The 141,866-nt window shown below is 38.3% G+C and overlaps 6 protein-coding genes across 7 annotated transcripts; 3 read left to right on the top strand and 3 right to left on the bottom strand.

Annotated features, from left to right (window-relative positions):
• Positions 1-37,673: 37,673 nt before the first annotated feature.
• Positions 37,674-41,211, top strand: LOC137824901 (B3 domain-containing transcription factor VRN1-like). The gene is made up of 5 exons (XM_068630578.1): positions 37,674-37,781; positions 38,111-38,483; positions 38,603-38,706; positions 38,797-39,051; positions 40,927-41,211. The coding sequence occupies exons 1-5, from the start codon at positions 37,674-37,676 to the stop codon at positions 41,209-41,211; spliced, it is 1,125 nt and encodes a 374-aa protein (XP_068486679.1).
• An 11,717-nt stretch (positions 41,212-52,928) lies between these two features.
• On the bottom strand, positions 52,929-53,831 carry LOC137824900 (uncharacterized). The gene has a single exon (XM_068630577.1). The coding sequence runs from the start codon at positions 53,829-53,831 to the stop codon at positions 52,929-52,931; it is 903 nt and encodes a 300-aa protein (XP_068486678.1).
• Positions 53,832-81,325: 27,494 nt separating this feature from the next.
• Positions 81,326-85,137, top strand: LOC137825726 (uncharacterized). The gene is made up of 3 exons (XM_068631469.1): positions 81,326-81,718; positions 84,166-84,236; positions 84,747-85,137. The coding sequence occupies exons 1-3, from the start codon at positions 81,488-81,490 to the stop codon at positions 84,760-84,762; spliced, it is 318 nt and encodes a 105-aa protein (XP_068487570.1). The 5' UTR covers positions 81,326-81,487; the 3' UTR covers positions 84,763-85,137.
• Positions 85,138-100,214: 15,077 nt separating this feature from the next.
• LOC137824898 (uncharacterized) lies at positions 100,215-100,745 on the bottom strand. The gene has a single exon (XM_068630576.1). The coding sequence runs from the start codon at positions 100,743-100,745 to the stop codon at positions 100,215-100,217; it is 531 nt and encodes a 176-aa protein (XP_068486677.1).
• Positions 100,746-103,405: 2,660 nt separating this feature from the next.
• On the bottom strand, positions 103,406-108,366 carry LOC137826271 (uncharacterized). 2 transcript variants are annotated; one of them, XM_068632176.1, is made up of 6 exons: positions 108,208-108,366; positions 108,038-108,077; positions 105,604-105,944; positions 104,773-104,931; positions 104,572-104,680; positions 103,406-103,815 (listed from the first exon to the last, which is right to left on the bottom strand). In XM_068632176.1, the coding sequence occupies exons 1-6, from the start codon at positions 108,271-108,273 to the stop codon at positions 103,598-103,600; spliced, it is 933 nt and encodes a 310-aa protein (XP_068488277.1). In that variant the 5' UTR covers positions 108,274-108,366; the 3' UTR covers positions 103,406-103,597. The 2 variants fall into 2 exon arrangements, with proteins under 2 accessions (XP_068488277.1, XP_068488278.1); XM_068632177.1 differs by lacking the exons at positions 108,038-108,077; positions 108,208-108,366 and adding an exon at positions 106,036-106,218.
• Positions 108,367-121,056: 12,690 nt separating this feature from the next.
• On the top strand, positions 121,057-122,574 carry LOC137824897 (uncharacterized). The gene is made up of 3 exons (XM_068630575.1): positions 121,057-121,542; positions 121,647-122,090; positions 122,245-122,574. The coding sequence occupies exons 1-3, from the start codon at positions 121,057-121,059 to the stop codon at positions 122,572-122,574; spliced, it is 1,260 nt and encodes a 419-aa protein (XP_068486676.1).
• Positions 122,575-141,866: the final 19,292 nt, after the last annotated feature.

Genomic DNA, 141,866 nt, shown 5'->3' with positions numbered 1-141,866 from the left:
ATAAGAATAGCCTTCATGGTTGGGAAATGTGTTTCATAATGTTTATTATTCAATTTTCCCTTTGCATATGAATATGTGAAGACTGTTATCGTGTATTTATAGTCTCAATTCAGTGGAGTAAGTGCTGCAAGAAGACTTCCAACAAGACTTCATACAGTGCTGCACAAAATATTACCTATTACCTCATTGAGGAATGATATATGGACAACCTGCTCCACTATACAATCCTTAATTAATGATATAAAAAAGAATATTTTTGTCATTTTATAGAAAAATTTGAAATTTTATACAAAGAAAAATGATTGTATACTGGAGCAAAGTTGTTCATGTATCATTTTCCTACCTCATTCGCAAAGTTGTCTATGTATCATTTTCCTACCTCGTTAATTTCAACTTCTCTTTCTCAATGATAGTTGGATAGCTTCCAAACTTTGTAGAAATTAGAGAACATTGCACATTTATCAAATCTAAATGTCAAGTTTAACCTTTGACTGATTCATATCTAGGGATACAGAGAGAAACAGAGAAAAAATGTTTACTTGTCACATCTTTATCAAGATGGCCAATCATTCACTATACTTTTTGGATCACACACACACCAATTTTAGGTTATTTCCTGGAAATACAAACATTTGTTTGGGAATTAAATTCATTGTGACAAATGTATATTTCTTTATTGATATTGGACTAAAAATCAATGGATGTTTTAAAATTTCCATCCAATTTATTCCAAGTTGTCTTCAACTAGTAGAGTATGCAGAGGGAAATAAATTTTGACAACAACATCAAAATAAAAGTATATATATTTAATTATAAATGTTAAAATAAATTTTTGAGGTGGTTTCATGGATTCAGAAAATTCTGGTTTTTAAATTTATTGGAGATGCTATCAAAGACTCCTCTTTACATATCAAGGTTTCTTTTGTAGAAAAAGTTGCGAAATTTATTTTTTTTCCAGGTTGTAAACAATGCTTGGGATATTCTTTTGTCTCAGTTTTCACCTCCTTGCATGAAAAGGGACATGGTTACGGTACATATTGCTGAAGATGTTTATAATTGTAGGTTTTGAAGAATGCAAGAATCATCTTCACAACAGCATTGTCTTGGCAAAGGGTGATAAATCGCTTACACGTGATCATTTTTTTTGCAAGAAACTTAGTTCGGTTTGGAGCTCTATTAGTCCCTCGAAGGCAATACCTTTAGGAAAAGATTTTTATGAATTTACTTTCTCCTCTATTAAATATTTAAGGAAAAAAACGTGTTTTTTCTTTCTCAACAATCTTTCTGTAATATGAATGAACTTTGGTCCTATTATCCTATTAATTTATGTTAATATTTTCTATACAAATTTTTTTATATTCTAAAAATAATTTTTTTTCATTAATATAATTTAAATTTTTAAATTATATATTTTTTAATATAAGTTTTCATCTTATTCATCACTATGTTTTTTAAAATTATATTTAATTTTAGTTTGTTTTCATTAAAAAAATGCATTTTTTCTATAAATAAAATAAAATCTAAAAATTTAATATCTTTTGTTCTTACAACAAGGACTGAGAACACTCAAATAAGTAGACAAGATTAACTTCTTCCACTGATCTTCTGGTTTTGAGCTTTCGACTCCTCTCCAGGTTCGGGTTTTGGGATGCTCCTCAGGCTGGACTCTCTCGGCTTCTCCTCAGGCTGGACTCTCTCGGACTCTCTCGGCTTCTCCTCGAGTTGGGCTCTCGGCTTCTTCTCAGGTTGGCTCTCGGCTTCTTCTCCTCACGGGTGGGTGTGTACCTGCAAGGCGCTCCGATGCCAAAGTCAGATATAGTTTTATGTTCATCAGATAAACTAAATCTTACTTACCTCTTGGGTTGAACCTCTATAAGGCTCTCTTATTGGGCTTAAAAGTTACTTGGGTCTTTTCTTTTTGCACCTAACATTTTGAAAACACACACCTGTATATTTGGGTTCATCTTATGGGCTTTGCTATAATAACTAATTTAATTTTACTTATTTACTTTTTATATTTAACCTTTCGGCCGAGACTTTCGATACAACCTTTCGGTTGACCTTTCGGCCTAGACAGTACACTAGCCCCACAGGCATGAGGATTTAAAAAAGACGTTATGCCTAATGAAAAGGACAAATTTTGTATTTAATATGTCAGTAGAAATATCTCTTAGAATTTTAATGGAGATACTCCAAAATTTCCTTTGTATTGGATGCAAGATCCATTAAAGTTTTATTCGTGGTCCTGCCACTCGATGAATGTTGCGGATCTTTATGTTATTGAAGTTTTTGGTCATCTCTTGTATTGTATTCTCACTCGCGCTTTGCTACAATTGTATACTTCAAAAAGTCCATAAGAGGATCTCATCGGTATGTAATTGTTTCTCTTTCGTCTCGTTTTATAGCATGAGATTTTAACTTTGCTAAATTTTTCATTGACTTTCAGCATTGATGGCGTCTACAAATCCAAAAGGTCGTTCATATTTCACAAAACTTCTTAACAGAACGGGTGATGTCACTCCTCGGCGTAAGAATGTGGTCAACCCTGTAGTAGAGGTAGAAATTGTGGAACCTTTTTCTCGCATCGAAGCCACTGAACCTGCAAAAGATGATCATGTTGCTGGTCCCTAAAAAAAGTCCAAAAAACGTGCTAGAAGTAGCAAAAAATCACATTCTTCTTGGCGCCACCGTTATGCTGAAGGTGGTTCAACAAAACCTCTTCCCGAATCTATTTTTGGTGCTTCCACGAAATATGCTAAGTTTGTCCAAACTTCCTTTTCTGAGTCATCTTATAACATGTTGAAAGCTGAGGATGCTGCTTCTTTGGCTGATTCTATCATCGAGCTTTCGAGTAGAACCCTTTTGATTGGGAAGATGGTGAAAGCAAAGAATGGTAGTTGTGTGTCTCTTGCCGAGTTTGAAAAGTTAAAAAGTGAACTTGCCGAGAGTAATGAGAAAAAGACCGTTTTAACTTCGCAACTAGAAGATGAGTTTGCAGAAAAACCAGTAAGAGATTGAAAAAGAAAATCTTGAAAAGCAAATTTCTGATTTAAAAGCCGTTAACATGAAGATTGGTGAAGAGATCGCTCAACATCGTAACGAAAATCAACTGCTTGATGAAAGAGTTTCGGAGTTATCTTCCACGAAGGATTCTAACACAAACACTATGAAAGTTATGGAGGATGAGATAGAGCAATTGAAGGTGGATTTTTTTGAAGCCCAAAACTTTATTTTGGAACAACATAAGTTAGGCTTTGTGAAAGCTTTGGAACAGGCGAAGTATTTTTATAAGATTCCCATTGATGAAGGAAATTTAAGAAGGATTTTTACAATGGTGAATTAATTCCAGTTAGTGAGATTCCCGAAGAGGATGCTGAAGATGTGAACGTCGTGAATTAGATGAATATAGGTTATAATTTTGGTTTGTAGCTCTCGATTTGCTTATCGAGAAATGGATTTGTTTTGGAATGCCATGATATCTGATCAATGTATTGATGCTTGCATTCTTAATGTAACCACCTTTTGAACTTAATATAATTGTTTATTGTTTTCTTTTAATTCAAGCCATTTTTTGTTACCAATTAAATATCATTTTAGACCTCTCGGCCTAACCAACTTGTTATTTGTTTGAAATATTTAATGTTATTTTTCGATTACCCATAAATATTATCACAGACTTCTCAATCTTGTTCTTTCGGTTATGTGATCTGATTGATTAATTTTGTTTTTCGGTTACGAGCAAATGCTATCATAGACTTCTCGGTCTTAACTTCTCAGTGCCAACCTAACCTTTCGGTCATCTGACTTAAATGCTTTAAATGTTATCTTTCGATCATAAGCTATCATTTATTTATTATTGACATGAAATCCTGAAGAAGTTATTTTGGATGTATAGCATCAAACCATATATAATATTTTACTTACTTAGCACGTAACATAATCGCTTGCTAGTGAATAATCTTATTTAACATAAGTATGCAGAAAAGATAAAGTTAGATGATCTAATATAACCAATTTATCCAGTTCCACCTTTTCGATTTTAGTATTCGGTTTTAACTTTGATTTATTTTTCCAACCTAAGATAAATTCATCTTACCTTTTCGGCTTCAATGACGACGAGATCTACACTATTATTTGGAAAATAGTTGATTTAATACATCTTTAACTAGACCTTTCAATTGTTAAAGCAGAAAATTATTAATCACCTTGCAACCTGAACCTTTCGATTTTGAAGTATAAAATTATTTAAATACTTTGCAACCTGGACCTTTCGATTTTTGAGGTTGAACCGAAAATAATTGTTTATGAACTTCCTAATTAAAGTTCTCGGTTTTTCTAGTTAGAGACCAATTTTGACTATTTTTATAGGTTTGAACTTTTGGACTTGATACTGATACGCCAACGTTTATTTAGACTTATCGGTTTTGTCTTGAGACCTCTCGGTTTTGCATTAGAACCTTTCGGTTTTTTCTATAAGACCTCTCGGTTTTTGTTTTGTGCCATGCAAAAAATGAGACCTCTCGGTTTTGTATTAGAACCTTTCGGTTTTTTGATAAGACCTCTCGGTTTTTGTTTTGTGCCATGCAAAAAATGAGACCTCTCGGTTTTGTATTAGAACCTTTCGGTTTTTTGATAAGACCTCTCGGTTTTTGTTTTGTGCCATGCAAAAAATGAGACCTCTCGGTTTTGTATTAGAACCTTTAGATTTTTTCGATAAGACCTGTCGGTTTTTGTTTTGTGCCATGCAAAAAATGAGACCTCTCGGTTTTGTATTAGAACCTTTCGATTTTTTGATAAGACCTTTCGATTTTTGTTTTCTGCCATGCAAAAAATGAGACCTCTCGGTTTTGTATTAGAACCTTTCGGTTTTTTTGATAAGACCTCTCGGTTTTTGTTTTGTGCCATGCAAAAAGTGAGACCTCTCGGTTTTGTATTAGAACCTTTCAGTTTTTTGATAAGACCTCTCGGTTTTTGTTTTCTGCCATGCAAAAAATGAGACCTCTCGGTTTTGTATTAGAACCTTTCGGTTTTTTGATAAGACCTCTCGGTTTTTAAAGCCTTGAAGCAATAAGACTGCCTAATGGCGGTTGATTTCTTGGACTTGGTATTGAAATGCCTAATGTTGGATCAGACTTCTCAGTTTTTATTTTAAAGTATGCAAAATGGAGGATATCGTAATACTCTTCGTTTGGAAGGGTTTTTTGGTATTTATTGATTCGGAAAGATTGAACCGAATATCTCAAAAGGTACAAAGTCTTCTTCAAGCTCTGTTTCCATTTCTGATGAATTTACAGAATTTTCGGACATGAGTAACAGGGCTACCAGGAAAGTGATTGTGATGAATGAGGATATTCATTCAATTGTTTCATCTGCCATCATTTCTATTGTGAAGAATAAAGCTAGTAGTGATATGAGTTCAAGTGAAGAAGCTATAGATCTTGGAACTGAAGAAAGAGTCAGTTGAATCCAGCAAGAGTCTTGAATTCGCTCTCGAGGCCAATTTATTATTGACCACTCAAATCAAAGAGTTGTCGGTTGAACATGAAAGTGCAAAAGAATCATTGAAGGATGAGATTGCTAAGTTATCTTTCGGATTTCCTTTCGGCTAACCTTTCAGACTATAACTTGTTGAAAATTTATAACAATTTTTTTGAAGACGTGTTTACCTTTCGAATTTCCTTTCGGCCAACCTTTCGGACTATAACTTGTTGAAATTTGATAACATAATTTTTTGAAGACGTGTTTACCTCTCGGATTTCCTTTCGGCCAATAACTTGTTGAAAATTGATAACATAATATTTGAAGGCGTGTTTACCTTTCGAATTATAATTTGTTGAAAATTGAAAACATAATTTTTTGAAGATGTGTTTACCTTTCGGATTATAATTTGTTGAAAATTGATAACATAATTTTTTGAAGATGTTTACCTTTCGGATTTCCTTTCGGCCTATAACTTTTTGACTTCTTAAATAAGAACTTCGTAGATTGAGATTTGATTTGAACGAAACACTCGAGAGAGGGATTTCACCTGGAGTGAAAGCATCTTGATCCGAGAGGCTTGAAGTACGAGATACACTCTCGGGAGGGATTTCACTTGAAGTGAAAGCATCTTGATCCGAGAGGCTTGAAGTACGAGATACACTTTCGAGAGGGATTTCACCTGAAGTGAAAGCATCCTGGACCGAAAGGTTTGAAGTATGAGATACACTCTCGGGAGGGATTTCACTTGAAGTGAAAACATCTTGATTTGAGAGGCTTGAAGTACGAGATACACTCTCGGGAGGGATTTCACTTGAAGTGAAAGCATCCAGGACCGAGAGGTTTGAAGAATGAGATACACTCTCGGGAAGGATTTCACCTGGAGTGAAAACATCTTGATCCGAGAGGCTTGAAGTACGAGATACACTCTCGGAAGGGATTTCACTTGAAGTGAAAGCATCCAGGACCGAGAGGTTTGAAGAACGAGATACACTCTCGGGAGGGATTTCACCTGGAGTGAAGACATCTTTATCCGAGAGGCTAGAAGTACGAGATACACTCTCGGGAGGGATTTCACTTGAAGTGAAAGCATCCAGAACCGAGAGGTTTGAAGAACGAGATACACTCTCGGGAAGGATTTCACCTGGAGTGAAAACATCCTGGACCGAGAGGTTTGAAGTATGTGAAGCATTGAGGAATTTAACAGTTTGACTCTTCATATGAATAACTTCTTCATTAAGTGTTTCAATCTTGAATAAGACATTCTTTATACATGAAAAATCATCCTTGACCGAAAAGTTTTACATACAATGATGAGTGTTTGACTGCCTTGGACTTTGTTTGCTCCTTATCCCTCCATCTATAACAAAGCGTTTCAACTGCCCAACTTGAATCAATTCTTCAATTCTATCTTTCAAAGCTACACATTCTTCTGTATGACGATCATGATTCTTGTGGTATTGGCAATGTTTACTCTGATATGCTCTTTCTGAAGTTCTTTCCTTCCTTGGTGGTGGGATTATCTTTACTGCCATTGCTTATTGTAAGATTCTTGCTCCATTACTACTTAACGGTGTATATTGTTGAAACTTTCGGCTACGAAATTATTCTCTTCCTTTTCTAAACGAATGTCCTCCTTCCTTTTCACCTTATCTTCTTATCATTTCCATCCTCCCTCGAAATTCTCTTAACTCTTCCATCTGCATAAACTTTGATGCACGTTGTCTTAACTCATCAAGATTGGTTGCCGATTTTTTGCAAAGACTGTCGACAAATGGTCCCAGTTTCAGTGCTGTAATCATATGATGCATTGTGACTTTCGGACTGAGATTGCGGATACTTACTGCTACCTTTCCAAAGCGCTCCATAAATGTTCTTAGGGATTCTCCCTTTTCTTGCCTCATATTCACTAAGGCAATTGATGTCAGATGATGTGGTCAGCTTGTAGCAAAATGAGCTCCAAACTTTTTTACCAAAGTGTTGAAACAATCAATGAATAACGGTGGCAACCGAGTAAACCAACTCAGAGCCTCCCCCTTCAAAGTTGTTGGGAATACTCGGCACAAAATGACATCATTCCACGTATACAAACTTATCTGCGTTGTGTATATTGCAATGTGTTCATCAGGATCTGTACCTCCATCATATTTCTCCATGGTAAAATTCTTCCAATTTTCGGGTAGTGGGGTTTCTATAATGGCTTCGGAAAATGGATGCCTCCTAACAGATATTCCGACAAAGATACCATAAGTCTCTGGTATTCTCTTTCTTGTAGTTTCAAATCTTTCCTCATTATGTACCCTTTGGTGGATATGTGTTCTTGGTTGAACAGTTTCAAATGATGTGTTTAAAATTGTCTCTTCATTCAACTTCCTCTTCATGTACGCATTATCCGCCCTTAACATACTTAACTCTTCTTCATTGCTTTTCTTTAGTGTTTCGAACTCTCTTTGTAACTGCATGAGCATAGCCATTGACATGGAATTTTGATTATCTCTCTGCTCCCCAGACTGCTCTCCACCTTGTTCTTCTCTTTGATTCATCTTGTTTTCAACCTTTTTCAGCTACTTTTCGACCCCACGGTGGGTGCCAAAATGTTCTTACAACAAGGACCGAGAACACTCAAATAAGTTGACAAGATTAACTTCTTCCACTGATCTTCTAGTTTTGAGCTTTCGACTCCTCTCTAGGTTCGGGTTTTGGGATGTTCCTCAGGCTAGACTCTCTCGGCTTCTCCTTAGGCTGGACTCTCTCGGCTTCTCCTCGAGTTAGACTCTCGGCTTCTTCTTGGGTTCGGCTCTCGGCTTCTTCTCCTCATGGGTGGGTGTGTGTACCTGCAAGGCGCTCCGATGCCAAAGTCAGATATAGTTTTATGTTCATAAGATAAATTGAATCTTACTTACCTCTTGGGTTGAACCTCTATTTATAAGGTTCTCTTATTGGGCTTAAAAGTTATCTGGGTCTTTTCCTTTTGCACCGAACATTTTGAAAACACACACCTGTATATTTGGGCTCATCTTATGGGCTTTGCTATAATAACTAATTTAATTTTACTTATTTACTTTTTATATTTAACCTCTCGGCCGAAACTTTCGGTACAACCTTTCCGTTGACCTTTCGGCATAGACAATATAATTTTTTTTTCTCAATTTTTTCAATCCAGGGAGTATGACATGCTCAAAATCTTTTACAAATAAAAAAGGATAAATGAGGTAATTATTTCACGGAGACTCAATAGGCTCTATGACGTAAGGAATGCAAGACAGACGGAGAAAGTTTCATTTAAAACTACAAGAAATTCTTGAATTTACCAACAGGTGTATGTTAATAATTTTTTAATTATGAAAGAATTTTACCTACGATGAATTTACCGACGGATTTGAGTATGTTGATAATTATCGACAAATTTTACCTACATATAAAAAAAAATAAAAAATTATTATATTTTTCAAATTTGTCAATAATTAAGCATGATTTAATATTCATTAGTAATTGAGCGTTTCGTTAGTAAAATAAGTTGATAAATTTTCTAGTATTAATATAATTATAATAATACTACTAATAATAGTAATAGTAATAATATTAATAACAATAATAAAAAAATTATAATAATAATTTTTTAATCTTAATAATAATTTTGTATAATAATAATACTAATAGTTTTATTTTATATAGTATATAAAAGAATTAAAATATTAATTTAATAAATTGATATAATAAAAATAAAGATAGTAATTATAATAACAAAATAATAATAATAATAAATAAATAAATAAAATTATGATAATAATTATAATACTAATATTAATATTAATTTAGGATAATTGTAATGTTAATAAGTTTATTTTGTATTAATATACATTAAAACAAAATATTAACTTAATAAATAGATGTAATAATAATAATATTAACATTATATTCTGGTTTTGCTACTTGTGGAAGTATTTTTTTAGGAGTATGAGAGAGTTTATTGGTACTTTCTCTGCGTTTCTTGAAATTCAGACTGTTATGTTGTTGAGTTTTATGGAGTTATACATGATATGAAGAAAGTTCAAAAGATGGAACTTACTAATGTATAATTTGAATGTGATTATGCCTTGGTTTGTGCTGCGTTTATTGTTAGGACTAATGTTCCGTGTATGTTTCGTAATCGATGAAATATTTGACTTAATTACTGTGAGAAAACCAGGTTTAAGGTTACTCATATTTTTCGTGAAGAGAATGCGTGTGCTGACAAGTTAGTTAATTTAGGATTTATTCATAAAGAACCATTTCATTGGTATAGGCTTTCATCTTAGAATTTTTTTATGAATAGGTATAGTTTACCTATCTATCGTTTTTGTTAACATATGTGTTTTAGTCTATTTCACCCATATTTTTTTGTTTGTTTTTTCTTTTTTTTTAATAATAACTTTTTCATGTGATGACAAATGTTTATTGTTACTTAAGGTGTCAGCTCAGTTGAGATGTAAGTTGTATAGTGATGTCTAACATGAAAGCTTTTATAAAATAATAATAATAATATGGATAAGGTAATAATTTTAGTAACAATAATAATAATAATTTTAATAAAAAAATATTCAATAATAATAATGATATTAATAATAATAAGCTTAATAACAAAAATAATGTTAGTAGTAATGATAATAACAATATTAATAATAATCTTAATAATAAAAATAATATTAATAGTAATAATAATAACAATATTAATAATAATGATAATAACAATATTATTATTTTTATTAATAATAATATTATTATTAATATTATTATTCTTATTAATAATAATAGTAATGATATGTTAATATTAATTTTGATAATAATGTATTAGATATCCGCAACACGTTGGACAAAATAGTCCATAAGTCATGGTAAAAGGATAAAGGTCGAGACGCGGACCAATTCACTAGCCCAAGATTTAAGGAGTATAATGACGTAAAGTCGAAAACCTAGATAAAACAGTTGTTATAAAATGATTTATGGGAGAATGAAACATTTTTTGAATGAGTATTCCTATACAATCTCGAACGATGTGTGCATTAATGGAGGTTTAACAGTTATGTGAAAGATCTTGTATTCATATCCGTTTGATGGAGTGTGATCTAGCGGTGGTGGTTTCGTGTCGTTTCCTATCTCGAATATTGATAACTCCTATGAATAGAGTTATTTCAATTGTGGTCCACACCTTTATTTTTGTATCTTCCAAGTACCGACAAATATTCTTGAGTTTTCGGTAATGTCTTCCTCTAGCTCTATCTCCTTGTCGAGCGAGGAAAGATATGAGAGTGATAATGGTATCTGATAATAGTTCTTGATCGAGGTTACCTGGGAGCTTCATCTACTCCATCAAACCAAGGTAGTGCGGGTTCAAATGGTGAAAATCTAAAAGTTGATGAAGATATTCCTAATTTAGCTACTAAGAAAGGGCCAGAGGGTGAAAGAAAATTGGTGTTTAAGGAGATGTTACAAATGGGTTGATTACCGTGTTAGAGAATATTTTTCAAAATACCGATGATTTTCTTTTCTTCGTTATTTTGTTACACGTGTAGATGTTTATGCTAAAAATATTAATGAGGAAGTTATAGCCTTTCGACTTGTCTTGCTATTGACAATGTGTGACATGGGCAAGAGAATTTTTAATGAAGATTTTTTCTATTTTTACTCATATTTAAATTGGTCGACCTCTCAACCTATATCGTTTTACCCTCTATTCGATCAAAATACTATGGAGTTCTAATACACTCAAATGACAAAATTTGTCATTAATGGTTGTGGTCAACAAAGTAAGGTAAAAATTAAACATTAAAGCTTAATGACAATAATTATTAATATTTACAAGTAAGATTAAATGATAAAGATAATGAGCTTGTATTAAAATAATATTAAGATGTTGGAGCAATAGACCCATTATTTTTTAGTTAATTAAGTAGTGTATTTAATTTAATGGGTAAGAGAATTAATAAATACAAAACTTAAACTTTGGAGAACCTTAGCAAATAAGTCCACCCTCTATTCGTCAACCCATGAAACCGTGATCTTGTACCGAGGAACCGAGAAAATTCACCGCAAAACTGAAAATTGAAGAGAATACAAGCTGAATTTACTCTTGCTCCTACCTTGTAATAACAAGATATATTTTACATTCAAATGTCCCAAGTTTTTATGTCATAACCACCTTTCATCTTCTTTGAGATACACTATATATTGATCTTTGTTAAAAGATATCATATAATTACAATCACACAAATAGCTTATGCTCTACTTGAGTCCTTGAGTTCTCTCACACACGCTTTAACTCAATCTTTAAAATTAAACATGCAAACACTTTGAAACATTTTTAAATGATTTATAGTTAATTTATTATGCTAAGCCACATTCAAAATAAATAACATTTTACTGAACAAATGTAAAATAAAATTATTTTAACATGATTGGGATGTAAGTTGTACCTTAACGTTCAATTGATTCGGGTTATGCAGCTCCCAAAAACACCATATAGATATTAGAGGTTTATCAAATTGTAAATGTCAAATTTAACTCTAATAACTTTTAATCATGATGAGCTAAACGACAGCAATATTGAATTTCACTCTCAGTTATAATCTACGTGGCTAAGATTAATTTTTTATTGCCATTATACAATTTTAATCTTTTTAAAATTTAATTATATATTTAATCACCTAATTTAGGAAAATTAGTAATTTTAAAATTTAATTATATTGTAATCTTATAATTTGTTTAAAAAATATCAATTTTAAGTACACTATTAATATGTTATAACATTAGTATTTATTTATTCATATAAAATAATAATAATAATAATAAAATTTGACATCTTTTATCATTAAAAAAATATTAGTCATTTTTTTCAATAATTATATATATATATGAATATTATATTAGACGCAAATTGTTTAATTTTAAAATTAAAGGTTAAAATTGGTATTAAAATTTTACAAAAACCAAAATTATTGTTGGAGATCCCACATACAAAGTAGACTCGTGCATGAGACTATATATTATGGGTGATCCAATAGCGGTCCGATAGCGGGTAGCACGATAGGCCCAACACAAACACTCACTAGGATAGGCTCGAAATGACTCTGATACCATATTACAAAGTGGAATTTAAGCCTAACTCAACCCCATACAATAAAAGACTGTAATATCTAGTATCGGATCTCCAACAATTATCACTCACGAGATTGTAAGAAAAGAAAGTGAATTTAATTCTAATTATTTTATTAACTCATGTTTTGAAACATTTGTCTATAAATAGTTCAAAAAAATCTGTTTGAGTCTGATGCTATTTTGATTCTGTGAGAACTAATTAATATCATCACATTTTTATTAATAAATAAATAAAAACGCGATGAGTAAAAGTTAATCAATAATGGCTGCTATAAATTATGTTATGCTAAGATACTCTTTTTGGACTTACTTGTGGAATTTCTGTCCAAGTAGACTTGGTCTTTACGTTAATTAAGAGTCTATACAAATCTTTTCATCGCCCACAAAGTTTGAGCAAAATTCATTATTCCAAAATACCAAAAATAATATTACATCGAGTAATTGTTAAATTCATATAAACTGTTAGGTCGTTCCACAACGCAACAATAAAAAAGAATTCAAAGTCATTTTTTGAAAGTTCAATTCAAACCAAATAATTTCTATGGGTTCTATTGTCTACTTTATAATTTTTAATATAATGGAATAGATATTATTTCAAAGTAAATGAAACAGATCATTTAATTTCTCCCGAAAAAAACAATCTACTCAGTCTATAAAACGGTTTATCTTTTCCTAGATTTGAAACGGATTAATTACTGAATAATTAACTCCCCTAATAATTATGGGTAGTGAGGCAAAATACTAGTTTATTATTTTTATTCTCACCAGTTGATTGAAGGGAGACATTTTTGTTAATATCTGAAAGCTACCCAATTATATATGTTTGATAAAGCAATTGCAAGAGTCTAGAAAATAACCTTAGAATAGAAGTGGTATATTTTAAATGATACCTGAATATTTTATTATTAAAATGAAAATGACATATAAATAGAAAATTCAGTAATTCAGGTTTCATTTTAAAAGAACCACCATCCCTCTAAAAGTTTCCCTTTTCCTTTCTCTTCCTTTTCTCTAAGATTCTGATCTCCTCGCTTATCAGTTTGGCGATCGGAGTCTGCCATTGGACTCCTGGCAGCGAAGACTACAAGACTGCCCGATCAGAATTTCAGTTTTGTTCCTCTTTTTCCTTTTCTCTCCCTTCTCTCTAAGATTCTGATCTCCTTGCTTATCAGTTTGGCGATCGGAGTCTGTCATTGGACTCCTGGTACTGAATCCTATAAGATTGCCTGATCAGAATCTCTGATAGAGTAAGTTCAATTTTTACCCTTCTCTGAGTCAAATTTTGAACTTGTAGGTCTATCTCAATCTAAGTGTATGCATGTGCCTCTTTTAGTTTTTGGATTAGTCTTTAGTAGATCAGAATCTTAGAGATATAGTTAGATTTTTTATCAGGACTCTGTGGTGCAGGTTAAGCTACTTTTGAAGATTTTGGTAGGTTTGGAGCTCTTTGTGAGCATATGCTCAAGTAAAGGTAAGGGAAGCTAGTTTAAAATCTTCAATAGAACCCTAGGTTAGAAGATTTGAATGTGAGTGTGACGGGGTCACCAAGTCCAGATTTTGTTGCAAGATTTCTTGTTCTGAGTAGATTGTAGTTTGATTGAAATTGAAAGTGTTGTGATTGAGAATTGGTTGTTTGATTTAAATGGTTTTGGAATTAGAAATCATATATATGTATAAATGGACATAATAACTCAATGATTCAATGAGAGTGATTGTATCATGCTGAACAGGAACTGTCAATGTAATGTGTAGATTTATAATTTATGAATTGAATGTGATATTGATTTATAATCTAATAGGTATATTAAGTTATGCAGAATTTTTCTGCATATTTCGCTCAAGCTAGCAAGTGCTCAAGCTAAAAATTATGGGTGCTCTCTGGAGGATTTTAGCCCAAGCTAGCGAATTTTAGCCCAAGCTAAAAATTCTGGGTGCTCTCTGGAGGATTTTAGCCCAAGCTAGCGAATTTTAGCCCAAGCTAAAAATTTTGGGTGCTCTCTGGAGGATTTTAGCTCAAGCTAGCGAATTTTAGCTCAAGCTAAAATTCTGGGTGCTCTTTGGTGGATTTTAGCTCAAGCTAGCGAATTCTAGCTCAAGCTAGCGAATTCTAGCTCAAGCTAAAGTAAAATAAAAATAAAATTAAAATAATAAATAAAAATATTAAACTAATTTTTATTTGCTTTTAAAAGATTGATTTTATTTATTCCTATATAGTTTTTCTTATAAAATATGTAAACTTTTATTTCATGTATAGTTAATTGGAAATCTCTTTAATTAGACATTTATATGATTAGTCAATGAATTGTTGTGTATTTTGGATATTCTAAACATTGGTATGATTTGATTGTTTGATGGTGGATATTATGAGGTTCAAAATATGAATTCTAATCGAGACATAGTATTTTCAGGAAAGAAAATACTGTGTTAAGATTGTTTAGAATGTGCATTGACTAGGGATTCGTCTAGAAGGAGATATCCTGACTCTCCTGAGATAATGGAATCATATAGATGAAGTTATTTAGGTGGTGAGAAACGAATGAGGTTCATATGAATGGGTAAGTTGTTTGAAAGATAATTAACTTGACCTGTTATATGAATTAACCCTGTCATACTAGGAGAGAGATGATATTGAGATTAATTATGCGCATAGCTGTGTGGATTTCACAGTGATGTAGTATGACAGGTGCAGATCTCTGAGTCTAAGTCAACGCACGAGTCTTCCGGAAGTAGAGTCAAGTGTTTATGTGTTATGAGTCAGTAGAAGTCTGACATGTGAAAAGATGAATTATGAAATTTAATAGACACTTGATGATTTGAGAAATTGTATGAGACTTGATGAATTATGTTGATTAATTTGACATGAAATTATATAGTAAGTTTTTATATAGCTAGCTTACCCTGTTATTTGTTTGTGTTTGTTTCTTTATCTGTGATGATCGTGTGTTTTACACGGGAGCAGATGAGATTGCAGGTAATAAAGCTCTTCAGTGAGCAACTGAAGTATTTGATAGATTTACCTTTGAATGCTTTGTTTCTTTTTTTTTTTTTTTTTTTACTTTTGATATATATATTAACTCCCTATGAAGAGGGATATCTTTTTGAGATACAAATATGATAACCTAATATATGTTTACATGTTAATTAGATATTGCATGCATAATATATTAACAAATATGGGAAAAAAATAGGGATGTTATAATTTGGTATCAGAGCAGTTCATCCTTAGGATGACCTGAGGGTAGTGGGTTCATTGTGTTTCTTCTGCTTATAAATAATTATTGGAGTCTTAATTAAAGCTATAGGGAAAGGTTTTCAAATGTTTTTTTTAAAGGTTTTTGAAATCTTGCTTGTGCTCTGGTAAATATGTGATCTAAATGAAAATTTTAGTATTAAGAATGAAATGATCTTGATAAAGTAGTTAGGGTGCACACTCATAACTGAATCGAGATGATTCTCTATCTTAATTCTAAAAGTTTGATGTTTAGCATATATTAAGATTTTGTTAGATTTATTTTATTTTATTAAGTGTTTTTTTTATTTGATTGAAAGTTGTCTTTTAGATTAATAGTTTTACATCAATAATTATTTTGGTATAATACTTTATATTATAAGTATTATGATTTTGTTGATAAACTCAAATTCTAGATGATTTTGAGATGCTTGCTTTCGTAAGATCTAGATGTTTTCTTCTAAATGAATTGATTCTTTATCAATTTCATTTTATAGGAATAGGAATAGAAAACAATAGTTTCAAAATCTCTAGAAAGTAAAAAATGGATAGTTACCCTATAAGTGTAGAGCAAGTGCAAGTTAGATTTAGTTATGCCAAGGTTTAGTTTTAGATACATATAAGTTATGAAGAGTAAATAAGCAGTATGTTGAAGGTTTAAAGATTTAAGCACGTGTTTCCATGGGAAGTACCCAAGTTAAGTTCCAAGATGAAAGTCTGAATTTTCTTTGATCTGAAGCTTGGAAGATGTTAGTGTCGATAACACAACATAAAATGGATCTAGCTGAACAACAAAGCTTAAAAGAAAATTTGAGATTTTGTGGAGAAAGAAGTTTACAAGTTGATTATATCATCTTGAGAAGTATCAATGATATTGAGAAAGAAGAAAGATGAGATATCTTAATTGTGTTTTGGTTACAATGAGACAAAGAAAATTGTTGAAAAGGAGCAGACAGAGAAATTACTTGAAAATAATAACAATAATAATTCATGCAGAATGGATGTTGTTTAGTTGATTTGGATTTGAAAGCATTGTGTGATTTGGAATCGACACACTAGCTTATGTCAAGTATGTAGGAGATGAATTGGATGTTATTCCAGGAATGGATTGGCTATTTGCCAATCACATTTTCAAAGGTTGTGCTCAATGAAAGATAGTGTTTCCAAATTCCAATGAGTTAAAATCTATGTCTACTCAACAAGTGTGGTCTGAACTGAAGAAAAGATCAAGTTGCTTTATAATTTTAGCTCAAATGGGAGTTAAGAATGAAGATGAGATAGGTAGTATACATGTTGATGGAAGAGGGCCAAGCACACCCTTCCATGAAAGGAAAGAGCCAAGTCAAGAACGTCTAGACCCCAAGGCAAGAGCATCTAGACCATCCAAGACCAAGCTAGGAGCGTCCAAGACCAAGCTAGGAGCGTCTAAAGATCAAGCTAGGAGCGTCTAAGACCAAGCCAAGAGCGTCTAGAACAAGAAGACTTGGATCAAGCTATGAATGGAAAAAGGCCTAATAGCACATATTCTGTGAAGGTCCATCAAGTGTAGTTTAACTTTAAATGATGTGTAAATAGCATAACCATGTGGACAATTGTTTAATTTTCTGCACATTAGAATTAAGGAAGCATTAACCTTGATTAGCTAAAGGTTTCTAGAAGCCTTTACTAATAAAGGACCATGTGCACCCATGTGCCATGTGCACCCATGTGCTTCACATTTACATTTCATTTGGCTTACATTTGTGTAGCATTTAGGTCATCAAATCTGGTCCTCCTTAGCCTATAAAAGGAGGAGCCAACCTCATGTATTGCAAGATTATTGTGAGTAAAGTTATGCTGCCAACATTGTGCCATGCTTTGCTTCTACCTAGTTTCTAGCCTCTAATCTTCATCTTCCTCACTTACCATAGGGCTGGCCGAACCTCCCTAATCCCATACATATCATGCACCTTCAAGATCACCATAGCTCCTAGGAGGATCTTGCACATACACATCCATGTCTTCCGCACCATTTTTCACATGATTCCGAGAAGAGCTCCATGAATCTGCCATCACATGTGGGGAAGGAATTCATGGAAGTATTTCCAAAAAGGAATACCTGGATTAACTCTAAAGAGAGAATTAGAATGTTACATTGATATGGTACCTGGAGTTGGACCAATGACAATCGAACCTTACAGAATGACTTCAGTTGAGTTGACAAAATTGAAGAAACAAGTAGAAGAGTTGTTAGAGAAGTGGTTAATCTGGCTTAATATATTTTCATGGGGTTTCCAGTGTTGTTAGTTAAAAAGAAAGATGGAGGGTCTCGGTTTTGTGTGAACTACAAGCAGTTGAATAAGTTGACCATCAAGGACAAGTATCATCTACCCAAAATTGATGAATTGGTGGATCAGTTACATGAAGCCACAGTTCTCAAAGTTTGATCTAGGATCTCGATAGCACGAGATTTTGGTAAAGGATGAAGATGTGAAAAAGACAACCTTTAAGTCTCAATATGAACTTTATGAGTATGTATTATCAGCTCAGTGGTCTCAGTGGATCCAACCAGGATGTGAGCAGAGTTTCATAAAGCTGAAGAAAAGGTTGAGAAGTGCTCCAGTGTATTCTTGATACAGGAAAACCTTTTGAGGTTTAGTATGATGATTCACATCAGAGGTTGAATTGTGTCTTAATACAAGAGAAGATAGGAGTTGCATATGTTTCAATGCAACTCAAAGTCCATGAGAGAAATTATTCTACTTATGACTTAGAGGTGGCAGTGGTGGTGTTTGGTTTGAAGATTTGAAGACATTATTTACATGAAGCTCAATTTCAGATGTTCAGTGAATACTTTTTGGATCAGAAAGAGTTGAGCATGAGGTAGAGAAAATGGGTGGAGTTTATGAAAGATTATGATTTCCCACTAATGTACTATCTAGGGAAGGCTAATGTAGTTGCATATGCTCTTAGAAGAAAGTCAGCACAAATGTCAGCCATGATGATTGAAGAGCAGAAGTTGATTGAGCAGTTCATAAATCTAAATTTGGGAGTACAATTCCATGTTAATCATATTAGTTGTAGTAAGTTAACTATAACTAATGATTTGCTTGGAATGATTAAGGAAAAACAATTAAAAGAATCCTAATCTGAAGTGTATTGTGAATTTTCTAGGTATATATCAAACTAAGGACTTTGTGATGGGAAAAGATGAGATCTTGAGATTCAAAGGCAGAGTTTGCATATCTACCAATGAAGAACTGAAGAGAATGATTCTAGAAGAGGGTTATAAGGGTTATATAATTTTACGTCCCAGTATGAATAAGATGTACCAAAATTTGAAGGAAACCTTTTGGTGGTCAGGCATGAGAAAAAAAGTAGCTTAGTATGTTGTGACAAGTTTGACATCTCAGAAGGCAAAGATAGATCATTAGAGACCCAGTGGTTGTTGCAGTAGTTGGATATTCTTGAGTAAAAATGGGATAGTATTGTTATGGATTTTATTACCTATATGCCGAGAATAGTAAGAGACCATGATGCAGTCTGGGTGATAGATGATCGACTAACAAAGAGTGCTCATTTTCTTCTAGTTAATTTGAGAATAATATGGCCAAGTTGACACAGTTGTACATCAGAGGGATTGTGAAATTGCATGGAGTGCCTTCGAATATTATTTTTGATAAAGATCTCAGATTTACTTCATAGTTTTGGCAGATTCTACAAGATTCTTTGGGGTCTAGATTGAGAATGAGATCTGCATATCATCCTAAAAAAAATGAGCAGTCTGAGAGAACGATCTAGTCCTTCAAAGATTTGTTGAGGACATGTGTATTGGATCATGTGGGAAGTTGGAATGAGATGTTGCCTTTGATGGAGTTTGCATGGGAGGAAATGCAAAACTCTTTTATGTTGGTATCAGAATGGTGAGACAGTATTGGTTGGGCTAAAGTTAATTCAAGATATCACTGAGAAGGTGGAATAGATACAGGGCAAAATGAAAATTTCTCATAATAGGCAGAAATCATATGCAGATCAGAGGAGAAAGCCTTTGAAATTTGCAGCTGGATATCATGTGTTCATGAGAGTGACACCAACCAAGGGTGTAGGACGAGCTATCAGATCAAGGAAGTTATCTCCTAAGTTTATTGGACCATATAAGATCTTAAGGAAGATAGGTCCAGTGGCTTATGAGATTGCTCTACCTCCCCAATTAGCAAACCTGCATAATGTATTTCACATATCACAGCTAAGGAAGTACATCCCAGACCCTAGTCATGTGTTGGAAGTGGATAATGTGCAAATCAAGAATAACTTGTCTTTTGAAGCAAAACCAGTTAGGATTGAAGACCATCAGAGTAAACAGCTCAGAGGCACGACCATCAATATGGTGAAGGTGGTGTGGGATGATAAATCTGGTGATTCAACTTGAGAATTAGAAGAAACCATTAGAGAAACCTATCCATATCTCTTTTCTGGTAAGTCAATTTTTGGGGACGAAAATTTTTCTTGTTGGGGAGAATATAAGAGTCTAGAAAATAACCTTAGAGTAGAAGTGATATTTTAAATGATACCTGAATATTTTATTATTAAAATGAAAATGACATAAATAGAAAATTCAGTTATTCAGGTTTCATTTTAAAAGAACCACCATCTCTCTAAAAGTTTCCCTTTTCCTTTCTCTCCCTTCTCTCTAAGATTCTGATCTCCTCGCTTATCAGTTTGGCGATCAGAGTCTGCCATTGGACTCCTGGCAGCGAAGATTACATGACTGCCCGATCAGAATCACTTATAGAGTAAGTTCAGTTTTGTTCCTCTTTTTCCTTTTCTCTCCCTTCTCTCTAAGATTCTGATCTCCTTGCTTATCAGTTTAGCGATCAGAGTCTGCCATTGGACTCTTGGTAGTGAATCCTATAAGATTGCCCGATCAGAATCTCTGATAGAGTAAGTTCAATTTTTACCCTTCTCTGAGTCAAATTTTGAACTTGTAGGTCTATCTCAATCTAAGTGTATGCATGTGCCTCTTTTCGTTTTAGGATTAGTCCTTAGTAAATCAGAGTCTTAGAGATATAGTAAGATATTTTATGAGGACTCTGTGGTGCAGGTTAAGCTACTTTTGAAGATTTTGGTAGGTTTGGATCTCTTCGTGAGCAAATGCTCAAGTAAAGGTAAGGGAAGCTAGTTTAAAATATCCAGTAGAACCCTAGGTTAGAAGATTTGAATGTGAGTGTGACGGGGTCACCAAGTCCAGATTTTGTTGCAAGATTTCTTGTTCTGAGTAGATTGTAGTTTGATTGAAATTGAAAGTGTTGTGATTGAGAATTGGTTGTTTGATTTAAATGGTTTTGGAATTAGAAATCATATATATGTATAAATGGACATAATAACTCAATGATTCAATGAGAGTGATTGTATCATGCTGAACAGGAACTGTCAATGTAATGTGTAGATTTATAATTTATGAATTGAATGTGATATTGATTTATAATCTAATAGGTATATTAAGTTATGCAGAATTTTTCTGCATATTTCGCTCAAGCTAGCAAGTGCTCAAGCTAAAAATTATGGGTGCTCTCTAGAGGATTTTAGCCCAAGCTAGCGAATTTTAGCCCAAGCTAAAAATTTTGGGTGCTCTCTGGAGGATTTTAGCTCAAGCTAGCGAATTTTAGCTCAAGCTAAAATTCTGGGTGCTCTTTGGTGGATTTTAGCTCAAGCTAGGGAATTCTAGCTCAAGCTAGCGAATTCTAGCTCAAGCTAAAGTAAAATAAAAATAAATTTAAAATAATAAATAAAAATATTAAACTAATTTTTATTTGCTTTTAAAAGATTGATTTATTTATTTCTATATAGTTTTTCTTATAAAGTATGTAAACTTTTATTTCATGTATAGTTAATTGGAAATATCTTTAATTAGACATTTATATGATTAGTCAATGAATTGTTGTGTATTTTGGATATTCTAAACATTGGTATGATTTGATTGTTTGATAGTGGATATTATGAGGTTCAAAATATGAATTCTAATCGAGACATAGTATTTTCAGGAAAGAAAATACCGTGTTAAGATTGTTTAGAATGTGCATTGACTAGGGATTCGTCTAGACGGAGATATCCTGACTCTCCTGAGATAATGGAATCATATAGATGAAGTTATTCCGGTGGTGAGAGTCGAAGGAGGTTCATATGAATGGGTAAGTTGTTTGAAAGATAATTAACTTGACCTGTTATATGAATTAACCCTGTCATACTAGGAGAGAGATGATATTGAGATTAATTATGCGCATAGCTGTGTGGATTTCACAGTGATGTAGTATGACAGGTGCAGATCTGAGTCTAAGTCAACGCACGAGTCTTCCGGAAGTAGAGTCAAGTGTCTATGTGTTATGAGTCAGTAGAAGTCTGACATGTGAAAAGATGAATTATGAAATTTAATAGACACTTGATGATTTGGGAAATTGTATGAGACTTGATGAATTATGTAGATTAATTTGACATGAAATTATATAGTAAGTTTTTATATAGCTAGCTTACCCTGTTATTTGTTTGTGTTTGTTTCTTTATCTGTGATGATCGTGTGTTTTACACGGGAGCAGATGAGATTGCAGGTAATAAAGCTCCTCAGTGAGCAACTGAAGTATTTGATAGATTTACCTTTGAATGCTTTGTTTTTTTTTTTTTTTTTTTTTTTTACTTTGATGTATATATTAACTCCCTATGAAGAGGGATATCTTTTTGAGATACAAATATGATAACCTAATATATGTTTACATGTTAATTAGATATTGTATGCATAATATATTAACAAATATGGAAAAAAAAATAAGGATGTTACAGCAATAGCTTTTGAAGAAATGTGAATGCTGCCAAAAGCTTTAAAGAAAAGACTTGGTGTCTTATAAAGTGTATAGGTAGCTAAGGTATATTAGATTAGTGTTGTTGTCTTGATTTATCTCTTATATTAAGCCTATGACGAGGAATGAAAAGCACAAAGTCTTTTAAAAGGAGTTAAAGTGTTTTTTAAACTGCTTACAGGTTTTTTGATCTGTTTTTCAAAATCTCGTTCTGTTTTGAATTATATATTCTTACTGTTATAAAAAAATTTGAGAATATTAAAGATATAATAATTATCAAATTATCCGTAATTATTGTATGCAATATTGTAATCAATTATATGCAATTAATTTAATAATGATCTAATGTCATAAAATGCCAATGTTATTGAATCCTACCTAATTAGATTGTAATGTGTCCTAAACTAATATAACACAAAGAATAATTTTTTTTTTCTTACCATCTTCTTACATATAATTTTCTTATAAGGCATCATGAGTCCGATAGAAACCCTCATAGAAGGCTTCACCACCGAGCAAATTTAACAATTGGCAAATGCTATTTACTCGCTCAACAATAATGGTCAAAGTGACACGTTTGTTAGCACTGTTGGTCAACTTGCCCATAACTCGTCTATTAATTCTGCTTTTACGAAATCATGGATTTTGGATAGCGGAGCAACCAATCAATTTGCATCTGATTCACAAATTTTTCACACACTTCATCATCATTTATTCCAAATGTTAATCTAATCCAAATGTTAATCTGCTACAGGCTGAACTACGTCCATCTCATCTACGATCATCTCATCTACGGGCACAATTAGATTCAATGACAATATCACTCTCACTCAAATATGTTCCTTGCGTTCCTTCTTTTAATATAAATCTCATATGCATTAGTAAGATAACCACTAAATTTATGGCACAAGCGCCTCGGACATCCTTATCCGGCGTGTCTACAACTTGCATCGTCCTTACTTATAGTCGATGACTATACTAGATGTACTTGGTTATTTCTTATAAATCACAAGTTTGAAACCCGGTGCGCCTTGTCTCAAAGTGGTACACTCAAATTGAGATCTCGAGTATTGTGAAACTTTTCACCAACAGCGAAACTAACAACTTTGATGTGTGCAGCATCCAGAAATTAGTTTGCCACCCGGACATCATCGACAGGGGAGAGCATAACATAGGGGAGAACATAACATTGTATGTTGACTCAACAAATCCTTTGTGGTCTCAAACAGTCATCTCGGACATGGTTTGAACCGTCAAAGGCAGACTACTATTCACAATACAGAATAACTCATCATTTATTGAAATTATTCTTTTGAAAAAAAATTATTTTACTTAAATTCAGCGTGGTAATTGATTTTCAATTGTTGAAATTAAGGATTATAGAGTTTAGGGATGTAGAAATAGAAACGTACAAAAATTGAATTAAAAAAAATTAAAAAAAAAATCAAGAAGATGAAAAGGTTAATTCTTATATTATTAAAAAGCAAAGAGTTATTCATATCACAATTATTTAAATTTTCATATATTGAAGTTGCAACAGTCAATCAATTAATCATTTAAATCATTATACAAACATGAAAGCAAAATATCAAATATAATCCACATTTAATTATTTAAAGATTCATATTAAATTTGCAACCATCAATCAATTAATCAATTAAATCTATCATTCAATTTAATCCATATTTAATTATCAAATTAAGATTTAATTGATTATTAATTTGATGTTATTTAAATGTTAAGAAACTCTAAAATTTATGTTTTATTTTAGTTTTGAGTATTATAAAATTGTGATATTATGTTTAAATTTTTTATGTGTTATTTATTTATTTTAAAAAATTTAACAATACTGTTTCAAATACAAATTTTAAGATCTATTTTGTTTTTCTTTTCTTATATATTTTCCATCTCTCATTGTTAAAATTTGATGTTTATACCACATTTATTTTTAAAAAATTAAACAAAATGTAAATGTGAAATAAATTAATTAGGATTACTTGTACATTTCTTTTCTAAATTATCTATATGTCACAGTTTTTACCATTCAATTGTTTTTCAAGCATTTTGCAATCATAATTTTCATTTTCTTCACACATTTGCAACAAAATGACAATGTTTTGTAACAAAAAAGACTTTGTTTTAAAAAATCATTATTATTATTCTGTAATAAAATGTGAGTAATGATTTTCGTATTTTTTCTTATAATATTACACTATTTAAACCTTTTTAATTTAATTAATATAAGTACACAAAATTTATTCTATTAAAACTAAATCCATCAATTAAAATACACATGACATAGAATATTTTAATAATGTAATCAAATTCCAAATAATTTATGTAGAAAAAAAAAAACTAGATGCACCACGGAGAAAAGTTTCAATAATTTTAAAACTATATTAATTTAAACTTTTTCCTGCAAAATATGTTTTATGAAATATAATAATTACAAAAAAATATTTTTCTGACAAATTAATTTTAAATTAAATAATTATATTTTATTTAAAATCACTAAGATTCAGTTAACATATAGTATATTAATGTATATCTATTTTTTTTTAAAATAATATAAACTAATTTTCGAAATAAAATTTAAAATGGTAAATTTTTAGTATATTATTAGACATGTCACTTTTATATAGTTTTATTTTTTAAAAGAATAAAATAACAGTAAATAAAGAATTTAATAAAATCAATTAAATAGATATGTATCTATTATAACCTTAACTGTTTTACACTCTATTTATTTAATATATTTAATAAAATTTATAATCATACACAATTTATTTTATTAAAACCAAATCCATCCTTTAAATATACAAATGACAAATAATTTTTTAATACTATGATCAAATTTTAAATAATTTATGTAGCAAAAATACCTACATGCACCAAGAAAAGTTTAAATAATTTTAAAATTATATTAATTTAGATTTTATTTCCCTAAAATATGTTTTATGAAATATAATAATTACAAAAGATTATTTTTCTAACAAATTAATTTTGACTTAAATAATTTAAAGATATATATTAAAGTTGCAACAATCAATCAGTTAAACCTGTCATTCAATCTAATCCATATTTAATTATCAAATCAAGATTTAGTTGATTATTAATTTATGTTTTATTTTAGTTTTCAGTACTATAAAATTGAGATATTATGTTTAAATTTTTTAATGTGTTATTTAGTTGTTCTAGTAATTTTAACAATAATTATCTAATAAATTGTGAAATTTATTCTATTAAAACTAAATGCATTAATTAAAATGCACATGACAAAGAATATTTTAATAATATAATTAAATTTCAAATAATTATGTAGAAAAGAAAAACTAGAATCACCACGGAGAAAAGTTTCAATAATTTTAAAACTATATTAATTTAAATTTTATTCCTCCAAAATATGTTTTATGAAATATAATAATTACAAAAGAATATTTTTCTAACACATTAATTTTGACTTAAATAATTTAAAGATTCATAATAATGTTGCAACAATCAATCAACTAAATTTATCATTCAATCTATTCCATATTTAATTATTAAATTAAGATTTAGTTGATTATTAATTTGATGTATTTTAAATGTTAAGAATCTCCAAAATTTATGTTTTATTTTAGTTTTCAGTATTATGTTTAATTTTTTTTAAGTGTTGTTAAGAAGTGAATTTTAAGCCTAACTCAACTCCATCAAACCAACTAATGAGATTGAGGTTTGCACCCACTTATATACAATGAAAGACTCTAATATCTAGTCGATGTGGGATCTCCAACACACCCCCCTCATGCCGAGTCTGCCAACTCGTCTCGTGCGTGGGACTATATATTATGGGTGGTCCGATAGCGGCCCGATAGCGGGTGACACGATAGGCCCAACACAAACACTCGCTAGGATAGACTCGAAATGGCTCTCACAATGGCTCAATGAGGTGAGGTTTGCACCCACTTATATACAATGAAAGACTCTACACCCCCCCTCACACCGAGACTACAAAAGGTATGAAAGACGCTATATGGCTTCGAGGCTTGGTAAGTGAACTTGGTCTTCAACAAGATGTTCTTGTTATATTTTATGATAGTTAGAGTGTTGTCCACTTATTAATTTGATTTCTAAAATAAAAGATGTAAATAGTAATCAGCAAGAGGAAAGAGATATTTTAAATCATCTTGGTTATGTTTAATGATGAACTGAAAATTAGAAAACTTATACATATCATAGGAATTTAGTTAGTGTTGATGGTTGGTTAGTATTTTGAATCGAATTCTATTATTGTTCTTGATGAGCAGTGACATTATGATGAGAAGAGATTAATTTTGTGCACCAAAGACACCAACTCTGGTTGATCTTTGCGTTCAGAAAGTGATAGATAATGTAAGGTACCTTGGAAATGTTGGTTATGTTGATGAGCATCTGCTTGAGCGAATCTTACCTCACTGCACAGTTGACCAGTAAATGAACGTGGAGAAGTCCACAAAGGTAAGATGGTCTCTTCTTGTTGTTCTTGTTGACTATCAATGAAACTTGAACAAGAATGAAGTGCTTATCTAACATGCTTGATGTGGTTTTGCAAGGAAATAATCCCAGCCCTGTAACTGATAAGTTGCGGAAGAAGCTTTTTGAAAAACAGCTTGACACAAATTCTACTAATGAAGTGATTAAGAGGATGAAAGAAAAGAAAGTGTCATTTAAATGGGCGCAGCTGTATGAGGCAAATGGAAAGGAAATGGCTCAGGCTGAGAATGAAGCACTTGATCGAATCAAGCAGTACAAAAAAGAATATACAAGTGTGATCTTAATCCCTTTTTTTCAATGTATTTTTGGTTGTCTAAGTTTTCACTCACTGTTTATTCTTTGTTTAGGAAAGGTACCTTGTCGTGCCTTTGTATTAGCGTTTGTCGGCGGAGAAGGTCGAGGTGATGAGGGCGGCGACTAAGATCGCCCAATTGAAAAAGATGGTCGAGGAGAGGGATGAGAAACTCTCGTCCTTGGCCACTGAACTGGTCGCCCTTCAAGCTGTGAAGGACGAGGCCGAAGCTGAGCTCGACCACAACTTCGAGGAGTCGGAGGAGTTGTTGAAGCAATGCTTCGACCGAGCTGTGTGCCAAGCCTTTATGCTTTATGGGGGCCGCCGGCCACTGGTGAATTTGACCTCGATTGTGAGGTCTACCAGGGTCGGCTAGTTCCAAGTGCCGAGGTGGGTGCTTTGGCGGCACAAGAGGATGGGCCGACCAAGGCTGAGGAGGGTGAGTGCGTTGAAGTCCATCAAGAATAGGTTTGCTTTTGGCCGGGCTGTGGCCTTTTCTTGTATCTTTTGATTTCCTCCGAGGTTGGGGTGTGGCCTCCTCCTTTTTTTATTATTAATGTATCGCCCTTCATTTCATCATTGTGCTTTCGGTCTTTTTTGTTTCTAAGAAAAATTCACAAGTTAAAATGTCGAACTTTAATTGCTTAGGCGGTCGGCCACTAATAGGAAGACATAATTGAACAAGTGTAATTGGTTGTCGTCCATTATTGTGATTGCTTTAATCGAACGAGTTGAATTGGTTGTCGGTCATTAAGTGTGATTGTGTTAATCGAACAAATTGAATGGGCGGTCGACCATTAATTGTGATTGCGTTAATCAAACAAGGTGAATGATCGGTCGACCATTAATTGTGTGAGTTTATTTGTGCCAAGTTATAAGTTTAACTTGGGCGTGTTGATCGGTCTCGGCAGGGTATGCCGGTTAAGGCTTCATCCAGCCGAGCCGAGTGTGAGGTGTTGGCAGGGTATGCCGGTTAAGGCTTCATCCAGACCAAACCTAGTTGATCGGTCTCAACAGGGTATGCCGATTAAGGCTTCATCCAGACCGAGCCGAGTGTGAGGTGTTGGTAGGGTATACCAGTTAAGGCTTCATCCAGACCAAACCTAGTTGATCGATCTCGTCAGGGTATGTCAGTTAAGGCTTCATCTAGACCGAGTCAAGTGTGAGGTGTTGGCAGGGTATGCCGGTTAGGGCTTCATCCAAACCAAACCTAGTTTATCGGTCTCGGTAGGGTATGCCGGTTAAGGCTTCATCCAGACCGAGCTGAGTATTTGCAGGAGAACAGTGCTATTACTTTGAGGAAAACGCCTCGTCAAAACCTCCCTGGTAGGGTGAGGAAAAAGTGTGTGACTTTATTTAATTCAGTTGTAATAAAACTTGAGGTGCATGGCATTCCACGTCCTCGGTACAATTTTGCCCGAAAGCCACTCTAAGTGATAAGCTCTCCCCTTTGCGACTTCTTGGACTCAGAAAGGTCCCTCCCAATTGGACGAGAACTTCCCTTCATTTTTCCTCGCATCGCTGCACATCCTCCAGATGAGGTCGTCCTTTTGGAAGCTTCTCGGACGGACTTTTGTGTTGTATCTCCTTGACGCCCGGATCTTGCAAGCGGCCTCCCGAATCCTACTTTTGTCACGAAACTTGCTTACCAAATCGAGGTTGACCGCTAGGCTTTCCTCGTTTAGGGTGAGGTCGGACATTTGCCTTCGTATGGTGGGCTCGCCCACCTTGACCGGGATCATGGCCTCGGCCCCATATGTCAGGTTGTAGGGTGTTTCCTGTGTAGTAGTTTGGGGGGTGCACCTATACGCCTAGAGTACTTCTATAAGCTCCTCGGTCCATTGGCCTTTTGCCTTGCCCAGACGCTTTTTCAGCTCATTTAGTATGACCTTGTTGGCGGCATCGGCCTGTCCGTTGGTTTGCGGGTGTTCTACCGAGGCCGTATTTGACTTTATGCTCAGGTCATCATAGAAGGAATGTAGGCCTCAGTCAATGAATTGTCGGCCATTATTAGTTATTATTGTGTGCGGGACACCGAATCGGCAAACAATGCTCCTCCATACGAAATTTTGAACATTTTTTGCCGAGATGGATAAAAGGGGTTCGACCTCGATCCATTTGGTGAAGTAGTCGACTCCCACCACGAGGAACTTGGTCTGCCCTTTTCCTGGCGCAAAATGACCGATAATGTCCATCCCCTATATGGCGAAAGGCCATGGGGAGATAATACTGTGCAACTCTTTCGGCCTTGTGTGGTGGAGAGGGCCGAACTCCTAGCACTTGGCGCATTTTTTTACGTACTCGGCACAGTCGCTCAGGACGGTCGGCCAGTAGTATCCGGCCCTGCGGCCATCGTCCTCGTCCCTGAGTGATTTCCGCAGACACCCTCGTGCATCTCGGTCAGGATATACTCAGCTCGTTTGCTAGTGATGCACTTCAGTAGGGGGCAGAGTATCCTCTTCGGTACAAGTCATCGTTGATCATGGTGTACTGAGCACACTGTTGTCTCATTGTTTTTTCTTGTTCTAGCTTGCATGTGCCATCCTTCAGGTACTGGATGATGGGTGTCATCCAATTATCCGTTTTGGCCTCGTCTATTGCTAGGCATTCGTCCTCGGACACACTAGGGTGCCTTAACCATATCTGTATGACTGATCTTTGGTGGCTCTTCTTCTTGGTGAGCGACAGCTTGGACAAGATGTCGACCCTCTTGTTTTCCTCCCTCGGTATGTGCTCCAAAAGTGTTTTGTTGAACTAGGCGATGCTATTTTTGGCCGCGTGGTAGTACCGTTGCAGTAGAGGCTCCTTCACCTCGAACTCTCCTTTGACCTGGCCGACCTTAACCTGGGAGTCGCTTTTGCATGTAATCTCGCGTGCTCCCATGTCGTAGGCTAGGTTTAGCCCAGCGAGCAAGGCCTCGTACTCGACCTGGTTCTTGGTCGCCCTAAACCCGAACTGTAGTGCTTGCTCCAAGAGGAGGTCACCCGGTCCTCCCAAGATGACTCCTGCTTCGCAGGCTTTTTTGTTGGATGAGCCGTCTACGTAGAGCGTCCACCCGCTCGAGAGGGTGGGCAATGGTGTCGGCTCGGCTTGGTTCATAACGAATGTTGAACTCGGACAATTCGACCGACCAACCTATCATTCTCCCTGCAAGGTTCGGCTTAGGTAAAATTTTAAAAATAGGGTAGTCGGTCCTTACAGCTATCGAGTGATTTTGGAAGTAGGGTGCATCCGTCTTGCTGTGAGAACTAGAGCGAGAGCCACCTTCTCGATCATTTGGTACCTCATCTCGGGCGCGTGGAGGGTTCGGCTAACGAAGTATACTGGTCGTTCCTCGCCCTCGGCCTCCTACACCAAATTTTAATCAGCTAATTTTTACTATATCACACAATTAATCAGTTAAATTTCTGAACACACAAGAAACACTTAAAAATCATATTACAAAAATGTCAAGAGAAAGCAAAAGAAACACTGATTTTTATATTAGTTCACTCTTTCTCAAGAGTTACATCTAGTTTTCCAGCCACACACCAACTGAGATATCACTATAAAAAATTATTTATAATTGAGACTCACACAACCATACTAGAAGGACCTAAACCACAAACAACACCCTAATGATGTAAAGAAATAAAAAAATCCTATCTAATTTCAATACAAGCACCTTAGGAACAAAAGAATCAATGACCAATTACACCTCAATTACAGCAAAACCAACCAGGTTTTGGAAATCTAGGAATAACTTCTTCAATTAAGATATGTAATCCAAAAATGCTCCAAGAATTAAAAGTATTTACTCAATGAAAAATTGTGCTCTAAAAAGTCTATTTTATCTCTTTCTAAAATTGTAAAAGCTTTTGTGAGGAAAAGTTTTCAAAATACATTTTTATAATCCCCACAGAAAAACAATTTTCAAATTGTTCTCTTATTTTTAATGGATTAAAAATTCGATTTGCCATCATGTTTAAGTTAAATCTTTATTTGCCATCATGCAATTCAATGTTTAAGTTGTCCATTTAAGAAGAATTAGATGTGATTTTGAATATTTTAAGGAGGCTAACATTGTAGGTAAAGTGACAATTAGGAGCAAGTTGTCATGCATGGTGTACACTAGTGGAGAAAGTGAAAACTAAGGGATCACAAAAAAGTTGTTGTAAGAAATATACAAAGCATGACCCATCATATTTTGAGCATGTTGATGTCATCCTTTCTATGCATGACAGTTATTCTACATGGAAGTCAAATAAAAAAATGGGAAAACTAAAGTAACCATGGACATTAAACAAGTTCCCATGTTCAATCAGTTCCATGCCTGTTATCACCCATATATACTTGATATTATTAATGTGAAGGTTGAATGTTATTGTTGTTATTGGTTGCAATATTCAGAATGGGTGAAGACTAATGACCATTTGTTAGAATGGATTTACTTAAAGAAATTGGTAGTGGTGTGATAAATATGCTACCATGTTGGGAGGTTATGAATGGATATACAAACTAAAAAGGCCATTTCTCGTTGATAATAATCAATGGTAAGTATTTTGTATGTTAATAATTTATTTTTTTCTTTTAATATGAATTTTTCCTAACAACTATTTTCATATTTTCCAAGTTAGTGCAGACAATTGAATGACTATACTAGATGTGGGATACATGATTTCTAGTACGTACAACGTTGTATTGGAGTGTTTGTTATTGAAGCAAAACTTGGTTAGCCTTCAATACTTGAAGATGCTCAAGCCCCAAGTATAAATATGTGTTTAGAGTGTCTTAACTTTCACTAAATAGTTGTTTGAGTCTTTAACACAAGGTGCTCACAAGGGAAGCACACAATCAAAATTAATGAGCTAAAATGTTTTCAAAGTGTGAAAATTATTTAAAAAACGTTTTATAAATCTTATAATTTCTTACATTCTTGTATCATCAATTAAATTGTTCTTGAAGAGGTTTAGAATAGGATAATTGATTATCTGTCTTTTAATTGATTAAATCTGAGAGTTATAAAATTCTATTTTAATCATTTAATTGATTAACACTGGATTTATTTGATTAAAAATAGATTTTTTTATAACTATTTTTCAAACAATATATTAATACTTAAAATAATCCATTAGAAATGTCAGTCTCAATTTTTAATCAATACTTTCAATTCACTAGAAATAGAACATTTCACTCACTCTTTCATATGAAGCATAACAAATTGAAAGGGGTTTTTTTTGTTAAATATGTTTTTCGTCCCTGTACTATAACGTGAAATTGGTTTGAAAGAACACCGGTAAGGACTCATTCCAATGATTTCCTTACTGCAAGTACCCAGGAGGTCTAAAGTTTGGACTAAGGACAAAAACCAATTTCGCGTGAAAGTACAGGGAAGAAAAACATATTTAACCTTTTTTTTTAGTGATAAACTGTGAGTTTTCATATACTCATTTTGAGCTATAAAAATTTTTAAAAAATTAAATATTTGATAAAGGTTGTGTTGATGTTCCTTTAAGTGGTTCTGCTATGAATCATTTGGATGAATTTTTTCTATGTATTCTGTATTGATTTGTTAGACTGCTCTAGTATTGTTTTGATGTTGTAAATTAGAAGTGTTTCCAGTGTTTGTTTTATTGACAAGATTCGGTAAACACTGAGATCATCTTGAGGTTGGTCAAGAGTTGATAAACATATATCCTCTTTTTGAGAAAAAGTTGATAGAGGTTGATTTCCTCTTAATGTGTTCAAGAGTTTGTTGTTGTTTTGATATGTTTGTAATAACATATTGCTTTGTGAAAACTTGATTGGAACCAACAATTCTAAGATTGAATTGTTGAGACTGGATGTAGGATCGGTGGATCTAAACCAGTAAAACTCCTTTTGTGTTTTAATTATGAAGCTATCAATCTTGTAACTATATATATTGTATTAATCTTATATCATTGTTGAATGACAAAGTTAACTAAATTATAGTTTTTGATTGAAACTATTTTAAAAGAAACCTAAATAATAAAAATATCTTGTGTTGCAACCAATTCTTGAATCAATCTTGTTTCTGTAATAATTGCATTTTGCTTTTAAGTCTTAATAGGGTTTAGAAAAAGAATTTCAAGAAAGTGTGATTTTCAAAAACACATTTGAAAACTAATTCAACTCCTCCGTGTTTAATCAAGTCATTCTCTTTTTCTAACAAACATGACAATATTCCATTATGAAGTGAGTCTCTCATGGATGTTAGTCTGTATCGAATCATGTGTATTGGACACATGTATTGTTCTGGTATTTTGAAATATATGTTGTCTTTTCAAACCTTAGTAACAAATAATGTTGATTGGATTGTACATGTTGTGGTCCTATACCAACTAGAGACATGTTGTGGTGTACTTATTTTTATTTGGAGGCTAAGTTATATTCATCATTCTACCTTGGTCGGAGAGTAACATGTCATTATGTTAACCTTGCCGATGATTAAAATTTAATTTTTATATTTATTAACTTGATTAAGACGAGGTACAATGTTGACTTCATACTTAACTTAGTAGACAAAATGTTGCATGAAACAGAAACATCATCACATTATGTAAAATAAGTTCAGTAAAATAAATAAATAATACTAAAAACTAATACATAATCCGTACATTCTTGGAGACAAAACTACGTCATCATCAAGATGTTCATATATGGCTTCAGTTTTGAAATCTGACCCTGTTGCTGTTATGGTAGCCATTAAGATATTAGTTAAATCAGTATATCCAGCTTCTCCCTCTGAGTTTTCAAATGATGAGTCATCTTCTATAATTTCAGAAAAGGAGACTTCAATGTCAAATTTGGAACAGGGTTCCAAGGTAAACTAGTTATAAAGGTCTTGAGAGTCATGGAAAAACATTTTTGTTAGAGAATGACTATTTTTTTTTTGGAGAGGATTCAGGGGATTTTTTAGGAGAAAAACTTGTTTCTGTTTTCTTTTATGAGAGGGTTTTTAAATTGGATTCATGATGAGTTTTTGTTCGATGAGCGAATGTTGTGGGCAAAGTCCAAGATATTTGGGGAGTTGGGATACGATAAGAGGGTTTTTTTTGCAAAGGAGACCGATATATCAGTAAAGAGAAAGGAACATAATCATATGGTTCTATTGGAAATCCTATTTTTCTTTTATCTTTGTCTCAATATAATTTGTGCCTTAAGCTTTCTTCTTTCTCCCTTTTTGGCATTTAAGGCTTCTCCAAAGATAGTGCTTTTCCATTTTGACTCTAGACGGAAATGTCTCCTGCTAGTTGTTGATAATAACTCTTAATTTTAGTATAAAGATGATCTAGTTTTTCATCGAACTTTACAAGATATGTAGAGATCTTGTCCATCCTTTCATTAATCTTCCTTAAAGTGGAATTTTGGGCTTTGGATTTCTCATTTTACCAATTGAGCATTTATTATGCTTGACTTAACGGCTTGGCCCTTCTTTAGGTCCAATTTCGGAATAGAAGAAGGTCTAGTGGTGATTTTTGTAAATCTTCAACTTTTCTTTCTAAAGCTAAATATTTTTGGTCATACATTGAATCTGTAAACATCATATAAGGAATGTAGGGCCTACACTGATTTTTGTCAAGATCTTGTTTTAATATCTCCAAACCGACTGTTTCTTCCTGCACCTCCATATCTTCTTCTCCCACCTCCATACACAACATGAAAATATATTTTTATCCTTTTTGTGTCACCCCCATAAACTAGTTTCTGGATTATGTAATCTGGAATACATTTGAAAAAAGACTTCCGGATTACATAATCCAGAAGCTAAATAAGACTTCCGGATTATGTAATCCAGAAAGTAATCATGCATCTGAAGAAAGGCTTCCGGATTACATAATCCAGAAGCTAATTATAAATTTGAAAAATGACTTTCGGATTACATAATCCGGAATTTTATAGAAGGGCATTTTTGGAAATTTAAAAATTTATGGAGATGAGAGAAGAAGGTATGGAGGTGCAGGAAGAAACAGTCCTCCAAACCTCTTTCATAGATCCAAAGAGATTTAGGCTTCGGTTGATTGTGTAATCCTATACATGGCTTATTACCAAGCTCAAATTTCTAGAGGAGAAAAAGGTTTGCAAGCATTGCCTCTATGATCATCTTCATCGTTGAAGTATGCATTGTGTTTCTAGATATAACAATCAGGATCGCAGTTTTCAAATGCGACATCTCATATAAAATGGCCATTAATCTTTTCGATGTAAAATAGGTTTTCCATCTTCTCATAGTGAAGATAATTAGTGTCCACTAGAGAGACTATTGCAGCAGAAACGGAAAGGTCTCTTCTTTCATGAAGAGTGAGAACTAGCCTCACTACTTTATAATGCGAATGAGAGAACTTCTCTAGTTTTAGTTGTGAGTGTCTAATGAATATTTTAGGTTTAGGAATTAGGAATTAGGAATTAGGGATTCGACGTTGGAGTTAGAAAACATTACTCCATTTTAAAGAAGTGTATGTATTCCTTAATATGTGGTCTTTTGGTAGATTTGTTTGGTGATGGGTTGATTTTTTCCTATGAAAAATATTGTAAGGACTTTTATGAGATCTGAACATCCTCGATAAACACATAAAAATATTTTACTAAATTTTCTTTTTTCAAGGGATAGGTAATTATGAAGAAAAAAGGGAGGAGTTTAAAGGACTCATTGAGAATTCCATGGATAAAGAGACTCTCTTAATTACTTTTCCTATATAATTCATATTATCTTATACCTCCCTTAACAGATAGATTACATACATAATACCTGTAAAAATTGATATATCGGTATAAGAAAAGGTTTTATTTATTTTTTTTTTATTCCTTCGTTTTATTTTACTTTTCTTAATTGAAACTAATATGTTTATCAACATAAATAGACAAAACATATAATCGCCTTCCATTCACTTTTTCACCTTTATTTTTTATGTTAATTGACAAATTAGTATTTCATTTAAAAATTTTCTCACCTATGTTTTTATTAATTGTAGAACTTTTTAAAAAAAAAATTAATGTTTTAATAAATATAGATATTTTAGTATTTATAATTAATTGTGTGGTTCACGACATGGGCTGAAGATATAAGACAATACAAAAACGTCCAAGCCAAAAAGATCTAAATTATAGATATTTAAAAAAATGAAATTTGTATAAGTATCCAATTAACATTCACTTTGCCATTTGTGTAAAAGGATTGTAACACTCACGTATTTCTTTAATGTTATTATATACGTATTTTTTACTGATAAAAAAAAAACAAATTTTGAAAAAAGATTCTTATTTTTTATTACTGATTCACAATTTTCAAAACCTATTAATGTGCGATGACAAAATTTAGTTACGCATCAATTACTAAAATTCTTTCCTTTTCCTATAACTCCATCTTCTTTGCCAGTTTTCGGTCAAACTGGTCGTAAGTATGTTTTTCATCATAATTTGTTTCTAAAATTTTTATATAAAAATTAAATATTATAACTAATTATTTAAACTAAATAAAAATATTAGCACCATTATATTAATAAAAAAATCATGACTTGTTATTAAAAAATAAACAAGTAAACAGAATATAATTTATAAAAAATATTGTTATAAAATTTTAATATTTTTAATTAGTTTTGAGGTGGTTCACATCATCATTTGAAGGATAAAACAGTACTAAAATGTAGAAACCAAGAAATATCCTTAGTCAATTCATCTAAACATGGTCACTATCAATTAACTGATCAAATAATATAAAGTGTTTCATGAAGTATTCAAATATTTTATTATTCTTAAGAGGCTAATTTTGATAATGGTTTTCCCAAATTTGAATACCTATGAAGGGATGTAGTTAATTAGTGTCTTCCTAAAAGCATTAATAAATTAAAATATTTAAATTGGTAACCATTTTTCTTTAAAGCCTATTATCACCCTCTTATCAGTTTTCTCAATACTCTTCAAAAATCTTTCTTCAAAGAATAACAAACATAGTAATTAACATCAAATAGTAACAGATAACAACCTCATTAATAAGAGATTCCTGAATCTGTTGTTTCTTATTCTTTGTTCCTGGTGCAGATTTTCCAATCTGCTTTGACAAAATTTAATTAGGCATCAGTTACCAAAACTCTTTCCTTTCCTATAACTCCATCTCCTTTGGCAGTTCTCAGTCAACAAAAATTAAAGCAATATATATAGCAGCAAATCCTCACTCTGTTATGTACATCATTTGATGCTTGGAATGACTTCAAAACTTAACCAAAGAGATGACTCTCATGGGGGTAGTGCCTCAAAGCCAATCCACTTTTTCAGGATCATGCTCTCCCACAACCTTCTGCATGGAAAACTAGTAAGAAAATATGATTCCTTTTTAGAGATCATACACTGCATTCACCTTAAATACAACTAGTCACCAAATAATGTTATATTTTTAACATGCATGCAATTTAGCAAAGGTTTTAAATCACAATCATGTTTACATAGTTATTCTTAATGTTGCGGGAAATTGTGTTGTGTTGTGATCAATATGTGACCACAACTACGATTGTAATATGTTAGAAACCTTGAGTCACAGCCAAGAAATTGTCAAATCGATACGGTGAATTTTATTGATTCATACAGCCAAAACTAGATTTTATTAATGTGTTATATATTTGTTAATCTGGATCTGCACAACAGAGGCTTCCATCAAAGTTTGTGAGCAAATATGGAAATCACCTACCCAACACAATATTTCTTAAGCTTCCAAATGATGCAGAATGGGAAGTAAAATTGGAGAAAAGTGATGGCAGTGTTTGGTTTCAGCAAGGTTGGAAAGAGTTTGTGGAGTATCACTGTCTAGCTCATGGACACCTTTTGGTTTTCAGATACAATGGAACATCTCATTTTCATGTACTCATCTGTGATATGAGCTGCATGGAAATAGACTACCCTGTCAACAAAGCAAATCAGAAAAGGGTCAGAATTAATAGTGAAGACATTCAACCAGCTAAGACACAGAAACCAACACAGAATGAGAAAAGGTCCGATGAAGATGTCAGAGACCACAAAGGTATGATTCTAGATTCATAATGTTTAGTTCTTCTTCTAATGTTTAGATTCTAGATTCATAATGTGTATGCTACAAAGAATTTAGTTCTTCTAATGTTTAATAGTGTTTCCATCATTAAGGTATTTTGAAGAATCTAAATGAAGGGAAGAAGAAGATGGAAGCTGTTGGGAATACTTCCTTCATGGTGATACTGAAACCTAGCAACTTAATTACTGGGTATATGGTACGTTCTCAAACTAAGCAATCATATATATAATATGTCAACAATCTCATTATTGAAATTTGAGTATGGTGAAAAATGCATATGATGCAGTATCTGCCAAAGGTCCCAGTGAGGAGCTACATCAAACGTCGTGAACAATATATTACTCTTCTTGTTGGGGACAGATCATGGAGGGTTAAATTGATCCATTATCGAAATAATACAGCTTACTTCACAAATTTCTTAGATTTTGCAAGGGAAAACGATTTAAAAGAAGGAGATGCATGCTTTTTCCAACTCATAAACATGGGAGATGACATGGTGTTTAGGGCTACCTTTTGTAAACAGACACTCCTCTCCTCTCGAGTACTAAAAGGCCAATAACCTAATGCACTTCAATGCTGTTTTCTTATTTTATTCTCTTTTACTGCTTTTAAAGTTTTACTACCAAATTTTATTTCTAATAAATATAAACGCATTAAAATTGAATAGCTTAGATTTCAAATTGTTTAATTTTTATAATATTTTATTTGAATAAAAAAGTTCTTATTTAGACAGTGTTTCAATATCCAATACAAAAATTACTATAAATAACACTAGTGAAATTGAAAAAAACAATCTTTACATGAAGACAAAAAATAATCACTACATAATTCAATATAAAAAAATATAATCAAAAAATATAATTCAATAAAAATGTGGAAGACATTGGCTTGAAAATAAATTGTACGATTAGAGAAAAGAATCATATTTGACATCAATTGGAAATAATTGCATTTTATGTTAACCAAAAAATGGTATTTAAAATGGGTCAATGTAAACAGGGCAACCCTTAATCCTAAAATGGTAAATAACACTGACCTATAAAAATTTGGTGATTGATGATAAAAGAATATTCACAGTCGAATTTAAACTAAAAGAAACTTTCATCAAACTGTTCTGTCTTATTTTTTCTTTTGCATCTTAAGTCTTTACCTACTACAATTGGATTGATTTTTTTTTTCTACATCTCTCATCTTCTCAAGATTAGCTTTTGTTTCAATTAATTACTAGTATTTAAAGACATAAAAATATGATATTAAAATTATAAATGTTTTAATCACGGTTCTTATGTTACTAAAAAAAAATATTACCTACGAATTTTTATCCACGAACATGAATACCTACGAATATTATTCATAGATATTATCCACATATTGAATTCATAGGTAAATTTAGTATTATATACGGATATTACCCGCAGATATGAATCCGTAGAAAAATTCAACAATGCCTAAAGATTATTACTCACATATTTCTACCCTTAGGTAAATTTTACATTAACAACAAATTTTATCTACGAATTTATATTTTACCTACTATTAGTACTAGTAGTAATACTGCTAATGATAGAACTACTATAAGTACTAATAATACTAATGATAGGACCAGTACTAATAGTAATACTATATACTAATAATAATAATAATACTAATAGTAATAGTACTAATAACAATACTAATAGTAGTACCAACACTGGTACAAAAAAGATCATTAACAACGGTTAAAATGTCATATAAAGACTATTTTTGAACCGTCGTTATTGCGGATGTCATTTTAAATTAGTTATTTCTAACGAAGGTTCTAGAACCGTCATTATAAAACCACTGTTATTTTGCCAATAAATGAAAAAAAAAAAATCCTTATAACGACGGTTCTAGTGGGGTCTGTTAGAAAGATTTACGATTCAAAAGTTAGGAAACACCTTTGTGACATGCTTAGTAAAGTTCACGTAAAGGGCTTTATACCTACTTGGATAAGATAAGAAACATAGGTGAACTTGTGAACTATTGGGATACCCAAAAGTTCAAAGACAAATCATCCTAAAACAAAATCTATCGGTCTTCAGTTAAAGGTGGAACATTGCACTCAAGTGGTCAAAAATCACACTTGGGTATTTCATTAGGCCTGGTAAATACTATTCATTCCTTATGTGTAAGAAACTATATGTAATTCAATTCAGATATGTATAGGATATAAACTCTTTGTAACCATAACACATTTATTCTAAAAAAATATAAATATGAAAGACCTGTTGAACCAAATGAATTATTCCTCACCACTCACGCAAACAAGATGGGTGATTGGGTAGATGGTCATTCTCGAGAGACTTATATAAGTAATTCATTTGTTTTAAATTTAATAGTTCATTAAATTTTTTAATGTAAATTACTAACATTTGCAATTTCCATTACTATTTAGGAAACATATCATGAACGATTGAGGATAATGCAATCAAAGAGTTCAAAAGTATCAACTTCTGGTATCTCTTTCATTGATGCAACAATAAAGTTTCAATGCTGGAAAGAAGTTGTTGGAGGGAAGAGTAGAGGTAGATTTTATGGCACTATGGATTTAGCTACTAACTTTCTCCATGGGGCCTCATCCCTCACTCGACCCCCTATATTTGCTTGTGGTATTGATCATGATGATAAACTAGTTGAGAATCTTATAAGCAAATGCAAAAGCAAACATGGTTGGTTATAGGAGTGCACAGTTAAAGGACACAATGAGATTGATGAAACAACAAGTAATGATGGAAAAACATGTTGCAGACACTTCAACAAGTACCAATCAGGTTCACCCCAACTATGCTAAAGACTTTGATGACCACCCGGTTCTTTGATTATCACTTCTATTGTAAGTTAAATTACTTTCTCATTATGTTTTATATTCTATATCAGTAAATATAATTTTTATTTCATTTTAATTATTCTTATTTTTTTTACAGATACTTTCCGTTGTTTCCATTTTTCACTGAATCTTATGCTTTGGGAAACATCATGTGTTAAATTTAAGACTTTTTTTAACTATGTAATATTGACATAGTATTCGTAATTCTTTCAGTTAGCACATTCACTTGACAAAAATACTTATGTTTGATATTGTTAATTTGTATATGTTATGTTTTAGATTAATTTATGAAATGCATTTGAACTTTTATTTCCATTACAAATTACCATTTGAAATTACACTACAACCTTTAGATTCAATTATTACATTCACATTGATTGGATAATTGAAAAAAAATGATTGGATGGTTGAAAATGCATAATGTTGGATATTTGTAAATTTGTGAATAGTGGATAGTGAATTTGTAAATGACTACATAAGTGACATTTACATGTGAATGAAATTTGGATAGGTTGGTTATTCTAGATGTGATAATGGAATTATGCAGGTTATTATGAATGTGAATAGGATTCTAAATATGACCAACAACTTTTTTTTTTATGTTATGCACGGGCTTAGCAAGGGCCAATCTCTCACCAAGCCTTCCATCAACCTACACGTTCACGTTACCATAGCTAGGATTTAGCCCTTTTTTTTCTATAGCTAGGGCTTAGCCAATGCATTCTCATGGGTTACGCTTTAGCAAGGGTCTTGCCCTCTCTAGGTTAGACTAAGCGATGGCTTGACCTTCTCTAGTTTAGGAGGAAACTTGCTTTTAGCTACAACAAAGTTAAGTCTAACCTAACTCTAATAGGGGGTTAGACCGTGTCTACTAGCTTCAAAATAGAGAAGGTTAAGCCTACACTAGTAGCTACAACCCCTCGTATAACAAATAGCTTTCAGCCTTTTAGCTTCCATTGACCAACCCAAGTTCTGCTCACGTTAAAGTACATTTACATTTGTGTTTCATTATTTGTGTCCATTTTTGGAAGAGGATATTGACACTATTTCTTGTAGTGTGGTAGTGTCATTCTATAAGGTTTGAGTTAATGTTATTTAATTATTGCATTTATGTTAATGTATTTAATTATTATTTTTACTAGCTTTTTTACTGTGTTACGTATAATGCAAGAACTAGTTTTATGAGCATAAAGGAGAAGGTTTAAATTAAATGGAGAACGAATAATTTCTTATTTAAAAGTTATGATATCTAAATGTATTTTATTTTTTCTTTTATTTAAAATATTTATTTATTTTAACTCTAAAACCTCTGGTTTTTTTTTTTCTAGTTCTCAAAATTTATTTATTAACCTTTCTTTTTTTCTCTAGTTTTCAAAAGTCTTTTTTAAATTTTTCTTTGATTAGAGAACACTTATTATTTTTTTTTAGATATTTGGTTTCCTATTTTTCTTGTAGCATGTATATGTAATCTTGAAGGTTGCATGTGATATTTAAACTTGATTGATGAATATATGCTAGTATAGTATCATAATGATATTTTTTATTTGTTAAATAAACATTTTGGGAGTAATTAAGTTCGTACTCCTCTAATGTTAAAGTCCAACAACCTTAGTTTTGATTAAGTGTTTTCACAAAAAAAGAAAATGTAAAACATGAACATGCTTCATTTGTAAGACAATGTGTTTTACAAAATAGGAAATCATGAAAAGCATAAGTGTTTCATCTTAAAGATGATAAAACACCTTGTAGTCTTTGTTTTTTCTGATAAACGAAGTTGATCACACAATAAGCACATAACCTTGAGCATTACATTGTACTTAACGAAAATATTCATCAAACTTATTTTGTGTTGCAAAGAATGTTTTTTCTTCTATCTACCAAGGGGAACCACTTAAGCACAAGTCAACATAGAGATCTCTTGGAATATGAGAAAAAGTTGCATTGGACCAACAACTATCCTGACACAAGCGTATTCAACTCTGGTCTAACTATCTGTCGTGTATGATCTTTACTTTTATTCCAACTTAAGTAAAAAGCTATCTGAACTAGGACTGTACTACCAATAATCGAGATATTGCTTAAAAGGAGATTAATATTTAATGTTGCATGGATCTCATTTAATGCACCTCTACATTCCAAATCGGTTAGACGCATGAAGATGGTCATCTGAGTTTCAAGGTCTCAACCAGTAGAAAAATTTCCAATGGCTTTTTCTTCTACACTCTATAGGAATCTACCCATTCAAGAAGAAGAAAAGAGAATGAATTTCAAAGTGTTGAAACGAAACTGAAATCCTAGCTCAAATGTTTTTGTGCTCATAAAAGTTTTGTAAGAACAATGTTGTGTTAATTAGCAATGTAAAAGAATATTTATCCTTTTTATACATAAAAAAAATTAATCCTCTCTAGAAAACCTATGATAATTTATATCTCACCTTTTTATAAACAACGTTTGTTAGGCTAGGAGTGGTCATTGTCCAAAAATAAACATCAGTTTTAGCCAAGAGTGATTGCGTTCCAAATAATACTTTAAGTTGTTTAGTCAAGAGTGACTATGTTCCAAATAATACATAGGTTCTTAGTTAAGAGTGGTCGAATGTCAAATAATACATGGTTTGTTTATATCTAAAAATGGATGAGATCCAAATAATACTCTTGTTGTAACTTGCAAGATAGTATGTGTAAAAATTGATGGCTTAAACAAGAGGGGGGTGAATTGTTTATTAAAGATTTTCGCAAAGATTGAATAAGAATGAACCTTTATCAAACAATCACAGATAAGAAATTAAGGAAAACAATCAAACAATGATAGAGAAACAGATATCACAATTTTAATCGGTTAAAAATACGTTTTAACTAGTTGTTTATATTGATAAGTGTCTAATTTCAGTAATATTTCATATTAAAATATAGACACTTGTGAGAATTTATTGCTAATTTACATATAAAATAATTCCTAATTTATGAATTTATACCTTTTTATATTTTTTATGATCTTTATTTGAATAAGAGTATTTTATTCCCAAATTTGATGTTAATTGCAGATTTCTAAGGAAGATTGGAGATTTGGATTAAAGATGAATGATTTGAGCAAAAAAGATAAAGATGGAAGGTCCCTAACTGGAAAAAGATGCAAAGATTGGGTCTTTTTTATGTTTTATCATTTAGCCCATTAGCGCGACACAGGAAGCTACCTAACCCTAGAAAACTAGGATAAATAGAGGGCTAGAGGCTCAACCCTAGTGTGCCAGATTGAGAGGAAAACACCATAGAGTGAATTGTAACCAATTGGGAGAATGGAAGGTACTAGAAGTATGCGTGGCTAATTATATCCTTTGGGATTGGGAGTAATCTGTTCAAACTCTTATGTATTGAGGTGATATCTTATATATTAATATTCAGTTCTTGATTGATTATTGGTATTGTTGTTTTACTTTTAATTTTCCGTGACAAATTGAGAATCTTAAATATGACCGGGAGGTATTTTTAGGGTTCGGACCTAAACAACAATACTTAACATATTTGAGTGCTAGGAATAGACTTGAAATGTTAATTGCTATTAAACGTCTGAGCTTCGATCTAAGTTGTTCTTATAATTATGCGAGGGATCGATAATTAGGGGACATTCTTATGAATTTTATATGCGAGGAATCAATATAAATGATTTTTATACGGGCATCAATTTCAATCAAAGAACTTAATATTAACATGCTAATCAAAATACATGAGAGTGAAAGAGATGGAACCTAATCCCTATTTTTCCAATTGAAGCAACTAATTCTTTGTTTGTTTTCTTATTGATCAGTGCCAACATCATCACTTCAAACTCTTTTTATTGTTCTGTTGTTATATTTAGCGAATATTGTACTCGATAATTCATTGTTCCTTGAGGGATCGATATCCGTCCTTAGGGACAATTATTACTTATGACAAACAATGATAGAGAAACAGATATCAAAATTTTAATCGGTTAAAAATACGTTTTAACTGGTTGTTTATATCAGCAACAAAAGCAGAATTAAAACAAACAGTTATAAGGAGTGAGAGAGAGAGAGAGATTTACACAACCAATTTTATACTGGTTCACTCAACCTTTAGCTACATCCAGTTCCCAGAACAACCATTGGGTTCCACTAGTAATCACTCACATATTACAACAACACAACCACAAAGATGTGACATTGAAAATCACAAGACCCACTCACCCTCTTTGCAACCACACACCTCAAGTCAGAACAACCTTTGACTCTGCAGGATTTCACACACACTTACAAGTTTATGAAAGTACAATTACAAGAATCATGAAAGGAATAGAAAACACCTAAGATTACAGAAACCAGGAAGTCCTATGATCAAATCTTGTACTAGTGCAAAGCTAAACAACAATTTTGTAAACTTTTGAAAAACTTCTTTCATAATCTCAATCTCACTTTGTTTGATTTCAAACTGTGTAAAAACTTGTGTATATTATTTTGAAAGCAAGGCTATATTTATAGAATACTAAACTAGCCGTTCTAGGCAACATTTATTGCCAAAACAATTTTGATTTACATAAAAAACAGATTAACAGGTTTTCAAAAAGTTGTTATGAAATGTTACAATCAACTGGTTGAAAAGTTATTTTAACCGGTTGAATTGGTTAGGCAGTTACATAACCAAGTTAAAAACAGTTTTAAAACCTTTAAACAAGCCAAGTGACAAACAACCGATTATTTCGATAATTCAACCGGTTGTTTTTCTCTTTGCTTAGAAAAACACTTTTCTTTTTAAAACTGATTGGGCAAGCTTTGTGCAAGGATCAAAGAACTGATCTTTACATAGATTCTAAACACTCAAATCTAACCCAAACCCAAAGCAGCACAACTTCAAGCTTCATCATGGATTTGAAACATCAAAGCTCCCATGCTCTACAATATACTCAGTGAAACTCAATTAATTGATTGAGAACTGGACGTAGTCTACATTATTAGACAAACCAATATAAATTTTCAATCATAACTCTTTCTTTCCCTCTATCTATTTCTCATTGCATTTTATTGTGTTGCACTAACAAAAGAAATAGAGTTTTATGGAAGTTTTAGAAAAACTTTTCATATAAAGTGTATTGTTCCCGCCGGTTGACCAGGGACGTCTTCGTGCGTGGCTTCTGATCACGAGCTAGGGCACCTTCGTTCTACCCGTCGTGAGTACCTGAAAAGAAGTGAACAAAAGGGCACCCTCGCGGCCGTTTGCACTCCGACGATCAAGTCAGCTAGCGAGAAACATCAAAGGACACACCTCCATATCGGAGCACCGTAAATGGATGCTCTGAAGGTGGTCGAATAACTGAGTAACTGAATTCTCCTTAATTGCCTGTGCGTACAGTGGGTTCGCGAGCAAGCAACTAGAGTGTGTGTAAAACTGAAACTGGATCCTGTCTCAAACGTCTCAAGCCTCTTTTAAACGTCCAAAGCATTCAAAGCGCCTTAAAGTGCATTCAAAGCGTCTTAAAGCGCATTTAAGGCGATTATAACGTTCAACACATTTAAAACGTTCAAAGCATTTAAAGCGTTTAAAGTGCTTTAAAGCGTTCGAAACGTAAACTGAAATAAAACGCACCTTAGCAAACTTTCAGGGAAACTGATATACCTTGATGTTTCAATGCTTACTGCCACGTGTTCTTATGACTTGATCGCTATTCTTCGTGGAGGGCCTTACAGCATCGTAACCCAACTTAGGGATAATCCATCGTGTAAGTCCTCCTTCCTTGAAGTGCATCTGGCGCAAGGGGTGACTTTCTGGGTGCCAACTCATGCGCCCCAACCTCTAGTCACTCGCCCTGGGAGTGTATCCACCTTCCTCTCGTACCACGCACATGGTTCGCCCTTGGGCGTGGCCCTCTCACAGGTCGTATCTGTCCCAGGGGTCTCCCAGAGGTGGCGTGGGTACTTCGCAAATCAGGTTACTCCTCACTGGTACTGGGAATATGGCCTTGAAGCCACCTTTCTCTTCTCTTTATTACTGTTCTGAGGTATTGGGGCCTTTCGTGGTGTCGCCCCCTCCACGGTCTTTCCTACCCTTGGGTATCGCGGGGTGACACCATCGATGCCTTAACCTGGCGACGCCTCATCTTGGCGACGCCTACAGCTGGTGACGCCTCATTCTGGCGACGCCTCAACTTGGCGACGCCTTGTCCTGGCGACGCCTCAAGCGGTCAACCTGTTGACTTTCTTCCTTGGGCCCCCTTGAGGGGTCCCACCATATGTTGACTTTGACTTTGACTTTGGTCAATGCCCGGGGACAGGACGGTACACAAGCCCCCAAGTCTTGAGCTGACACTTGTTTCAGCAAAAAGACTAAGGCCTCGGCCTATCATCCACGTGGCATTCCTGCTGACGTGACATTCCCTTGAGCAATTGACGTGACATTCTCTGAGCGTCTGACGCGACATTCTCTGCGCTGAAGATGTGACGCTTTAAGTTGCGTGCTAATCTCTCGACACGTGGCACGATCCTACGGCTGGGGACGAGTGTCGCTAGCGCTTCTCAAGTTAACGTTATAACTTTTCGAAAACACGCACTCAAGGCACTGTTTCATTCACTATCTTCGCATTCCTTCTGCACTGTTTATCTTTTCGACCTTCAACCACAAAAGGTATGGTTTTCCCACTCTGATTCCCCTGACACTTTACTGTAATGATCTCATAACTGTCTGAGACTGTTTATATTCATGCATTTCTTGTGTTCTACTCTTTTCCTTCGCATTTCTTCGTCCTTCCCTCTTTTTCTGGATTTCTCGCGTGGGTAAGGGTCTTCTTAGGGTTTCTTTTCCCTTTTTCGCCTTAACCCTATTCACTGAACCTTTCCTCTTCTCCATTCTTCAGCTTCTTCATCAATCTATGGCACGCACAAAAACAACCGCCAATCCTCCTCCCCCAAAGATCAACTATCGGGCCCTTTACTCCTGGACCTCCGATGAGCTGCTCGAAGAGAGCTCCACCCTAACCTCCATGAAAGATTTGAGAGATCACATCGAAGGATCAGGAGTCTATCAACACCGTGCCTTCGCTAGGAGGCACGACGAAGATATTACTGTGCTCCCCTGCATCCCAGGCGAGCCTGTGTGTGGAGACGAGAGGGCCAACAATGGGGTCCCTTTCTTCTTCTTCTACCAGGTGGTCTTCAAACGCATTGGGATGCGCCTGCCCTTCTCGAGGTTCGAAAGGGAACTACTCACAGAAATTAATGTCGCCCCGGCCCAGCTACATCCCAACAGCTGGGCCTTCGTTAAAGCCTTCGACATTCTGTGCGGGTACTTCGGGCACACCCCCTCCGTCGACATCTTCCTTCACTTCTTCGAACTGAAGAAGCAAGGGAAAAGCCTCTGGGTAAGCTTTAGCAGCATATCTGGAAGGGTCCTCCTAACACTGTTTCAGCAGTCTTTCAAGGGGTGGAGGGGCAAGTTCTTCAGAGTATGCTGCTCTGACTATGACCACACCGTCCTCGACGGCTTTCCCTTGTACTGGGTGAAGAAGGTCAAGCTCACCAAACCTAAGTCCCTCGACGAGTTGCCCTCGGCTGATCGAGAGGCTTGCCAAATCCTGGCCAGCGTGGGGGCCTTCAACACCTCCACTTTGATAAGTCGTGAGTACGATGTTGAAGCTCTTGCTAACTACAAAAGTATGGAAACCATCTCTTCTAACCATCTGTTCTCTACTTCTGTTTGCTTTCACTTGGTGCATGATTTATCTGCTCTTCTTGTGTAATATCTCAGCTTGTGCCTAATCTCTAATGTGTTAGTTTTACTGGTGCAGATTCAAAGATGGATAAGCAACGGAGGTTGAGGCTCGCCCAAATCCTGAAGTCTAAAGGCGAGGCTTCGGCGAAAGAGGTTGGAGATTCCATACCTCCAACCTCTGAAACCACTCCTACCTCCCCTAGCCTTCACCTTCAAAACCCAACTACCACATCGCCTCCTCCCTTTGTATCCTCTCCAGCTCCTTCTCCTCCAAACTCGCCTCCCCCCATAGCAGCCATGGCTCTCGCCCTGGCTGAGACTCCTACTGAACCAGCCCCCCTCGACAAAGGCAAAGGGGTGGTGGTGGTACCTTTTGACGACGAGGGAGACTCTGCTGAAGGGCAAGTCTTCAAAAGGAGAAGGACTTCCCGAGCGGCACCTCAGGTTGCTACCTCCACCACCCCTTCCTCCCACGGGGCTGAGTCTCTTAGGGAGAACCCTCCAAGCGCCAACTCTCCTTCAAATGGCCTTGGAGGGTGGGCTTGGAACTGAACCCACCTCAGCTCCACCATCCACCAACTGCTCCAGAACTTCCGTCGCCCATTCAAGACTCGCTGAGGGGTTTCCTGGAAAGGGGAGCTGAAGGGCCCAAAAAAGAAGGTATATACTATTACATGGGCGCCTTCATGGCTATCGCGCAAAACTGGCGTGATCAAGCTAAGGCTAGGGTGATCGAGGCCTCCACCCTGCAAGCTCTAGAGAAAGAGGTTGCCTCCCTGAAAGAGGAGAAGGAGAGGTTGGCCCGCCACTAGGAACGCCAAGAGGAGGCCTACAAGGTCTCCTTGAAGGTCTCCTTGAAGGTGGCCCAAAAGTCCAAGGAAGAGGCCAACGAACGACTACATGAGGCGGGGCAGGCGCATGCTGAACTCCTTAACCAAGTTGTGCCCCTCCGAGTGAAGGTTGCGGACCTTGAAGACGCAGCAAAGGCTTCTAAGGCACAACAGAAGAAACTTGAAGCCCACTGCGTCGACCAGGAGCAAAAGCTTGGGAAAACTGAGGGGGAGCTAGCTGCGAAGGTCAAAGCTTTCAACCTTCTCCAAGCTGAAAGCGGCAAACTCCAAGCTGAGGTTAACAAGCTTCAGGTGGAGAAGGAGTTTTTGGACAAGCAGCTAGCCACCAAGGTCTCCCAGATTGAAGAGTTGGAGAAATCCAACAAGGAACTACTCGACGACATGGCTGACACGTTTGAGGAGGGATTTAAAGAGGCTCTGGCCCAAGCCACGTGCGAAAACCCAGGGATTAATACATCAAACTGCGACCCCGGCAACCAAGTCGTCGATGGGAAGGTGGTGCCCCTCGACCTTGGGGAATAAACAACACTTAATTGATTTCATCTTGCTTGTAAATTTGTACTTACAATATCTGAACTTGCCTGTAATTTTTGAACTTGTCTGTAATTCTGACTCTTGATCTTATTCATTTAAATGCCATTTGGATGCTACCTTTAAATTCTTGTGCAATTTCAACTTCTCTTGCACCTTTATCTGCTTCTGTTTTCTTTGTTATATCTAGTGTGTCACCTTTGATATATCTCTTCACCGCGTTTGACTTTAACTCTTTAGGTAGCACGTGACCTTCCCTCTTACTCTTCCTTTCTGAGTCGCGATGCATACCCTTCCTCTGACTTTTTCACTGAGAACTTCACTTGACCTTCGTATCTGCGAGGAATCTTCCTCATGAAGGCGTCGCCTGCCTCGTCATTGCCTAAAGGCAAAGGAGGATTTAACTTCGCGTATTTTTCCTTTCTCTGATAACTCGTGTTTTTATGCTTCTTCCTCTTCTTGCTCTTCGACTTTCTCTTGCCTTCTGGACTTATCAAAGTCTGCAACTTGCTCTTTACTTACTGGCCTTGAGTCCCAAGGCGCTTACTGCCAAAGGCATCGCTGGCTTTATCATCGCTTAAGATGAAAAGGGGTCTCATCTCTTTTCTGGCCTCGACATCGCTCAAGGGCGAGGGAGAACTTGATCTCTTCTATGGCCTCAACGTCGCTCAAATGCAAGGAGGACTTATCTGTTTTTCTGGGGGCTCGACGTCGCTCGAGGGCGAGGGAGGACTTTATCTGATCTGTACTGTGTGTCCACGCTCGAGGAGAGACCTGCTGAACGCGAGATCGTATCGTCCTCAGCATGTCTAAACACTAGGGACAAAAGTCACGCTTTGGTGCCCACGCCCGTGGAGAGGCCTATTACAGCAACGCCGTATCGTCCACGGGGTGTCTAAACCCCAAGGCAGCTTAGCCCTTATCTCTGCGCGCTTGGTGCCCACGCCTGAGGAGAGGCCTGCCCTGGGGTAGTGCCGCTTCGTCCTCAAGGTGTCTGAAAACACCAAGGCGATCAGTGTTCTGGGTGCCCACGCCCAGGGAGAGGCGTGTTAGAAACATCGTCGTATCGTCCCTGGTGTGTCTAAACACCCAGATGACCAGGGATTTTTGTGATTACGTCCAAGGAGAAGGTTTCCCGAAGGATGGCGCTTCTCCTAAGCTGCGTGTATCTGCACCAAGTGACCTGGTTCTCCACTGCTCCGAAACTTCTTACTGTCTGATGCCCACACTCGAAGGAAACGCCCCCCGCCACTTCCTTGCGAGGTGTCTAGACATCAGACACCGGGGCTAGCTATTCCTATCGGAGGAGGGGGCGTCCCGAAGGAATCCCTTAACCCCTGCTCAGGGACTAGGCGCTCGGATTTTAGCTTATACTGAACGTACCTTTTGTCTTGATCTTGGGACATGAGCATGCGCTTCTGCTACTTGCTTTGGATTTGACGCCTGCTCCCTTATCTGGCGATGCCTACACCTGGCGACGCCTCATCTTGGCGACGCCTCATCTTGGCGACGCCTTATCCTTGCGACGCCTCATCCTGGCGACGCCTTGAGTCTTTGTCTTTTGTTTCTTAATCTTTGATCTTACACCGTGTGAGAGGGAAAAACTGAGGCAAAGTTTTCTTGAACTGCTTTTTTACTTGGGTGACCTCATTAAAAAAACCCCCGAGAGGGAAAAAGAGCGTCCCCTTTTACAACTGTGTGTTTCATAACTTTCAACTGAAATAAAATTTTAAATTAACTGCATTCCAGCTGCGTGGGATGGGACCCCCCTCTAAAGTCTCTAGATTGTACGAGTCATTTCCCTTGGCTTCGGTCACTCTGAAGGGTCCGGTCCACTTGGGGGACAACTTGTTCTCCAGCTCGTAAGGATGAGCCTTCCTCATGACCAGGTCGCCAACTTGGAATTGCCGTGGTTTTACCTTAGAGCTATACTGATGCTCCACTCTCCTCTTCACAGCTTCTGCCTTTATCCTTTCTTCCTCTCTGGCCTCGTCCAATAGGTCTAGATTTACCCTTCTTTCCTCATTGGACTCCTATGTCAAAAAACTCAGAAAGCGGGGTGAGCTCTCATGGATCTCTACCGGGATCATGGCATCTGACCCGTATACTAGGCTGAAAGGCGTCTCCATGGTGGAAGATTGAGGCGTGGTGTGGTAAGCCCACATTATTCTTGGTACTTCTTCTGCCCACGCCCCTTTACCTTTCTCAAGCCTTCGCTTCAATCCCCTTAGCAAAACTCTATTTCCTGACTCTACCTGCCCATTCGTCTAGGGGTGTTCGAATGATGCGAACACCTGCTTGATTCCCACTTCTGCACACAGCTTCCTCAACTGTTGGCCGCAAACTGAGTGTCATTATCTGAAATGAGACGCCTTGGCACCCCAAAACGGCACAAAATGTTCTTCCAAACGAAGTGTTGTACTTTGTGCGCAGTGATTTGTGCCACTGGTTCTGCCTCTATCCACTTCGTGAACTACTCGATGGCGACTATCAAATACTTCATCTGCCTTATCGCCAGAGGGAAAGGCTCCAAAATGTCGATTCCCCATGTGTGGAAGGGCCATGGGCTATAAATCGATCTTAGTTCCTCTGGAGGTGCCTTATGCCAGTCTGCATGCATTTGGCACTGCTTGCATCGCTGGGCGTATCTTACACAATCTTCCCTCACTGATGGCCAATAAAACCCTGCGCGAATCACCTTGGAAGCCAATGATCTTCCCCCCACGTGGCTTCCGCAAATCCCCTCGTGAAGCTCTGACATGATCCTCGTACACTCGTCGCCACTCACACATGTCAGAATTGGGTGTGTGAACCCATGCCTAAATAGCACTCCATCAACGAGAGTGTACCTTGCAGAGTTCTTTTTTATCCTCTTTCCTTCTCCAGGCTTTGCTGGGAGAATCCCATCTGCAATGTATCGCCTATAAGGCGTCATCCACGTGTCGCCTTCCTCCAAGGCACATACTTGCCCATACTTCTCTCCTTCGGGCGAGGCCGCGTAGGTGTTGATGCGGGGTGTCCTCGCCGTATCTTGAATCAAAGAGCGATGGCTCCTTGGCTTTCCTCTCGCTGTATTAATGTGAAGAATGTCCACCCTGTTGTCTACCACAAACTTTCGCGGCGTTTTAAGCGTCTCTTGGATGACTGTCCTCTGCCTTCCCCCCTTGCCTGTGCTGGCCAGCTTGGCGAGCAGGTCAGCTCTGGCATTTTGCTCTTTAGGGACATGCACCAGCTCAAACGTAGCGAAAGCTCCCTTCAACGCTTCGATGTACCTCAAGTACACAGCCATCTGTGGATCCTTTGCTTGGTACTCCCTTGTTACTTGCCCTGTGACCAACTGGGAATCATTCTTCGCCAAGAGACTTTGAGCGCCCATTTCCTTGGCCAAGAGCATTCCAGCAATCAGCGCCTCGTACTCAGCTTGGTTATTGCTTGTTTTGAAGGCGAACCGTAAGGCTTACTCGATCAACACTCCGTTAGGCCCCTCCAAGATTATTCCCGCACCACTCCCCTGTTGATTGGAGGACCCATCCACTGAGAGCATCGACTGTGATCCTAACTCCACCTCTTGAGGGTCTCCTCCTGGTGAGAGCTTTGCCAAGAAATCTACGTAGATTTGCCCTTTGATGGACCCCCTGGGTTCATACTGGATGTCAAACTCTGACAGCTCCACTGCCCAGTGAACCATCCTTCCAGCTACATCTGATTTCTGGAGTACTTTCTGAATGGGGAGATTTGTCATCACCACAACTGTGAAACTGTGAAAATAGTGGCGGAGAACACTACTCCCAACGTCGCCTTCTCCAACGTCTGGTACCTCGACTCTGGGCCTTGCAAAACCTTGCTTACAAAGTAGATGGGCCTCTGTACCTAGTCTTGCTCTTGGACCAGCACAGAGCTGATGGCCCACTCAGTTACTGCAAAGTACAATCGGAGAGGGACGCCTGCCCGTGGCTTGCAAAGCACTGGTGGCGTCGCCAAGTACTCCTTTAGCTTGAGAAATGTTGCTTTGCACTCATCTGTCCACGCAAAACGGCTATTCCTCTTGTGGCGAACAGCTCCTCCAGGTCAGCTGTGTGTCGCCCTCTTTTTCCTGAGAGGTCACCACCATGTCATCGACATAGGCTTGCACGTTCCTTCCCAACATGGGTGCAAGGACCTTGTCCATTAGCCTCTGGTAAGTGGCGCCTGCATTCTTCAGCCCAAATGGCATCACCTTATAACAGTAACTGCACGTCTCCGTCATGAACGTCGTTTTACTCTCATCCCTCGGATGCATCTTGATCTAATTGTAACCTGAGAATGCATCCAAGAAACTCAGCATCTTGCAGCCCGAGGCGCTATCCACCAACGCGCCGATGCTGGGCAGTGGGTACGAATCTTTAGGACACGCCTTGTTTAGGTCTGTGAAGTCTACGCACATTCTCCACTTCCCATTCGCCTTCTTCACCAATACGACGTTGGCCAGCCACTCAGGGTATTGTATCCCTCTGATGTGTCCAACGCTCAGCAACTTCTGCGTTTCTTCCCTCACGACGAGGCACCTCTCCTCATTGAACTTCCGCCTCCTCTGTCGTACAGGGCGAACCTTGGCGTCCATGGTGAGGTGGTGGCAAAAAAATCTGGGTCGATACCTGGCATGTCTGAGGCGGTCCACGCGAATGCATCTAAGTGGCGTGAGATCACTGCTGCCACCTCGTCTTCTTCTTCTTGGCGCCAAATGTTCCCGCCGGTTGACCAGGGACGTCTTCGTGCGTGGCTTCTGATCACGAGCTAGGGCACCTTCGTTCTGCCCGTCGTGAGTACCTGAAAAGAAGTGAACAAAAGGGCACCCTCGCGGCCGTTTGCACTCCGACGATCAAGTCAGCTAGCGAGAAACATCAAAGGACACACCTCCGTATCGGAGCACCGTGAATGGATGCTCTGAAGGTGGTCGAAAAACTAAGTAACTGAATTCTCCCTAATTGCCTGTGCGTATAGTGGGTTTGCGAGCAAGCAACTAGAGTGTGTGTAAAACTGAAACTGGATCCCGTCTCAAACGTCTCAAGCCTCTTTTTAAACGTCCAAAGCATTCAAAGCGCCTTAAAGTGCATTCAAAGCATCTTAAAGCGCATTTAAGGCGATTATAACGTTCAACACATTTAAAACGTTCAAAGCATTTAAATCCTTTAAAGTGCTTTAAAGCGTTCGAAACGTAAACTGAAATAAAACGCACCTTAGCAAACTTTCAGGGAAACTGATATACCTTGATGTTTCAATGCTTACTGTCACGTGTTCTTATGACTTGATCGCTATTCTTCGTGGAGGGCCTTACAGCGCCGTAACCCAACTTAGGGATAATCCATCGTGTAAGTCCTCTTTCCTCGAAGTGCATCTGGCGCAAGGGGTGACTTTCTGGGTGCCAACTCATGCACCCCAACCTCTAGTCACTCGCCCTGGGAGTGTATCTACCTTCCTCTCGTACCACACATATGGTTCGCCCCTGGGCGTGACCCTCTCATGGGTCGTATCTGTCCCAGGGGTCTCCCAGAGGAGGCGTGGGTACTTCGCAAATCAGGTTACTCCTCACTGGTACTGGGAATGCGGCCTTGAAGCCACCTTTCTCTTCTCTTTATTACTGTTCTGAGGTACTGGGGCCTTTCGTGGTGTCGCCCCCTCCACGATCTTTCCTACCCTTGGGTATTGGGGGGTGACACCATCGATGCCTTAACCTGGCGACGCCTCATCTTGGCGACGCCTACAGCTGGTGACGCCTCATTCTGGCGACTCCTCCTTCTGGCGACGCCTCAACTTGGTGACGCCTCAAGCTGTCAACCTGTTGACTTTCTTCCTTGGGCCCCCTTGAGGGGTCCCACCATATGTTGACTTTGACGTTCACTTTGACTTTGACTTTGGTCAACGCCCGGGGACGGGACGTACATGTATCATATAAAAGTATTGTCTAACTATGCATCCTCAAACTATACTTGTGAGAATTTAAAAAGTTTAAATACACGATACAATCTTCCTTTCTTTTTTATTTGTCTTATTTTCACATCTAACGTTTTTGAGTTTCAGAGCAATTCCTTTATAAGAATGATAAGTGTCATTATTTAGTAAAATTTCATTCAAAAATTTGGACATTTATTGATTTTAATTGTTGATTAAGCTATGACTCAACCCTAATTTGAAAAATTAGAATTTAATAATATAGTTTGAAGTTATTGGATTAATATAACTATTTATTCCCAATTTTTTTGTTAATGAGAGATGAAACAAAGGGATATATTATAAATAGAGATGTCACTTAGCCCAAGCCCAATTAGGTTAAATAAGGGCGTAAGGCGGAGAGAAAGAAAAAAAGGGAGGAAACCCTAGGAAGCAGTCGTCAAGGAGAAACATTTTGGATCTTTTCTTTTGCTTTGGTGCATGTAATGGCCACCATGTGTGGTTAATTCCTTTCTTTTGGTTTTGAATATAATCTTTTCAAAGTTTGATGGATCATGATAATATTGATATATGATATTTTGTTCTTCATGAGAGTTTGGATGTTGAACTTGAAGCTTTGATGTCTCCAAATCCATGAAGATTGCTTGAAGACTAGGCTGCTGCTTGTGGGCATGGGTTCTGGGTAGATTAGAATTTTTCAATCCACTCTTAGCTTAATCCAAATCTGAATTAATCAAGTTCTTTTAAAGAAAAGTGTTTTTTCAAAGTAAGTGAAAAACAACCTGTTGATTTGTCGTTTCAATCGGTTGTTTTACACTTGGTAGTTTTTGGAAAATATTTGAAAAAATTGAAATTGACTGACCTCATAGTCAAAGCTAATTCAATTGATTGATTTGTACTTTCAATCGATTGTTTTTTAAAAACTTAACAAAATTGGTTAAATTTGTTTTTTCTGGATTCAAATTTGTTTTTGCTTGATTCAAATTTGTTTTGGTCCCTGATTGAAAAACTAAAATGACTATTTGTTAGGATATATAAATGGTTTTTAAATCTCTAATAAGAGAGAGAGAGAGAGAGAGAGAGAGAGAGATTAACAAAAGATAAAAAAGTTTTTCAAAGATTGTAAGATTGCTAAAAGTTTTGCATTGGTTAAGAGTGGGATAGGATCTGTTGTATTCGTTTTGTGTCAGGTGTAATCCTTCCTATTCTTTCTTGTATTTCAATTCATATTTGTAAACCTGAAAGATACCGGTGTCTATAGTCAGAGGGTGTTCTGACTTATAGTGTTTGTGTTTCAAAGAGGTGAGTGTTCTTGAAGGGTTCAAGATCACCTCTTTGGTGTCTGTGTTTGTGTAATATGTGATTGACTGCCTAGTGAAATACCCAGGGGTTTCTAGGGACTGAATGTAGCTCATATTAAGAGTGAACTAGTATAAACCTTGTGTGTTGAATCTCTCTATCCCTCATTGCTATTAAAACTCTTTGATCCATGTTTTTGCAAAGTGCTGATAAAAACAATTGGTTGATTCGTATAAACAACCGATTGATTTTCTGTAATTAAATTAAAACAATTTTATTTTTTGGTTGACCTGATTGCTTCTTCTATGATTCTGCATTAATATTCATTCTTGTCCAGAATTTTTGAAAATCTTTTATTAAACAATTCATCCCCCCTCTTGTTTAAGGCCTCTAATTCTAACACTGGATGCATCAAATAAGACTTAGTGTAATATTCATGTCTTACATGTTGAATCAAATGTGTTCAAGCTTTGAAGAATTCAAATCCTTTGAGTTTGATGGAAGGCTGGATGTGCTTGCTGTTGCTGAGATGTTTTAGAATAGGATCTGGGGTAGATTATCTGTGTAAATCCACTCTTGATTGAATCCAAAGCTTAAGTATTCTCAAACCTTTTTAATTGAAAGTGTTTTTCAAACTAAATGAAAAACAACCTATTGTTTTGTAGAAACAACCGATTGTTTTATACTTAGGTGTTTTGAGAAAGGTTGAAAACTGTTTTTGGTGGTTGACTTGCTGTCAAACCAAAACAACCGATTGATTCGAGCATTCAACCGATTGTTTGTTTTGGAACCATAACATAAAATTGTTTTGTGCTTTGACTGAGCTTTAAATGATTTTATAACTGAATGCGCTCCAGTTTTAAATGCTTTGACTAGTCTTTGAAATCAATTAATAGTTTGTTCAGATTATGTAACAAACAACAACTGAGATTTAATCATAGGAAAACAGATTTGAGTTTTTCACTGATTTTGCTTTTCAAGAGTTGAAGATTGCTTTGAGATTGCTTTGATCAAGAGAGTGTGGAATAGGATTTTCATTTGTATTAATTTTATATCATTCTGTAACAAGTGTAATCCTTCTGCACTTTGTGTAAACTCTGGTGTGTGAGGCCGAGAAGTGTTGTGTGCTCTTGAGGTTGTCAAGATCAGCATTCTTGGTGGTGTTTGTGCCGAGCCAAAGGAAGTGTGTGTCTTGAGGGGATCAAGAACACTTCTTTCGTGGTGTTGTAAGTAATCTAGGTTTCGTTACTTAGTGGATTCCCCAGTGGTTTCTGGGAATACTGGATGTCGCTCTTGGTTTAAGAGTGAACCAGTATAAACCTGTGTGTGCAATCTCTCTATCCCTTAAACTCTTTAATTTCAGTTTATACTTGTTAACTGGTATAAACAACCGATTGTTTCTGCGATACAACCGATTGTTTTTCTGGTACTGTGCTAAATTGCTTTGTGTTTTGGCAAACTGAATTCTGAATCAAGTTTTCTCCAAGGAATTTCATTCTAGACTAAAAAGTTTGCGAAAACCCTCTTTAAACCATTCACCCCCCTCTAGTTTAAAGCCATACATTCTAACATTTGGCATCAAGAGCTTGGTACTTGAAAGATACTCAAGTTTGATCCGAAAAATCTTTTTCAAATGGCTGGAAAACTATCTGTCGAGGAAGGTGTTTCAATCAACAAGCCACCTTTATTCTGTGGTTTGAACTATAACTATTGGGAGGCTAGAATGAAAATCTTTGTTGAATCCATTGATCGAAAATGGCCCTTTCATTCCAAAGCTTAAAAAGAATGGATCTTTTATTGCAAAACCTTGGTCCCAATGGACCAATGAAGAATGTAAGATGGCCAAGCTTGATTGTACTACTCAAAACATAATAGTTTGTGCACTGGATACTAATGAGTTTTTCAGGATATCAAAATGCAAATCTGCTAAAGAGACGTGGGACACACTCAAAGCTACTCATGGGAACATCAATGAATCAAAGGAAGTAAAGTCAAGAAGTCAAGCATGAAGGAATATGAGGCAAAACAGAAAAAGCCTCAACCTTTGCTTCATGGCCAAAAAGGAAGATGATTCAAGCAGTGTAAGTTCCTCTAACTCCTCAAATTCTGAAAATTACAGTCAATTGCTTTCTAGCTTTTCAAGAAACACATGAAGAAGCTAACCAATTGGCCCTCTTGAACAACCGGTTAAAAGGAATGAATAGCTGTCTTGAAAACAGAGTCAAAACACTGGAAGAGGAATTGGAAAATTCAAAAACAGATTTTGAAAACCTTGAAATAGTTTACAAAAACTCCTCTTGCAAGTATGATACTCTTATTTGTGAAAATTGTGAAAATCTTGAAAAGCAAGTTCATTATCTTGTTAAAACTGTGGATAAGCTTTCTAAAGGTCAATCTAACTTTGAGAATGTCTTGGCATCTCAAAACTGTGTTTTTGGAAAAGCTGGATTGGGTTTTAATCCACAGAACAAGCAAGATAGATTTTCAAAGTCATTTTCGAAACTGTTAGAAAAAAAACCGATTGATCTGTCGAAACAACCGCTTGTTACATGCTTCTATTGCATGAATAGAGGTCATTCTGTCAGATTCTGTAAAATAAGAAAATATGTTATTCCTAGAGGCTTTATGAAGTGGATTCCCAAATGTTGTAAAGGTTCAAATGATGAATGTAAACCAAATGGACCCACATTCATAAGGGGACCAAATCTTTGTACTTGAAAATCTTCTTTGTAGGAAACCTTGAAGGAGAGCATGCAGCAATGGTACTTAGACAGTGGGTGCTCAAAGCACATGACTGGGGACAAATCAAAGTTTCTAAGCATCTTTTTTAAGCAAGAAGGGCACGTTACCTATGGGGAAAACAACAAGGGGAGGATTCTTGGAAGAGGATCCATAGGAGACAAAGATATCTTGGTCATCCATGATGTTCTCTATATAGAAGGTTTAAAGCACAATCTGCTGAGCATTAGTCAATTGTGTGACAAAGCATATCAAGTTATCTTCAAAACAAACTCTTGCGAATTTGTCTTCCCAACACAAAAGAGCTAATGTTGATTGGTAAAAGAATCAATAATGTTTATCTTTTAGATATCTCTTCTCCTTGTTCAATTGGTTGTCTTCTATCCAAGCATGATGAGTCTTAGCTTTGGCATAGAAGAATTACTCACATTCACATTGTTAGAATATATGGCCTTAAACGAGAGGGGGGGTGAATTGTTTAAGAAAGGTTTTCATAAACTTTTAAGCCTAGAATGAAAATACTTCAAGAAAACCTTGATTAAGAAATCAGTTTATTCAAAACATAAAGCAAAAGCACAATACTGGAAAAACAATCGGTTGTTTTACCGAAACAATCGGTTGTTTATACCAGTTATCAAATAACAAAACTGAATTTAAAAAGATAGGGATAGAGAGATTGTACACAGTTGTTTATACTGATTCACCCCAAACCCATAGCTACATCCAGTCTTCTCAGAAACCCTGAGGAAATCCACTAAGCAATCACAACTTGATCACTTACACAACAACCAAGAGACTGACCTTGAACACCTCAAGAAACACACTCTCCTTGGTCAACACACCTGCACCAAGATTGCTGATCTTGATCCCCTCAAGAACACACAACCAATCTTAGCAAACACAGAAACGAAACTTGTTTCACAGAGTACAAGGATTACACTTGTTACAGAAGATAATCTGAAATCAATACAAGCAGAATCCTATTCCACAACTTTGATCAATCACACACTCTTAGCAATCTCAACTCTTTGAAAAACTCAAAAACTCTTAGCAAAAACTTGTAAAAGGTTTTTTGTCAAATCTATTTTTCTGAATTTATTCAAAGATGTAGTTTGTTATCAAATCTTAACAAACTCTTAAATTGCATTAAAAGATTAGTCAAAGCATTTAATGACTGGAGCGTAAGCAGTTAAAACATTTAATGCTCAATCAAAGATAAAACAGTTTTTCTGTTATGGTCCCAAAACAAACAATCGGTTGTTTCCTCGAATCAATCGGTTGTTTTGGTTCTTAACAGTTCAACCATTTTAAAAACAGATTTCAATCTTTTTCTCAAAACACCTAAGTATAAACAATCGGTTGTTTCGACAAAACAATCGGTTGTTTTAACTTAGTTTGAAAACATTTTACTTTCACAAAGATTGAGAATGCCTATGCTTTAGATTTAATCAAAGGGTGGATTATAACATTTAAACTACCCCAGAACTAAGCTAAACCAGCACAACAACAACGAGCACAACAGAGGCTTCAACATCCTTCAAAGGATTTGGATTCTTCAAAGCTTGAACACCACTTGGTTCAACACACATGAATCACTTGAACAAGTTAATTTCTAAAGATCTAGTGATTGGGCTGCCCAAGCTCAAGTTTGAGAAGGACCATATTTGTGAAGCTTGCCAAAAGGGGAAACAAGTGAAAAACTCTTTTAAAATAAAAAATGTTGTTTCTTCTTTAAAATTTCTTGAGTTACTTCACATGGATCTTTTTGGACCTTTAAGAACCATGAGCCTTGGTGACAACTATTATGCTCTTGTTATTGTGGACGACTTTTCTAGGTTCACTTGGACTCTCTTCTTCGAATCAAAAAGTGATGCCTTCTCTGCATTCAAGAAGCTTGCTAGAAGATTGCAAAATACAAAGAACAGCAACATAGGCTCAATAAGAAGTGATCATGGAGGTGAATTCCAAAATGGAAAGTTCAGCAAGTTTTGTGAAAAGATGGGAATTCTGCACAATTTTTCAACTCCAAGAACTCCACAACAGAATGGTGTAGTGGAAAGGAAGAACAGATCCCTTGAAGAATTTGCTAGAACAATGCTAAGTGAATCTTCTCTTCCCAAGTATTTTTGGGCTGATGTTGTTAGCACTTCTTGTTATGTGATGAATAGAGTGCTAATAAGGCCAATTCTGAAGAAGACTCCCTATGAGCTCTTCAAGGAAACCAAACATCAATCATCTCAGAGTTTTCGGTTGCAGCTGCTTTGTCCTAAACAATGGAAAGGAAAACATAGGGAAATTTGATGAAAAAGATGATCATGGTATCTTCATAGGCTATTCTCTAAATAGTCATGTATTCAGAATCTACAACAAGAGGCTAATGACTGTAGAAGAGTTTGTTCATGTTATCTTTGATGAAGTGGATCGCAAAAGCATTCAAATCTCGAAGAACAGTGCTGAAGAGGATGAGCAGATCATCAGTTTGGAGAAGCTGGACATCTGTGTAGAAAAAAAACCGGTTGATTGCTCGAAACAACCGATTGAAATTCTGCAGCAGAGTGAGTTGCCCAAAGAATGGAGGATTCCTAGAGATCTGTCAGTGGAGAACATCATTGGGCAGATAAAGGAGGGCATTTCTACACGTAGCTCTATCTCAAACTTCTGGAGGCACACTGCTTTTGTCTCTCAAATTGAACCAAAGTCAATTGATGAAGTTCTCAAGGATGAAAAATGGGTTGAAGCTATGCATGAAGAGCTGAATCAGTTTGCAAGGAATGAGGTATGGTTTCTTGTCCCTAAAATAGCTGAGATGAACATCATTGGTTCGAAGTGGGTCTTCAGAAACAAGCTGGATGAGGATGGTGTGATCACAAGAAACAAAGTAAGGCTAGTTGCCAAAGGCTACAATCAAGAGGAGGGAATTGATTATGGTGAAACCTTTGCTCTTATTGCAAGATTAGAAGTTGTGAGGTTGCTGCTGGCTTTTGCATGTATGAGTGGTTTTAAACTCTTTCAAATGGATGTCAAGATTTCTTTTTTAAATGGCTACATCAATGAGGAAGTGTATATGGATCAACCACCGGGCTTTGAAGATCATCAATATCCCAATCATGTTTTCAAGCTAAAAAAGGCTTTGTATGGGCTGAAGCAAGCTCCAAGGCAGTGGTATGAAAGGCTTAGCAACTTCCTTTTGTCACATGGCTATGAAAGGGGAATGATTGACAAGACTCTCTTCATCAAAAAGTCAAATTCTGAAATTATCCTCGTGCAAATCTATGTTGATGACATCATCTTTGGTGCTACACAAGATAGTTTGTGTGAAGAATTTGTGGTTGCTATGAAATGTGAGTTTGAAATGTCTATGATGGGAGAATTGTCTTTCTTTCTTGGATTGCAGGTTAAGCAAACAAAGGATGGAATCTTTCTATGCTAATCAAAGTATTGTAAAGAGATTCTCAAGAAATTTGAAATGGAGAGTTGCAAGGAAGCAAGCACACCTATTGATATGATTCCAATAGCAAGTTATAGATTATTCTTTGACATTTTATGGAATCAACTTGAGTTGGAGATTGAATAGACACTTTTATAGAAATGGATCAATGTTCTATGCTTCAAGAACTCACCAAAACTTGCGCCAAACACCAAAACTCATATGGAAGCTCCATTTCTTGTCAATTGAACCGATTAAAAGATGCAAGAATTCAAATGAACCGATTAAATTGCCTTAAAAGTGAAATGAACCGAACAAAGCCATAGAAAAGGAAGATGAACCGATTATATTCAGCAAAAAATAAGATGAACCGAACAAAATAGCAAAAGAAGCTAATACACCGAATAGAAATGCAAGAAAAGTCCTAAGACATGTTTAAGGAGTTCATATGGACATGGAAATGGAAGAAGTAGATGGAGAAGAAGGAAGACTTATGTGGTTGTAGTTCTTGGTTGATGAACACGCCACTTGAAGTATGAAAGCTCCAAGATAAGTGTGAATTGTCGCCACTTGAGGGAAGCAATGCTCTCAAGATGAGACTAGGAAGAGGAGAAGGCAAGTTCTCACTACACTCAATCACCAATTTGGGAGAGTTTTGTTACTTCAAATATCAATTCTGAATTTAGAAGGACCCAAGCCCTCCTTTTATAGGAGCAAGGGTCGGTCATGTTGCTACAAAGCTTGTACCACAAGCTACCCAAAAGTCTCCTAAGCTAACGCCTATAGTGACTCATGAAGAGTCACCTTCTAGAAAATTCTAAACTAAGGCCTAAAGATGCTTTACAAAAGAGGTATCTAATGTTTCCCTCTAAGCACCTTCCTAAAAACTATGTTATTTAAACATTCTACTTTTTATACAAAAGACACTATAAAAAGAGAAAACAATCTACCACTACTTCCTAATTCCTTAAACTTGCTCCTTGTAAGCCTTTGAGGTAGGTTAATGACTTCTTGAGCTTCTTCAACTTCGGCCTCTACCTCCTCTTGTCCTTGATCTTCGACCTCTATCTCTTCTTGATCTTGATCTCCATCATACTCCCCGAGTTGGAGAGAATTCGACCACGAATTCTGGAGACCTACAGAAAAAGGAGTTAGATCACTGATATTAAATGTATGACTACCAAGGTATGTATCAGGCATATCTTATTAGAATATATGGCCTTAAACGAGAAGGGGGGTGAATTGTTTAAGAAAGATTTTTGCAAACTTTTAACCTTAGAATGAAAATACTTTGAAAGAACCTTGATTAAGGATTCAGTTTTTCCAAAACAAACAGCAAAAGCACAAAGCTGGAAAAACAATCGGTTGTTTTAGCTAAATAGTCGGTTGTTTATACCAGTTCCAAAATAACAAAACTGAATTAAAGAGATAGGGATAGAGAAATTGTACACAGTTGTTTATACTGGTTCACTCCAAACAAGAGCTACATCCAGTCTTCTCAGAAACCCTGAGGATATCCACTAAGCAATCACCACTTGATCACTTACACCACAACCAAGAGAATGACCTTGAACACCTCAAGAAACACACTCTCCTTGGCCAACACTAAGATTGCTGATCTTGAACACCTCAAGAACACACAACCAATCTTAGCAAAACACACACACGAATTGTTCAGCAGTTTTACAAAGATTACACTTGTTACAGATGAATATCTGAAATCAATACAAGTAGAATCCTATTCAGCACCTTGATCAATCTCTCAACTCTTAAGCAATCTCAGAACTCTTTTTAAAAACTCTTAGATCAAAACTTTGTTTCAAGATTCTTAAAACATGAAAACAGTTTTTCAGAATATATCTAAGAATATAGTTTGTTATCAAATCTTAACAAACTCTTAATTGCATTTAAAACAGATTGGTCAAAGCATTTAATGACTGGAGTGTATTCATTTAAAGCATTTAAAGCTCAGTCAAAGAAAACAGTTTTTCTGTTATGGTTTCAAAACAAACAATCGATTGTTTCCTCTAATCAATCGGTTGTTTTGTTACTTAACAAAATTCACCATTCAAAAACAGTTTTCAAACATTCTCAAAACACCTAAGTGTAAACAATCGGTTGTTTCAACTTAATTTGAAAAACATTTTACTTTGTTAAAATTGAGATGCTAATTGCTTTTAGATTTAATCTAAGGGTTGATTACAACATTAAACTACCCTAGAACAAAGCTTAAACTAGCACAGTAGCACACAGCAAAGCAGAGGCTTCAACATCCTTCAAAGGATTTGGATTCTTCAAAACATTGAACACCACTTGGTTCAACATATCTAACTCATAAGCATTGTCATTAATCCTCTTTATGACTTGAAAAGGTCCATCACCACGAGGCATTAGTTTGGACTTCCTTTGAGTAGGAAAACGATCTTTCCTCAAGTGAAGCCAAACCCAATCACCTTCATCAAATAACAATGCTTTTCTCCTTTTATGGGCAAGTTCAGCATACTTACCAACCTTCTTCTCAATTCTCAACTTGATGTGCAAATTTTTCACAAAAGAAGCCTTTTCATCCCCATCTTTGCACAAGACATCATCAAGTATGGGAATAGGAAAAAGATCAAGAGGTGTTAAGGGATTAAACCCATAAACAACCTCAAAAGGAGAATGTGAGGTGGTAGAATTTACTACACAATTATAAGCAAATTCAACATGTGGTAGTAAATTCTCCCAAACTCTAGGATTCCCGGAAATAAAGCATCTCAACATTTGTCCCAAAGTTCTATTTACCACTTCGGTTTGACCATCGGTTTGTGGGTGACAAGTGGTAGAAAATAAAAGTTTAGTACCAAGCTTTCCCCATAAGGTCTTCCAAAAGTGACTCAAGAACTTGGAATCTCTATCGGACACAATAGTTCTAGGAATACCATGTAAACGAACCACTTCTTGAAAGAAGAGGTTTGCAATATGACATGCATCATCCACTTTGTGGCAAGGAATAAAGTGAGCCATCTTTGAAAAACGATCCACTACCACAAAAATGGAATCCTTTCCGTTAGATGTCTTGGGTAATCCTAAGATGAAATCCATAGAAATGTTAACCCAAGGCATTGAAGGGATAGGAAGAGGAGTATATAAACCATGGGGATGCAATCTAGATTTAGCTTTACGGCAAGATATGCATTTTTCACACAAACTATGAACATGTTTATGCTTATGAGGCCAAAAGAAATGTTCATGCAACACATCCAAAGTTTTTGCAACCCCAATATGACCCATTAATCCTCCCTTATGTGCTTTTCTAACAAGAGATAATCTAATGGAGCTTTGGGGAACACAAAGACGTTTTCCTTTAAAAAGAAAGCCATCTTGTATAAAAAAATCTTTGTTTCCTCCTTTGATACACTCTTGATAGATAAGAGAAAAATCAAAGTCATCATGATAAAGATCCTTAATGTGATCAAAGCCAAGAAATTGAGAACCCAAAAGATTTAGCAAGGCATAGCGTCTAGAAAGTGCATCGGCCACAACATTATTTTTGCCTTGCTTATGCTTGATCACATAAGGAAATTGCTCAAGGAATTCCACCCACTTAGCATGCCTCTTGTTAAGTTTGTTTTGGCTTTTCAAATATTTAAGAGATTCATGATCACTATGAATCACAAACTCTTTAGGAAAAACATAATGTTGCCAAGTAAACAAAGCTCTAACAAGTGCATACAATTCCTTATCATAAGTGGAATAGTTGAGATGACTTCCTTTCAATTTCTCACTAAAATAAGCTATGGGGTGGCCCTCTTGAAGGAGAACAGCCCCAATGCCTATACTTGAAGCATCACATTCAATCTCAAATGTTTTAGCAAAATTAGGAAGGGCTAAAATGGGAGCTTTAGTCAATTTTTCTTTTAAAACATCAAAAGCATTTTGTTGTGCTTCTCCCCATTTGAAAACCACATCCTTTTTCACTATATCATTGAGAGGTGCAGCTATAGTACCGAAGTTGGGTACAAATCTTCTATAAAAAGAAGCAAGACCATGAAAACTTCGGACTTCATTCACATTTGTAGGCGTTGGCCAATTTTGAATGGCCACTGCCTTAGCTTGATCCACATGGACCCCTTTGCTACTCACAACAAACCCTAGGAATTCTATATGATCAAGTGCAAACATACATTTAGCAAGGTTAGCATACAAATGTTCCTTCCTAAGGGTTTCCAAGACTTGTCTAACATGCATCCTATGGTCACACAAAGACAAGCTATAAATGAGGATATCATCAAAATAAACAACAACAAACTTGCCAATGAATGGTCTTAAAACATGATGCATGAGGCGCATGAAAGTACTTGGAGCATTAGTTAAGCCAAATGGCATAACCAACCACTCATATAAACCAAAGTTGGTCTTAAAGGCCGTCTTCCATTCATCACCCGGTTTTATACGGATTTGATTATAGCCGCTTCTAAGATCAATCTTTGTAAAAATTTTGGAACCATCCAATTCATCCAACAAATCATCAAGCCTAGGTATGGGATGCCTATACTTAATTGTAATGTTATTTATAGCCCTACAATCCGAACACATCCTCCATGTGTCATCTTTCTTAGGGACAAGGATAATAGGCATAGCACAAGGGCTCATGCTATCTTGAACCCAACCTTTAGCAATTAATTCCTCAATTTGTTGGCGAATTTCCCTAGTCTCACTTGGATTGGTCCTATAGGCCGGACGATTGGGTAAAGAAGATCCCAGAATCAAATCAATTTGGTGCTCAATCCCTCTCAAAGGTGGAAGTCCTTTTGGAGGATCTTGAAACACATCATGAAACTCCTTTACCAAATTATCCAAACAATGAGGACTATCTACAAGTGGTTCTAACTTAAGAGGTCTAGGAATAGCTAAGAAGATAGGATTGTGAGCCACTATATCCCTTTGGACCTCATGCCTAGAAATAAAAAGCGTATGCTTATGACTCTTTTGTTTTTCATTCTCCCTCTTTTTTTTTCATAAGAATTTGGTCCTCATGGACTTCTCTTGGAGAGAGAGATTTTAAAATGACCTTGTGACCATGGAAATCAAAAGAAATTTTATTGGTAAAGCCAACATGAAAAACTTTTCTATCAAATTGCCAAGGCCTTCCTAAAAGAATATGTGTAGCTTCCATGGGCACAACATCACACAAGACCTCATCTTTATATTTACCAATAGAGAAATTAATGAGGACTTGTTTGTTCACAATGATTTCGCCTACTTCACTTGGCCATTGCAATTTGTAGGGCTTTGTATGAGAGATAGTAGGCAAGGCAAGCTTCTCTACTACTCTTGTACTAGCCACATTAGCACAGCTACCACCATCCACTATTAAAGAACAAATGTTGTTTTGAATAAGACATCTTGTATGAAAAATATTTTCCCTTTGACTTTCATCAAAAGGTTGTAAAACGTGTCCAAGAAGTCTTCTCACAACCAACAAATCTCCTTCAAGTGGACTCTTACTCTCATGCTCACTAGATGATCTAGAATGTGAAGAATGCTTAGGAGAATCCGAATCATGCTCACTCATCACAATGCCATTATGCACAAACATATTCCTTTTAGAAGGACAATTAGCCGCAATGTGACCATAACCCATACACTTAAAGCATTTCTTACTAGACGATTTAATTGGAGATTTAGGGGTAGAAGTCGAAGGCCTAGATTCCTTGGGTTTGAAAGAAGATTCTTTAGAAGGATTTTTGGAAAAAGATTTTTAAAAGCATTTCTTTTAGCAATTCGGGCCTCAACCTTCATTGCAAGATGAACCAAAGATCGCAAAGATGAATACTCTTGAAGCTCAACAACATCTGGAATATCCCTCCTTAGACCACTTACAAACCTAGCTATCAAGGCTTCCTCACTCTCTCTCAAATCAACTTTAAGCAAAAGCGTTTCCAATTCTTTGAAATATGCATCCACACTTAGCGTGCCTTGCTGAAACCGTTGGAGCTTCAACATGAGGTCTTTCCTAAAGTGTGGTGGTACAAACCTAAAGCGCATACACTCAACCAAATTGTTCCAAGAGACCACGGGAGGTCTCTTGTGATAGATAATGTCTGTTACATAACTATGCAACCATTTCATGGCATAATCAACAAATTCTAGAGTGGCTAGCTTCACCTTTTGGTCCTCCTCAACCTCATAGGTGTTAAAGATTTGTTCACATTTAGCCTCCCAATCTAGATAAACATTAGGATCACTATCCCCATTAAAACTAGGAATTTTGACAAAAGGAACTTGAGGCTTGGATTCTTGGTGTGGTCTTTGGTCACGGTGATGGTGTCTTTCATTTGAATGAGGATGATGCCTCCTTCGTCTATGATCATCCCTAGAACCGTGAGCAGATGCAGAACCTTTTGAAGAATGTTTAGGAGAAGGTTGCCTCTCATGCAAAGAATGGGCAACTCCTTCTTGCTTCAATTCAACCTTTGCCAAACGTGCTTCTAATCTTTGCACTTCTTCATCCTTTTGAGCAAGAGCCTTCCTTGCTTCTATTAATTCATTAAGAACATAAGCTCTATGAGTAGAGCGTGGCTTTGAAGATTCCTCACTTGAATAGGTATCCATTTAAAAAGAAAACAGCAAACACAAGAACAAACAATGTTAAGAAAAACAAAGTTAGCAACAATTAGATCAAAATGCCGAAGTGAAGTGTCACTTAAAGCACTCCAAAGAAAGAATACTCCCCTTTACCAATCTGATCTTGAGGCCTTTAGTAACCTCAAATGAAGTATGTCAAAGCAATAGCACACAATCTCAAAGCTAATCACCACAAAACCAAAGAAACAATGAAGGACAAACAAGAAAAGGTATAAACAATAAAAGACTATAACAAAAGGAAAACAAGATGTATGACAAACTCAAAGATTAATGAAGAAAAGACAAGCAAGAAAATAAGGTACTCAATGAAAAAAGAAGGCACACAAAAGCGACCTAGAGAAAAGCACTATACTAGATGAAGAAAACAAAAACAAAACTACTGGAAAATATTTTTGTGCAAATTGTGCGTGATGTTTACAGATTTATCTGGAATGATATAAAGCGAACTGGAATATAAAATTGTAACCACAGAAAGTTCAAGATCTTATCTCAATAATGGCACTGGAATTACGCAAAACCAGTAAGCCAATTAATTGTGGTAAATTTACTAAAATCACTGTCAGATTACCGTATTTTTTTCGGCAGAAATACACACTGTTCGTATTTTATTTATCATTTTTTTTTTGTACTTTGAATTTTGAAGTACTTCTTTTTTTCTATGCTTTTATAACACTTTGAAGAACTCAAATCCAGAATTTCAGAAATTTCCAGTAAGTAAATCAATTGCAATAAGGCGAAACAGTCAGCACATTTGCAGGAAAACAGAGTAATCCTAACAGAAACGAAAAACAGAATTAAGAACTAGCAAAGACATAATGGAAATGATGTGTAAGAACTTGTATAGGTCTAAAATACAAGTATGAACTCAATACTAAAAAGAAAATGCATCAAAGGATCAAGAAACAAACACAGAAAACTGCACCACCAAAATCAAGAAACAAAAATTACAACAAAAGGACCACAAAGAATTGATAAAATTCTTGGAAAAACATGACTATGACAAAACTTATAAGGATTCAAAAATTAAAATGACACAAACACAATGTAATATCAAAAATAAAAACAGCAAGAAAACTCAAAAATAACCTAAAAACAGAAAGGAAACAACAAGAATTGAAAGTTCTTGAATTAAAGAGCCTACAAACAACTCAAAACACAACAAGCATAAACCTAAACTCTAGATACCACATGATATGATTCCAATAGCAAGATATAGATGATTCTTTGACATTTTATGGAATCAACTTGAGTTGGAGATTGAATAGGCACTTTTATAGAAATGGATCAATGTTCTATGCTTCAAGAACTCACCAAAACTTGCGCCAAACACCAAAACTCATATGGAAGCTCCATTTCTTGTCAATTGAACCGATTAAAAGATGCAAGAATTCAAATGAACCGATTAAATTGCCTTAAAAGTGAAATGAACCGAACAAAGCCATAGAAAAGGAAGATGAACCGATTATATTCAGCAAAGAAGAAGATGAACCGGACAAAATAGCAAAAGAAGCTAAAACACCGAATAGAAATGCAAGAAAAGTCCTAAGACATGTTTAAGGAGTTCATATGGACATGGAAATGGAAGAAGTAGATGGAGAAGAAGGAAGACTTATGTGGTTGTAGTTCTTGGTTGATGAACACGCCACTTGAAGTATGAAAGCTCCAAGATAAGTGTGAATTGCCGCCACTTGAGGGAACCAAGGCTCTCAAGATGAGACTAGGAAGAGGAGAAGGCAAGTTCTCACTACACTCAATCACCAATTTGGGAGAGTTTTGTTACTTCAAATATCAATTCTGAATTTAGAAGGACCCAAGCCCTCCTTTTATAGGAGCAAGGGCCGGTCATGTTGCTACAAAGCTTGTACCACAAGCTACCCAAAAGTCTCCTAAGCTAACGCCTATAGTGACTCATGAAGAGTCACCTTCTAGAAAATTCTAAACTAAGGCCAAAAGATGCTTTACAAAAGAGGTGTCTAATGTTTCCCTCTAAGCACCTTCCTAAAAACTATGTTATTTAAACATTCTACTTTTTATACAAAAGACACTATAAAAAGAGAAAACAATCTACCACTACTTCCTAATTCCTTAAACTTGTTCCTTGTAAGCCTTTGAGGTAGGTTAATGACTTCTTGAGCTTCTTCAACTTCGGCCTCTACCTCCTCTTGTCCTTGATCTTCGGCCTCTATCTCTTCTTGATCTTGATCTCCATCACCTATGCCCTCAAGCTTCTACATGGATGCAAATGCTGCTGGAAAAGGAGTAGATCAAACAAAATACAGAGGTTTGATTGGCTCTTTGATCTATCTAACAACAAGTAGACCGGACATTATGTTTGCGGTATGTCTTTGTGCAAGATATCAAGCAAATCCAAAGGAATCCCACTTCAAAGCTGCAAAGAGAATTCTGAAATATCTCAAAGGAACATCTACTGTTGGGTTATGGTATCCTTCTCACTCTCCCATTCATTTAATTGGCTATTCAGATTCTGATTTTGCAGGATGCAAGCTAGATAGGAAAAGCACAAGTGGCACTTGCCACCTTCTTGGTTCAAGCCTCATCTCATGGCATAGCAAGAAGCAAGCTTGTGTGGCTCTCTCTACTGCTGAGGCTAAGTACATAGTTGCTGGAAGTTGTTGTGCACAAATCCTATGGCTCAAACAACAACTTTGGATTACAAATCAGCAAGGTCCCTTTAATCTGTGACAATACAAGTGCTATCAATCTTACCAAAAATCAGATTCAGCACCCAAGAACTAAGCATATTGAGATACACCATCATTTCATCAGGGATCATGTGAGCAATGGGGACTGTGAAGTGAAGTTTATTGAGACAAAGTTGCAGCTAGCTGATATCTTCACAAAACCACTACCAAAGGAGAGGTTATTCTTTTTTGCGAAATGAGTTAGGTATCCTTGACCTTCAAAATGTTTCCTAAATCTGTTTTAATACCTGTTATAGTTTATTTGTGAAGACAAATAGGGGGAGAATTGATTGGTTCTTGTGTATCTTTCTCTGGAATTGTTTAAAACTGCTGAAATCTCTGATATCATAACTGTTTTTGCTTCTGCTGATAGAAACAACCGATTGTTTGTCTGGAATATTGTTTTCAACATGTGAAAATCTAACCTGCTGTTGTAGGAAACATTGGATTGTATATATGCTGTTTTTACAAGAACTGCTTCATATTCAATCAAATCGAACACAAGCAACCAGGGATTTGTCTTCATCAAATAGGGGGAGATTGTTGAATAAAGTGTGTTCAAGCTTTGAAGAATCCAAATCCTTTGAGTTTGATGGAAGGCTGGATGTGCTTGCTGTTGCTGAGATGTTTTAGAATAGGATCTGGGGTAGATTATCTGTGTAAATCCACTCTTGATTGAATCCAAAGCTTAAGTATTCTCAACCTTTTTAATTGAAAGTGTTTTTCAAACTAAGTGAAAAACAACCTGTTGTTTTGTCGAAACAACCGATTGTTTTATACTTAAGTGTTTTGAGAAAGGTTGAAAACTGTTTTTGGTGGTTGACTTGCTGTCAAACCAAAACAACTGATTGATTCGAGCATTCAACCGATTGTTTGTTTTGGAACCATAACATAAAACTGTTTTGTGCTTTGACTGAGCTTTAAATGATTTTATAACTGAATGCGCTCCAGTTTTAAATGCTTTGACTAGTCTTTGAAAGCAATAAATAGTTTGTTCAGATTATGTAATAAACAACAACTGAGATTTAATCATAGAAAAACAGATTTGAGTTTTTCACTGATTTTGCTTTTCAAAAGTTGAAGATTGCTTTGATATTGCTTTGATCAAGAGAGTGTGGAATATGATTTTCATTTGTATTGATTTCAGATCATTCTGTAACAAGTGTAATCCTTCTGCACTTTGTGTAAACTCTGGTGTGTGAGGCTGAGAAGTGTTGTGTGCTCTTGAGGTTGTCAAGATCAGCATTCTTGGTGGTGTTTGTGCTGAGCCAAAGGAAGTGTGTGTCTTGAGGGGATCAAGGTCACTTCTTTGGTGGTGTTGTAAGTAATCTAGGTTTGGTTACTTAGTGGATTCCCCAGTGGTTTCTGGGAAGACTGGATGTAGCTCTTGGTTTAAGAGTGAACCAATATAAACTTGTGTGTGCAATCTCTCTATCCCTTAAACTCTTTAATTTCAGTTTATACTTGTTAATTGGTATAAACAACCGATTGTTTCTGCGAAACAACCGATTGTTTTTCTGGTGTTGTGCTAAATTGCTTTGTGTTTTGGCAAACTGAATTCTAAATCAAGTTTTCTCCAAGGAATTTCATTCTAGACTAAAAAGTTTGCGAAAACCCTCTTTAAACCCTTCACCCCCCTCTAGTTTAAAGCCATACATTCTAACATTACAAACTTTGCATCCCAAGGATCCATTGGAAAGCTTCTTATCAAAGAAAATCAAGAGGGGGGTATCATGAGCCATTTTGAAGTTGAAAGAAAAGACTCTTACTTTCTTGAAAAACAAATTTAATTTACCACACATGAGCGTAACTATCTAAAGATTTTGCTCTAGATGCATAACTTGTCTTCAAGCTAAGTCTAAAGTAATGCTTCATGGGCTCTACGCACCTCTTTCCATAATTAACACCCTTGTGTTGACATTAATATGAATTTTGTGCTTGGACTCCCAAGAACCCAAAGGGCCTATGATTCTACCTTTGCAGTAGTGGATCATTTCGATAAAATTACTCATTTTATACCATGCCACAAAGTAGATGATGATAGTCATATCTCAAGACTTTTATTTAAAGAAATTATCATATTGCATGGTCTATCTAAGACTATATTGTCAGATATGTCAATAAAATATGGCCAAGTGCAAGAGGGGGTAAGTTGAACAAGCAAAACAATTTCGCAAAACTTTAAAAGCCTTTTTCAATTATTTGAAAATTATGTGTTAAATAAATAGATTAAAGGATTCTAGTATGCCATTTTAACATACTGATTTTCTAGAAAATTATTAGTAATGTAAAAAAATGAATATAACAACAATTAAAAAGATCAAAGAGAGACTACAAATTTATATTGGTTCCCTCTTGTTAAAAAACTACATCCAGTGGCTCAACCACACCAGCTAAGTCATGCTAAACTCAACAAAATTAAGATTACAAGTGATCAAGACCCTACTTCTTGCACCCTACAAGAACATATTCTACAAAAAAAACTCTGTAAAACCCTATTATAGTTCTTCAAAACTGAACAAATTATTAAGCAAAACACATTGTAATCAACCCACAAACAATACAATGAAACGAATTAACCAAATTCTCTTGATTCCAGTTAAACATAGAAGAAATCAGGTTCACAACCCCTTTAAACAATCAAGATGATCTCCAAAACCTGAAAATAAATATCAAAAACATAGTTTTAATCTCAAATAAAATATAAATCTCATAAATAAAATGTATTCACACATTTATTATTAAAAATCCTCTTTTTTTAAATGTTTTAAAAATCAGATTTATGAAACATATATGTCAGTTTTAACAGATTAAAACTTCAAAATAATATTTTAATTAAAACTTTAAAATAATATTTTAATTTCACTTACTAGTGAGATCAGCAAATGATATCATTATTTGAACTTGTTAAAAATAGACTGATAAAGCGTTAAAAAAACATAAGTGATTTCATTATATTAAAACACTGTTTAACAGAGTAAAAACACTTAAATGAATTACTTAAGGTTTTAAGTAATTTTAACAATTTAACTCGACAATTCAATCAATTAAAATATTCACAAGAATGCTTTAAGACTTCAATTATGATCATTTTAACAATTTTAATTAATCAATTTAAATTATCTCTTAATAAAAAATAAAACCAAACACCATAACAAAAGAAATATTTGCAAAACCAAGAATCAACTTAATCTCAAGAGGCAAAAGCATACAACTAAAACAGACGCACACATCCTAATAAAAAATTATGGCTTCAATCATCATAAAGATTGGATTCATCAAATATAAGCTTGATCTTCAACTTCAATAGGGATGTAAAGTTCTTAAGTCACTTTTGGGAAAGACTTGGAACTAAACTTTTTTTCTTTACCACATGTTAACCTCAAATTGATGGGAAAACTGAGGCAATGAATAAGTCTTTATCCACTTTATTGAGGGTAATATTTAAAGGCAACGAGAAGTCTTGAGATGAACATCTTCCTCATTATAATCGAGTAGTCTACAAGACTACTAATCTTTCTCCTTTTGAGGTTGTTTATGGTTTCAACTTATCACACTTCTTGTTTTACTTCCATTTTTTGACATTACTTCTTTAATGCATAAGGAAGAAGTGTCTAGATCTGAGTTTATCAAGAAGTATAATGAGAAGGTGAAAAATCATAAAAACTCTAAAATATGTTGAATACAACAAAAAAAGGAGAACTAATTTTTGTGGAAGGAGACTAGGTTTGGCTACAATTGAGAAAGGAAAGGTTTCTCTCTCAGAAGAAGTCAAAAATCGGTCCAAGAGGAGATGATCCATTCCAAGTCTTTCAGAGGATTAATAATAATGCATATAAATTAGATCTCCCACCTGAGTATGGAGTCGTCCCTATTTTTAATGTATGTGATATGTCCCATTTTGCAAGGACTACTAATTATGAGAATGATCTAGATCTAAGAACATATCCTCTTTAGAAGAGAGGGATTGATGGATGACCATATGAGAGATATCATATTGGCCCCTTGATAAGGTCCATGACATTGAAGATTGAAGAAAAAATTCTCCTACTTTATATTCTTTTCTTTCTTCATTGTTTGTATAGGTGTAGGTTTCCTTTGTATTTTTGTAGGATTTTACAGACGCACATGTGAGCCTTGATTGATCCTCACATTGTTGGACAACCAAACACCTTAGAAACTCTAGTCAAATTTAGTCAACACATAATAGAGGCTAGAAGTCCCACATTACATGGAATACACCAAAATATGGTACTTCACTCTTAATTGAAGTGCGTCGATCCTCTTTTTGTTTCAAACTTCAATCCGACTTGTTTTAAGCCTCACATTCTTTATAACATGGAGTAAAAGAAAACTAGACATTTATATATAAAGTCCTTTTGCCTCTTACAAAACTTACTGATTAAATGAAATTTGAAATGTTATTAAACTTTCTTTTACTCTAGTAGGTCAAAACATGAAAGTACTCTATTGGTCCTCCTCCTCTTGAAGACTTGCCCCTCGCCTGAGCCTTCGTCATCGGAGGGAACCACAAGGACGCCCTTGCCCTTGTCAAGGGGGGCTGGAGCAGATGTGTGGGCCACAGCCAGTGGGACTGCGGCAATCGGAAGGGTTGAGTTAGGGGTTTGGACGGTGTGTGGTGTTGGTGATGGGGGAAGGGTAGGCTCAGCAGTGGGGGTGTTGGAGGCGCCAGCCTTCGCGGATGTTGCCTTGGGGCGAGCCCTCAAGGTCTTGGCCAGTGCAATACGCCTCGATGAGTCCATCACTGATGCTGCATCAGACAAACAAAAGAACAAGAGGTTAGAGCTAATACCAGCTAAAGGCACATGCAACACATACAGAGATTTGGAGCAGACAAACAACACAAGCACCAATAAGAGAAAGCACATTAAGAGGTGTATATGAAGAAGACAAGTAAGGGCATATATTTTCCTACCAAAGTACCGAGAAAGGGCGTCTGCATTAAACTCGCAAGCTATGAGCTTTGCGGTGTTGAAGACGATTCCCAGGTCGACCAAAGCCACACATACTTCTCTATCAGCAGAGGTTAGTTCGTCCAAAGATTTGGGCTTGAGCAGCTTTGGCTTTTCCACCCAATACAAGGGGAAGCCATCCAGGCTTGTGGGGTCGCGCTTGGCGCAACACACCCTGAAGAACTTGTCTTTCCATCCCTTGTAGGAGTTCTAGAAGAGGGTTAGGAGTATCCTTCCAGCAACCCCAGAAAAGCTTACCCAAAGGCTCTTCCCCTGTTTCTTCACCTCAAAGAAGTGGAGGAAGACGTCCACTGAGGGTGGAATGCCCAAGTACCCACATAGAATCTTGAAGGCCCTAATGAATGCCCAGCTGTTGGGATGTAGCTGGGCAGGGGCTACGTTAATCTCGGTGAGCAGCTCCCTCTCGAAGCTTGTGAAGGGCAGGCGCAGACCGGTGCGTTTGAACACCGTCTGGTAAAGGAAGAAAAAGGGCTTCCCACCATTGGACCTATCGTCCACGCAGACCGGCTCCCCGGGGGTTCCGTGACGAACGAAAATGTGGGAGTCATGGCTACTGCAGAAGGCATTGAAGTTGTAGGTTCGTGGGTCACCCTGGTGGTCCTCCACGTCTACGACGGTAGTCAAGGTCGTGCACTCAGCTAAGAGTTCGTCAGGGGCCCAGCGGTACTGAACCCTATAGTTGATCCCGAGGGGAGGAGGATTGGCGGTTGTTTTGGTGCGTGCCATAGATTGATGAAGAAGCTGAAGAATGGAGAAGAGGAAAGGTTCAGTGAATAGGGTTAAGGCGAAAAAGGGGAAAGAAACCCTAAGAAGACCCCTACCCACGCGAGAAATCCAGAAAAGAGGGGAGAACGAAGAAATGCGAAGGAAAAGAGTAGAACATAAGAAATGCATGAATATAAACAGTCCTAGGCAGTTATGAGATCAATACAGTAAAGTGTAAGGGGAATCAGAGTGGGAAACCCATGCCTTTTGTGGTTGAAGGTCGAAAAGATGTGAGCTTTAGTGAAAAGGAAGAACGCAAGAGTCGCAAGGTTTTAGAGAAGAAGATAAACAGTGCAGAGAAAAGCGAAAAGTGATGGAATAGTGCCTTGAGCGCGCGTTATCGAAAAGTTATAACGTTAACTTGAGAAGCGCTAGCGACACTCGTCCCCAGCTGTAGGATTGTGCCACGTGTCGAGAGATTAACGAGCAACTTAAAGCGTCACATCTTCAGCACAAAGAATGTCACGTCAGCTGCTCAGAGAATGTCATGTCAGCAGGAATGCCACGTGGATGATAGGGCGAGGCCTTAGTCTTTTCGCTGAAAACAAGTATCAGCTCAAGACTGGGGGGCTTGTGTACCGTCCCGTCCCCGGGCGTTGACCAAAGTCAAAGTCAAAGTGAACGTCAAAGTCAACATATGGTGGGACCCCTCAAGGGGGCCCAAGGAAGAAAGTCAACAGGTTGACCGCTTGAGGCGTCACCAGGACAAGGCGTCGCCAGGTTAAGGCGTCACCAAGACGAGGCGTCGCCAGGTTAAGGCGTCGCCAAGATGAGGCGTCACCAGTTGTAGGCGTCGCCAAGATGAGGCGTCGCCAGGTTAAGGCATCGACGGTGTCACCCCCCGATACCCATGGGTAGGAAAGACCGTGGAGGGGGCGACACCACGAAAGGCCCCAATACCTCAGAACAGTAATAAAGAGGAGAGAAAGGTGGCTTCAAGGCCATATTCCTAGTACCAGTGAGGAGTAACCTGACTTGTGAAGTACCCACGCCACCCCTGGGTCAGATACGACCCATGAGAGGGCCATGCCCAGGGGCGAACCATGTGCGTGGTACGAGAGGAAGGTAGATACACTCCCAGGGCGAGTGACTAGAGGTTGGGGCGCATGAGTTGGCACCCAAAAAGTCACCCCTTGTGCCAGATGCACTTCGAGGAAGGAGGACTTACACGATGGATTATCCCTAAGTTGGGTTACGACGCTCTAAGGCCCTCCACGTAGAGTAGCGATCAAGTCATAAGAACACGTGGCAGTAAGCATTGAAACATCAAGGTATATCAGTTTCCCTGAAAGTCTGCTAAGGTACGTTTTATTTCAGTTTACGTTTCGAACGCTTTAAAGCACTTTAAACGCTTTAAATGCTTTGAACGTTTTAAATGTGTTGAACATTTTAATCGCCTTGAATGCGTTTTAAGACGCTTTAAATGCACTTTAAGACGCTTTGAATGCTTTGGACGTTTAAAAGAGGCTTTAGACGTTTGAGACAAGGATCGAGGTTTTTCAGTTTTACACACACTCTAGTTGCTTGCTCGCGCACCCACTATACGCACAGGCAATTAGGGAGAAAACCAGTTACTCAGTTATTCGACCACCTTCAGAGCATTCATTCACGGTGTTCCAATACGGAGGTGTGTCCTTTGATGTTTCTCGCTAGCTGACTTGATCGTCGGAGTGCAAACGGCCGCGAGGGCGCCCTTTTGTTCACTTCTTTTCAGGTACTCACGACGGTGCAGAACGAAGGTGTCCTAGCTCGCGATCAGAAGCCACACACGAAGACGTCCTTGGTCAACCGGCGGAAACAGAACATCAAATCATAACTTTAATAAGTCAAACACATTTTCTTAGACATTTAGATAAAAAATATTTTCACAATATAAATGATTCTATTACTTATATTTTAAATGATCAAACTCTTTGAGTAACATCTATTCTTTTAAATATTATTTCTAAAACCTTCTTTACATTAATCAAAATAATAAAAGATGTGATTTGTTCAACTTGTATCTAATGAATTTTAGTCCTTAGTTAAGAATTATTAATTTTAATTCAATATTATTAAGTTAAAAATATTATTTATTGGAAATATTGTCTGTACATTTATAGTATTAAATATTATAATGTTTTAAATTATAACAATCAATAGTTTTATAAGAATAAAAAGTTGAAGAGTTATATAGTTATTATTGAATTAAGAAGGTAAACAAACACCTACTTTTTTTTTCAAGGAGAGATTAGTTATATATCTTATTAGTTAATAAAAATATTTTAATTAAATAAGAGTTAAAAACGGTACAATTAAAATTACAAAAAAAAATGGTTAAAAATTGTCATGTTTGCGCACTGATTATAAAACATATTATTAAATAGATATTTATTTTTTTCAAATTAAGAAGAAACAGAAGACAAAATATTTTACCCTTCTAATAGCCATTTTGCTGATGGTGGAAACTTGCCAAGTTCTGTGCATGTCCCTCTCTGAACAGAGATAGAAGAAGCCCTTGCTGGTGATTGAGTAAAGTAAATTGTAAACCTGAGAATCGGAAGGGAAGATGGAGATGGAGGAAATCACAGGCGGTGGCAACAACAGTGAGACTAGGATCCAATTGTGGTGGGGTGTGGCCGCCGCTGCTCAAATGGGTTTAGGTATCCGTTCCTTCGCCAAATGGTACGCAGGCGATTTACGCTTCATGCCTCTCAAAGCCTTTACCGTCTCCTCCCTCTTCCTCGGCAGCGCCTCCTCCGCCTCCGTCCTCCTCCTCCAAGCAAACGGCATCAACGGGGTACTGCTCTCACTATCTTTCCATTTTCTGTTTTGACTATCTCGCTCTATGTTTCATGTTTGTGGTCTCTTTAGGGACCACTTTTGTGTTTAGGGTGGAAGGATGATGGACATATCTTTGTTGCATTGAATTTGAAAGAGGGTTTGATGCTTGTGGAGTGTGGTGGGTGAGGATGGAAATCTAGTTTTAGTGGGGAAAGAAACTGATGGGGTTATGCGATTAGTTGATTCTGGGGAGTGAATTCTAAATGGGTTTTGGTTTATTTTTTGTTTATTGGGTTCTAGTAATGCCAAAAAGTTCTGCTTCTAAGTAATTTAGGTTAACAAGGGAGGGAGTGTCGCATGAGTTCTTGAAAGTTTTATAATTTGTATTAGGCAGTGGAATTCTAGTTGTGAGTGACAGGTCAATTAAGGGTATGTTACTTGCAGACTGAAGTTGGGTGTGGATGAGATGCCTTCTTAGTTGGGAAAATCTATGTTATCATGTAATTTGCACAGTGAACTGTAATGTGGGTTTTGGTTTGTTTGTACGTGGAAAAGTTAGGTTTTTGGGCAGCAAGTTATCAAGGAAGTTTGAGCTTGAAAGAGGATAGTAGTGTATAAACTGCTGTTAGACTTGGAAGAAAGAAACTATCGTGTTTTAGTTATTTTGAGGTGGAACTGGAATAAATTAATAGTTCATTGGACTGTAAGTAACTATTGTATTTTGATTGACCAAAGAGAACTATTTTTAACTACAGAAAAAGCCTTAAATGAGATTTTCCTATTATGAATGTTTGGTCATACTTTGGCAGCACTGATTACATCATGCCAGTGCATTATTCTCCCATGGCTTCATCTAGATATGATAATCCATCCCGGTCAGCTCTTGATTGATTGTGTGACTCTTGAGTAACATCAGTTGCAAAACTATTGACAAATGGTATGATTTTTAAATTAATCTGCAATAATGAACAAGATGTTTGATGTTGGTGTAGTTGAATATTGAATAATTGAGGCCAAATCAAATTGATGTTGATCTTTTTGTGCAAACTTTATAGTTCGTGTGGTTGAACAGTAAAGAGAAATATTTTTAGTAAACAGATCTGTCATTGTCACTAGTTTCACAGGAGATCAAATTACTTATTAATTCTAAATGAATCTCTACATTATGTAGAATGATGGTGTAAGGATATACTTTTGTTCTTTGTATTCCTTAGGTTGTTAAACAATGGAGAAAGAAGCACCAATATGCTGTCTTTGGTATTTTGGATCAAATTGTTCCTTGACTTAAACATTGTGTAGACATAAACTTGAAGTCAAAGCTAGTTTTTCTGTGCTGTGCTTTTAATATGAAAGTATTGTGAGTGTTAGGCATGTTAGGAATGAGAGGTGAGTACTGACAAAAAGTCAGAGGAGGTAGGTTCAATGATATCCATTCACACATGAAGCTACAGCTGAGGTTTTGATGTATTGTTGAAGGTGGAATTTTCTCAACCAGGATCATGTTTTTCCTATGTAGAGGTTTTGATGTATTGTATTGAAATGCAAAAAAAGGGTGCACTATAAATTGCATAATGGTTGTGAAAAGGTACCAATTGTTCAGTTATATACAAGTTAGTGGCACAATTTGTGGTTCTATGGTGTAATGTTTCAAACTCTTGAATCTTACAGATTCTTCATTCACATGACAAAGTTATGCATTTGGTGCATGGCAAGAGTTGTAAACTTGTTTGTTTTTCTTTAGCCTCTACATTTAGCTCATTATTTTTAAGTTTAGTCCATAGTTCTCTTTAAAAACCATGTTAATTTGGATCAATAAATTGGTTTATTTTTCGTATAATAATATAAAATAAACTAAAATTGGGTTCAAATTAGTTGATTAATTATTTTCCCTGGATTGCTTTATTATTTTCCTTTGCTTTTTTTGTATTTTTTCTAACTTTCATGGTATTACATAGATGTGATGTTCTATCTTCTTTACTTGTATCAATCAATGCTTCTATTATCACTTTATCGTATGCAAATGCAATGTAGTACAAAAACTTTTATAATTGGTAGTTTGGTACCTTTTCCCTCTTGGCACTTAAGTATCACAAACTCAATAATTCTTAGTTAGCTATTTTGAAATGTATGATACTATGGATGGTCATAAATTGATACAAAAGAAGTTAGATTTGGAGTTATATCATAAGACAGTTTTGTATTTTGTATCTCACTAATACCATTTCTTATTTTAAGGTGGTTTTGTTGTTAGAAACTTGGAATTCATGATGTGAATATGACTGGTGCAATGTTTGTTGTTAACTTGTGATAGATGTCATGAGAACTATTGATGTTCTTTTCACTTGACTGTGGGATCTGGTTCCCTTTTTCAGTGAATAAGATGTCTGTTCTTTATCATTCTTAGATGCTTTATATGCAGACATGACATGACTATTTTCTCTTCCTTTATAATATCACTTATAGGTGCAAGATCTCCTGGAAGCAGGCTCAAATTTAAGAGCAAAACTTGGGTTGCCTCCACGTACGCAAAATAAGTAAGCATATGTTTATAATTTGTACACTGAAAATATATCTCCAATCTGAATACTGTTGATAAACGTTCTGCATAGCCATTGCAAAGGGAAGAAAAACAAAGATTGGTGTTTCTGTTAACTGTTTTAAAATTTTGAATTTGATAACAAATCTTCTCAGGGTACTAATTACTGGATGAAAATAGCATTAGATAAACCATAAAAGCATTTAATATCATGAAATCTCAGAAAGCATTTACATTTTCTTATTAATTAAAAGGATTTAATGAATGGTATTAAATGCTTTTAAGTCCGTTTTTATTGACATTTGTTAGCTAGACTCTTAAAATTTAATACAAATATGGAGTGAATTGTTGGGATGGGGTCTATCTTTCACCAAAGTTATTTTAGTTTTTAGTGACGGAAAGGGAGAGATAAATTGCTTAACCTTGTGTTTGGATAGAGAGTTTTATAACTGCAAAGTCTTTCTTGGCCTTCTAACATTAATACTCATGGGTTTTTAATAACTTGTAGGTCTTCTGTGAAATAAAAGTAGCATATTTATTTGCATAGGAAAATGGATGATTTGTGACAAAAGGCTCAGCCATGTCTTGTACTGATATCTGGTGGTTTGATTCCTTGGTGGATACAAAAATTATAGTAAACGTTCATGGGATGGTAGTTGCAAGGTTTGAAGGTTTTATGTGCAAGTTAATAATCACATGCTTTTGCCCTCAAGATTTTGCCCTCAGGTTTCGCAATACCTGGCCATTTGGTGCATCAACTATCCATTGTCATCTGTTATTTAGTTAACTTCTAATGGAATATTGTCAACACTTTATTGGCACACATAGTGGTACCATTATTTCATGAAATGGAATTTAACTTGCATCCTCAATAAAGAGAAAATGTTGTTTCTCATCCATTTTACTGTTGTATCTGCCAATTGATTTTCCGTTTGGTGTTTTTTTTTTGTCTTGAAAGAGTTTTAGAGAATAACATTACAATGTAGAATTTCGGGTATCCTTTTGGAACTGTTCATGGGATTCATTTAAAATCATGAAAATATAACAACTGTTTACTCAGAAAGTACTTCAAATAAATGTTCCATTTTTTGAATGAACAACATTTAGTTGGTGGGAGCAAGTAACTACATCCTACCACTTTCATTGACATTTATATATAAAATCTTCTGACTAAGATGAAAAGAAAATATGAGCTAACATGGAGAATAGGTGTTATGAAAGTAGAAAGTATCATTGTCTTGTATTTCATATAATTTGGTTCATTTTAATTTTATGACTATTTCAATTATATTACTAATGCTTTTTGTTGTAACTTCTTCATCAATACATAAATATCTATGTTACAGAAAGGGTAGGTTAATGTTTTTTTTTAAAAGAATTAGGTAATGCGGGTTATATGCTTTTTATTTAGACTAGTTTATTGCATAGAGTCATCTTTGAACATTTAAGACACTTACGCTATTGCGTACTAGTTAGCAAGCAATTGTCTTTGTAATCGTACTAATTGGATGTCGCATTTGAATTTGCCTTTGTTCTGCCAATTGGATGTTCCATTTGAAGCGTTTCGGCGGCTTCTTTGATGGAAAAACCAATCAATACTTTTAGTGTAATTGCAACAACTTTAGGTTAGAACTAATTATGCCTGAAATCAACGTTTTAAAAATTGGAGTAAGACCTTGAGAATTGAGACTCTTCTACCCAAAAGGTCTATATGCTTTCTAGCTTGGGCATTCAGTTTACCTTTTCTTTCTTCCTGTCCCTTCTTTTATCCTCTTCTATTATCATCTTGTCTTTTTCCTTGTTATGACCGTACAAGGTCGTGATTTTAGCTCCTATTCACTATATTAATTACTAATTATTTAGGATCTATTTTAAAGATAACTTAAATGCATTGATGACATCATTGAGATTCACCAATTAAATACTCAATTATTGGTGGTCGGATCTTACGTTACAACAACTGGATCCTATCTCATCAATAATGTAATAAATCATTCATGGGTCGATCGAGCCCAATTTCCTCCAACTTAAGGCAATTTCTCCCTGTACCATATCATTTAGGACATGCACCCAACAAAAAATTTAAAACTCAACATTACCCTGGTTTCATTTTTGCTTACGGATGCAAAAATCCGGAAGTGATTGTTATATACTCCGGATTTCGATATCTGGAAGGTCATTTTCATACTTCATTTAAGTTTCTGGATGATCATATCTGGAAAAGTGAGTTATGAGTTTCGGATTTTCATATCTAGAATGGTGTACTGTAAATGGTATTGAGAATCGAAATCTGAAACTCATTTATGTTTGTTTACGGATTTTGATATTTGGAAGTCATTTATATTGTCCAGATAAACTTTTGGATGGCGAAATCTGGAAGTGACATATTAGTTCTGGATTTGTATATCCAAAACTTTGTGATTTGACTTACGGATATGAATATCTAGAAGTTAAAAAGTTTTAAATTATTAAGGGAAAAATAGACATTACTTAGGTGTTGACACAACTCCCAACTTCAGACACCGAGCCTTATAGACATAAGCCGATTACCATAACTCAACGCCACTTGGCTGATTACATCACACTGAAAAAACCTCAGGTTTAATCACGCCACCACTGGAATCAATTTCTCATATAACACTATTTACGCTTTTATTTCTCCGTCTAACACTATTTTGTTTTTATTTCCCTATCTAGCACCCTTTTATTTTTATTTCCCTATCTAGCACTATTTCAAAAGTAAAAAAATAAATTAATTAAAAAAATTAATAATTTTAATTTTAAATGCATTAAAAAAATAAATATTTTTAATGTTTAAAATAGTTATTAATGAATAAAGAAATGAGTTTTTACAAAATAAAAATAAAAAAGTAATAAATTAAAAATGTTTAGTTTAATTTTTTTTTAAATGAAGAAAATAAAAAAAACTAAATCCCAACATAAAAGTTGAATCTATAAACATAAATTAGTATTTATTTTTATTATTATTGATGATGTAATCATGTTAATTTCAAGTAAAAAAATATAGGATATAATTATAAAAAAAAAACAAAGTCAATTAGTATTAATTAGTAGTGGACACAGATAATATTAAAGTGTCTACTCATTTTTAAGCATTAAGTATAACATTTGCATTAATTTTTTTTTTAGGATTTTGCATTTAGGGTAGACACTTCAATATTATATGTGTGTCTACTACTAATTAATACTAATTGACTTTGGTTTTCTATAATTATGTACGGTATTTTTTACTTGAAATTAACGTGAATACATCATCAATAATAATAAATAAATACTAATTTTTGTTTATAGATTCAACTTTTATGTTGTTGTAGGGTTTAATTTTTTATTTTTTTCATTCTTAAAAAAAATTAAAATGAACATTTTTAATTTATTACTTTTTTATTTTTATTTTGTAAAAATATATTTCTTTATTCATTAATTATATTTTAAACATTAAAAATATTTATTTTTTTAATGTATTCAAAATTAAAATTATCATTTTTTTTTAATTTTTTTTTTTTTACTTTTGAAATGGTGTTAGATAGGAAAATAAAAACAAAAGGGTGCTAGATAAGGAAATAAAATCAAAAGGGGGCTAGATGGGAAAATAAAAGTGTAAATAGTGATATGAAATTGAGTCTCCCCATTGGTTTAATTCAAAAACTGGCAATTTTAATTTTCCCATCGTTGTTTCACTAGTCCACCATTTTCCAGTCTTTTCAACTTTCTTGCTTCAATTCAACTTGCATCCTTACTCCACTGCGTTCCTTTATCGTTTTATTTCCTTTCAACCCTTTGTTTGCATCCCTCAAACCATAAAAAAAAACCATCTTCACATACGCTCTTGCTACTCTTGTTTTCTGCTATATCTGGTTGTGATGTTTGCTTTTTCCACTCCCCTTCCTTTTATTTGCTTTGAAAGTTAGTAGTACATTGTCATGGATTATTACTCCCTTTACCCTTGGGTCAAACTAGATGTAATACAAGAGGTTTCTATTTATACAACCACTAAGAAACTTTGAACCCTTAGTCATGGTATGTCTTTAGTCGTTCTGGTGCTAAAAGACGACATTGTCGATGTTTCATGTCTATAGATGTTATACAAGGAAATCTCTACTTTTTTGAATAACGTACCTTGTCAAGTTTGTTACCTTCCTTTTTATAGACTGAAACTAGGGTTTCCTCTTTACCCAAAATGGGCTTTCTGATGGGGCGGGCCCAACACTGTTGTTACCCTACTCTTAGGATAACCTAGTGCGTGGGTTCCCTAACTGGAGTGCAACCTCTGACGGGGTGACCACCTGGGTGCCTCCTCGTGCACCTGATCTCTGGGGTCACCTGCCTTTAGGAGTGTCCTAGCTATTCACGTGCCATGCATGCAGCTCATCCCTGGAATGCGACCTTCACAGGTCATATCTTTCCAATGGCTCTATACTTGTGTTACGCCTAAACGCGTCATCCACTTTACACGCATGGACTCTCGTGACCTAGGCCTCTCCCTTTCTGATAACTGGTGTGTGGTCTAGGATCCACCTCTCGTGGCCCAGCTCTACTGTTCGGGTCTCGATGTCCGACCTCTCCACATTGTCTAGTGGCACGTCGGTACATCCTGGCAATCGATGTCTGACCACTCTTTGGCTCCTTGGCGCACGTGCTTCGCGAGATACGGGCCCACGCTGCTCGTGGGACCCTACTTACGTGGCTCCAATATTACAAGTGGTCAACGACGCCCAAGGACTGGTCGGTACACAAGCCTCCTAGTCTCGAGCTGTAACTTGTTCAACGAAGAGACTAAGTTCTTGCCTCTGGTGACCTACGTGGCTCTGTATGACAGAACGTGAATATTGCACCAAAGTGACGTCTTTCTGAGCCTGTCTTAACTGCACACACGTATTTTGATCAACGGCTAAGGGTTTAACGTCGCTTACGCTTCTTTGTTTAGTTTAAATGTTCGAAAACGCGCTCGTCCAATCACTGTTCCATCATTCTCTGAAACACTCTTGATTGCTTCGTCTTCTTCCTCAAGCACTCTTGCGTTTTTCCCTACAAACTCTAGCATCTTTATCCTATCTTATCAAAAGGTACGAACTTTGATTGTTGATCGCACTTATCTATTAATTCTGATGCTTGATAACTCCCTGAGGCTGTTTAAATTTTTGCATTTCAATCGTCCTCTATTCCTTTTTTCTGTGTTTCCTCCGAGTTAGGGTTCAAGAAACCCAGGACTCTCGAGGAGCTGATTCTTGTTATCGTACTGTTATGTTTGCGCACTTTGCCCCCGTGCATTCGCATGTTTTATCCATGTGTTTCCCAACCTCTTGTATTCTGAAATTTGCACGCAAGGATGGTTCTGAATGAGGAGAAACAGGCCAAGCTGACTGGTATCCTGACTCGCCACCGAGGGATGTCTGGGGGTGCGGGCACCTCTAGCTCCCATGCCCTTGCTTCTGCCACTGCTGCGCCCTCGTCTACTCCTTCCATTCATGCAGTCGCGGTCCCTCTTGTTGTCGCCCAATCATCTCCCGCTCCATTTCCTTACGAGAGTAAGGTGGTGGAGATCGAATCAGATGAGAACTCCGCCGAGGGGCCAATCTCTAAGAGGCTTATGTAAGAAAGTATGACTTTAAACTAGAGGGGGGGTGAATGGTTTAAAGAGAGTTTTCGCAAACTTTTAAGTCAAGAATGAAATTACTTCAAGAATCAGTTGATAAAGAATTCAGTTTGCCAAAACACAAAGCAAAAAGCACAGCACCGGAAAAACAATCGGTTGTTTCGCAGAAACAATCAGTTGTTTATACCAGTTCACAAATAACAAAACTGAATTTAAAGAGATTAAGGATAGAGAGAATGCACACAGAGGTTTATACTGGTTCACTCTATACCCAGAGCTACATCCAGTCTTCTCAGAAACCACTGAGGAAATCCACTAAGCAATCAACACTAGATCACTTTACAACATAATCAAAGAAGTGACCTTGAGCCCTTCACATACTTTCTTTGATCAAGATCCACCACACTAAGAATGCTGATCTTGATCCCCTCAAGAACACACAACACTTCTCAGCAAACACACAAAGATTCTTTCAACAGTACAAAGGATTACACTTGTTACAGAACAAATCTGAAATCAATATAAGATGAAAATCCTATCTCACACTCTTTGATCAAACTCAATCTCTAAGCAATTCTCAACTTTTCAAAATCTCAATCACTTGAAAAACTCAAATCTGCTTTTCTGTATTTATTTAAAGCTGTTGTTTGTTATCAAATCTTAACAAACTATTTATTGCATTTAAAGATTGGTCAAAGCATTAAAAACTGGAGCGTAAACAGTTAGAAAATCATTTAATGCTCAGTCAAAGCACAAAACAGTTTTTTGTTATGGTACCAAAACAAACAATCGGTTGTTTCCACGAATCAATCGGTTGTTTTGGTTTTGACAGCAAATCAACCATAAAAACAGTTTTCAACCTTTTCTAAAAACACCTAAGTATAAAACAATCGGTTGTTTCGACAAAACAATAGGTTGTTTTTCACTTAGTTTGAAAAACACTTTTCTTTTAAAAAGATTGAGAATACTTATGCTTTGGATTCAATCAAGAGTGGATTACATATTAAAACTACCCCAGATCCTATCTAAAAGGACAGCTCAGCAACAGCAAGCACAACCAGCCTTCATCATCCTTCAAAGGGTTTGGATTCTTCAAAGCTTGAACACCACTTTGTTCAACAGCTTAGGCCTACGCCAGCGTTGGCCTCCCATTCCTCTTCTACCAGTCGCTTGGTTTCGCCCCGTGATCGAACGACAAGCGTTCCCTTGTTCCTTGACCTTGGTGGGACGAGTGCTTCTGTGACTCCTTCTGCCCTCAAGTTGCCCACTGTCCTACATCATGCCCTCAAAGGCTTCCAACTAGGGGTGACGGTGGACTCGGATGAGGCCGCTGCGAGGGAAAGGCTAGGCTTCAATTATGGGGCTCTTCTTGCTCAATCCAATGCTCTCATAACTAGGCCTGAAACGAGGGTGGCGCTGGTAGAGGCCAAGACTAAGGAAGAAACGACCCTGCTGGCTCGTTCGTTTGCTGCCCGTGATACCGCATTGAAACAGGAGTTGGCCTGCCTTCGCCGTTCTGAAAAGGATCTCTCTAAACAACTTCACGCCAAGTGCAAAGAGGTTGTCGAGCTGAAGGCAAGAATCCTGCCCCTGCGAATCCAGGTCTTTGAGCTGAAAGAGGCTGCTGAGGCATCCAAAGCCAAGATGGCGGGGCTTGAAAAAAGGTCCATCAATCGAGAAGTACAGCTGGGTGAGGTGGAGGCTGAGCTGATCGGAGATGTTGTTGATGCTTACGATGCGGGGTTCGAGGACGCCCTCGCTCAGGTTGCCTATGTGCACCCCGAGATGGACGCTTCACCTTTCGCGGTATCAAACCGTGTCGTAAACGGGCAAATCGTTCCAAGGATTCTTCCTTAGCTTGTATTTGGTTGTCAAACAAACAATTTATTATCCGCTTGTAACTTTACTTTCTCGGATGTATAGCTGCTTTTATTTCCTTAAACCGAAAACTGCTCTTTAACTCGCTCAACTGTTAACTCGTGGTGCCTGGCACCGTGATGTTTCTTCTAGCGTTCTTTGATACACTGCCCTCATTGTAAGGAGGGGGTTTAACTGTGAACTAGGTTGTTCCTCCTTGGCGCTCTCACTCAAAAGGGGAGGTGTTCTCTACGAACCTACCTCTCCACTCACGAGGCCTCTAACGCAAGGGAAACAAACCCTCAACTGACCTCGGCTTCGCTCAAGGGCGAGGAGGATTTATCTGGTGAATTATTTCGTTCAACCTTGGCGCTTTCACTCAAGAGGGGGGGTGTTCTCTCACGAACCTACCTCTCCGCTCACAAGACTTCTAACGCAAGGAAAACAAGTCCTTAACTGACCTTGGCTTCGCTCAAGGGCGAGGAGGATTTATCTAGCGAACTATTTCATTCAACCTTGGCGTTCTCACTTGAGAGGGGAGGTGTTCTCTTACGAACCTACCTCTCCGCTCACAAGACTTCTAACGCAAGGAAAACAAGTCCTTAACTGACCTCGGCTTCGCTAAAGGGCGATGAGGATTTATCTGGCAAACTATTTCGTTCAACCTTGGCGTTCTCACTCGAAAGGGGAGGTGTTCTCTACGAACCTACCTTTCCACTCACGAGGCTTCTAACGCAAGGAAAACAAGTTCTTAACTGAATTGTACACAACTCGAGGAAATATTTCAATCGAATTTTATTTGGTGACCTCATTAAAAAACCCTTATAAGGGAAAAAAAGTGTCCCCTAGTACCATGTACAACGTTACTGCTTAACTGAAATAAAACTTGAAGCTGGTCGCATTCCATGTGCGAGGAGTCGGGCCTCGTTTCAGCGTCTCAAGTCTGCATGGTTTGTTCCCGAGGACCTCCGTTACTCTGAAAGAACCAGTCCATACAGGGGAGACCTGACGTGAAACCAATGGGGCTGCCTTCTCTGGTACCTGGTGTCTTTCCTCAGGTCCTTGGCGTACTCTGCCCACTATGCGTATGAGTTTTTGAAACTGGTCCTGTTTATGCACAAGGACTGAACTGATCGCCTGATCGATCACCACTAGATATAAACTAAATGACGTGCTTGGCTGTGGTTTGCAAAGGACTGGAGGGCTGGCTAAGTACTCCTTCAACCTGATGAACGCCTCTTTACACTCTTGGTAAGGGAGGCCGCCCCCTCCTCCAACTAGTGCAAATCTAGACAAGACAAACATGCCCCTTTCTGGGTTTGTCTCCATACCACACTTAATGAGCAAGGAACCCAGAAACTTCCCTGGTTCTATTCCGAACACACACTTTTCGGTGTCCGGTTTCAGCTTGTACTCAACTATATTTTCGAACAAACCTTCTAAGTTAATTAGGTGTCGTTCCTTCTTCCTCTGGTGGACAGGTTGGACCTTGGCATTCAGATTCTGCGCCATTTGATCGGGGGTGTCGCTAAGCTTGGAGAGCTTCCCTCCAATCTCTCTTTCCCTAGGGTTGCCAAACGGATCATGTCTGCTCTCCTGGGCTATCTTCCCGCGGGTAATCTCTGCTTTGGTCCAGGCGGTTTCGGTGCGACTGACCTCGGGCTAGGGGACCTTCTCTGTGTACGGTGGTCTAGTAGTGACCATGAATGCTCCTTTCTTTGTTTTGAGGTTGTTCTCGTAACATCTCTTGGCCTCCTTCTGATCTGACTTGATGGTAATCACCTTTCCTACCAGGTCAGGAAGCTTCATCTTCATGTGCCTCGTCGACGGCACCGCCCCTGACCTATTCAGCGTAGGTCTACCCAACAATATGTTATAAGCGGAGGAGGCATTGACGACAAGGTACCTGATGCTCTCCGTACAAGACGCGATACCATCCGTGAAGGTGGTCCTCAACTCTAAGTGTCCGCGCACCTCTACATGGTCTCCCACGAAACCGTACAAACAACCACCATAGAGCCTCAGCATGTCAGGGGATAGTTGGAGTTTGTTGAAGGTCGTCCAGAACATTATGTCTGTCGAGCTTCCCTGATCCACTAGCACACGGTGTGCACCTTCCTTCCTGTGGTTACCACTGAGATCACCACCGGGTCGTTGTCATGGGGAACAACATCCTGAAGGTCAGCCTTGGTGAAGACAAGGTCGACATCGAAGGCACCGTCGGTCCTTTCTGCTTCTACCGACATCACCGCCCGTGCGTATCTCCTTCACTGAGAAGCAGTACAACCTCCTCCTGAGAAACCTCTCGCGATGGTGTGAATCTCCCCATGCATGGGGACTTCGTGCCCCAAGCCACCCCCTGTCACCGCCACGTCCTCGGTCCCCTGCTTTTCTTGCAAGGAATCTCTCAGGAGACCGTTCTTCACCAACTCCTCTAATTGGTGTCCCAGTGCCAAGCAGTTGCGTATGGGATGGTCGAATGCTTGGTGGAACTCACACCAGGCGTTCTTGTTGGGCCCGAGCCTCTTGTCGGTCTTGGGGGGTACCTTGAGCCTCTCCGCTACATTTGGGATAGCGATGAGGTCCTTTAATTCTCCCACAAAGTCGTGCCTTGGTGGCACGTTATCCCTCTCACGTCCCCTGGTTTGAGGCTTCCCCGACTGATAGGGTCTTCTTCTCTGTCGTTGCCTCATGCACCCTTAGGGTTTGAGGGCGACTTGTCGCACATGAGCGCGTGGGAACCACGCACGTGCGCTTCTCGTTAATTTCTTCCTCTGCCGCAATATGAGCTACCGCGTGGCGCCTTATCTCGGCGAAGGTCTTAGGGTGGTTTCGGATAAGCGCCTCGCTGAAGGGGCCTGGCACAATGCCCTTCTTGAACGCGTGCACCATCATCCTTTCGTCCTTGAGGTTCAATCTCACTACTTGTGCTCCAAAGTGGTGGAGGAACTCCTTCAAAGACTCTCCTTAATATTGTCTTACGTCAAAGAGATCATAAGAGATAGACGGGGGAGCTCAATTCGCGATGTATTTTGCTCTGAACAGCTTTGTAAGTTGTGGGAATGACGTTACATGGTCATCAGGGAGGCTGATGAACTAGTCCATCGCAGTTCCCGTCAGGGTGTTCATGAACAGCTTGCATCTCACCGCATCGAAGCCCCCAACCAGCATCATCTGCGTGTAGAAAGTCGTGAGATGGGCCTCCGGGTCCCCTGCACCAGTGAAGGTCACCTTGGGCCCGCGTGGCTGGTATTACGACATCCATGATTTCTTGCGAGAACGGCATCGGGAACTCCCTAGGCGGCGTCGCAGGTTCTTGATCTTCCTCCCCACGCTCGCCTGTGCGATTTTGCAGATCCCTGCGCAGTTCCTCATTCGAACGATGCAGTTCTTCACTCGTTGCTCGCGACGCCACCAAGTCAGCCTGGATGCGTTCTTGGTTTGCTCTCGACGCAACCATCTCTTCCTGAAGGGCTCACATCATCTCCATAATCTGTTGCAGGGTGAGGCTTTCACCCCCGTTTGGTGTAACAAGTCCCTGCCTCGTACTTCTCATCTCCTGGATCCGTCTGGTTCTTGCTGGTGGGACAACGTTTTGTATCGTGCCCCACAATGGGCGACAAATGTTCCTGTCGGTTGACCAGAAACGCCTTTGTGCGCCTACGTCACTCTTACGTCCAAAATCTCTGCGTTTGCACGTGCCTTTCCTACGATGAATGCCTAAAAACACAAAGACAAAGGGCACCCTAGAGGCTGTTTGCACTCTGATGCTCAAGTCAGTCTTAGGGCTAGGAAACACCAAAACTTTGTAACTGTCACTGTGTGTGTTAAGCGGTGCAAATGAATAGCGTACCTTGCCAAGTTTGTTACCTTCCTTTTTATAGACTGAAACTAGGGTTTCCTCTTTACCCAAAATGGGCTTTCTGATGGGGCGGGCCCAACACTGTTGTTACCCTACTCTTAGGATAACCTAGCGCATGGGTTCCCTAACTGGAGTGCAACCTCTGACGGGGTGACCACCTGGGTGCCTCCTCGTGCACCTGATCTCTGGGGTCACCCGCCTTTGGGAGTGCCCTAGCTGTTCACGTGCCATGCATGCAGCTCATCCCTGGAATGCGACCTTCACAGGTCATATCTTTCCAGTGGCTCTATACTTGTGTTACGCCTAAACGCGTCATCCACTCTACACGCACGGACTCTCGTGACCTAGGCCTCTCCCTTTCTGATAACTGGTGTGTGGTCTGGGATCCACCTCTCGTGGCCCAGCTCTACTGTTCAGGTCCCGATGTCCGACCTCTCCACACTGTCTAGTGGCACGTCGGTACATCCTGGCGATCAATGTCTGACCACTCTTTGGCTCCTTGGCGCACGTGCTTCGCGAGATACGGGCCCACGCCGCTCGTGGGACCCTACTTACGTGGCACCAATATTACAAGTGGTCAACGACGCCCAAGGACTGGTCGGTACAGTACCTATGAATGTCTCCTCCCTACTTATTTTTGTTTTTGTTTTTATACTTACCCTCAATCATTAGAATGTTGTTGTTTGCATATAACACGATGATGTTGGCTAGGAAAAAGATGGCCCACCGCATGAAAGAAATGCAGGCCAAAGAAGCCTCACAAGTTGCCGAAGTTGCTCCCTTAAACTATTTCGAGATGACTAACTCAGCGAAACTCAAGAAAACGTGTAGCTCACACTCGCCTCAGAAGTGAGGGTCCTCTAGTTGACTTGGAGAAAGATAACACCACTCAGAGACAACATTCATCCTTTGAAGAATGCGCTCACCTCAAAGAAAACTTTTTATTCCAGACATATTGCTCACCTCAACCATTTATGCTACCTCCTTGTGGCTCGAGATACTAAACGAGATGGACCACCTCGGAATTGTGCGAGCTCGGTGGGAAAACTAGCACGTTCAGCGAACAAGAAAATAACAAAAAACTCGAAGAGGCTACCTTCAAAATTACCAAGTTGAAAGAAGAGCTCATGGAGGGCATCCAAGATTGAGACGATCATTTTGCCAAGCTAAATAGAACCTTAAAGCTCATGATGACCGCCAAAAAGATAAAATGGAGTGGGAGGCTACAGAAAAAATGCAGAACGATAAAACGCGCACTAGAAGATGCTCTTGAAGAAGCTAAAGATAAAATTACTTATAGTTTTATGGAAAGATAAAAGTCCTCTTTCTCGACCTTGATCTAACCGACCTCGAACCCTTTAAAATTATAATAGATGGTAAAATTATGGATGAATAATGTTTGTGGATTGATGTTATCTTTAAGCTTATCTTCCACCCTTTTTACTTTACTTTCCTAATGAAATCTATGAAAATAACACCAAGCATCCATATCTATGGATCGATTTGTTTTCGTTGGAAAATGCAACAACTTTGCAACATTTACACCTTTCACCAATTCCTTTTGAGACACATTTATATTTGAAGGTCTCTTATCTATTTGCCCTCTTTTATTCATTCCCGATACACCAAAAATGACCGACTTGTCCCATTAACGCCCATCTATTTTTTCATATTTTATTTACTTAAAAATTATAAACTCCTCTGTCTCAATATGTGAAATCGTCTGAATCTTAATCTCCACCATATCCTTAGGTATTCTTTGCACCAAGGATTCCCCATAAGGTCCATCCTAAAGTCTCCTTACAAATGCATCTACAAACATTCCCTCATTTGGTTGAGCAATTTGCACAACAATTTCACTAAAAACCTTAACAACTATTTCAAAGATTCTTTCTTTGCTTGCTTTATGTAAAAAAAAAAAAAATATCCCACTTTCAAAGGCTTAATTTTATTTGCTGCAAAATGAACAATAACTCTCGAGAAGATTTCAAAGACGTGACCCTCTGGAAGACTACTAAACCAATCCAAAGTCATTGCTGCCAATGTTCCAACAAACATCTTACAACGCACAATTATGATAAGTCTCCTCTTCATGCCGAACTCCAACTAGTTGATTCTTGATCGCCTACTGTAACTCTTCATTCCTTCTTCTAATCTAGTTTTGAATTTGAAGTGATTCAGTTAACATCTCTCGTAGAACTGCACTTTCCTTTCTTAACTCCTTTTGTACTTTTCTAGATTCCTCCACCTTCTCCTTATTTTGTCTCCTCACTTCTGCCATCATGGCCATCATATTTTGTAAAGTGTTCCTGCTAGGGAGATGGGACCTAGAGAACTATTGAAGTCTTCTTCTCCTTCCTTCGGTCGGTCAGGTGACTGGGTAGTGAACTGGGGTTCTCTTCGTCCTCCTGCTTCTCCTTCGGCCCTCGGCCTCGGCTGAACACCGGATGGTGGGGGTACTTGCAAAGGCACTCCGACGCTCAAGTCAGTAAAGCGGGTGGTCAGCTCTCAGAGTGATAAATGACATACCTTACTCCTTGGGATGCGTACTATTTATATTATTCTAGTGGGCCTACCTTGTTGGGCCCATTTATCGAGGTGGATACCTCTTAGGTTTGCATTACCTAATTCTTAATGATAGATTAACTTCACTGATCTTGGTTTGAGCGTTAACTATAATAGGGGTCGGCAATCGGCCAAATCATCATGGCATGGGTCGGCCATCGGCCATATTCCAGTGGTCTCGGTCGTCTCGGCCAAGTCTTCTAAGGTCTCGGCCTCTCGGTCGTCTCGGCCTCTCGGTCGTCTCGGCCTCTCGGCCAAGTCTTCTAAGGTCTCGGCCCCTTGTCCGTCTCGGCCAAGCCTTCCAAGGTCTCGGCCTCTCGGCCAAGTCTTCTAAGGTCTCGGCCTCTCGGTCGTCTCGGCCCAGCCTTCCAAGGTCTCGGCCTCTCGGTCGTCTCGGCCCAGCCTTCCAAGGTCTCGGCCTCTCGGCCAAGCCTTCTAAGGTCTCGGCCTCTCGGTCGTCTCGGCCAAGCCTTCCAAGGTCTCGGCCTCTCGGCCATACCGGTACACTTGCCCCCCAGGCTCAAGGGCAGATGTGTTAGATATGTCCGATGAGTCTTTAATGATGGGTGTCGGTCGGTTTCCCTTGATCGTGCGGCTATTCCATTTCTCGAGGTGTGACGTGACCCTAGGTGTGATCAAATAAGTTGGATTTGGGCGGTCGGCCTTTTAATTGTGATTTTAATCGAACAAGAACAGGCGATCGACCATTTAATTGTGATTTTTAATCGAACAACTAAGGATAGGGGGCCAGCTATTACTTGCGATGTTAATCGAGCAAGTGTAGGTGGCGGTCGGCCGGTACTTGCGATGTCAATCGAGCAAGTGTAGTGGACGGCTGACCATTACTTGCGATGATAGTCGAGCAAGCGGGCAGTCGGTCGGCCAATACTTGCGATGTTAATCGAGCAAGTTTGGTTTGCGATCGGCCGACACTTGCGATGTTAATCGAGCAAGCGGGCGTTCGGCCAATACTTGCAATGTCATCGAGCAAGTTTGGTGGGTGGTCGGCCGGCACTTGCGATGTTTAATCGAGCAAGCGGGCAGTCGGTCGGCCGAGAAGTCGGCCAAGCATTGAGACTTGATGGCGCCCCTCGGCTCATAGCGTATGTCGAACTCGGAGAGTTCGACCGACCATCCTATCATCCTCCCTGCAAGGTCCGGTTTAGATAAAATTTTAAAAATAGGGTAGTCGGTTCTTACAATTATGGAGTGATTTTGGAAGTAGGGGCGCATCCGCCTTGCCGTGAGGACGAGTGCGAGAGCCTCCTTCTCAATCATCTGATATCGGGTCTCGGCCGAGTGAGGGTTCGGCTGACAAAGTATACGGGTCGCTCCTCGCCCTCGGCTTCCTGCACTAGGGCATCGCTGACTGCTTCTTCCGAGGCTGCTAGATATACCAGGATGGGGTTGTCGGGCCTCGGCTTCTGGATGACAGCCGGGGATGTGAGGAACTCCTTGAATTGTTTGAAGATTTCCTCACATTGGTCGTCCCAGACAAATTTTTTGCCCTTTCGGAGCAACTGGACCATCGGCCTCGTCCTCCTGGCGGTAGTCTACGCCCTTGAAGTCTTCGTCCGTGAAGGTGATGGGTGGCATCCTCGGCCGGAATGTCACTGCGTTGACCTGGTGTACCGCCCGGAGGTGTTTCTTCCGAGCGTTGTTTGTGCTTCCTCCCCCGGCGAAGCCGCCGGCTATAGTGTTGATAACTTCTCGGTTACCTCTCTTATCGGCCTCCCTGGGGGGATCGTCTCTTCGAGAGGGGTCGGCCCTCGCGGGTTGTCGGTCGCCTCTGTTATCTCGGTCATTTCGGCCGCGTTGAGGAGACCTCGTCCGCCTGGATGGATCCGCCCAGCCGGGAGGGTCTCGGCCATTCCTGACGAAACGGCGGAGATGCCCAACCTGGATAAGTTCCTCGATCTTATCCTTAAGGGCCTGACACTCGTCGGTTGAGTGTTCGGTGTTTTGGTGGTACCGACATTGCTTCCTCCGGTCGGCGTTATTTAGGCTGGCCACCTTCCTTGGGGGAGGGATCAGCTCAACGTTGAGGGCTTCGTCCAGAATCCTCCCCCGCTCGGTCGTCAGGGGTGTATACCTTGAGAACCGGATCGGTCGTTCCTTTGACCCGGCCGCCCCTGACGATCCTTTTCCTGCTTGTTTTTCTCCCCACCGGCCTCGGCACGGGCCTGGTTACGGAATTCTCTTAGCTCTTCCAGCTGCATGTACTTAGAAGCTCTCTTTCTCAGCTCGTCCAGGCAATCGGCCAGCTGCATGCACAGGTTGTCGGCAAAGGGCCCCGGACGCAGGGCCGTTAGCATGTGGTGCATGGCGACGTCCGGACTCAGATTCCGGATGCTCATCGCCACTTTACTGAACCTATCCACGAAGGTTCTCAGCGACTCTCCCTTCTCCTGGCGGATGCCTACCAGAGCGATGGAGGTCAGATGGTGCGGCCGGTTGGTCGCGAACTGCGTTTCGAACTTTGCGACGAGCGTGGCAAAGCTGTCGATGGAGTTGGGTGAGAGCTTGGTGAACCAACTAAGGGTTGCACCCTTCAAGGATGTGGGGAACACTCGGCACAAGACGGCGTCGTCCGAGGTGTAGAGACTCATATGGGTTGTGTAGGCGTCCATATGCTCGTTCGGATCGGTCGACCCGTCGTATCGGTCTCGGTTGAAACCCTTTCACTTCTCAGGAAGTGGGACTTCGATGATGTTGTTTGTAAAGGGATGTTGGCGGTTCGGGTCGGCCGTCAGGGTCGTCCGGGTGGACCTGATTAGGCACGACTCGTCGCCCATCTCAGTCTCGCGGGGAGGGGGTCGGCCTCTCGTCCCCTCGGCCACATCCGGGTTGGGGGGAGAGGTGTAGGACTTGCCGACCACGTTCGTCGGTATGACAGAGGGTCCTCCCTCCCCCAGCTTCTTTCTCATATCTTCGTTCTCCCTGCGGAGAACTTGCAGCTCTTGCTCATTTTTCTGAGCGGCCTCCTCGGCCTTTCTTCGCATCTCGGCCATCTCCCTCTGGAGAGACAGCAGCAGCATTGTTTGGTCGGCTTCAGTCATTCTTTCCATGCTTCTTGTTGAAACCATCTACTTTTTTCCTTCAGCTAGTTTCCCTCGGTCCCACGGTGGGCCCCAATTGTTCCTGCTAGGGAGATGGGACCTAGAGAACTATTGAAGTCTTCTTCTCCTTCCTTCGGTCGGTCAGGTGACTGGGTAGTGAACTGGGGTTCTCTTCGTCCTCCTGCTTCTCCTTCGGCCCTCGGCCTCGGCTGAACACCGGATGGTGGGGGTACCTGCGAAGGCACTCCGACGCTCAAGTCAGTAAAGCGGGTGGTCAGCTCTCAGAGTGATAAATGACATACCTTACTCCTTGGGATGCATACTATTTATATTATTCTAGTGGGCCTACCTTGTTGGGTCCATTTATCGAGGTGGATACCTCTTAGGTTTGCATTACCTAATTCTTAATGATAGATTAACTTCACTGATCTTGGTTTGAGCGTTAACTATAATAGGGGTCGGCCATCGGCCAAATCATCATGGCATGGGTCGGCCATCGGCCATATTCCAGTGGTCTCGGTCGTCTCGGCCTCTCGGCCAAGTCTTCTAAGGTCTCGGCCCCTCGGCCGTCTCGGCCAAGCCTTCCAAGGTCTCGGCCTCTCGGCCAAGTCTTCTAAGGTCTCGGCCTCTCGATCGTCTCGGCCAAGCCTTCCAAGGTCTCGGCCTCTCGGCCAAGCCTTCTAAGGTCTCAGCCTCTCGGTTGTCTCGGCCAAGCCTTCCAAGGTCTTGGCCTCTCGGCCAAGCCTTCTAAGATCTCGGCCTCTCGGTCGTCTCGGCCAAGCCTTCCAAGGTCTCGACCTCTCGGCCATACCGGTACATAAAGTATTGGTTCTCTTCTTCCTCTCTATTACCCATCATCTGTCAAGTTGTTCGTATTTGAGAAAACAATGTAGGATTAATTTATATGTCCCACGATGGGGGCAAAAAAATGTTTTAGCTAGAAGGTCTATATGCTTTATGGCTTGAGCATTTAGCCTACCTTTTCTTTCTTCCCATCTCTCCTTTTATCCTCTTCTCTTGTTTTTTTTTATTATGACTATATTAAGTCGTAATTTTAGTCTCTATTCACTACATTAATTGTTTAAGATTTGTTTTAAAGATAACTTTAATGCATTGACGACATCACCAAAATTAAATAAAATTAAGTAGTTAATTATCATTGGTCAGAACTTTCATTACACTATCGAGCTCAAATGATACCATAGTTCCTGAACTATCATCCTAGTCCATCAACCCAAATGACATGCTAATAAATCATCCATAGCCATCAAACCCAAATGACATGCTATGCTAATAAAGGCAAGTTCTTCGTGCACCATATCAATTTCAACCTACATCCTATTATCTTTCATTTTAAAAAAAATTATTCTCTATTCTGGATTTAAAAATCCAGAATTCAAAAAATATAATTCAAAAGTCAAAATTTCATTCTGAAAAAAAAAATCAAAATGCAAAAAATACATTTTGGAAAAGAAAATCCAAAACATAAAATCTGAAAATATATTATGGAAAATAATTTCTAAAATTAAAAAATGTGTTCTAGAAATCTAGAATTAGAAATGTATTATGGATAAGAAAATCTAGAAGATAAAATCTGAAAATACATTTGGAAAAGAATTTCCAAAATTTAAAAATGTGTTCTAGAAATATATTTTGGAAAAAAGATTATAGAATTATTTGTTTATCCACACTCTTCTTTAATTTTCGTCATTTTGTAAATGCATTTTTACCAATTTAATGACATATTGAGTGTAAGTTGAAATTGATAGAGTAAAGAGAGAATTTGTCGCTAATAAGTCATCTATAGGCCATCAAGCCCAAATGACACCATAGTCTCATCTTAGAAGTTTGAGTCCATATTTTCTAAATCCTAGAAATGGGTCCTAGTTTACGACACCACATACACTAACATGGTCATGCTACAATTTTTTTATAGACATAATGCCTGCTGCTTGGTTTCGTGTCCCACGTACTTAAGAGACGGAATTTAAAGCTAATGCATATGTTCTCTTTCTAGGCAAGAGAGATATTTGACTAGACTTTTTTCAAAATTCTTTTAAATGATAAATTCAAACCAAATATTTTTTTTATAAAAAAATTATATATTCTCCTAATCATGTTGAATTGAACGGTTCTTGCAAAGTGGGTCGTGAAACCTTGTCTTCTGAGGACTACCACATTGTACCTTACCGTTGTGGCTGAAGTGATGATTTTCAAAGCCAAAATCGCAAATCATAGAAGTCTTACATTTTAGTAGCGATCAGGAATCTTGCGATTCACAACACCATACACAAATCAGATAATGGGGCTTTGAGCATTGTTAATTACAAACGTTGAGAGAGAGATGACAGTGAAAAGTAGGAGCTTACAAAGTAAAGTGAGAATTCGGAGTAAATGGTTAATCATGGGAAAGTTGGGTGGGTGGTATTGTGGAAAGAAAGTGGGAGGGAATAGCATACGCCAGTTTCACCACTAGTAGTAAGTAAATCGAAGTCTCCAGAGGTAAATGTCTCATCTTTCATGAAAATAGGGCGTCTAAGTTTTACATATCCACAGTACTGCACTTCCTCTACCTCAGCATCCTTTCTTAGTGAAGAAACTGCTACCTTAACTCCTTCTCCTGCAGGTGTTTAACTCCGTCACATTTCTAATACGGAAAACATTTTTGTTTATTTCAACTTTCTTTACTTTCTTTTTTCTTATTATCACTAAATTAAATTATCAACTACATCATAAAATTTTAAAAATCATTCCTATCGTACGGTTATGATAGAACTTTTTACAAGTCTTTTCATATTTATCTCAAAAGTTTAATACATGTCGTATTTATTAATTCTTTGTTTTTGTGTTTTCTTTTTGTTTTTCCGCTCTCAAGTCTTTTTACCTTAGAAATAAACAGTGTAGCGTAAAATTTATTTTCTCATAAGGATCACAAAATAGGTTAAATCACTTCATTTTGATTTGTGTAATTTATCTGTCAAAAATGGATCAAACGAGTTAAAGCAGATTGGCGAACTAGTTCAGTGGTTTCTTTCTCATAATTTTTTATTTTTTAAATATATAATTTAAATATACTTAATTATATAAACATTTTTTATAATCTTTAACTAGTTTATTAATATCTTTAATTGGACGAATTAAGAAAATTGTATTTTTACAGGTTAAATTACTCTATTAAAATGAATGATTAAAATTGAATTTATAAATTTTCATGATTTAATTTCAATACTAGTTTTTTAATACAAATATTTGAATAGTTTAAATTGGTTTTTTATTTTAGTTTTAATTATAAAAAATGGATAGTAAAGAGATAAAAAATGTAAACATAGAAATTGGAAATGCATAATGTTAATAGAGAAGAGTTGGGGATGTTTACCATGTGTAATAAGCAGCAAGTTTTGAGTGGGATATTTGTCTGCAAGGTCCTTAATTAAATGCTTGTATCTTTCCCCTGCTTGCAAATCTGATTCTCCCCAGTGGGGAAACTGAAGTTTACAAAGGCAGAAAAAAAAAGTATGAAATGAGGAAGAAGAAGAATAGTAGCATTGATGCATAATGAAGTTGAATTCCCCTGTACCTCTTTATACACCCTTTCAACATTTTTATCCACTATCCCAGCTGGGAGCATGGCTTCACACTCTGCCATATCAAACCTCATGTTTCCATCTTTAGGAGCCACATTCGGACGAATAGCCTTGCTGTTCATCATTTCACACAGTCCATACTCAACCGACACCTGCACTTTATACAACACAACCTTTTAATTCTTCTACACAAACTTTTCAAAAATAAGACTAAGTGACATTAAAAACATAAAATAGGTATATCTCTTTCTAAATGTTATAAAAGAAAAATAAAATAATACTAAGTAAATTCGAATTAACTAATGTGATTATAGGGATAAGGATGAGTTGGGTATATGGATAAACATTTGTCTGCATTTGATTTTCTTCCTATAATCTTTTTTACATAAGTATTTATTTTATTATCTGAACTAACTCTTCAAACTTTTCATAACCCAAAACTCATTAAACCACTCCAACTTCTATTATTTAACTTTTAGTATCTCTGAAAAATACACACAGCCTTTTTATTATCTAGTCAATATAAAGTTATTTTCATTTTGATTCTCAGTTGTTTCTAATTTGGTAAATTTTGTTTTTCCTTTCATTTTAGCTTTTTTTTATGGTAGAAATAATATTCGATAAATTAGTATCTAGTGCTACAGTTCAAGTTCCTATGAAGCTTCAGACTTTTGACACCGCAACAAAATATACTCTTTTGGTATAATTTTACTTTATTTTGAAATTTTTGTTTTAATCTCTATTATTATTGAAATATTAAACCAATTTTTATTAACCATGTTTATCACTTAATAGAGTAACAAACTAAAATAAAACAATCTGACCTTGACTTTGAGAGGGTCAACTGTAACACCATCCCCGGTGGTGCTGTCACCCTCCTCTACGGCGGCGAGAGACGAGACGAGTTCCTCGGCGGTCTGGAGGCACCGGAGGAACGGCGAAACGAAGACCCGCCGGATCGGAAACCCGAGATTCTCTCGGAGCCTCCGGCCCGTTTCGAGCGCCCGTTTCCGGCCCGGCTCGGCCAGCGGTGGATCCCAGGGACGCGCCGCCGTGGCTGCCCAGGACGGTTCTAAGTTGTCGATGCGCTCGCCGTGCCTCATTACGACGACGTTCTGGTATGAAACGGCAGCGTGGTTTCCTTTGGAAGCCATTTTGACGGGACCTACAGAGACAGAAAATTGCAATAGAAAATGATGATCGTGCTTCTTTTCTATGAACACTATTATAGAGTGTGTTCATGCTGATGAAACTACCTTCCAATTTCCTCAAAGAACGCATTATATTTTGAGTTGGCATCTTTTGTAGAAGAAAACACTTGAAAACAAAAACTTTTACCCTTTTTCTCTCCCTCCTATTTCACAACCCCTTTTAACAATAAAATAATAATATTATTAATCGTTAAATTGTAGTGTGAAAAAAATAAGAGTGTCAAATATCATCATCCACTTCAAAATTACACCATCCCATCCTATTTCGTTTTACGGTACACCAAAATTATACTCTTAGCAACGATGTAAATTTCATTCATTTTATTTAAACTTCATTAGTTAGTAATTAATACAATTGATTTAATAATTATCAGGTATCTTTATTTTAAAAATTAATATTTATATGTAATTAACTTTAAAGTAACCAATACAAATTTTAAATTTTTAAAATAAAAATAAACGACTTTCTTCAACGTTAATTATGTTAATATTAATTTTTTCTTTGATAAACATATATAACAGTTATTAAATGTTAAATATGTGTTTAATTATCTTAACTATTAACAGGATTTAAATATAATTAATTAAATTAATTTTTTTACATTAAATGATAATATTTTATAATTAAATATGTTAATATTTATTATAATTAACTGATTATTTATATGGTATACATGTACCTACTTATTTTTATTTTTTATTTATGCATTCATTATACATTACTAAAAACTCATTAAATAAAAACTTAATTTTAGAGACAAAAATTAATTATTCACTGTATTAACTAAATTAGATATTAATTTACACAATATTTAAAATAATTTATATTATTAATAAAATTTATAAATTAATTTATAAATTAATATTTAATTAGTTATCACTTTTTTTAATTATCAAATTTAGAATCTAAATGACTAAAATTTTATAGTTAATTCATAACAATTTACGAACTAATTTATAAATTTTATTAATAATAAAAATTACATTATATATCAATATTATTTTTAATCTCTGAAATAATAATTTAATTAATATAATATTTTTTTAATTAATTTTTATATAATAATTTTTTTATATTGAAACTAATATAATAATAATAATAATAATTATTATTATTATTATTATTATTATTATTATAAATAATAGGTAAATGATATATAGAATCCTAAAATATCAAATAATGCCAAGAAAGATAGATGTTACTATATTATTAATCGTAATCCTATCACAAAATAAACTATGATGCTAATTGTTTGAATCTAATGATGCAAAAACGAATGCCTAGCATATTTAACCATTGTATTGTACTCTAGGTGATTATGCCAAAGCTATGCAAAACAACTGATATAAAAATTGAAAAATTATATTTTAATACCTTTGTTAAATACACATCACTGGAGAACTAAATTTAAAAAAAAAATTAATATTAATATAATTACTTATCAAATGATTTATTTATTATGAATAACCAAAAGTATTAATGTTGAAAAATTTCATAAAGAATACCTATATATATAGTAGTTGTATCAAAGAGCTTGTTCCTTAATAATTATTAAAAATGAGAAAACCAAATTAATAACTTTTTTCATAAATTAAAATTCATACAATCACAAAATAAAAGTTTATAAAAAATTCTATAAAATGACTTGTACATAAATTAATGCAATTTATCAAGAAATATTTTAAATTTTTTTTCTAGTTTTCTCTCCAAACTTTTATGAAAAAATTCGTTAAGATACTCCTAATAGTAATTTCTGTTCCTTGGTTATAATTATACATAGTGGTTGTTGAAAAACTAATTTCTATAAAAGAAAATCAGTAAATTATTTGTAAATGTTCTTCAAATCATATCCTTTTCATCTAAAAGTGTTCGAATGCAGAACCTTTGTTTACAAAAAAATGGAATCTAGTTTTATTGATATCATGAATTTCATTTCATGTTGAAGTTTAAAACTTGTAATAATTTAAAATAGGCATTCTCTCTATATGGTGTTTATAGAAATTGAAGTGAAAAAGTAAAAATAAAATAAGATGAAGCTTAACGTACTTGTGGAGAGTGATCGAAAGGCAGTTACTTTATTATACACCTGCAACATAACATCTTGTAACTAAAGAGGGAAATAAAAGAGTAGATTAAAGTGGCAAAAGAAAATAATAAGAAATGATAAAATTGATAATGCAGAAAGAAAATGTGAGTTTGTGGATTTCAGAAACCACCTTAGAAGTCTTGTTACACGTCGCAGGAACAGAGAAAAAAAGGTGAAGTAACCTTAACGAAGGCATGGAGATGGAAGATAGGAAGATGGGGAAGAAGAGAGAGAGAGAGATATTGAAAATTTTGAAGGAGTGTGAATTTAAGAAGAAAAGGGTCAAAGAAAGATTTGAAGGAAGGTTCGTGAAGTGCGTTTGTGATTGAAAATGTCAAGAATTTGGTGTTCAAAGCTAACCCCAAAGTCACTTCATTGACTTTCATTGCCCTTACCTGCGCGTTTGCATCACTTTCAAATTAAGATTCATCAATCTTTTCATTCATGCTAATATGCAATCATATATATCAAAACGGACTTACTTATTAGATTATTATTTATTTCTTTTCTTTTTCATGGTATCTAAAATAAAATTAGATGAAAATAGAATGTATAAAAAATAAAAAATGTATTGCATGAGATTTATTGAAGGATTAATATTTCGAAAAAAATAGAAAGATCAAGATGAAGGAAAAAGACGTAAGAACCAAAATTGCAATTTAGCAAAAAATAGTTTTCCTTTTCTCAACTATCAATTAGCTCTCCAATATAAGGATAATTAATTACGACATAAAATTATTTACAAATCTTAGCCTTTGTTGTCTTAAAGAAATTCTGAGAAATAAATCTCAAACAGTTATGCAAATGAAATCTAAGATTATTATATTAATTAACAAAATTTTAGTTTCTAAATTAGTTTTTATTATTGTTAAATAGTTTTTAAATTGGTATCTAATTAGCAATCAAGGTTTTAACTACCAATTATTTAGTTTCTAAATTTGGTAGCAATAGTTGCTAATTAGATACAAATTTAGAAACTATTTAACAATAATAAAAACTAATTTTGTTTTTAGTTTTTAAAATGGTCTCTAATTTAGTTACTATTGCAACTAATTATTTTGGTCTTTAAAAATTGGTTTCTATTTCATGATTTTCTTGTAGTGTTTTTTTTTTAAATAAAAAAAAACAGAGGATTATTATTCATTGGAAAAAAGTTACTACTCAATAAATGGTATTTGTAGTATCACTCACACTATTTTTAAATATAATTTTATTTTTTAAAAGTATACCAGTAATAATCTTTTTTTGGGACCTTAAAGCCCTTAAATGCTTGGGCTTTAAGCAACCCTGTTTTCATGTTTTTGCCTTTATTGTTGAGTTATTTTCTTCTTCTCCGTTCAACCTTCTTCCACACAATTATTTTGCCATTTGTTTATCTGTTTTTCTCTTTTAAAATCCCTCTCCCCTTTTCTTGTCAAATTCAATGTTATTTATAGACCCAGATTACTTGAGAGGGTTAAAAATATCTGTTTAAAATGATAAATAAATTGTATAAAACCTTAAGGAAATTATATCGTTGAAGAAGAAAAAAGGACAAATTAATATGCATAAATGGTAAAATTTGTAGAAAATTTTAGGAGTGGGTGAGCATGTTGTATTTGACTGGCTGAGAATGAATGATGAGATTGAGGGTGGCAGGTATTTATGTGGAAGAAAAATAGAATAATGAAATACAAAATTTAAAAAGAGGTGCATTAGTGAAAAATGGGGTGTATGTAGCATCAGCTTTTTTTAATGGAGGTAGGTAGGTAGCATCAGCTCTTTTAGCAAAGGAAAATCCTCCCTTCACCATATCAATTCCAACCTGCACCCAATCTCTCATTCAAAATTATGAAAATGTTCCTATGAAATGACGAAAATAACCTTAAAAGAAAGGAGGGTGCAACTATAGTAAATACTTCTAGAATCCTTTTGTTTGGAATACATTTCTGAATTTAAATTTCTGGAACATATTTTTTAATTTTGAAATTTTTTTCTTGGAATGCATTTTCAGATTTTGTGTTTTGAATTTCTTTTTTGGAACATATTTCTAGATTTGGATTTCCATAACACATTTTCAGATTTTTTTTCAGATTTTCTTCTTTAAATGTATTTTTTTGCATTTTGGATTTTCTTTCCCAGAACGAAATCTTAACTTTTAAATTATATTTTTTGAATTCTGGATTTTCAAATCCGAAATAGTAATTATGAAAAATTTGAAAAATTATAGAATACTGTTAAAATTATATGTTGCAGGAAGAACTTGACTTTAGCAAAAGGATGTAAAAGATCAAAAAAGGTTTGATAAAAAAAATAATTCTTGGGCCAACATTGATCTAATATTATAACTAGCAAAAAAAAGTTAAGAAAGAGGTTCCAGTTTATTTCATAATATTTTTTAATTAATTGGAATGTTTTTAATTACAAAATATAAATACATACACAATTTTTAACAAAAGCAAAAAATTAATATTTAAAATTTGTATCAATGTAAGAAAGAATATATTGAATAATATCAATAAAAATTATTAACAAATTAATGATAAAAAGATAAAAAGTTGGTGTTTAAAAATTTCATTTGTTTTAATCAATCCATCAGCAGTTTCTCCAATTCGAGAGACCAGTCAAATCAAATTATATGTTTTGAATAATGGTTTTTTCTTCACTGCTTTTGACGAGGTGTTCTTCTTTCTGATTAATCAATGATAATTACATCTTTACATTTATCAGATGCCCATTTTTAGACAACCTATTTAATTTATATATATATATATATATATTATTTACTATATTGATAGCTCGGCCATTGTGTCTTATTGGGTTATGTTACATAGCCTATGTGTAATAATTATTACTTGTTGGTATATTGTGTTTTATTAGCTTATGTAATAACTAATTTAGTAATCTATCTATTAATTAGTCTATGTACTACACTAGTTGCTTGTTAGGTGATTCTATCTTATTAGCCAATGTGTTACATATTATAGTGATTGCTTATTGATTGTGTCTAATTAGCATATGTGCTAATTAGTATGTGATACCTAACCTATGTGTTATGAGTTGACTAATTTTATCTTCTTAACCTAACATCTAGCTAATCTATATGCCTATCTTATTTAGAGCGTGCTCTTCATATTGATCACGTGTTGTCTTATTCACTACTTAACCTAAGCACGTAGTTTTAGAAAATTGACGAGTTCAATATTGCATTAAAAATGTGTTATATTATTTGTTACTTAACTTATGCATTTTTAATGAGAATGAATTAGGAGAGTTCTAAGATGGAAGGGAGAATAATGAAAGTCTAATTGGGAACCCTCACGTCATTAAAAATATATGATATTTGTGAGTGAAGAGGGTATGGAAAGTGAGTGAGTAATTCATGATAGTTATATTTATAAGTTTTCTTAAATTTAAACCGTTAAGAAGACATTAAAGAGTTATTATGAGATATAAATGAATTTTACACTAATAATCTATAACTGCTATTAAATTATAACCAAATTATGGTCTGATTTATGTATCTTAAATATTATAATAAATAAATGGTTATTGATTTGAATATATCTAATCATAATTAAGAATATAGAGGATTTTAATAGCTAAGAAACGTAATGCATATTCATGGATGTTCTGAAACATTTTATTATCTTTTCTTCCAATTAATCGATCTTGACAACATGATTTTCTTTCACACCCTGCGGTGCTTTTTTTTTTGTCATTCTACAAATCAATTTCAAATTTTCTATATTCTTCCTGGACTTCACAAAGTCTTTTTTGGTTTCTTAACTTCTGTTTTAGCCAAGAGGGATGTCTCTCAACCAAGGCATGTAGTTGAGGTCGGTTAAACTCCGAGATGGTCACTGATCGTATCCTTGTAAGCTATGAATTGGATCCAAGGAAATGAGGGAAATCCACTCATAGAAGATACTTTGACGCTCAAGTCAATAAGAACATAAAATATAGTGAGTATAGTGTAAAATATGAGTTGGAATTACTCTCTGTGAGTTGTTGCCTGTTAATGTTCCCCTTGTCTCAGTTCTAGTCGTCTCTTGTTTGTCCTATTTATCAGATCATCTTCTTTCCCTTATATAGGATAGTGTTTTCCCTCCTTCTCCTTGTATCTAGTCTTGTTTTGAGCTATATTTCCAAATTAATTACAATCCTGCATATATAGTAAATCTCCATAATTAGCGCTCTCTCATCTTTATAAGAAATAAATGAGATCTTTTTTAGATAGTCCAGCGATCGGTATTAGATATGCTCTCACCCTATTATTGGGCTCGACCCATGACCTCACAGCCCCCAACCTCAAGCATAAGCCAATGAGGCTGATAAGTTCATAACCATTATTTACACAGATGGCATCAAAACCATTTTACCAGATGATCGGGCTTGACCCATGACCTCACAGGGGCTAGCCTCAAGCATAAGCCAATGCGGCTAATAAGTTCGTTGCTATTGCTTGATTCCATCTTTCGATAATGGATCGAACTTGGGCTTGTCATTTCTTTTTACCAAGAATATATATAATTTAAAACTTACAAATTGGAATGAGTGAGATCGACATTTCCTTAACAAACTGGGAGAGGTCTGTTGAAGATGGTTGCTGCCCCTTCAAGATTGTGTTTGATGAAGACTTCTATGTACATTTCATATGTTTTTTGCTTTGCTTTAAGTATGTCTTAGGTAGTGCTTAGAGGTTGTCTAAGAGTGGGTTTTTTGCTGAGTAACTCACCTCATAACCACTGGCCATGTGATAAGAACAAACATAAGTTTTCTTAAACTGTTTTTCACATGTTTTACAAAAAACACGTTTACTGCATAAAAACAAATCTGTTCTTTTCTAAATAAACAGATTCATTTTTACACTGATGCCTTGGCTAAGTCTTGTAAAAATTAGATTTTGTGCATCATGTATTTTAACTAAGTCTTCTATCTTTCAAAACGACTGAGTTTTAAATAGTTAAACTTTCTCTGTTTTCGTTTTGAAAAATAAATCTGTTAATCTGTAAATGAATAAATTCTTTTTGTCTCTGGTGCCATGTCAAGCTTAAACGATTTTAGTTTTATCTCAACACCAGAATGGTTGACTAAGTCTCCTCACTTAACAAATTCTCTAACTGCTTTTGAAAATAAATCTGTTCATTTTATTTTCAATCTGTTCATTTTATAACAACTTTAACTGTTTTTCAAAATTCTGTTATAAGTTGGTTTTCTATAAAATGAAAACTTGTTTCTAAGTTTAACAATCGTTCATACATTTGCAAAAACAAGTTTTGACAGCAGAGTATTAAGTGTTTACAAAGGATTAGCATTTGTTCTTAAAAGATTTCAAAAATCACAAAGTGTTTGTTCTTGGTTTGGTTCCAAAAGCTTGGTGTGAGGTGCAGCTACTGTTCTAGCAATCTTGCCTACTGGTTTAAGGCAGATCTTTGTATCCTCAATCAGGTGTAGTCGTTTCACTTCTCATTTCTTGTAATAGTTTGGTTGAACACTCTTCTTGATAGGTTTTCTTGAAGAGTGGGTGTGTGCTGAAATAGGTTTTTTCAGCAAGAGTACCTAAGTTCTTGTAGGTTTCAAGAATAGTGGGAATTGTACTTGGTTGTACTGTGTTTTAGTGATTTCCACCTGGTTTTGGTGAAGACTGGATGTAGCTCAGTTGAGTGAACCAGTATAACTGCTTGTGTTCATTCTCTCTCACTCTCTGCAATTTCGTTTCTGCATAATTGATAAAACAACAAAGAAATAAATCTGTTCAATTGAAAATAAATCTGTTCTTTCTGGGCGTTGTGCATACTGTTCTAAATTTCTGGAAAACTGTCTGGTTTCAATAAGAACACTGATAATCTGTTAAAGGCTAATAAAACAGGTTGAATGTGATAGATTGTCTCACTAATTGTCAAGCCCTTAACTGAACCTAAATCACATTAATTGGAATTAAGGTTTGCTGTTTTTGTGTTTCACTGTTTTTCAATCTGATATCTGTGTGTGTGCATCTGGAAAATCTATCTGCATAATCTTGTGATTAACCTTGCTGTATAAACGCTTTTCAAACAAAAACAGTGCTGAAATAAATCTGTTCATTTTCACATAAATCGATTTATTTTCTGTAAAACTGAGTTAAACACTGTTTCTGCGAGAAAGTTTTAAAAGGTCAATTCACCCCCCCTCTTGAACTTTGGCACTATTAAACCCAACAAGGTCGACATTTCCTTCACAAATTGGACCGAGCGAGGTTGGCACATACCAAATTAAGACTTGTGGTTTTTCATTTTTTAGGTTGAAACCTACATGGTCTTCATTGCTTTGGAATAACTTCATACTTAAATATTATGAGGTCGACACCACATCAAGTTAATACTTGTGTGGTATTTCTTCATGTTAGGTTGCAACCTACATGGTCTTCATTGCTTTGGACTCACTTTATACTTAAATTTGATGAGGTGGGCACCATATCAAGTTAATACTTATGTGGTTATTTTTTAATGTTAGGTTGAAACCTACATGGTTTTTATTGCTTTGGAACGACTTCATACTTCAATATGATCAGGTCGGTACCACATCAAGTTAATAATTGTGTGATATTTCTTCATGTTAGGTTGAAACCAAAATGGTCTTCATTGATTTGGACCAACTTCATACTTAAATATGATGAGGTCGGTACCACATCAGGTTAATACTTGTGTGTTTTCTCTTCATGTTAGGTTGAAACCGACATGATCTTCATTGCTTTGTTCCGACTTCATACTTAAATATGACGAGGTTGGTACCACACCAAGTTAGTACTTGTGTGGTTTTTCTTCATGTTAGGTTGAAACCTACATGGTCTTCATTGCTTTGGACCAACTTCATACTTAAATTTGATGAGGTCGACACCACATCAAGTTAGGACTTGTGTAGTTTTTCTTGATATTAGGTTGAAACCTGCATGATCTTCATTGCTTTAGATTGACTTCATACTTAAATTTGATGAGGTCGACATCACATCAAGTTAATACTTGTGTGGTTTTTCTTCATGTTAGGTTGCAACTTACATAGTCTTCATTGTTTTGGATTGACTTCATACTTAAATTAGATGAGGTGGGCACCATATCAAGTTAATACTTATGTGGTTTTTCTTCATGTTAGGTTGAAACCTACATGGTCTTCATTGCTTTGGACCGACTTCATACTTAAATATGATGAGGTAGGTACCACATCAAGTTAATACTTGTGTGGTTTTTCTTCATGTTAGGTTTAAACCAACATGGTCTTCATTGCTTTGGACCAACTTCATACTTAAATATGATGAGGTCGGTACCCCATCAAGTTAATACCTGTGTATTTTTTCTTCATGTTAGGTTGAAACCTACATGGTCTTGACTTACTTCATACCTAAATATGATGAGGTCGGTACCACATCAAGCTAATACTTGTGTGATTTTTCTTCATGTTAGGTTGAAACCTATATGGTCTTCTTTGCTTTGGACAAACTTCATACTTAAATTTGATAAGGTCGACACCACATCAAGTTAATACTTGTGTAGTTTTTCTTGATATTAGATTGAAGCCTACATGGTCTTCATTGCTTTGGACTGACTTCATACTTAAATTTAATGAGGTCGGCACCATGTCAAGTTGATACTTGTGTGGTTTTTCTTCATGTTAGGTTGAAACCTTCACGGTCTTCATTGTTTTGGACCGATTTCATACTTAAATTTGATGAGGTCGGCAGCACATCAAGTTAATACTTGTGTGGTTTTTCTTCATGTTAGGTTGAAACCTAAATGGTCTTCATTGCTTTGAACCGACTTCATACTTAAATTTGATGAGGTCGGCACCACATCAAATTATTCTATTATGAATCAATTATAACTGAATTAAAACATGCGAAAAACATAATTCTATATCACAACCAGATGAATACATAACCAAAAAATCAGATATTTAATTAACTATAATCATAACATAGATTAGCCACGTTCTATGTTCTTGGCATAAGTCTCTTATCCAATAATTTAGAAACAACTAAATGAAAACTCTCCAACAAAATTGTCATGGTAAGAGAAAATGTTTAAAAGGATAAATATTCTTCATTTTTTGTAACTTAATTCTTTTTTTTTAATTTAATAAATTTTCTATCCATTGAAATTTCAAAGTTTATGAGATTCATTATTATTTTTTATTGATTAAAATATATTTAATAATGAAACAACATAATCCATCACTAATGCAAAATCTTATGACCCATTAGTGCAATGTACCAACCCATTCTTTTAATTTTGATATGCAAAATAAAGTGAATAAATAGTGTATAAAAATGAAAGAAGTAAATTTGACTAAATTTGTACTTCCATCATTATTTTTCCCTTTTCACCTACTTCTATACTCTTTCTTTAATAATAAAATAAATATTTTTTTATAACAAAATATGACATAATCTTAAAAACTTGAGAAAAAAAGATGTATGAATGAATTGGTAAGTTATATTGGTTTTATACCATTTTATTTCCATAATTAGAATTCTTTATTAATTACAAATTAAAAATATAATTCAAACTTATTCCATTTTTAAAGTATTTCTTTCAATATAAAGTATTCTATTTATTAATTCTTTAATCAATATCCTTAACACACTCCTCCGTAAGATTTATACTACTCCGAAAGACAATATTAAATAAAAAGGTAAATGCATATATTTTCTTAAAAGCATATAAAATACTTTTTCTATGTAGTGAATAGGATGATTATTTATTTAAAGAATATATTATACAAGCGACTAACTTTTTTTATTATATATGCTTGCATATATTCAAGGTATTCAACGTACAGAACATAATAATATCAAATAGTCACGTTGCTGAATTTTAAAACATAGGAAAATATGATTTTTTTATGATTAAGGTTTTGCTCCTGCCATGTCAAGGGATGTTTGATTTATATTTTAATAAAATCAGTTTAAAATAATTTTATTTGAAATTATACTAAATATCATAGATATTTTTTTTAACGAAATACTTAACTTAATTTATAGCACAAGGAAAATTTTAAATATATATTGTGGTGGTAGGAAAAGTTTTACCTGCCCCACGGTGGGTGCCAAATGCTCAAGCTAAGAGGGATGTCTTTCAACAAGAGCATGTAGTTGAGGTCGGTTAAACTCTGAGATGGTCACTGATTGTATCCTTGCAAACTTCATGAATTGTCTCCAAGGAAATGAGGGGGCTTGATGTGAGTTGATTTTAGGTTGATTCATTAGATGACACTTTTCAGAATTAGGATCAAAATTCTTAAGCAATTAAGGTGAGAAATCTAAGGAAATTCCCACTAGACATTAACTTAACAAGTGTTAAGTAGATGTGAAGGTTCATTTCCAAAGATCAAAGGAAAAACACAAGTATAGGTGATGAATGTATGACAATTAGTGGTGCGGATTCAAGAATACAAAACAATTAATATGAACCGAATAGAAACACAATTACAGGACAATGAACCAATTGAAATCATCAAACAACACAAATCAACCGATTAGATTCAAGAAACAACACAATTCTACCGATTGAAACCAAAAACAAATGAACAAGACATGTTTAGAATTTGATATGGAATGGAAATGGAATTAGAAGATGAATGATAGGAAAACTTATGTGGTTGAAGCAAGGGAAGAGATTCATGCCACTTGGAAGATGAATAGACTCCAACATAAGAGAGGTTACCGCCACTTAAGAACTCCCAAAGTACTCACAAGATAAGACTAGGTTAGGAGAACGATTCTCACTACTCTCACACAAATTGTGTATAGTAACTTTACTTCATATTCAATGTGTTTTTACATGAACCAAGCACCCCTATTTATAGTGATGTAGGTTCGTTTTGAAAAAAGAAAAAGGTGGGAATTTCAAATGAAACTCCTTTGAAAATGCCTCCTAAAAACAAGTCTTGTACCGACTAGTCCTCGATCATCGACGCCAGAGAAAGACCTCAGACATCGGCATCAGAGAAAGACATCAGACATCGGACATCAGTGTCTGATAGTAATGGTGGGCCACGTAAGGAGCGTCCCATTAATCATATTAGATACCAGTTAAACACCCAAATACGAGAAAAGGCCTAAGTCACAAGAGGATCATGCATGAGGTGTGTATGGTATATTCGGGTATGGCATAAGCAAGTGTTCCTTGGAGGCGTTGAGGCCCGTTAGGGTTAGGGTTTCCAAGGGAAGACCGCATGCATGGTACGTGAATACTTAAAACAGATGGCCCCACAACATTGGTGCATGAGTTGGTACCTTGGCGGCCATACTGTTAGTCATTGCACTCCAGTAAAGGGAAGTCTTATGTGCCAGATTACGCTAAGATTGTGTAATAGCGGCGCAAGGATGTTCTCCCAGGAACTCTAGATGTGGGTAACAGAACAGAAGTAACCCTAGTTACAACCTATATAAAGGATGGTAAGAACCCTAGCAAGGTACACCGTTTCTAAGACTGAAATTTCTTTATTCACTTGCTGTTTCTTTGCCCCAGTATTGACTTGAGCGTTGGAGTGCAAACGACCGCTAAGGCGCCCTTTGTCTTTGTAGGTGAGAAGTCTTTCAACCCAAGGAAGTTTGATTCTCAGGTGGAGACAGGCGGGCCAGAGATTGTCGTTCGAGTCAACCAACGATCGAGTCAACCGGCGAGAACATTTGGCGTCCACCGTGGGGCCCGATAAAACTAGGTCCCACTCATAATCGTGTTAAGAGTTTACCAGCAAATATGAGGAGTGCGAGGCAAGGATCAGCAGTGGCCAAAGGAGGGGAGAACGTTACTCTACAGCAAATGATGGAGACAATACGTGCCCTTCAGCAGGAGGTAGCGGTGTCTAGGGTCGACCAAGATCATTTCCAGGTGGACCTAGCTGCGTCACAGGCAAGCAACGAAGAGCTGCGTAGAACCAATGAGGAACTGTGCAGGAGTTTGCAACAGGCGGGGGAACGCGCAGTGGATGAGCGTGCCCCACCCATACCACCTAGGGCACGCCCCATGCCGTTCTCTCAAGCAATCATGGACGCTGTGATACTAGCCACTTCCATGGGCCCGAAGGTCACCTTCACAGGTGTAGAGGACCTAGAGGCTCACCTCACAGTGTTCCACACCTAGATGATGCTTTCAGAAGGTTCTGACGTTGTGTACTGTAAGCTATTTATGAGCACGTTGGCAGGCGCAACGTTGGAATGGTTCGTCAGTCTCCCTGACGAACACATTACTTCCTTCGACTAATTCTCAATGCTGTTCAGAGAACATTACCTTGTCAACAGGGCTCCCCCTCCAATCTCTTACGATGTCTTTGACATAAAGCAATACCAGGGAAAGTCCTTGAAAGAGTTGGGCTGAAGAAACCCCTCCAATCTCCAATCGCTATTCCTAACATAGCAGAAAGGCTGAAGAAACCCCCGAAGACTGACAAAAAGTTGGGCCCCAGCAAGAACGCTTGGTGTGAATTCCTCAAAGCCTATGGCCACGCCATACGCAACTGTTTGTTGCTGGGGTACCAGTTGGACGAACCAGTGAAGAGCAAATTCCTGAAGGATTACCTACAAGAGCCGCAGGGGGCTTAAGCGCTAGCTGCCCCAGGAGGTGATCAAGGGCACGAGGTGCCCATTCATGGTGAGATTAACACTTCTCAGGAGGAGGATGCACTGCTTCTAAACGGAAGAAGTACACGCGAGAGGTAATGGCGATAGAGGTACAGGAGGCAGATCAGACTCCCGATGTCAACCTCGTCTTCACCAAGGCCGACCGCCAGGATGTCGTTCCACATGACAATGATCCGGTGGTTATTTCGGTAGTGACAGCAGGAAGGAGGGTGCATCGCATCCTTGTGGACCAGGGAAGTTTGGCTGATATGATGATCTGCTCAACCTTTAATAAGCTGCAGTTGTCTCCAGACCAGTTGAGACCTTATACCGGTTGCTTGTATGGTTTCGCGGGAGACCAGGTAGAAATGCGTGGACACATAGAGCTGAGGATGACCTTCACAGATGGCACAGCTTCACGCACTACAAACATCAGGTATCTTGTTGTTAACGCTCAATCAGCTTATAACATACTTGTACCAACCAGTCCTCGGGTGTCGTTGAGCACTAGTAAGGTGGGGCCACGTAAGCGGGGTCTTACGAGCGGCGTGGGTCAGTATCTCGCGAGGCACGTGCGCCAAAAAACCAAAGAGTGGTCAGACATCGGTCACCAGGATGTACCGACGTGCCACCAGGCAGTGTGGAGAGGTCGGACATCGGGGCTCGAACAGAAGAGCTGGGCCACGAGAAGTGGATCCCAGACCACATACCAGTTATCAGTAAGGGAGAAGCCTAGGTCACGAAAGTCCATGCGTGTGGAGTGGATGACGCGTTTAGGCGTAACACAAGTATAGAGCCACTGGAAAGGATACGACCTGTGAGGGTCACGTTCCAACAGTGAGCTGCATGCATGGCACGTGAACAACTAGGGCAGGGCACTCCCAAGACGGGCGACCACAGAGATCAGATGCACAAGGAGGCATCCAGGTTGTCATCCTGTCAGAGGTTGCACTCCAGTTCGGGAACCCCACGCGCTAGGTTATCCTAAAAGTGGGTAATTGTGGCGCTGGGACCCACCCCCTCAGGAAGCCCATTTTGGGTAATGGAAACAGTGGAAACCCTAGTTTCTGTCTATATAAAGGGAAGTAGCAAACTTAACAAGGTACGCTATTCATTTGCGCCGCTTAACACACAGTTACAGCTTTACGTAGAGAGTTTTGGTGTTTCCTAGCCCTAAGATTGACTTGAGCATCGGAGTGCAAACGACCTCTAGGGCGCCCTTTGTCTTTGTGTTTTCAAGCATCCAATCAAAGGGAAAGCACGTGCGAGCGCAGGGATTCTGGACGTGAGAGTGACGTAGATACATGAAGACGTATTTAGTCAACCGGCAGGAACATTTGGCGCCCACCGTGGGGCACGATACAAAACATTGTCCCACCAGCAAGAACTAGACAGATCCAGGAGATGAGGAGTAAGAGGCAAGGACCTGTTGCACCAAACGGGGGTGAAGGCCTCACCCTGCAACAGGTTATGGAGACGATGCAGGCCCTTCAAGAAGAGGTGGTTGTGTCAAGAGCAAACCAAGAACGCATCCAGGATGATTTGGCGGCGTCGCGGGCAACGATTGAAGCACTACGCCTTTCGAATGAAGAATTGCGCAGGGATCTGCAAAACCAGGCAGACACACGTGAGGAAGGAGACCGAGAACCTGCGACGCCACCTAGGGAGTTTCTGCCGTTCTCGCAGGAAATCATGGACGTCGTGATACCGGCCACGTTCGTAGGGCCCAAAGTTACCATCACTGGTACAGAGGACCCGGAGGCCCATCTCACGACTTTCCACACGCAAATGATGTTGGTTGGGGGTTCCGACGCGGTGAGATGCAAATTGTTCATGAGCACTCTGGTGGGAACAACGATGGATTGGTTCATCAGCCTCCCTGATGGCCACGTAACATTGTTCCCACAACTCACCAAGCTATTCAGAGCGCAGTACATCGCGAATCGCCCCCCCCCCCCTCACCCATCTCTTATGATCTTGTTGACATAAGACAGTATAATGGGGAGTCCTTAAAAGAGTTCCTTCACCGTTTCGGAGCACAGGTGGTGAGGTTGAACCTCAAGGACGAAACGATGATGGTGCATGCGTTCAGAAAGGGCATTGTGGCAGGCCCCTTTAGTGAATCGCTTATCAGAAACCATCCTAAAACCTTCGCCGAGATAAGGCGCCGCGCGGTGGCTCATATTGCGGCAGAAGGGGAAGTTAATGAGAAGCACACGTGCGTGGTTCCCACACACCCGCGTGCATCATGTCGACCTCAACCTCTAAGGGTGCATGAGGCAACGATAAAGAAGAACACCCTCGCAAAGCAGCAACCTTATCAACCAAGGAAGCCTCAAATCAGGGAGCGTGAGAGGGAGAACGTGCCACCAAGGCACGACTTCGTGGTAGAGCTAAAGGATCTCATCGCTATCCCCAACATAGCAGAGAGGCTGAAGGTACCCCCCAAGACCGACAAGAAGCTCGGGCCTAACAAGAACGCTTGGTGTGAGTTCCACCAAGCATTCGGCTACCCCATACACAACTGTTTAACACTGGGGGCACCAACTAGATGAGTTGGTAAGGAACGGTTTCTCGATGGATTACCTGCAGGAAAAGCAGGGTGTCGAGGACGTGGCGGTGAGAAGGGGTGGCCAGAGGCATGAAGTCCCCGTGCATGGTGAGATTCACACCATCGCGGGAGGTTTCTCGGGAGGAGGTTGCATCGCTTCTCAACGGAAGAGGTACGCACGGGTGGTGATGTCGGTAGAAGCACAAAGGCCCAACGATGCTTTCGATCTCGACCTTGTCTTCACCAAGGCCGACCTCCAAGACGTTGTTCCCCATGACAACGACCCGGTGGTGATCTCAGTAGTAACCGCGGGAAGGAAGGTGCACCGTGTACTAGTGGATCAAGGAAGCTTGGCAGACGTAATGTTCTAGACGACTTTCAACAAGCTGCAATTGTCCCCTGACATGTTAAGGCCCCATGATGGCGGCCTGTACGATTTTGCGGGAGACTAGGTGGAGGTGCGCGAACACTTAGAGTTGAGGACCACATTCACAGATGGTACCACGTCTCGTACGGAGAGCATCAAGTATCTCGTCGTCAATGCCTCCTCCGCTTATAACATGTTGTTGGGTAGACCTATGCTGAATAGGTTGGGGGTAGTGCCGTCAACGAGGCACATGAAGATGAAGCTCCCTGACTTGGCAGGAAAGGTGATTACCATCAAGTCAGACCAGAAGGAGGCCAAGAATGGATGACTTTAAACTAGAGGGGGGGTGAATGGTTTAAAAAGGGTTTTCGCAAACTTTTAAGTCAAGAATGAAATTACTTCAAGAAACAATTGATAAGGAATCCAGTTTGCCAAAACAATAAGTAAAAACAACAGCACCAGAAAAACAATCGGTTGTTTCGCAGAAACAATCGGTTGTTTATACCAGTAAACAAAAACAAAACTGAATTTAAAGAGATAAGGATAGAGAGAATGCACACAGATGTTTATACTGGTTCACTCTAAACAAAGATGTTTCCTTTCTCTTAGTAAACTACTTAGAACACAATGAAGTTGAGAAATCAGATTTTAATGCAAGAAAACAATGCAAGCTAACTGATGAACCAAGCAAAACGAATTAACTAAAGCTTAAACAAAGCAATCACACATGCAAAGCGTAGCTAATTAGGCAAGTAAACGTAATTAAAAACAATTAACAATTGCTAATTAGAAAATTCTATACTGGTCGGCCCTAGGTGAGGCTTCTTGGACACTTGGAGCCCTTGAAGACACACTCACTGTCTAATCACGTAATTAAAGAAGTAATTAACACAAGTTAAGTTGCAAAGAAAAATTAAGAAAACTCCCTTTGTTGATCCTTTTTGCTATTGGCACTTCCTTGGTTGTCTTTTCTTGTTGGGCCCTCCAAGTGTTTGTGGTGTTTTGAGAAGTGTTTGATTCTGCCTTTGCCTTTGTTTCCCCTTAGAAATAAGGACTTAATTCTCCAATTCCAGCACCTATCAGGAAGACTAGACCTTACTCAAGTCAAATTTCCACTCACATAAGCACCAATTGAGAATAAATTCCAGCACCAAATTTAGAGGCCAAAGAATTAAAGCAAGAAACAAATTAATTGAAGAAAACAGTACCACACAAATGGAGTTAGATTGTGACAACTAGAAAGAGTTCCAAGAATATTAGACAAGCAAATAAAGGTACTCAAATAAAGGTAGGCACACAAAATGAATGCTAAGAATAGCACTAGAATTAGATTGCAAAATAAAAAACAGCACCACTGGAAAATTGTTGTGGGCCAGAGAACGTGTTTTTCCCCAATTTATGTTGAGCTGCCCTTTTAGAATTTTCCTATGAAAATTGATATGCAAAAGATTCAAGATCTTAACTAAAATCTGGCATTGGAATCACTCCAAACGCATGAGCCATTTTTTTTAATAAATTTTTCAATTTCAGTGTTCAGTTACGCCAACTGTAGCGCCCAGATTTGCACACTGTTTTTAAAATATTTATCATTTTTTTTCTATTGGCTCTTTTGAGCTGATTCTTTTTTTGTCTTTTCTGTAACACCTCAATCTTGCATAATCCAGAGAATCAAAAATTTCTTGTGAGGGAAAATAATTTTCTGAAACAAAACAGCCAGCACAGAGAATGTAAAACAGGGGATTCTGGAAAAACTAGAAAAAAACAGCAAGAGACCAAAAGATAAACACAATGGAATTAATGTAAAGGAATTTGTGTAGATCTAAACACAAATATGAACTCAAACTAAAAAATAAAAGGCACCAAAAGATCAATATCACAGCAGTTTCAAATGAAGCAAAATTACCCAAAATCAAGAAACAATCAAGCCAAACAAAGGACTACTATGAATTGATGACATTGTGGATGAACATGACTTGACAAAACATATATGGATTCAGAAATTAAAAGACTCAAAGAGCATAATATGAACCAAATAAAAGTGCAATAAAGACTCAAAAACCTAAAAGAAAAAAACAGCAACTCAAAGGTGTATGGAATCCTATCACAAATTGCACAAGGATTGTTCAAGATTAATTGAACAAAGTGCACCGATTGGAATCTCCAAATAACACACCAAATCAAAGCAAATTAAAAAAAACAGCAAGACAATTGTACCGCCCTGGTAGTCGGGAGTGATGACGTGGCATCAAGCTACTGCATAGGCGTGTTGATGGGACGCCTTGTTGGAAGAATGGAAGGAAGTCGGGGGGCTCGTGTAGTCGCCAGTTATTAAGTTGGCGTGCTCCGATCTCCAGCATACCAGAACCGGCGGTCACCGGGTTAAAGATGAAGTCGCCAGATGTAAACCCAGGCGATCAAGTGATTAGAGATCGCCGAAACATGGACATCGCTGGAGATGAAGGCAGATAGACATTTCCCAGCTGGCCAGAGGTTGAGGTCGGGGGATAGCTCACATGAACATACACGGTGAAGCAAGAAGAGTAGATCATGAAGGCGGCCGACGAGACCACAGGGAAGGTGTGTACGAAGGCACCCTAACTCGCCAATCCAGAAGAGATCGCGCTCCAAGTTAACTATGCACTGGGTAGTATCATGCATAAAGTAACTTAGCCAAAGGAGAGTCCGAAGTAGCGCCCAAGTCAAGGAGGCTCCAGATGATGGCACGTGTACAGCTGGATGCGTGCCACGTGTCCAGATGTGTAACTGCCAGGAGAGAGAAAGTGACCAGGTATATAAGGGTTTCCCAACGAACTTCTGAGGTACGCACGTTCAGATTGTCTTCTTTACGCTTGCGAGTTCTTGAGTATACTGAGAGAGAACTGGTTCACGGTTCCTTGAGAGTTCTTGAGTGTTACTCTTGAAGTATTTGGTGGTTCAGTCACTGACTTGGGCGTTGGAGTGCGATCGGCCGCAGTGGTGCCGTTCTGTTCTTTTGCAGGTTCTTGAGGTGGATCGCGACGAAGGACGGAGGCAAACGCGGCGCACACGTCGATCCAAGTTTGACGAGGCAAAACTCCATCGTTCTGGTCAACAGGCAGGATCATCAGGCGCGCACCGTGGGGCCGTGTAAAACCTGTTCCCATCCACAGCGTGAGTTCTTTGGAGGTTTTTGCAGTTTTCTGTGTGGTTGTGTGCTGGTGCAACCACTGTTCGCTGTTCATCTAGGTTTTGTTCGATAATTTCGCGTTTTCCACCGTTCGTTTGGGTTTTTGTTCGGTGAGGTGAAGTTTTCTGCTGCTTACGCGAGATTTGTTCGGTGAGATTTGAGTTCTTTGGCTTGTTTGGTTTTTCGTGGAAGAAGCGGTGGTTTCTGGTGGAGTTGCAGGTTTCTGTGGAGGTTCGCTGTGTTCTTGAGGTTTCTTGCGAAGTGTCGCGAAGTTCTGACCGATTGATCGCTGAATCGATCGTCGCTGAAGGAGGTGTTGTTCATTGCTCTCTGTGATTTGCCAAGTTTTCATGAGAAAAATGAGAAGCAACCGTTCAAGTCCAGTCGCGCCCGTTGCTGCTGAAGGCGCCAGCGCCATGACTATGGCGCAGATGGTGGAAATCATGTGTTCGTTGCAGGCGAACGTGGAAGCCTCGCGCATAGAACAGGCGAGAATGCATGAGGACCTGGTCGCCTCTCGGGCCAGGAATGATGAGCTTAGCAAAGTGACTGAAGAGCTGCGTCAAGCTCTTCAGGAGCAGCGAGGGCGTCCAGTCGCTGAAGAGGTCGCGCCGTCAACGCCGCCTCGTGTTTTTCCTATGCCTTTCGCTCAGGCGATTATTGACACGCCTATTCCTGCGAGTGTGGTACCTGTTAAGGCTGTTTTCACCGGCGTGGAGGATCCTGAAGCTCATCTCACCACGTTCCATACGCAGATGATGCTGTCAGGAGGATCAGACGCCGTGTACTGCAAGATGTTCGTGAGCACACTCCAGGGAACGGCGCTGGACTGGTTTGTGAGCTTGCCTACAGGTCACATAACCAACTTCCAACAGTTTTCGAAGATCTTCGTCGAGCAGTACATTGTGAACAAGGCACCGCCCAGGGTGTCTTATGACCTGTTCGACATAAGGCAGTATCAGGGAGAGTCCCTCAGGGACTACCTGAATCGTTTTGGGGCGCAGATGGTCAGATCGCTGGCCAAAGATGAAGAAATGCTGGTCTACGCATTTAAGAAGGGCGTGCTGCTGGGACCATTCTGCGAAGCATTGATCAGGGCTCACCCTACCACGTTTGCTGAGGTCAGGCGACTTGCGGTGGCCCACATCGCCGATGAGAGTGAAGTCGCCGAGAAGAGGGGAAGCGTGGCTCCCGCCAGGCCACGCGCCCAGACCAGGATCCAGCCACAGAGGGTGCTGGAGACAGCGGCGGCTAGAAGGGATCAGAGGACTCGCCATCCTTATGGTCCAAGGAAGAACAAGGGCAGGGGCCAAGGACGCCCGCAACCAGCACGCCGGGAGTACAATCGCCCGCCTAAGCACAAGTTTGTCATGGGATTGGCGGACCTGATCGCCATTCCCAATATATCAGCTAGGTTGAAAGCGCCCGAGAAGGTGGGCGACAAGGTGCTGGGACCAAAGCCAGACGCCTGGTGTGAGTTTCACTAGGGCTTTGGCCACACCGTGGATTCGTGCTTGGCTTTAGGATACCAGCTCGACGATCTGGTCAAGAGCGGGTTCCTAAACGAATACTTGTTGGACAGAAGGACGGGGGGCGCGTCGAGCTCCCAACTAGCAGGCGGTGAGGCTCAGCAGCACGAGATGCCTACACACGGGGAAATCCACACCATTGCAGGAGGTTTCTCGGGTGGTGGATGCACCGCATCACAGAGGAAGAAGTACGCGAGGTCTGTGATGACGGTGGATATGTTTGAAGACCACTCGCCGGAGGTGGACATTACGTTTACCAAGCAAGATCTTCGGGACGTTGTGCCTCATGACAACGATCCCATAGTCATCTCGTTGATCACAGCAGGAAGGAAGGTCCACAGGGTTCTGGTGGACCAAGGAAGCTCGGCAGACGTGATGTTCTGGCCGACTTTCACGCAGTTGGAGCTACCCCTTGACCAGCTGAGGCCCTATGGAGGGTGTTTGTATGGTTTCGCTGGTGATCAGGTGGAGGTCAGGGGGTACATAGAGTTGAGGACTACGTTTACAGATGAGGCGGGCTCGAGAACAGAGAAAATCAAGTACCTTGTCGTAAATGCTCCCTCAGCATACAACATCCTGCTGGGAAGACCCACGCTCAACAGGATAGGCGCTATACCGTCGACCCGGCACATGAAGGTGAAGTTGCCTTCTATGGAGGGGGTGGTGATCACCATCAAGTCCGACCAGAAAGAAGCGAAGAAGTGCCATGAGAATAGTCTGAAAAACAAGAGGTCGGTGAGTTACGTGACAACCACCCCGCCTCCCGGTGTGAAGCCCAGATCGACGGTAATAGAAGAGACCGCCGGAAGAGACGTGGTGATGGTGGATGCTGAGCTGGGGGAAGGGAACGCTGGTCTGGAGGAAGAAGAGGCGAGGAATCGCCCTGAGGAAGCGAGAGAGCTGGGAATCGCCAGGGCGGTGATCACCAGAGAAACCAGGCCAAAACCCGTCGAGCAGTGGCTCGAGAGAGAGATCGGAGGAAAGATCTTCAAGCTGGGAAGATCCCTGGAGGTTGAGCTCCAGGACCAGATCGCCAAGGTGATAGAGCGGCATCTGGATGCGTTTGCATGGTCCGCTTCGGACATGCCCGGGATCGATCCCGACTTCTTGTGCCATCATTTGGCGATGGACAACTTGGTGAGACCGGTGCGGCAGAGGAGAAGAAAGTTCAACGAGGAGAGGAGGCAGGCGATTAGAGACGAAACGCAGAAACTCCTTGCTGCAGGCCACATCAGGGAGGTGCAGTACCCTGATTGGCTGGCCAATATCGTACTGGTGAAGAAGAGCAACGGGAAATGGCGCATGTGCGTCGATTTCACTGATCTGAATAAGGCTTGTCCAAAGGACTCATATCCTTTACCAAGCATAGATGCCCTGGTGGACAGTGCTGCAGGGTGTAAGTTGTTGAGTTTCCTGGATGCCTTCTCGGGGTATAACCAGATGAAGATGCATCCCATGGATGAAGAGAAGACTGCCTTCATGACCGAGAGATCGTGCTACTGCTACAAGGTGATGCCTTTTGGGCTGAAGAATGCGGGGGCCACGTACCAGAGGTTGATGGATCGAGTACTTGCACCAATGCTGGGAAGAAATGTGCAAGCGTACGTGGATGACATGGTCGTGACATCGCCAGAGAAAAGCAAGCACGTTGCGGACTTGGATGAGTTGTTTACTACGATCGCCAAGTTTAGGTTGAAGCTGAATCCGGAGAAGTGCATCTTTGGCGTGGAGGCTGGGAAGTTCTTGGGTTTCCTCTTAACTGAGAGAGGAATAGAGGCCAACCCTGACAAGTGTGCCGCCATCTTGGCGATGAGGAGCCCGGCCACTGTGAAGGAGGTACAACAGCTTACAGGTCGGATGGCCGCCTTGTCTCGCTTTGTGTCGGCTAGCGGAGAGAAGGGTCATCCCTACTTCCAGTGTTTAAGGCGGAATAACAAGTTTGCCTGGATCAAGGAGTGTGAAGAAGCCTTCGTCAAGCTCAAGGAATATCTGGCGAGCCCGCCGGTTTTGTGCAAACCGCTGGTGGGAACCCCTCTCAGGTTGTATTTTGCTGTAACTTAGAGGGCGGTGAGTGCGGTGCTCGCCCAGGACCAAGATCAGGCTCAAAAGCCTATTTATTTTGTTAGTAAGGTGCTGCAGGGGCCCGAAACGAGATATCAAGCCCTGGAGAAGGCTGCACTGGCTGTGGTATTTTCGGCGAGGAGGTTGCGCCACTATTTCCATAGCTTCACGATACTGGTGATGAACGACCTCCCCATCCAGAAGGTCTTGAAGAAGCTCGACGTTGCGGGAAGGATGGTGAAGTGGGCGGTGGAGCTGTCGGAGTTTGACATTAAGTATGAGCCCCGAGGCCCGATTAAGGGACAGATCTTTGCAGATTTCGTGGTCGAGCTCTCATCTGAGGCGACACGAGTTGAAGGGGACGACTTTCGTTGGGTGCTCTCAGTGGATGGATCGTCGAACCAGCAGGGTAGCGGTGTTGGTGTCATCTTGGAAGGGCCCAACGGCGTGCTGATCGAACAATCCTTGAGGTTTGCCTTCAAGGCCAGCAACAATCAAGCAGAATATGAGGCACTGATCGCCGGTATCTTGCTGGCTAAGGAGATGGGAGCTAGGGTGCTGATGGCTAAGAGTGACTCGCGGCTAGTCACGGGGCAAGTAACAGGCGAGTTCCAGGCCAAGGATCCACAAATGGCGGCTTACCTGGAGTATGTGCAAGAATTGAAGAGTTCCTTTGCCTCCTTTGAAGTGGTGCATGTGCCCAGAGAGCAGAATGCCCGAGCTGACTTGCTAGCCAAGCTCGCCAGTTCAGGCAAGGGGGGTAGGTAGAGGACGGTGATTCAAGAAACTCTGAAGACGCCGAGGGCATTTGTAGCAGATCACCTGGTCCTTCAGATAAGCAAGTCGACGGAGAAAGCGGCGAGGAGTCACAGATCCCTGACTCAAGAGACCTTGAGGTCGCCAAGAATAAGAGCATGTCGGGAGGAGAGGGTGAACATGACGCAGGTCTGCGCTACGCATGAGCCAGACACCTGGATAACACAGTATAAGCGGTGCCTGGCAAATGGCCTTCTCCCGCTGGATCCGACAGAGGCCAGGAAGATAAAGAAGAATTCTAGCAAGTTCACAATGATTGATGGCGAGTTGTACAGGTTCGGGTTCACTCACCCACTCCTGGAGTGTGTGCACGGGGAAAAATGTACAAGAATTATGGCAGAGCTCCATGAAGGGATATGCGGAAGCCACGTCGGGGGTCGAGCTCTGGCCGCAAGGACTCTCCGTGCAGGGTACTACTGGCCAACGATGAGAGAAGATTGCAAGAAGTATGCGCAGTGTTGCAAACAATGCCAACAGCACGCCGATTGGCACAAGGCGCCTCCCGAGGAGTTGAAGTCGATCTACAGCCCTTGGCCGTTTCATACATGGGGAATCGACATCCTGGGACCATTCCCGCTGGCGATCAGGCAGATGAAGTACTTGGTGGTGGCGATTGAATATTTCACCAAGTGGATCGAAGCAGAACCTGTGGCCCTGATCACCGCACACAAGATCGAAGGTTTCGTGTGGAAGAACATTGTGTGTCGGTTTGGTGTGCCCAAGCGCCTGGTGTCGGACAATGGGACTCAGTTTGCAAGTCACCTGTTGAAGAAGCTGTGCAAAGGGGTGGGAATTCAACAAGTGTTTGCATCCGTCGAGCACCCTCAGATGAATGGCCAAGTAGAGTCAGCCAATCGGGTGTTGCTAAGAGGTTTGAAGAGAAGGCTAGAGAAAGCCAAAGGAAGTTGGGCTGAGGAGGTACCCCGTATAGTTTGGGCGTACCACACCACCGAGCAGTCAGGAACCCATGAGACCCCGTTCAGCTTGGTCTATGGGTGCGACGCAATGATTCCAGTGGAGATCCAGGAGAGCTCGCCGAGATTCCAGAACTTCGTGGAGGAAGACTCGAACGAGGAGAGAAGGTTGAACCTGGATCTACTGGACGAGGTCAGGGAAGAGGCGAGATTAAAAGCTGAGGCGGTGAAGAGAAAAATTGAACGAAGATATAACTCGAAGGTGATGCCGAGACAGTTCAGAGAGGGCGACCTGGTGATGAGGAAAGCCCACCAGTACGAGATGGAGAATAAGCTGTCGCCTAAGTGGACGGGACCGTTCAGAATAACCGAGGCGCTCGGGAACGGCGCCTACCGCTTGGAGACATTGGAAGGAGGGGCGATTCCCCGCACCTGGAACGCCACGCACCTCAAGTTATATTACAGTTAAAGAACTTTGTAAGTAAAGACAAACACGAAGTTATATTACAATGTCTCTGTTAAAACAGTTTGAAGGGGGCACTCTTTTCCCTAAGGAGGGTTTTTAATGAGGCCACCCAATAAAGAAGAGTTTTCGAAGCTTAAAGTTGTTTTAGATTGCATGCCTGTTGTTTTCCGAAAGTTTTGAAGAAAGACCTTGTCACTTATAGGTGATTTAAGGCAAGTAAAGATATATTGCATGCTTTCTAAAAGGTTTCTAAGTCCCCATCGTCTTTCGGCGATTGGCGGCATCAGAAAGTTAAAGTCCTCATCGTCTTTCGGCGATTGGAGGCACCAGTTAAAGTTAAAGTCCTCATCGTCTTTCGGCGATTGGAGGCACCAGTTAAAGTTAAAGTCCTCATCGTCTTTCGGCGATCGGAGGCACCAGTTAAAAGACCTCAACGCCCTCGCGCGTTCTGAGGCGAGATAAAGACCTCCTCGCCGTCGAGCGAGTGCAGGCGAGGAAGAGTAAAAAGTCCTCAGTGTTTCTGGGGGCGAGAAGATGTAACCCCTGGGGCAATGTAGAGGCACCAGTGAAAAAGTCCTCAGTGTTTCTGGGGGCGAGAAGATGTAACCCCTGGGGCAATGTAGAGGCACCAGCAAAAGTCCTCCGTGTTTCTGGGGGAGAGGAGATGTAACCCCTGGGACAATGTAGAGGCACGAGTTAAAGACCTTCTCGCCGATGAGCGAGTTCAGGCGAGTTAAAGACCTTCTCGCCGATGCGCGAGTTCAGGCGAGTTAAAGACCTGCTCGTCTATGAGCGAGATCAGGCAAGATAAAATCCTTCTCGTCTCGAACGAGTTCAGTTATGGTGTAAAAGGTGGAAGAAGTTTGTTGGGTGGCTAAGGCAGGTTCGAAGAGAACGCCTAGCCACCCGGTCTCTTGTTCTGAAGCTCAGGAAGGTAGAGAAGGATCCGAAAGGCGCCTCTACCCCCAGATAAAGGAACAATGGCCAAGTTGTGAAGGCAGGAAGAAGCTGATATCGCCAAGAGTCTTTGGCGACCAGGAAAAGTTCAAGCAATGGCGAGAAAGTCAAGACCCGTTTGATAAGGCAGATCAGAGGAGCGGTGTCTTAAGCCATTAGTTAAGTTGAAGTTCGTTATTAGAAGAACGATTTTACGCTAAGGTTCATTACCTTGGAGTTACAAGTTGTTAGAGTGATTGTTGTTCGGAAGTCGGTGGTTCAAAGCAGTTAAGTAAGAATTACAAGTTGTTAGAATGATTGTTGTTCGAAGATCGGTGGTTCGAAGCAGTTAAGTATACGATTGCGTTTACGAAGTTACTAAGTTATTTCTTTGAAGTAAATTGTGCAAGGAAAGATAAAGCAGACAAAGAAGTTATAAGAAGAAGTACAAAGACCTTATCATAAAGTAAATATCAATTTAAGGTACATGTACAAAAAAAGAGAAAGTTTATTACAAGCAGATTGGGTAAGGGAGAAAGCATAAGAAATGTGGATGGAGGGAAGCAATCAGTCTTCAGCAGGAACAACCTTCCCGTCCACCACCTCGTTGTTGAGAGACACCATGGTAAGATCCAAGTCGGGGTATAGGCAGGCGAACTGTTCCCGGGCGGCCTCGAATCCAGCAGCAAGAATCTGGGCAGAGCTCAGATCAAGTTCTTCGATATGTTTCTTTAGCCCCTCGTTCTGCTGCTTCAGCTCTTCAGCTTGTTTCTTAAGTTCTTCAATGGTTTCCCGAGCTTGAAGAAGGTCTTCAGCAACCTTCTTGGATTCTGCCTGCACCTGGCCCAGTTCAGCGGCGATCTTCCCGTTTTATTCGTTGGCTTCAGCGAGCTTGGCCACGGTGTCGTCTCTCTCTTTCTCCACCTTCCCCAAGAAGACCTCCCGATCGGCTGACCTTTTCTCGAGGTTCTTTACCTTGGCGGCATCTGCTTTGATCAACGCCTCCAGGTCAGTCACTTTGACGCGATAAGGCACCAGCTTGCTCTCTAGCTCAATCTTCTCCTGAGCCAAAAGCTGCACCTCATGGCGTAGATCGGTGGCCTCCTTGCGCGCCACCCGGAGCTCGGTACTCATGGCATCTTCTACTCGGGAGTGTTCGATCTCGGCGAGTGTTAGATTGGAGGATAACCTCTCCGCCTCAATCCTTATGGTGCTATTCTCAGTTCGGAGTGCGAAGAGGTCATCCTGGAGCTTCCTGGTGGAACTCTCCACAGCTTTAGATATGATGGAGGGGAAATCCTCCGCCATCATCTTCAGTTTTGCTGAGAAGGGCTCCCACACCCTTTTGACCTCAAGAGAGAGGTTTGCTGGTGGAGGCACCGGGGGGGCTTGTTGTTGGTTCTCGCCGCCACCTTCTTGAGTTAGTTGATCAATGAGGGCTTCTTGGCGTGGTGGCGACGTCGGGGATTCAGTGATGAGGATTGGAGAGTTGTGAGCACCTTCATCCCCGACTGGTGCGGCGTTTGCGGTTGAGGCATTTGAAGGAGGACCCCCTCCAGCTGATACATAAGGCGTGGAGGCGCTCGGGGGGTCCTCCATGAAGTTAGGCTCGGCGGCCTCAACCACAGGAGGTGCAGACGCCAGAGGAATCGCTTGGACTGGCGAGGCGGGAGCTGGTGGAGGAAGCAATGTTGGAGGCGGAGCAGGTGTGGATGGTGGTGTTGATGTTGGAAGAGGAGGTGGAGCAGATGGTGAAGAAGGCGCCACCCTCTTCCTCTTGGTGACGAGGCCATCTTCAGTCGCCTCGTCGTCTTCTTCTTCTTCCTCATGAACCACTTGAGGGGCTTTCCTCTTTGGTTTCCTGAGGATAAGCTTTTTGCGCTGATTGGCGGGCTGGGCCTCGGAGGAAGTTGGGCCTTTGGGTGGCGATCTGCCCTGTGCAGCGGCGATCTCCACCACTGAGTTTGGCACGGTCTGGGAACCCGATGCCAACCCGTGGGCTCGGGCGAGCGCCCTCAGTTCAGCGAGTTTCCCCTGGCCCAACATACGATCTGCATAATGCAAAGATACATGGGTTAGTTTAGAGAGGAAGATAAACGCATAAGACAGTGTGCAACAAAAGCAGATGAGTGATGCAGAAAGTAAAACCAAAGTCTTGTGCACAACACACAAGACGCCCAGAAACAGTTAGCAGAGGCAATGTCAAGGAAATAACTTAGACGTTGAGGTGAGTTCTAACCTATGCGAACTTCAAGTTGATCTTCGAAAAACTCGAAGGAGATGAGTGTAGTGGTGAGGAAGGTGATATTGGCGTCTGCCACACTTTTCCAGAAGAAGCACAGATCCTTGTCCAAAGCACCCATGCTGTCTGGACTCCTTGGCCTCCTGAAGCTGCCTTTGGACTCTTTATTCCCCTTGTTTACCCTATACAAGGGGAAGCCGTCGAGCAGTGAGGCGTCCTTGTCGTTCGGGCGCACCTGGACGAACTTGCCCTTCCAGTCTTTGTAGGATTGCTGGAAGATAGAGAGGATCGACCTCCCAGCAATCCCGTTCAAACTCACCCACAGGCGATCTCCTGGGTGTTTGGCTTCGAAGAGGAAGAGAAAGACGTCCACTGACGCTGGCAGCCCCAAGTGGTCGCACATGATCTGGAACGCCCGCACGAACGCCCAGCTGTTGGGATGGAGCTGGGCGGCGGCGATGTCGAGCTCGGTAAGTAGCTCTCTTTCAAAGCGAGTGAAGGGAAACCTAAGTTTCACCTTCTTGAACAAGGTGGTATATATGAAGCAGAACAACCCGCCGGTGTTCCCTTTGTCGTCGGCACACACTGGCAAGTCGGGGGGCAAGGTAGCACCATCATCTTGTCGTCGTGCTCCTTGTGGAACGATAGGTGAGGTTCGTCCCCTTTCTTCAAACGAAGAATTGCCCCAGCAGTGTTCACTGAGGAGGTTTCCTTCAACAAAGTCGAGGTGGCCCATGGGTATAATTTTGAAGTCTGGGGAAGGAATGGAGGCTCCTCCGGCGACAGGTGGAGTAGCCTGAGCCAGGTTAGAGCGGGAGGGTGCAGGCCTCTCAGCCTGGGAAGAAAGCACCAGGTGCTCGCGGTTGGTTGTGTGTTTGAGATGAGGGGTTTCGTGACGAGGGAGGAGGATTTGGGGTGATCTTTGAGCGAGCCATATGCAAAGGAAGAAGAAAAGAAAAGGTGATCAGGGTTCGCAGAGGCTGACTCGATCGTGAAAGAGGGGTGAAAAACGAACGAACGAAGGTTCGTTGTAACGAAGACGAAGCCCTAAGTTACAAGAAAGGAGAAACCGGAAAAACAGCCCACAGCGTATGCACCAGACAGTTAAAGGATGATGCGAATCGGTTAAAATGCAGGAAAAACCAGCAGAAGAAGTAAAGGAAGTACCTTTTTATGATCAGAAGAGTGATGAAGGAAGTTGGTGATTCAGGAGGTTGAAAAACGTCGAGAGCTTTTGCAGAAGAAAGTTGAAGTGTCTGAGAAAACGAAGAAATGATGGAACAGTGAAGTGAAATGGGTTTAAGGGTTTTTCGAATGGGTTTGGGAAGCGCAAACGACAATTAAAGGTAACCGTTGATGAAGCCACGTGTCGAGCGATGGGAGGAGTGTTTGGTGGAGTGTCAGGAAAGCAGAAAGTACAACCGCTTGGAATTCTGCGCCAGCGCCACGTAGATCGGTATTGACGTGACTCCTTTAGTCTTTTCGCTGGATAAGTCTTCGCTTAAGACTGGGGGGCTTGTGTACCGCCCTGGTAGTCGGGAGTGATGACGTGGCATCAAGCTACTGCATAGGCGTGTTGATGGGACGCCTTGTTGGCAGAATGGAAGGAAGTCGGGGGGCTCGTGTAGTCGCCAGTTATTAAGTTGGCGTGCTCCGATCTCTAGCATACCAGAACCGGCGGTCACCGGGTTAAAGATGAAGTCGCCAGATGTAAACCCAGGCGATCAAGTGATTAGAGATCGCCGAAACATGGACATCGCCGGAGATGAAGGCAGATAGACATTTCCCAGCTGGCCAGAGGATGAGGTCGGGGGATAGCTCACATGAACATACACGGTGAAGCAAGAAGAGTAGATCATGAAGGCGGCCGACGAGACCACAGGGAAGGTGTGTACGAAGGCACCCTAACTCGCCAATCCAGAAGAGATCGCGCTCCAAGTTAACTATGCACTGGGTAGTATCATGCATAAAGTAACTTAGCCAAAGGAGAGTCCGAAGTAGCGCCCAAGTCAAGGAGGCTCCAGATGATGGCACGTGTACAGCTGGATGCGTGCCACGTGTCCAGATGTGTAACTGCCAGGAGAGAGAAAGTGACCAGGTATATAAGGGTTTCCCAACGAACTTCTGAGGTACGCACGTTCAGATTGTCTTCTTTACGCTTGCGAGTTCTTGAGTATACTGAGAGAGAACTGGTTCACGGTTCCTTGAGAGTTCTTGAGTGTTACTCTTGAAGTATTTGGTGGTTCAGTCACTGACTTGGGCGTTGGAGTGCGATCGGCCGCAGCGGCGCCGTTCTGTTCTTTTGCAGGTTCTTGAGGTGGATCGCGGCGAAGGACGGAGGCAAACGCGGCGCACACGTCGATCCAAGTTTGACGAGGCAAAACTCCATCGTTCTGGTCAACAGGCAGGATCAACAATTATGGAAACAAGATGAACAACATGAAATAAAGAAGAACTCAAAATGAAAATAACCAAGAACTACTCATCTTTGAAGAACCTATGCTCATGATACCAAATGATGGCAAATTCATGGAGCTCTTCTCGGAATCATGATCAAGGGTGCGGAAGCTATGGATTGAAATGTGCAAGATTCTCCTAGGAGCTATGGTGATCTTGAAGGTGCATGATGTGTATGGAAAGAGGGAGGTTCGGCTAGCCCTATGGTAGGTGATGAAGATGAAGATTAGATCCTAGAAACTAGGGAAAAACAATGTATGGCACAATGTTGGCAGCATAACATTACTCTCATTAATCTTGCAAAATACAAGAGATGGCTTCTCCTTTTATAGCCAAGGAGACCGTAAATCCTAAGCTAATTACACATGAAATGTGAGCAAAATGAAATGCAAATGAGAAGGCACATGGCACATGGACCACATGGCCGGTCATGTGTGCTAAGGCTCTAGAATATGCACAAAATATAGGGTAAATCACAAATAAGACAAGTTTGTGCTTTCTAACACTACACTAATTACTTAGCCACCCCTAATGGGCCTCCATGTAACATATACAAGGTCTTCTCTCTTCCATCCATGGCTAGGTCCATTTGGGCGTGAATATGCTTAGCCATTGACCTTGTAATAGGGCCTAGACGGTCTACGCCTCCTCCTAGACGCTCCATGTGTAGCCTCCCCTCATCATGTCCTAGACGCTCTCTCCTTGAGTCTAGACGCTCATCACGGTCTAGTCTTGGGTCTTGGCTTCCATGGTGAGGTGTGCTTGGCCCTCCTCCATCACATCCAGTCTTCTCAGAAACCACTGAGGAATTCCACTAAGCAATCAAACCTAGATCACTTACAACACAACCAAGAAAGTGACCTTGATCCCCTCAAGACACACACTTCTCTTGGCCAACACACCAACACTAAGAATGCTGATCTTGATCCCCTCAAGAACACACAACACTTCTCAGTAACCACACAAAGATTCTTGTTCAACAGAATACAAGGATTACACTTGTTACAGAAGTAAATCTGAAATCAATACAAACAGAAATCCTATCTCACACTCTTTGATCAATCTCAATCTCTAAGCAATCTCAACTCTTTGAAAATCAGAATCTTGTTGTTCTCTAAAGATTGTTATTTCTCAAATCTATTTTTCTGAATTTATTCAAAGATGTTTGTTATCAAATCTTAACAAACTTATTCATTGCATTTAAATATTGGTCAAATCATTAAAAACTGGAGCGTAATCAGTTAAAACATTTAATGCTCAGTCAAAGCACAAAACAATTTTTCTGTTATGGTACCAAAACAAACAATCGGTTGTTTCCTCGAATCAATCGGTTGTTTTGGTTTTAACAGCTCAACCATTTGAAAAAACAGTTTTCAATCTTTCTAAAAACATCTAAGTATAAACAATCGGTTGTTTCGATAAAACAATCGGTTGTTTTTCATTTAGTTTGAAAAACACTTTTCTTTTAAAAAGATTGAGAATGCTATGCTTTGATCATCTAGAGTGGATTACAAAACTCAAACTACCCCAGATCCTAACTAAGACAGCTCAGCAACAACAAACACAGTCAAGCCTTCAACATCCTTCAAAAGGTTGGATTCTCAATGCTTGAACACCACTTGGTTCAACAATCTCCCCCTATTTGATGAAGACAAATCCCTGATGCTTGTGTTGTACCTGATTGAATCTGAAGCAGTTCCTGCAAGATACAGTTTAAGCAAAGCATAAAACTCTGATATTTGGTTAGCACAAAATAAATACAAAAATTTAGAGCATAATATCAGAGTAATCAACAAACAAAATAGGAGCAAAAACCTATAAGGTTTCACTCATCCAAACTGTTTTGTAGAAAAATAAAAACTGAAATCAAACACAACATATATCTCCCCTATTTGTCTTCACAAATAGACAAAAAGAAGAGATAACAGAAGATAATTGTTTTGAATACATCAGAATTAAACAGCAAAGCAGCAAAAAATAAAATAAAATAGAAAACTGATACAACCACAAAAAACAATCGATTGTTTCGATACATCAACCGGTTATTTTCTTCATTCATCATCATTAGCATATTGAAGATCAAAGATTTGATTATGTACAAGCTCGATTTGTTCATCTAGATTCATGAAGTGTGCATCCATGCTGTCAAACCTGTTATCAATCCTCTGCAAATTGCTGACACAGAGATCATGGAGATTCTTTTGATTCTCCTCAAAGCTATCAAGCCATTAAGCATGAGTCTCTCAAAAGGAGACATGGTTTGCATCCTTTCTTCTTGATTCCCAACACCAGCACTAGGTCCAGCATCTTGATGTGCTTCAGGTAGATCTTCATGTTGAAAATCCATATCAGCAGGTTCATCTTGTTCATGATCAGCAACAGCACTAGATGAGGCACCCAAAGTCACCATCTTTGCTTATCCATTTGCCACCTACTTTGGTAAAACCCATTTTGCTGAGTGATCCATTGTTCAACTCTTGAGTTGACTTGACCAACTCAGATTTCATCTTCTAGGTTCACTTCAAAATAGAGTAGAAATTTAGATACCAAAACAGCATATGGATAGTGATAGTCACTTAACCTCATTGCCTTTGCATGTGCTCTTTGATGATGTGGATCCAATTGATTTTGATCTTCTTCATGAGTAGAAGATGTACACCAGATCTTCCTCAGTAAGAATAGAATGATTGCTCCGCCTTGGTTTAGAATCCAAGTCATAATGAGGCTAGCAACCTTTCATCAAGCTTTAGGCCTCCAACCGAGCAAGTCCTAACTTGAGCATGTTGGTTTTTCAAGCAACTTTTGTAGTATTGGATTTGTTGAAATCCTCCACTACTCCAAGGTTTCCCTTGTTAATCCTGAGGCCAGAGTACTTAAGACCAGCAACAGCAGCCCATACCTCATGGGTTATCTCCATATCTACACCTTTACATGAGAAATTAGGTTTTCCCTCAAACTGAGATTTGGTAGAACACCCTTATTAAATCTGGTAGATGTTTCCCTTCATCTCCAGGAACTTTTTGAGAGATTGATCTTTGAGCAGCCTCCTTACATTGTCAAGCTTTCGGCTTTCAGCCAATCAAAGCACACAACCTTGGGGTTGTTATCACTTGGTGCTTGTTTCAAACCTATATCTCTCAATTAGATCATTGTCTCTAGAAAACCATCCTTCTAGCGTTCCTCCAGACCTTACAGCTCTTGTTTTGACTCCTTTGAGGTGGGAGAGTTGAGTCCATGATGGCAGAGAAGAAAACAGAGAAAAGCTCACTCACAGATTTTGCAAGAGATCTTGCAATTGGTTGTTCTTGTGGAAGAGATCAGCTGCAATAGATTTTATAGCATAATAGAATAAAAAAGCATTCAATGTCATGAGTGGTTACCATATTTTCAGAGAGAGAGGACTGACCTTGCCCTGCACAGAAAACGTCAGAAAAAGCTGAAAATCACATGGTCTTCACATGTGATCTTTGACTAGTCATTAAGGCTCTTGAATTTCCAAGATTTTGGAATATATTCCTTTATGACTGTTGTAACTTCTCTCTGAACGTGATCAACTTTCAACACAGGTTCATTGACCAAGGATTCTCTCTTTAAATTGATTTTATGTTTGTTCTTTCAATGAGCAATTTTCTTTGTGATCAAGAAGCCTCTTTTAACTGTTGAGGGCCTTTGGACAGATGCAGAACATTGATTCAGCTTCAATGTTGGTATTTTCCTTCCAAGAACTTGATTAGATGACTCAGTCCTTCACACTTCTTTAGATTTCCTGCACAAGCATGAGTTCAAGCAACAAGATTTGGCCCCTTCACAAATGTGGGTCCAATTGATTTCTTTTTCTCATTTGGAACCTCACATCCTTTAGGAATCCATTTCATGTAGCCTCTAGGAACAGAGAACTTTCTTATATTGCATAATCTAACCGAATGGCCCTTTTTCATGCAATAAAAGCATGTAACAACCGGTTGTTTCGATTTAACAATCGGTTGTTTTACTGGCTTTCTTAATTTTTTTTTTGAAAACTTATCTTGTTGGCTCTGTGGATTGAAACCTAAACCTGCCTTTCCAAAAACACAACTTTGAGATGCCAAGACATTCTCAAAGTTAGATTTCCCTTTTGAAAGCTTGTCCACAGTGTCAACAAGATAATCAACCTTTTTCTCAAGATTTTCACAATTTTCGCAAATGAGAGTGTCACACTTGCAAGAAGAATTTTTGAAATGATTTTCCAGATTTTTGAAATCATTTTTAGATTTTCAATCTCATCTTCAAGTGATTTCACTTTCTTTTCCAGCCAGCTGTTAAGTTCTTAAAATCGGTTGTTTGAAAGAACCAATCGATTAGCTTCATTATGAGTTTCTTGAAAAGCTTCAAGCAATTCACTATAATTTTGTTCATTTAAAGAAGCACATGAACTTACCTCACTTGAGCTACAAGATTCATCATCTTCTTCAGCTATCAAGCAGATGTTTGCTTTCTCATCTTCACTTGATGAAGAACTTGATGATGATACCTTATTTTCATCCCAAGCTATGTAGGCTCTCTTTGTCTTGCCTTTCTTTTTCTTGTTGCTAGGCTTTTTCTCCTTGCTCTTGTTTGGACAATCTGCCTTTATATGACCTTGCTCACTATAGCCAAAACAAATATAGTTATTGGAATTAAAATCATTTGATTTCTTGTTTCCATACCTATCTTTGTTCTTGTCCTTGTTG

This window comes from Phaseolus vulgaris, chromosome 8, assembly GCF_000499845.2.
Source record: "Phaseolus vulgaris cultivar G19833 chromosome 8, P. vulgaris v2.0, whole genome shotgun sequence".
NCBI classification, from domain to species: Eukaryota; Viridiplantae; Streptophyta; class Magnoliopsida; order Fabales; family Fabaceae; genus Phaseolus; species Phaseolus vulgaris.
This window is presented reverse-complemented; position numbering and strand designations above follow the sequence as displayed.

Bases quoted from the DNA above. Each gene is read 5' to 3' on its own strand.
- LOC137824901 (XM_068630578.1), top strand. From the start codon at position 37,674: ATGACTTCAAAACTTAACCAAAGAGATGACTCTCATGGGGGTAGTGCC. The intron at 38,484-38,602 runs GTATGATTCTAG...TCCATCATTAAG, and splicing joins AGATGTCAGAGACCACAAAG to GTATTTTGAAGAATCTAAAT. The intron at 38,707-38,796 runs GTACGTTCTCAA...CATATGATGCAG, and splicing joins ACTTAATTACTGGGTATATG to TATCTGCCAAAGGTCCCAGT.
- LOC137824900 (XM_068630577.1), bottom strand. From the start codon at position 53,831: ATGGGCGCTCAAAGTCTCTTGGCGAAGAATGATTCCCAGTTGGTCACA.
- LOC137825726 (XM_068631469.1), top strand. From the start codon at position 81,488: ATGGAGATGGAGGAAATCACAGGCGGTGGCAACAACAGTGAGACTAGG. The intron at 81,719-84,165 runs GTACTGCTCTCA...TATCACTTATAG, and splicing joins AAGCAAACGGCATCAACGGG to GTGCAAGATCTCCTGGAAGC.
- LOC137824898 (XM_068630576.1), bottom strand. From the start codon at position 100,745: ATGAGTCTCTACACCTCGGACGACGCCGTCTTGTGCCGAGTGTTCCCC.
- LOC137826271 (XM_068632176.1), bottom strand. From the start codon at position 108,273: ATGCCTTCGTTAAGGTTACTTCACCTTTTTTTCTCTGTTCCTGCGACG. The intron at 108,078-108,207 runs GTGGTTTCTGAA...GTTATGTTGCAG, and splicing joins CGTGTAACAAGACTTCTAAG to GTGTATAATAAAGTAACTGC. The intron at 103,816-104,571 runs GTAAACATCCCC...AAACACCTGCAG, and splicing joins CTTGCTGCTTATTACACATG to GAGAAGGAGTTAAGGTAGCA.
- LOC137824897 (XM_068630575.1), top strand. From the start codon at position 121,057: ATGAGGAGTAAGAGGCAAGGACCTGTTGCACCAAACGGGGGTGAAGGC. The intron at 121,543-121,646 runs GTAACATTGTTC...GACATAAGACAG, and splicing joins TCAGCCTCCCTGATGGCCAC to TATAATGGGGAGTCCTTAAA. The intron at 122,091-122,244 runs GTACCCCCCAAG...GATTACCTGCAG, and splicing joins ACATAGCAGAGAGGCTGAAG to GAAAAGCAGGGTGTCGAGGA.